The 144,179-nt window shown below is 43.6% G+C and overlaps 2 protein-coding genes across 5 annotated transcripts in view; both read right to left on the bottom strand.

The window, feature by feature from the left end:
* Nucleotides 1–16,632, bottom strand: part of TSPAN14 (tetraspanin 14) — a 39,556-nt gene extending 22,924 nt beyond the window's left edge. Inside the window, exon 1 of one of the 2 annotated variants that reach the window (XM_075841741.1) lies at nt 16,510–16,632. The gene's annotated coding sequence lies outside the window, so the exon portion shown is untranslated. Of the gene's footprint in view, nt 1–16,378; nt 16,465–16,509 lie in introns of those variants that run through there. The other variant, XM_075841742.1, reaches the window with a different exon arrangement.
* Nucleotides 16,633–52,538: 35,906 nt separating this feature from the next.
* Nucleotides 52,539–81,073, bottom strand: PRXL2A (peroxiredoxin like 2A). Of its 3 annotated transcripts, none has more exons than XM_075842796.1 (6): nt 80,942–81,073; nt 64,769–64,948; nt 63,034–63,125; nt 61,950–62,090; nt 55,413–55,577; nt 52,539–53,143 (listed from the first exon to the last, which is right to left on the bottom strand). In XM_075842796.1, the coding sequence occupies exons 2-6, from the start codon at nt 64,944–64,946 to the stop codon at nt 53,039–53,041; spliced, it is 681 nt and encodes a 226-aa protein (XP_075698911.1). In that variant the 5' UTR covers nt 64,947–64,948; nt 80,942–81,073; the 3' UTR covers nt 52,539–53,038. The 3 variants fall into 3 exon arrangements, with proteins under 3 accessions (XP_075698911.1, XP_075698912.1, XP_075698913.1); XM_075842797.1 differs by lacking the exon at nt 80,942–81,073 and adding an exon at nt 80,430–80,542; XM_075842798.1 differs by lacking the exon at nt 80,942–81,073 and adding an exon at nt 77,696–77,714.
* Nucleotides 81,074–144,179: the final 63,106 nt, after the last annotated feature.

Genomic DNA, 144,179 nt, shown 5'->3' with positions numbered 1-144,179 from the left:
TAAATGTAATCCCTTGAGTGGTTCACGCATGTCAAATTTATAAATTTGTTCTTCGGTCGTTTCTGAGGTGCATCTGTTCCAGAGTTAGGGTATGTACACACACCCTATTTACGGACGTAATTCGGGCGTTTTACACCTCGAATTACGTTCGAAAATACGGCTCCAAAGCGCTGGCAAACATCTGTCCATAGAAATCAATGGGATTACGATGTTCTGGGCACACCGGCTGTTTCTTGAGACGTGCATATCACTTCTTGAGACTTAATTGGAGCGGTTTTTCAATGGAGCCAATGAAAAACAGCTCCAATTACGTCCGTAATGGACGCTGCTAAAAACGCCTGTACATGCCATTACGTCTCAAATTCAGGAGCGGTTTTCTCCTGAAAACAGCTCCGTAATTTCAGCCGTAACGGACGTGCACGTGTGAACATTCCCCAAGACTATTGATCGCAAGTATGGAAGTTATTAACCCCTTAAGGGGGAGTTCACACAGAACTTTTTGATGCGGAAATCGCATCGGAAAACGCGGCAAAAAACGGCCGAAAATGCCTCCCATTGATGTCAATGGGAGGCGGAGGCATTTTTTTTTCCCCACAAGCGGAAAAAAACTTCTCGCGGGAAAAGGAAGGGACCTCTCATTATCATCAATTGACCTCTCATTATCATCAATTGAAGGCAAAGCGTATTTCGCATAGTTTTTCTCCCGCGACGCTCAATGGCCACGGTGAAAAACGCAGCGAAAATCGGCGTGCAGCAAGAGCAAAATCTGCAGATTTTCCACCTGCAAAAAACAGTGTGAACCCAGCCTAAGGACGTAGCCTAGTTTGGGACTTAGTAGGAGATAGGGTACTTATAATGTGGTGACAGTCTCTTTAAAGTGAAAAATGTCAGTTTTTAAAAATGGGCTTTGAGCCTTATGTGGTAATAACGTCGGAATGCTTTGACCTATCCAAGCGATTCTGAGATTCTTTTCTTGTGACACATTGGGCTTTAGGTTAGCGGTAAAATGTGGTCGATACATTGAGTGCTCATTTGTGAAAAATAGCAAAATTTGGTGAAAATGTTGAAAAATTTGCATATCTTTTAATCTAAATGTATCTGCTTGTAAGGCAGACGGTTATACCACACAATATAGTTACCAATTAACATTTCCCATATATCTACTTTAGATTGTATCATATTTTGAACATTATTTTATTTTTCTAGGACGTTACAAGACTTCGAACACAAAACAGCAGTTTCTCATATTTTCAAGAAAATGTCAAAAGCCTTTTTTTTTTAGCTACCAGTTCAGTTCTGAAGTGGCTTTGAGGCTATGTGGCTTTGAGGCTATGTATTAGATAAACTCCCATAAAACACCGCACTTTAAAAACTAGACCCCTCAAAGTATTCAAAACAGTACATAGAAAGTTCCTTAACCCTTTAGGCGTTTCACAGGAACTAAGTGGATGTGAAATTTGAAACGAAACCCCTCAAATAAGTCATTTATGGGTGTTGTGACCATTTAGACCCCCACAGCTTTTTCACAGAACTTATTTGAATTGGGCTGTGAATTAAAAAAAATATATTTTTTTCCAACAATATGTAGTTTTGGCTTAAAATTTCTTATTTTCACAGGGAATAAAATACCCCATTTTGTCCAGAGTGAGGCAATACCGCACTCAGGACCAACAGTTTCAAAACAGCAGCTATCATAGCTTATGAACGCACCGGGCGCGAGCGCCGCTGTGATTAATGCAGGACGTACTATTAAGTCATGGAGCATGAACGATACAGGTACCATGACCTAATAGTACGTCCAGGAGCGGGAAGGGATTAAAGCTTCATTTCGAGAGGTCAATTGGGTTTCATCAATTCCCGGGCAACTAATCTGCTTAGGAATTCTGAACAGAATTATTTAACAAACTAAGCAAATGAGGACAAGTATTTTTTTTTCTTAGGGGAAATACTTTTCACTTACTGGCAATCAGGGCACACAAAATTGGAGTATAGCAGAAACTAATAGGTTGGCAGACTTAGAGGGGTTCTCCAGGACGTAAATATTCATGGCCTATCCCTAGGTCAGATCCTACCAATTAATTGATAGGCCAGGAGAACTAATTTACATAGAACATATCTACATTGGGTAATATCAGCTTTGTATTTAATTGACCATCTTGTCACTGTTACAAGAAGCCAAGATCTACTAGGGTAGTAAATAAAGAATTAAATAAAATCACACATATTGGTAACACTGTGCAATGGGGAAAAAAAAGGTCTTATAGCAGTACATTATGCAGACCATCAGATCTACGCCAGCATATTGACCCGGCTTTGACTTCGCACCACACAACTTTTTGGCCCCACGCCTGACAATTGTGTAAAAATTAGATAGTATCTGAGAAGTAGACTGTACGCTGGTAGCAAGATAAACATTTTTTATTAGGACACGTGGCCATAATTCCCACAGGGGATGCACCCTGAGGGTTGGTATTCCACCTTTTTTTCCCTAAGAACCAACACACTGAAGAAGTATGCATTTCAAGAGTGTTTTCAATCTATTCTTTCTACTGTCCAGAGGCTACAGGAACCCAAGAAATAAAGAGCATATGAAACGAGGGCTCGGAATCCAATGACATGGAAACAAACTGATTCAAGGAGCATAGAAAATAAAGACAATTCCTTAAAGATAATCAGGATTGAAAAAAAAATAATACACAAGACCGATAAGAAAAAAAAAAAAAAAATTGTCTTCTGTGCATAGTCAGACCTATTTGACCAGAAAAATGCAGCACTTGAAACAGAGCAGAGCAATATTTAGATGTCTAAAAATAATAAACATTCACAATATATATATATATATATACACACACACACACACACACACACAAAATTGAAAGGTCTCACTTTTTAGATTGCATGTCCTTATGTCTATTGACAGTCTGGATTTCTAATTATGAAGCACGCCCCGGGCGTATTTAATTCTGTACAGCGCTGCGGAACATGTTGGCTCAACTGGATATAAATTGTAACCATTCACATCAGTCCTTTGTGCACAATGGGACTCACAATCTTATTTCCAATTGACCTACGAGTAATTTTGTTTTAGTGTGTAGCAGCCAGAAGAACCCCACACAAACCTGGGGGTGGGGGGGGGGGGGGGGACACAAACTCCATGCAGAGGTTGACCAGGACCCTGGTGTTGCAGGACAGCAGTGTTAACCACCACCATGTTGCCAGTAATAAGCAGACAGAGATCATAATAAATATGGACAAAACGGTCTGTATTTTCACCAATACACTGATAAGAATGAAACCTTCAGCTACCTGCGTGAATTAATTCTAAGTTGCAATTCAATTCATTTATATAATCAGATACATAACAAAAGAAGAAATTGTGGCAAACTGAAAGGATTTGTGAGACGGAGGCGGGGGAAGGGCGGTCACATCACCGGAAACTTTTTTTTTTTTAACAACATGAGGAAGTGACAACATATCCCCTAAAGACACTATAGAAATCATTGCTAAATAATCTTAACATGTATTAAATTAATACCCTATAGGATATTTCTGTGGTTAACAAGAGAAACACAATATGAAAGATCGCAGCTGTGAGAGATACTGGCAGAATCTTCAGACAAGTAAAACAGTGTTAGGCCGGGCTTACACGAGCGTGTGCGTTTTTCGCATGCAAAAAACGTGGCGTTTTGCACGCGCAAAAGGAACTTAACAGCTCCGTGTCAGCAGTGTATGATGCGTTGGTGCGTGATTTTTTTGCCGCCGCCATCATTATGACACTGCGTTTATATGTTTGTAAACAGAAAAGCACGTGGTGCTTTTCTGTTTACATTCATCCTTTTCACTGCTGTTGCGTGTGGTGCGCGTGATATTCACGCACCCATTGACGTCAATGGGTGTGGGATGCGCGAACAATGCATAAATATAGAACATGTCGTGAGTTTTACGCAACGGACTCACAGTGCGCAAAAATCACGGACTGTCTGCACGGCCCCATAGACTAACATAGGTCCGTGCGACACGCGTGAAAAGCAAGCGCGTCGCACGGACGTATAACACGCTCGTGTAAAGATTCAGAAGTGTCAGGATTCTGAATACACATCACGTCCAGGCTGGTAGTGATGTATACTCATTGTCAGGACACTACAGTAATGTTAGGGTCTGTGTATGTGGCTGCACATAGCGATATGGCTATATCGCTAGTGCAGTGTAAATGAATGGAGAGAAGCGCATGACGCTGATTGGTCAGCGTCATACACTCCTCTGTACAACGCCCACTTGGTCTAAAGTAAAAACACGCCAAGTTGGGCATTAAGAAACTAATTAACATAAAGCTAAAAATCGCTCATAAAGTGATAAAAATAGACAATTTTACTAAATAAAAAGCACTGCTGTCACCTACATTACAGCGCCGATCTCCTTATGTAGTAGATAGTTCACTTATAATGTGGTGAGAGTCTCTTTAAGCTAACTTGAGGCTATGCTAGTAGCAGGAACAGCAAAGTATAAGGTGGTGAGGTGCAGCAGGGATACAGTGAGGGCACTGGTTTGTGTGTGTTGGGGCACAAATAAATGCTAAAAAGGCTGTCATTTTAGCTCACCCGGGGCTCTGAGGAACAGCTCATATAGCCACTTACTCATCTAGGACATATAGCCTATAAAATGCAGAAAGAATTCGCCATGCCTCCCATTTCTTCATACACAAAATAGCCAGCCTGCCCTCTCCAAACCTGCCCACCAATCAGGGCTGGCTCGAGGTTTATGTGGGCACTTGGGCGACACAGACTTAGTGGGCCCCTTTGTGGGGGAACTCACGCGAACGCAAAATGGCAGAAATCTTCACTCTTTTTCCCGATATAGAAGTTAGGCCCAGTTTGTACCCCCCCCCCCCCCATAGATTTAGTGCCCACTGTAGATGGGGCCACACAGCCCCACCTCCTCCCAGGGAGGGCGACAAAGAACAGCTCCACCTCCTCCCAGGGAGGGCGACAAAGAACAGCTCCACCTCCTCCCAGGGAGGGCCACGCGGCACCCCCCCTCCTCCTCCTCCCAGGGAGGGCCTCGCGCCCCCCCCCTCCTCCTCCTCCCAGGGAGGGCCTCGCGCCCCCCTCCTCCTCCTCCTCCCAGGGAGGGCCTCACGGCGCCCTCCTCCTCCTCCTCCTCCCAGGGAGGGCCTCACGGCGCCCCCCTCCTCCTCCTCCTCCCAGGGAGGGCCACACAGCGCCCCTCCATGTAAGCAGCGCCTTTGGGGCTCCCTCTAGGAGTGGAATCCCAACTAGAGCAGTGCCGACGCTCTGGCCAGGGACTCCACTTCAGGAAGAGTCCCAGCACTGCTAGCACTCTGCCTGGGAGTCTGTAGCCTAGTAAATGGCAAAGTTGTGAGTTCCCTCCTAAGCACGCAGATACTATTGAATGTGGCGTCGCTACCGCCGTAGCAGCCAAAGCGGCTCCCAGCGGGGTAACTGGGCCGCAGCTGCTAGCGGGGCCACTGGGCATGGGGGGGGGGGGGGAGGGGTTGTGATGGCGGGAAGCACAGGCCCATTCATGCTGCGAGCCCCACAGCAGCCGCTAGCGACCCTACTTTCAATAGCATCTGCGTCCTTAGGACTCAGATACTATTGAACGCTATGGCAGAGCCGAGAGGTAGCTCCCTACTCTGCCATTTACTAGGTTACAGACGCCCAGGCAGAGCCCGGGACATTGGCTCTGGGGTTGTAAATCTGTTTACATCCCCCCCCCCATCCCTTTTCTGAATGCCCTCCTGCCATTGGCTGGCAGCATATGACTTCATAAGCTGCCAGCCAATAGAAGACCTTCAGATACAGTACTGGCATGCCGTGCCAGTACTGTGGAGCATTACGTCGAGCAGCCACAGGAGGAGGTGGGGGGAGACAGCATTGCTGCATCCTGTACACTGTCTCCTCTCACCTCACTGAATGGATGGATGACGGCCAGCGTCAGCGCAGGGGAGCAACATTTGTGAAAGATAGACTACATTTTATTCACAGGTGACGATGCGGCGGTGACAGACGGCAGGACGGGGCCTCCTCCTGTTGCTCAGCTCGACGGTGAGATTATGAAATAAAACAGAAGAGTCACAGGACTCCAGGGCGAATTAATCAAATTTGATTAATCGCCCAGCCCCAATACTATACTACTGTATATAACATGCACTGTCTCCACAAAGTATATTGCCCCCATAGTGCTCCCCATACAGTATAATACCCCATAGCTGCCCAAACAAATTAGAATACCCCTATAAACTGCCTCCACACCGTATAATGCCCCCCATACAGTATAATGCCCCATAACTGCCACCCCCGTATAATGCCCTATTACTGCCCCCCCCCACAGTATAATGCCCCCATAGCTGACTACCATGCAGTATAATGCCCCTATAGATGCCCTCAAACAGGATAATGCCCCCACAACTGCAACCCACACAGTATAATGTCCCCCAAAGCTGCCAACATGCTGTATAACGCCCCCAGAGCTGCCCCCAATAGTGCCTAATAAAAATAAAAATATATGCTCACACCTAACCCCGTTACAACGATAAGCGGAGGAGATCCCTCTGCTCCTCTTGTCTGTGTAGCTCGGCGCAGACAGGAACGATGACATCACTGCCTCGCGTCCAGCAAAACATAGTGAATGGTAGAGCACGTCCCCTGCTCTACCATTGGATTCAACTGTATATGCGTTCTGAAGTTTAAACCAGGAAAAAATAATTGATTAAACCAAAATTCGCAAGAGGACGTCGATTAATTGCGCTAAATTTCTATTTAGATTAATTGCCCAGCCCTAATTCAGCCTCATTTATACTCAACCAGAAACGTTAGCCTGGATTCCCTACGTGTACAGAATACAAAGCCAACTACTCTACCTCCAATATTGAAATTGAAGACTTCGAAGTTCAACTTTTACAGAGGAAAAAACATGGCTATTCTTGGAACACTTATCACTGATCTTACTTCCTCCAAGTACTTAAGAATCTTCTGTCCATTGTCTTTAATATATAAACACCAATTCTACAAAATGTAATTAAAAAACAGTTTAAAAAAAACAAAAAGTATTTAAAATTTGCAAAAAAACTGAAGTATTTAAGATTGTCAAGGTTTATGTCAATTTTATGAATTGTTATACAACTTATTTATTGTTGTGCAACTTTGTAATATACTTTGTATTTCAAATCCACATTATTTTCAAGATCCTTGCTTGCGGTTAGTAAAAAGGAAAAACGTTCTGGTTGACGAGGTATTGTTACAACAGTCAAGGTCCTAGGTTCTCAACGTGTGGTTATTGTACCCCAGGGGGTACATGCCATGTCTCAAGTGGGTACTCACTTTGTTCAAGCTGTGCTTTTAATAGTCAGCGCACAGTGCATGCTTCTAGCCTTGAGAAACACTTGTCTAGGTCTGCGAAACGGAGTTGCCCCGCAGTTTTTGGTGAGGCGCAGGGAGGACAGATTCACAAAATTGATCAGAAGCTGCACAATAGTTTTCCTGGCTGCAGCAAACTCTACTACGATGATGTGAACACAGCCTTAACCAGACTACGCTATGGTTTCCACTATAAAAAAAAAAGGAAACCTTACAGAATGGACGCAGACAGAAACCATTTGCAACAAAACAATTACCATTGAAATCAATGGTAATGCAAATGGAAGCTTTGGTTTCCGTTTGGCTTTCTTTTCATGGGTTTCTTCAGACTGAAAGCTGCAACGGAAGCCATGAACGGAAACCAACGCTGATGTGAACAGGCCCTACGGCCACTTTCACGCAGCAGTATTTTGGCGACTATATGTAAGCAAAAACCAGTAGCGTAACAAACAGATCTCTAATGGTATGTTAACAGGAGTCGTTTGTGCTAATGGATGGAAGATTCAGCCAATGAGCGTGAACTCTGTGCCGCCTTAATCGCATGTGGACTATTGACACGGGAATTACAGTATAGTCAAATGAAGTTTGTCTGTGGAAATTGCACTAGTTTTGCTTATTTTTAGTTTGTTAGACAAAAGACCATAAAAAACAGAACCCATAATACAGAATCCATATACTTTTATGAAGTTAAACTGCATGGCGGAGACCATGGCCAACCATGCCACGTTCCAGCGGATGCCGTATTACAGAGAATATCATTCTTTACTTTCAGACTTTTTCATCTTTTTGGATCCACTTCTGGCTTTGTTTTTTAAATAAAACATGTGACTCCAGCCTGCAGCCTCCCTGAAAAGAGCCCTGCATGAGGCCTAAGTTCATACTGAGTTTTTTGGTGCGGATGTTGACGCAGAAACCGCGTCGAAATCCATGCCAAAAAAACATCCGAAACTGGAAGAAAAAATAAATAAATAAAAAAAAATGGACAGGTCCTTTCTTGCCGGGGATCCGCCTCTGACCTCCTAATGAAATCAATGGGAGGGAGAAAAAGCGTTTTTCGCCCTGGCTCTCAATGTTTATGGGCGAAAAACGCCACAAAACCCGCAACAAGAAAGTGCAGGCAGGTCAAAATCTGCCTTAAAATCCCTGAAGGAATTTTGGAGGACCTAAGGGATTTAGGAAGGTAATTCTGTATTATAAGGGTATGTGCACACACAAAATAAAAAACTTCTGAAACTACAATACGATTTTCAAAAGTTTTTTTAATCAGTCACATTTTTTACGGCCGTTTTTGGAGCTGTTTTATCTATAGAGTCTATGAAAAACGGCTAAAGAAGTGACATGCACTTGTTTTTCTAGGCCGTTTTTTTACACGGCCGTTTTTCAAAACGCCCGGTCGGAACACAATGCCGTTTTCCCATGGAAATCAATGGGCAGATGTTTGGAGGCGTTCTGCTTCCGATTTTTCAACCCTGAAAACACTATGTGTGAACATACCCCTATTATTATTATTATTATTGTGCCACAACCCTCGTTTGTGGTTTTTCAAATCCGACATTTCTGCAGAAGAAAATATCAGTACGAAGGTGGGAAAGTTTATCAAGCAGGGAGGCTAAATAGTTCTCCCAAAGTTCTTCGTTAAGGTCACATTGCCAATATTACAGAATATGTTTTGCAATTGAGAAATGTGTACAGTGCATATGATATTGCTTCACTGAGGAGTCATATTAAACTGACAACTCACGAGGGAATTTATTAAGCACACTGCGATGTTTCTACCTGCAGAAATCTGGCACAAAGAGTTAAGCAGAATGATAGTAAAAGCCCCTTTTAGCGACTGGCGTGAATTATAGTGGAGTCTACCTCAGCTCGTAGCTGGTATAGATTTCTCTTTCTAGTGCACGGACAGCCAGAGATGCAACACATTTTTTAAAGGCACCACACACCTCTTAATAAACGAGTTACATTTTACTTCAGTGCTCTTTAAAAAATTCCAGTCTTAAAGAGGCTCTGTCACCACATTATAAGTGCCCTATGTCCTACATAAGGAGATGGGCGCTATAATGTAGGTGACAGTAATGCTTTTTATTTAAAAAAATATCTGTTTTCACCACTTTATTAGCGATTTTAGATTTATGCTAATGAGTTGCTTAATGCCCAAGTGGGCGTGTTTTTACTTTAGACCAAGTGGGCGTTGTACAGGGGAGTGTATGACGCTGACCAATCAGCATCATGCACTCCTCTCCATTCATTTACACAGCGCATAGGGATCCTTTTAGATCGCTATGTGCTGTCTTATACTAACACATTAACAATACTGAAGTGTTTAGACAGTAAATAGACATTCCACGGGATGTCTATTCACGATCTCTGCACTTTGTTAATGTTTCTATGGTAGTTACAGCAGCGGAAGCGTGATCTCGTTGTAACCTGTCATTTACAGCGAGATCTCGTCGTCTCTGCTGTAACTACCATAGATAATGTTGATAATGTGATTAAATGGAATAGTCTAGCACGTTTGCTAAAAAATGGACAATAAATGTTTATTATTACAATAAGGGGGGGGTTTGTCAACGTCCGACAGACAACACCTGTAAAATCAGACGCCCCACTTTTTGGGACGTAGCACATGTGATCATTGCATGGAAATACCACTTGTGAAACTTGAGCACTTCTCCTTTGGCAAGCAACAAAGAGCACAGGAAATAAGTATCTTACCTTGTAATCTTGAGTACAAAAACCTTTACATTATTTATCACCGCTGTGGATGATAAATAATGAATTATGGGAAAACCCTTTTGGCCTACAGCTAGCCATATACCTTAGGAACCTCTAAGGTTTCATGCACACGACCGTAGCCACGTGCACGGCCGTGATTTTCAGGTCGGCCGGCAGCGGACTGTCACCCGCGAGGGGCACACAAATCGCAGGCCGTGCACATGGCCGCATCCATTATTTCCCATGAGCCTGGACCGCAGAAGACGCCGTAATAAGACTTGCCCGTTCTTTCTGCGGCCCACGGTCGTGTGCATGGCCCCATAGAAATGAATGGCGCCGCAATTCTCGAACCAGTGGATTGAAATCTACGACAGGTCTTAAACAGGATCTGTCACTAGTTTAGTAATACCTATATCCTAAATAATCTAACAGGCGCTGTCACACGGATAATGTTCGTAAAAATCGAGTCCCAAAAAGTTTATAATTTTAAAAGTTATGAGCTTTTTTTCTAAATATGCAAATGAGCCTTTATTAGAGAAGTAGGTGTCAACACCATTGGAGCCCCAATTCACCTACCTATATTTGTTTTTTTGTGCCACTTTGTATTTCACAGCACCCCCTGCCCCACCTCTCTGCAAACCCCTGCGGCCCTTCACGGTAACCACCCCCCTCGAGGAAAGCCACTCCCCCCCCTCGCGTTACACGAATCAGCATATGGCATCATACCACGCCAAGGTATGTAAGCATAAATGATGCTATACTTCGATACCTTTGGATGGTATGATACCATATTCTGGGGTATGTATCTAAGCAGAGCATCATTTAGGCTTAGATACAATTGCATTGGTATGATAACATATGCTGGGTCGTAGATCTAAGAATGCCATGTTTTATCCTTAGACTCCCTCGGCTGGATAATATTTCACACATTGGCAACTGTATCCAAGCATAACATTTTGTATGCGGAGACACACGCGACAGCAGATGGTTTCATAACTATCCACTGTATCTAAGAACAACATGTGCTATGCTTAGATACACGACCAAGCATATGGTATCGTATCATGCAAAGCTATCCAAGTATAGCATCTTTTAGGCTTACATACATTTGCATGGTATGATAACATATGCTGGGTGGGGTCGCTAAGTAGAGCACGTTATGCTTCGATAAACTGGACAGTTGTGAAACCATCTTCTATTGCGTGTATCCAAGCAGAGAAAATGTTATGCTTAGATACACTTGACAATATATGACATTATCCAGCCTAGCGTATGTAAGGATAACACATGGAAGTGTTTGATATAGTGGCCATGCGTAATTATTATAAGTTCTAATATAAAAATAATACTAACATATGTCGGGACATCTCAAACTTAGGCCGGATTCACACGAGCGTGTGCGTTTTGCGCGCGCAAAAGGTACATAACAGCTGCGTGATTTTCACGCAGCCGCCATCATTATGACACTCCGTTTACATTCTTAGTTTTGACTACTGTTGCGTGAATCACGTGCGTCACACGGAAGTGCTTCCGTGTGCTGCGCCTGATTTTTACGCACCCATTGACTTCAATGGGTGTGTGATGCGGAAAAACGAAAAAAAAATATAGGACATGTCGTGAGTTTTACGCAGCAGATACACACTGCGTGAAACTCACGGCCAGTCTGCACGTCCCCATAGACTAATATAGGTCCGTGCGAGGCGCGTGAAAATAACGCGCATTGCACGGACGTATATCACATTCGTCTGAATAAGCCCTTACATGTTCTGTGGTGTACACCTGGCCTTGTGCTACATACAGTGTGCAATGTTCGTTCAAAATAGAGATCAGCGATTTCGGTGCGGTTTTCAATTATAAAATAAGAGGACATCCAAAAGTAATATCGTATATGGCTGCAGGTCTAGTATGCAGGACCTGGAGCCGACCGCCGATGCATCCACCCGGGCCGGTATCTAATGCGCATGCGCGTATAAGCGCGTTCACAATAACACGGACATCCTCACTTAAGGACGGAGAGGAAATCATTTCGCAAGTGCGGTCACCGATAGAGGAAAGCAGTGGTGGCCGGATCTCTAGACAACGAGCAATAAACGAAAAGCAGCAATGAACAAGACTCAGAAAAAATAAAAGGTAAATACAAAAATGTATATCTTTACAAGGTTGAGAAAAATAAACAGATCTATAAAGATGGGAATAACCCTTTAAGGGCCAGGCCTATTTCTAAGGGGCAATGCACACAACCGTGGTTTTCATGGTCCGTGCATGGCCCAGGAGCCCGCACCGCAGAAAGAACGGGCATGTCTTATTACGGCCGTGTTCTGCGATCCGGGGTCATTGAAAATAATGGCCGCGGCCATGTGCATGGCCCGTGATTTGCGGGCGGCTCGCAGCTGTCACTCCGTGGCCGGCCAGCCGACCCGAAAATCATGGCCGTGCACATGGCTATAGTCGTGTGCATGAGGCCTTAATGACAAACATTTATTTTTAGTTTTTCCTCCTTACATTCCAAAAGTCATAACATTTTTATTCTTAGGTCTACATTAGGGTTGCACGATGCATCGAAATATTGATACCATTTCGATGCCGTGCACCCTCAAACGGTTCAATAACGTTAATTCATGTATTTCGATACTAAGCTGTGGCGCAGCACAGCTTAGTATTGGAACACATGAATGCAGTTAGAGCGGGGCTGCGACTGTGTAAAACAGCCATTGCCCCGCTGCTGACAAGTGTGCGCGTGTATTCAGCATGAGGTGATGCGACCAGCGGTGCACTAATGAGCAGCGGCACTGAAGACAGAGAACATGGCGGGCGCACTGTAAAACACATCCATGTTTTGTCTTCAGTGCCTGTGCCGCCGCTCATTAGTGCAGCCCCGGCCGCATCACCTCATGTTGACCGCACAAACATACTTGTTGTCAGGAGCGGGGCAATGGCTGTATTACACAGCTGCAGCCCCGCTCTAACGGCAGAGATCAGAGAAGCCGCTCATCTCGGCCGCTATTCCCTTGAATGCTGCGATCAAAGCGGACTGCAGTATTCAAGAGGAAGTGAGAAGGGGGGGTGCCCCTTGGATCGTGAAGCGATCGAGGGACATACCATATATGGGCAGACAGCCATGGGTCCATTGAAGGACCCCAGGGCTGTCTGACCAGATATCCTGTTGTTGGGGCATACTTAGGTATGTCCTAACAACTGCCTGTGTACAATCAGTACACAGGCTAATGTACTGGCACATAGATCTATGCCAGTACATTAAAGTTTAAAAATAAAAACAATTTTAAAAATTATAGTCTCAATACATAAAATATACACATTTGATATCATCGCCACCGTAATAACAAATTTATAGCGTCATTTATGATGTTAAAAATAGCTTTCTTTCACTTATTAATGTGAGGCACGGGTTATGAACTTTGAACCTTCATGTGCCTCCAATTAATAGTAATTAACCCAATCATGTACCTCACACATTAACCCAATGTTGTCCATTATGACTGAGGAACATGATGGGTTAATTACTATTAATGTGATGCACATGGAGATTCAAAATTCATCACACCACGAGCCTCACATCAGAAAATGGAATATAATACTACACGAAGTATCGGTATCGAAGTCCAAATTCTGGTATCGTGACATCCCTAGTCTACATAGCCATATGAGGGCTTGTTTTTTGCAGGATAAGTTGTATATTTCATCATTTTTGGGTGCATATTTTTTGGGGGAGGGAATTGAAAAAAAACAAACAAAAAAAAACATATTTCAGCATTGTTTTTCACGTTTCAAATTTATGCGGTGTAAATAACAACCTTATTCTATGGGTCAGTACGATTACGGCGAAACCAAATGTGTAGGTTTTTTATGATTTACTATTTTTCCACAATAAAAATAATTTGTTTTTGCATTGCCGCATTCCAAGTGCCATAACTTTTTTTTACTATTCTATCGATGTGGCCATACGTGGGCTTGCTTTTTGATGGACGAGACATGTTCACTGTTTGTGTGGCATTCCCCCCGACTGTTTAACCCGTTAGTGACCGCCCCATGGTGTTTTTACGGCGGCCACTAACGGACTTTATTCCGATGCAATAGCCTTTTTACGGCGCTGCATCGGAATAAATAAACTGAACAGGGAGCCGTTAAATCTCCCTGCTACCAGAGGGTAGCTGAGGACTGGGGGCGTCCCTGCTCTAACGGGTGAGATCAATATCAGTATCGATCTCACCCGTTTAACCCATCAGATGTGGCGCTCAATAGCGAGCTCCGCATCGGAGTGGTTTTGGAGAGAGGGAGGAAGCTCCCCCTCATCCCACTGGCACCCGGCAATAAAGGCCCCCAGGTCTGTCTGTAGTGGATGCCTTCTAGGTCATGCCAGAGGCCGTTTTAAACAGACAGACACGAATACACTGCAATACAGAAGTCTTGACGTGTATTATAATAGCGATTGGAGGATCGCATAGTGAAGTCCCCTAGTGGAACTAGTTAAAAAAAAAGTTAAATAAAAAAAAAAAAATCCAAAAACCCCACCTTACAAACGGCTTTATTATTCTAAATCAAAATACAGTAAAAAAGTTACACATATTTGGTATCGCCAATACAAAAAGTGCTATTTTCTTTGAATCCCGGCTTAAAAAAAAAAGTGATAATAACCGATCAAAAAAAGTCACATCTACTCCAAAATGGTACCAATAAAAACTACAAGTTGTCCCACAAAAAAAAGCCCTCATACAACTGCATCGGCGGAACAATAAAAAAAGTTATGGCTCTTCAAATATGGAGACAAAAAATAAATTTTGAAAAAATGTTTTTACTGTGTAAAAGTAGTAAAACATACAAAATCTATACAAATTTGGTATCGTTGCAATCGCAACAACCCGCTGAATAAAGTTATGGTGTTATTTAAACCACACGGTAAACGGCGTCAATTTAGGATGCAAAAAAGTGTGGCGAAATTGCTGTTTTTTTTCTATCCCCCCCCCAAAAAAAAGTTAATCAATAAATTCTAGGTACCCCAAAATGATGCTATTAAAATTACAACTTGTCCCGGAAAAAAAAAGACCTTATACAGCTATGTCAACGCAAAAAAAAAAAAAAAAAAGTTATAGCTCTTTGAAAGAGACAGAAAAATAAAAAAAAATTGCTTGGTCATTAAGTGACGCCTTGCCATGATTAACCTCTTCCCCCTGCTTGCATTCTGGGCCCTAGTGACCAAGCCATTTTAGGTCTGTGGTAGTTACAGCAGAGGAGGCGTAATCTCACTGTAACCTGTCATTTACAGCGTGATCTCGCAAGATTACGCTTCCTCTGCTGTAACTACCACAGACAGAGTAATGAAGTGCAGAGATTGTGAATAGACATCCCATGGAATGTCTATTCACTGTCTAAACACTTCAGTATCGTTAATGTGTTAGTATAAGACAGCACATAGTGATCTAACAGGATCCCTATGCGCTGCCTAAATGAATGGAGAGGAGTGCATGACGCTCATTGGTCACCGATTGGTCAGCGTCATACACTCCTCTGTACAACGCCCACTTGGTCTAAAGTAAAAAACACGCCCAGTTGGGCATTAAGAAACTCATTAGCATAACGCTAAAATCGCTAATAATGTGGTGAAAACAGATTGTTTTATTAAATAAAAAGCACTGCTGTCACCTACATTATAGCGCCGATCTCCTTATGTAGGAGATACGTCACTTATAAAAGGGGATCTCGAAAAACCCCTTTGAGCCCCAGGCGGGTGCTGATGGGCCATGTCTGGTTGGCCATGGTGGTCATTGCCTGGGGGACGAACCCTTTTTTAAAAAGTGGTCATCTTTACAAGACAGATCGATGGACGGAGTATCGCTGTGCTAAATCCATTACATTCAATTATCTGACCCCGTATCCTGCCAACGTCAAAACATCGGTCATAACAGAAGGCGTCTTATGAGATGTAACAAACATCGGGTGGAGATTTATTCCAATGGGTGCGAAGGAGAGTGGAGCAGTTGCCCATAGCAACCACATTACTTATATCATTTTCAAAAAGGTCTCTGACAAATAAACGTTCAAATCTGATTGGTTGCTGTGGGCAACTGCTCCACTTTTACTTTGCACTAGTTTTAATAAATCTCCCCCTGTATATTCATCCATGCACACACATGTAGAGGGATTATATAATATATATATATATATATATGATACACACATAAATATAGTAACAGAGTGTATGTTTGTATAAATATGTGTAGTAACAGTGGATGAACGTCAATATTTATAGTAAGCAGAATATTCATACGCACAAGCCATGGACGGTAAACAGAGGATGGCTGTTATAGTCGCTCTACTTTACTTGCCCCGCGTCTCCCGTGCCAGGAATACCCATACACCGCTGGTGTAAGTGACACACCCGCCGCCACACCCGGGCACTTACCTCTCACAACCCCGACCGCGGCACCCAGCGAAGGACGTACGAAGTTAGGACAGACCAGACTGTAAAGTTGTGATCACACAGTGCACGGCTCCTCCCCCCGTTACACAGGAAGTACAAACCCCGCTCCCCCCTCCATTCATGTCAATGGGTGGTGCCTGACTGGTGTGTGTCATAAACTGATAATGGAAATCCCTGGAGAACGGCCCATTATGACTAAGGCGGGGGGGATACGCTGCAGTTGCTGATAACGTAATTTACAGTGAATTAGTGGGATAGTAATGGCTGAACGTGTCGGGCTTTTTTGTTACTTATTTATTTTCCACATTTCTCGTGAAAAAAGTGAACAGAAAGTAAAAGTAGAAAAACAATGCGTTCATATTCTGCGGTAAAGCTCCTTTACCTCGTGCATTTGTGTCAAGTAATGATTGCCCCCCCATCCCCGTCCCCCGTCCTAATATGAGAGCAGAGGGAAACAGACATCGGGCAGGAATTGCTGGACGTCTGGCACAGCTCGATGTCTGTACTGGAAACCTGAGTTGCCTCTTTTTATGACGGGTTGTTAATGCTGCCCGCTGTGGGCAATACTTTCATGCCAAGTAATAGACTATGGAGGTCCAGCACATGGCCGCTAGGGGCGTAACTATAGGGGGTGCAGAGTAAGCAGTCTCATCAGTGACCTTGTCCCTGAGGGGGTCCAAAGCCTATACAGAAGTAGACCCCGGCATTATAAATGGCATCTTGTATAGGGGAGGCCTTGTCATAGGTGTTGCATTGGTACCCAGGAGCTTCACATACGCCTCTGATGGTTGCCCTGTGGCAAACATCTGCTGCCCAGCTGTTGAGATCATTGCCGCCCTCATCTCCAGCTTTTTCCAATCCTTTCAAATATACCAAATTCAGTCTGTACCTCCAAAATTTGTTACTGCGTTTTTTTACATTTGAGATTCAATCTTTGCCAGGGTTATGGTGTTAGGACATCCAACGTCCCAGTGACTTACTGTCCTACCTAGCGCCACAGGCAAATTTGTGGCCATGGCAATTTGAGGAGGCAGGCATCTGTGGCAGGCACACTAATGTATAAGGGCATCTGTGGCAGGCACACTAATGTATAAGGACATCTGTGGCAGGCACACTGCTGTATAAGGGCATCTGTGGCAGGCACACTAATGTATAAGGGCATTTGTGGCAGACACACTGCTGTATAAGGGCATCTGTGGCAGGCACACTGCTGTATAAGGGCATCTGTGGCAGGCACACTGCTGTATAAGGGCATCTGTGGCAGGCACACTGCTGTATAAGGACATCTGTGGCATGCACACTGCTGTATAAGGACAACTGTGGCAGGCACACTGCTGTATAAGGGCATCTGTGGCAGGCACACTGCTGTATAAGGGCATCTGTGGCAGGCACACTAATGTATAAGGGCATTTGTGGCAGACACACTGCTGTATAAGGGCATCTGTGGCAGGCACACTGCTGTATAAGGGCATCTGTGGCAGGCACACTGCTGTATAAGGGCATCTGTGGCAGGCACACTGCTGTATAAGGGCATCTGTGGCAGGCACACTGCTGTATAAGGGCATCTGTGGCAGGCACACTGCTGTATAAGGGCATCTGTGGCAGGCACACTGCTGTATAAGGGCATCTGTGGCAGGCACACTGCTGTATAAGGGCATCTGTGGCAGGCACACTGCTGTATAAGGGCATCTGTGGCAGGCACACTGCTGTATAAGGGCATCTGTGGCAGGCACACTGCTGTATAAGGGCATCTGTGGCAGGCACACTGCTGTATAAGGACATCTGTGGCAGGCACACTGCTGTATAAGGACATCTGTGGCAGGCACACTGCTGTATAAGGGCATCTGTGGCAGGCACACTGCTGTATAAGGGCATCTGTGGCAGGCACACTGCAGTATAAGGGCATCTGTGGCAGGCACACTGCTGTATAAGGGAATCTATGGCAGGCACACTGCTGTATAAGGGCATCTGTGGCAGGCACACTGCTGTATAAGGGCATCTGTGGCAGGCACACTGTTGTATAAGGGTATCTGTGGCAGGCACCCTATTGTATAAGGGAATCTATGGCAGGCACACTGCTGTATAAGGGCATCTGTGGCAGGCACACTGCTGTATAAGGGCATCTGTGGCAGGCACACTGCTGTATAAGGGCATCTGTGGCAGGCACACTGCTGTATAAGGGCATCTGTGGCAGGCACACTGCTGTATAAGGGCATCTGTGGCAGGCACACTGCTGTATAAGGGCATCTGTGGCAGGCACACTGCTGTATAAGGGCATCTGTGGCAGGCACACTGCTGTATAAGGGCATCTGTGGCAGGCACACTGCTGTATAAGGACATCTGTGGCAGGCACACTGCTGTATAAGGACATCTGTGGCAGGCACACTGCTGTATAAGGGCATCTGTGGCAGGCACACTGCTGTATAAGGGCATCTGTGGCAGGCACACTGCTGTATAAGGGCATCTGTGGCAGGCACACTGCTGTATAAGGGCATCTGTGTCAGGCACACTGCTGTATAAGGGAATCTATGGCAGGCACACTGCTGTATAAGGGCATCTGTGGCAGGCACACTGCTGTATAAGGGCATCTGTGGCAGGCACACTGTTGTATAAGGGTATCTGTGGCAGGCACCCTATTGTATAAGGGAATCTATGGCAGGCACACTGCTGTATAAGGGCATCTGTGGCAGGCACACTGCTGTATAAGGGCATGTGTGGCAGGCACACTGCTGTATAAGGGCATCTGTGGCAGGCACACTGCTGTATAAGGGCATCTGTGGCAGGCACACTGCTGTATAAGGACATCTGTGGCAGGCACACTGCTGTATAAGGACATCTGTGGCAGGCACACTGCTGTATAAGGGCATCTGTGGCAGGCACACTGCTGTATAAGGGCATCTGTGGCAGGCACACTGCTGTATAAGGGCATCTGTGGCAGGCACACTGCTGTATAAGGGCATCTGTGTCAGGCACACTGCTGTATAAGGGAATCTATGGCAGGCACACTGCTGTATAAGGGCATCTGTGGCAGGCACACTGCTGTATAAGGGCATCTGTGGCAGGCACACTGTTGTATAAGGGTATCTGTGGCAGGCACCCTATTGTATAAGGGAATCTATGGCAGGCACACTGCTGTATAAGGGCATCTGTGGCAGGCACACTGCTGTATAAGGGCATCTGTGGCAGGCACACTGCTGTATAAGGGCATCTGTGGCATGCACACTGCTGTATAAGGGCATCTGTGGCAGGCACACTGCTGTATAAGGGCATCTGTGGCAGGCACACTGCTGTATAAGGGCATCTGTGGCAGGCACACTGCTGTATAAGGGCATCTGTGGCAGGCACACTGCTGTATAAGGGCATCTGTGGCAGGCACACTGCTGTATAAGGGCATCTGTGGCAGGCACACTGCTGTATAAGGGCATCTGTGGCAGGCACACTGCTGTATAAGGACATCTGTGGCAGGCACACTGCTGTATAAGGGCATCTGTGGCAGGCACACTGCTGTATAAGGGCATCTGTGGCAGGCACACTGCTGTATAAGGGCATCTGTGGCAGGCACACTGCTGTATAAGGGCATCTGTGTCAGGCACACTGCTGTATAAGGGAATCTATGGCAGGCACACTTCTGTATAAGGGCATCTGTGGCAGGCACACTGCTGTATAAGGGCATATGTGGCAGGCACACTGTTGTATAAGGGTATCTGTGGCAGGCACCCTATTGTATAAGGGAATCTATGGCAGGCACACTGCTGTATAAGGGCATCTGTGGCAGGCACACTGCTGTATAAGGGCATCTGTGGCAGGCACACTGCTGTATAAGGGCATCTGTGGCAGGCACACTGCTGTATAAGGGCGTCTGTGGCAGGCACACTGCTGTATAAGGGCATCTGTGGCAGGCACACTGTTGTATAAGGGTATCTGTGGCAGGCACCCTATTGTATAAGGGAATCTATGGCAGGCACACTGCTGTATAAGGGCATCTGTGGCAGGCACACTGCTGTATAAGGGCATCTGTGGCAGGCACACTGCTGTATAAGGGCATCTGTGGCAGGCACACTGCTGTATAAGGGCATCTGTGGCAGGCACACTGCTGTATAAGGGCATCTGTGGCAGGCACACTGCTGTATAAGGGCATCTGTGGCAGGCACACTAATGTATAAGGGCATTTGTGGCAGACACACTGCTGTATAAGGGCATCTGTGTCAGGCACACTGCTGTATAAGGGCATCTGTAGCAGGCACACTGCTGTATAAGGGCATCTGTGGCAGGCACACTGCTGTATAAGGGCATCTGTGGCAGGCACACTAATGTATAAGGGCATTTGTGGCAGACACACTGCTGTATAAGGGCATCTGTGGCAGGCACACTGCTGTATAAGGGCATCTGTGGCAGGCACACTGCTGTATAAGGGCATCTGTGGCAGGCACACTGCTGTATAAGGGCATCTGTGGCAGGCACACTGCTGTATAAGGGCGTCTGTGGCAGGCACACTGCTGTATAAGGGCATCTGTGGCAGGCACACTGCTGTATAAGGGCATCTGTGGCAGGCACACTGCTGTATAAGGGCATCTGTGGCAGGCACACTGCTGTATAAGGGCATCTGGGGCAGGCACACTGCTGTATAAGGGCATCTGTGGCAGGCACACTGCTGTATAAGGGCATCTGTGGCAGGCACACTGCTGTATAAGGACATCTGTGGCAGGCACACTGCTGTATAAGGACATCTGTGGCAGGCACACTGCTGTATAAGGGCATCTGTGGCAGGCACACTGCTGTATAAGGGCATCTGTGGCAGGCACACTGCTGTATAAGGGCATCTGTGGCAGGCACACTGCTGTATAAGGGCATCTGTGTCAGGCACACTGCTGTATAAGGGAATCTATGGCAGGCACACTGCTGTATAAGGGCATCTGTGGCAGGCACACTGCTGTATAAGGGCATCTGTGGCAGGCACACTGTTGTATAAGGGTATCTGTGGCAGGCACCCTATTGTATAAGGGAATCTATGGCAGGCACACTGCTGTATAAGGGCATCTGTGGCAGGCACACTGCTGTATAAGGGCATCTGTGGCAGGCACACTGCTGTATAAGGGCATCTGTCGCAGGCACACTGCTGTATAAGGGCATCTGTGGCAGGCACACTGCTGTATAAGGGCATCTGTGGCAGGCACACTGCTGTATAAGGGCATCTGTGGCAGGCACACTGCTGTATAAGGGCATCTGTGGCAGGCACACTGCTGTATAAGGGCATCTGTGGCAGGCACACTGCTGTATAAGGGCATCTGTGGCAGGCACACTGCTGTATAAGGGCATCTGTGGCAGGCACACTGCTGTATAAGGACATCTGTGGCAGGCACACTGCTGTATAAGGGCATCTGTGGCAGGCCCACTGCTGTATAAGGGCATCTGTGGCAGGCACACTGCTGTATAAGGGCATCTGTGGCAGGCACACTGCTGTATAAGGGCATCTGTGTCAGGCACACTGCTGTATAAGGGAATCTATGGCAGGCACACTGCTGTATAAGGGCATCTGTGGCAGGCACACTGCTGTATAAGGGCATATGTGGCAGGCACACTGTTGTATAAGGGTATCTGTGGCAGGCACCCTATTGTATAAGGGAATCTATGGCAGGCACACTGCTGTATAAGGGCATCTGTGGCAGGCACACTGCTGTATAAGGGCATCTGTGGCAGGCACACTGCTGTATAAGGGCATCTGTGGCAGGCACACTGCTGTATAAGGGCATCTGTGGCAGGCACACTGCTGTATAAGGGCATCTGTGGCAGGCACACTGTTGTATAAGGGTATCTGTGGCAGGCACCCTATTGTATAAGGGAATCTATGGCAGGCACACTGCTGTATAAGGGCATCTGTGGCAGGCACACTGCTGTATAAGGGCATCTGTGGCAGGCACACTGCTGTATAAGGGCATCTGTGGCAGGCACACTGCTGTATAAGGGCATCTGTGGCAGGCACACTGCTGTATAAGGGCATCTGTGGCAGGCACACTGCTGTATAAGGGCATCTGTGGCAGGCACACTAATGTATAAGGGCATTTGTGGCAGACACACTGCTGTATAAGGGCATCTGTGGCAGGCACACTGCTGTATAAGGGCATGTGTGGCAGGCACACTGCTGTATAAGGGCATCTGTGGCAGGCACACTGCTGTATAAGGGCATCTGTGGCAGGCACACTGCTGTATAAGGGCATCTGTGGCAGGCACACTGCTGTATAAGGGCATCTGTGGCAGGCACACTGCTGTATAAGGGCATCTGTGGCAGGCACACTGCTGTATAAGGGCATCTGTGGCAGGCACACTGCTGTATAAGGACATCTGTGGCAGGCACACTGCTGTATAAGGGCATCTGTGGCAGGCACACTGCTGTAAAAGGACATCTGTGGCAGGCACACTGCTGTATAAGGGCATCTGTGGCAGGCACACTGCTGTATAAGGACATCTGTGGCATGCACACTGCTGTATAAGGACAACTGTGGCAGGCACACTGCTGTATAAGGGCATCTGTGGCAGGCACACTGCTGTATAAGGGCATCTGTGGCAGGCACACTGCTGTATAAGGGCATCTGTGGCAGGCACACTGCTGTATAAGGGCATATGTGGCAGGCACACTGCTGTATAAGGGCATCTGTGGCAGGCACACTGCTGTATAAGGGCATCTGTGGCAGGCACACTGCTGTATAAGGGCATCTGTGGCAGGCACACTGCTGTATAAGGGCATCTGTGTCAGGCACACTGCTGTATAAGGGCATCTGTGGCAGGCACACTGCTGTATAAGGGCATCTGTGGCAGGCACACTGCTGTATAAGGGAATCTGTGGCAGGCACACTGCTGTATAAGGGCATCTGTGCAGGCACACTGTTGTATAATGGCATCTGTGGCAGGCACACTGTTGTATAAGGGCATCTGTGGCAGGCACACTAATGTATAAGGGCATCTGTGGCAGGCACCCTGTTGTATAAGGGCATCTGTGGTAGGCACACTGTTGTATAAGGGTATCTGTGGCAGGCACCCTATTGTATAAGGGAATCTATGGCAGGCACACTGCTGTATAAGTGCATCTGTGGCAGGCACACTGTTTTATAAGGTCATCTGTGGCAGGCACCCTATTGTATAAGGGCATCTGTGGCAGGCACACTGCTGTATAAGGGCATCTGTGGCAGGCACACTGTTGTATAAGGACATCTGTGGCAGGCACCCTGTTGTATAAGATCATCTGTGGCAGGCACCCTGTTGTATAAGCGCATCTGTGGCAGGCACCCTGTTGTATAAGGGCATCTGTGGCAGGCACACTAATGTATAAGGGCATTTGTGGCAGGCACACTGTTGTATAAGGGCATCTGTGGCAGTCACACTAATGTATAAGGGCATCTGTGGCAGGCACACTAATGTATAAGGGCATCTGTGGCAGGCACACTGTTGTATAAGGGCATCTGTGTCAGACACACTGTTGTATAAGGGCATCTGTGTCAGACACACTGTTGTATAAGGGCATCTGTGGCAGGCACACTGTTGTATAAGGGCATCTGTGGTTCACTCTTGGGAATTTGAGTATAGCGATATGCATTTTAATTTTGTGTGGCACGTAGGGGTGCTCTGTTTTAGATTTGTGAAAATATGTCGAGCTATAGTCGCAACCTTCACTACACATTAAAGAGACTCTGTCACCACATTATAAGTGCCCTATCTGCTACATAAGGAGATCGGCGCTGTAATGTAGGTGACAGTGATGCTTTTTATTTAGAAGAACGATCTATTTTAAACCACTTTATTAGCGATTTTTAGCTTTATGCTGAATCTTTTCTGTGAGATTTCCAGCAAGGGAAACTAAATCTTGTTTACATCGTAATCTCGCGACATTATGCTTGGCTTGCTGGAATCTCCCAGAAAAGATTCAGAAGTGTCAGGATTCTGAATACACATGACGTCCAGGCTGGTAGTGATGTATATTCATTATCAGGACACTTGATTAACGTTAATGTGTGTATATGTGGCTGCACATCGTGTTCTAGTAAGAACGCGATGCTGCTGAGTAAATTAATGGAGAGAAGTGTATGACGCTGATTGGTCACTGATTGGTCAGCGTCATACACTCCCCTGTACAACGCCCACTTGGTCGAAAGTAAAAACACGCCCACTTGGGCATTAAGAAACTCATTAGCATAAAGCTAAAAATCGCTAATAAAGTGGTTTAAAATAGATCGTTTTTCTAAATAAAAAGCATTACTGTCACCTACATTATAGCGCCGATCTCCTTATATAGGAGACAGGCCACTTATAATGTGGTGAGAGTCTCTTTAAATAAATGTTTTTACGATTTGTTCACTACATCTGAAAAAAGTTCTGCACATTGTTGCCTGCCTTTAGAGAAGTGGAGGATGCAGAGGAATGATGCTTGTATTTAACTCCAAACGATTGAATATTATCAGATAAAAGTTTGAGAAATAAACAAAGCAAGGAACAATTTTCAGATAGAAGTGCTGCATTTGGGTTCTTTATACTTACAAGATTGTACTACAACACCCCTGTTGAATTCACAAATCGTCAAATTGCATGTGATCACCCACTGCCTTGTAGAAAACAGCAACGTTTTCCCCAACAACAACTGGACGCTTTTAGGGCATGGCCACACGTGGCGGATTTCCTCCGCAACTGTCCGCATCAATGCCGCACCTAATCCGGGTTGCGGATTACGGCTGCGGATCTGCCCAAAATGTGCAGAAAATTGATGCGGACTAGCTGCTGCAGACTGCGGGAAAAGTGCTTCCCTTCTCCCTATCAGTGCAGGATAGAGAGAAGGGACAGCACTTTCCCTAGTGAAAGTAAACGAATTTCATACTTACCGGCCGTTGTCTTGGTGACGCGTCCCTCTTTCGGCATCCAGCCCGACCTCCCTGGATGACGCGGCAGTCCATGTGACCGCTGCAGCCTGTGCTTGGCCTGTGATTGGCTGCAGCCGTCACTTAGACTGAAACGTCATCCTGGGAGGCCGGACTGGAGACAGAAGCAGGGAGTTCTCGGTAAGTATGAACTTATATTTTTTTACAGGTTGCTGTATATTGGGATCGGTAGTCACTGTCCCGGGTGCAGAAACAGTTACTGCCGATCGCTTAACTCTTTCAGCACCCTGGACAGTGACTATTTACAGACGTCTCCTAGCAACGCTCCCGTCATTACGGGAGCCCCATTGACTTCCTCAGTCTGGCTGTAGACCTAGAAATACATAGGTCCAGCCAGAATGAAGAAATGTCAAGTTAAAAAAGCAAGACGCATCCGCAGCACACATAACATGTGCATGACAGCTGCGGACTTCATTGCGGAAATTAGAATCTCCATTGAAGTCAATGGAGAAATTCCGCCATGAGTCCGCCACTGCTCCGCAACAGACAGAGCATGCTGCGGACACCAAATTCCGCTCCGCAGCCTATGCTCCGCAGCGGAATTTTACGCATCGTCTAAACGAACACTGCTAAATTAAAGTAGAAGTCAATGGACAAACGGCTCCGCTGCGGATTAACGCTGCGGAGTGTCCGCAGCGGAATTTAAGTGAAATTCCGCCACGTGTGAACCCAGCCTAACACTTTGGGTAGAAATCCTCTTTAGTATTATGCAAGTCCAAACAGTAGAAGGGAATGTGATATCCAGTTGGTGCCAGGGTTAAAGAAAGAATGCTCGCATATAATAAGATCCTTATACATTTGCAACAACAACACATTTTGGTGACGGGACTGTTCTCTTTGTCAGGTCGAACAAGAGTCAACAAAGTTCCAATAAGAGCTTTTTACCATTAGAGCAGAGACGAACCATAACTGCACTTCACAAACCACAGCATTAAAAATGGCATTTTTTACATGTGGCTTGTAATGACAGGATTGTCCCCATTTTTGGCCTATCCAATCTGTGCATGATGTGGTTTTAAAATAACGAAATTGCAGCATGTCCAGAAAAATGGCCAGTTTTCAACTGCATTATGTAAATGTGATTTCATCACATCACATATATTAGGCTAAAATTACATCCACAATCACATGGCAGATGGATGTAGTCATAGCAACAATATATTATTCACACAAAATTTGCTGCTTGCAACACATGCATAGTTACAATGAGATTAACTTTTCCACTCCTCGGGCCTCCGCCATAGGGATTGCGCTTAAAAAGCATGCCTCCCAACTTTTAAGTATCGCAAAGAGGGACAACCGATGCGGCGGGTGCAATTTTTTTTTTTAAGCCACGCCTCTAATCCCGCCCAATCCCCGCCCATGCACATCCGGTTCAGCCCACACAGTATAATACTCCCATAGTGCCTCCCACACAGTATAATTCCAAATAGCTGCCACCATATATTATAATGTCCCCATAGATGCACCCATACAGTATAATGCCCACACAGATGCCCCATGCAATATAATGGCCACACAGATACCCACATACAGTATAATACACACACAGAATAATGCCCACACAGATGCCCCATGCAGAATAATGCCCAAAAAATTCCCCCCCATACAGCATAATGCCCCATAGCTGCCCCCATACAGTATAATGCCCCGATAGCTGCCCCATACAGTATAATGCCCCCATAGCTGCCCCCATACAGTATAATGCCCCCACAGATGCCCCATACAGTATAATGCACCTATAGATTCCCCTATACAGTATAATGCTCCCATAGCTGCCCCATACGGTATAATCCCCCATTAGCTGCCACCATACACTATAATTCCTCCGGAGCTGCCCCATACAGTATAATGCCCCATAGATGCACCCATACAGTATAAAGCCAACACAGATGCCCCCATACAGTATAATGCCCCCATACAATGCCCCCATAGCTGCCCCCTTACAGTATAATGCCCCCACAGATGCCCCATACAGTATAATGCACCTATAGATTCCCCCATACAGTATAATGCCCCCACAGATGCCCCATACAGTATAATGCACCTATAGATTCCCCCATACAGTATAATGCTCCCATAGCTGCCCCATACAGTATAATCCCACATTAGCTGCCACCATACACTAATCCTCCACAGCTGCCCCATACTGTATAATGCATCTGGAAGCAGGATGAGTATATTTATTTTTACGAGAAATAGACTGCAGGTTGGAGCATGAAAACAAATCATCTTTATGATTCACTCTATATAGCTTTGTACTCAACATGAGTAAAAAAAATTAATCATAGCAAAAAACCCAGTGATAAATATATATGGCAATGCAGCATCCAGCTGATAAATTATTCTGCCATTCCTGATGATATCACTAGGGGGCACTGCTTACACAAGTAAATATTATTACTACTAAGACAGAACTAAAGAAGAGTGAATCTAATAATATCTATAGGGAAAGTTCCAACCAAAAATTTAAAGTGTACAGAAGCTATTGGTGAGGTTCTTAGCAGTCTTCCAACCCCCAAAATGTTACTCTTGTGGGGTCTGTTGCTGCTGGTATTATCAGGGATCTTTTCTCCCTCCCTCAGATACGGTTCAGCATACATACATACATATACATGCATACCTCTCAACTTTCAAGTATCACAAAGAGGGACAACTGATGCGGAACGTGTAGCTTCTTTTAAGCCACGCCTCTAATCCCACCCAATCCCGCTCATACACACCCGGTTTAGCCCGCAAAGTATCATGCTCCCATAGTGCCTCCCACACAGTATTTTTTTTATTTTATTTTATTTTCTAAGAGACAAAACCGCATTTTACAATATGTCTCAAACAATGTCTGCTATAAGTGCAAAAACATAGAAAAGATACATAATATTTAATATATGTGCAGAATTGCTAATACCAGACTGATTTTCAGACATTATCTGTAGAGGAAACAATAAGATATAAAATTCCAGTTATATATCCTTTGACCCCCCAAACCCACCCCCAAAAGTGGGTGACGAGACGGAAAAGCCACGTTTACCAATTTTATACAGAAAGTTAGGCATATAATATATCTTGTGTAATATTTTGTATTGTACCAAATTATCTGAAGAGCTTAGCCTAGAACTGGCTAGTATTTTAGAGATTGTGCCTAAATCTCTAGACCATTTTAACCCCTTCCCGTCATAAACAACTTTCAGATTTAAATTTTCGTTTTTTCCTCCCCACTTTCCAAAAGCCATAACTTTTTTATTTTTCCGTCGATATAGTCCTATCACGGCTTGATTTTTGCAGGACGAGTTGTAGTTTTTCGTAGCACCATTTATTTTAAGAAAAAAACAGTGATTCCTCCATGGTTTTCTACGTGCCCTTTTTACGGAATTCATTGTGCAATTAAAACAACAGGTTAACTTTATTCTCTGGGTCAATACGATGACGGCGATACCAAATATATATAGTTCTTTCTATATTTTACTACTTTTACAAGTAAAAACGTAAGTGTAAAAAAGAACATTTATTTTGTGTCGCCAAATTCCGAGAGCCATAACTTTTTTATTTCTTTCGTCGATTAAGTGGTATGAGGGCTTATTTTTTGCGGGATAAGCTGTCGTTTTTAATAATACCATTTTGGTGGACATGCGACGGTTTGTTCACTTTTTATTTAATTTTTTGTGGGAGATTAGGTGACCAAAAAATAGAGATTCTGGAGTTTAGATTTTTTTTTTTTACTGCGTTCGCCGTGCAGGTTAAATAGTGATATATTGTAATAGTTCAGACTTTTACGGACGTGGCGATACCAATTATGTTTATTTTTTTATTTTTTTACTATGCTCTAGGGGGAAAATGGGAAAAGGGGGGTTTTTTGAACTTTTAATATTTTTATTTTTTTTTACACAAAAAAAAAACTTTATTTAACTAATTTTTACTTTTTTTATTAGTCCCCCTAGGGGAATTCAACCAGCGATCGTTAGATCGCTTGCACAATATACTGCAATACTAATGTATTGTAGTATATCATGATGCTGACAGGCGTCTATTAAGCCCTGCCTGAGGCAGAGCTTAATAGGTGCACAAAGATGGCGGACCTGGGGGCATTCAATATCAACCATCGCCCACCTCGCGATTGCGTTGCGGGGGCGCGATGAGCTGTTAGAGGGGGCCGCCCCCTCTTTCTAACTATTTAAATGCTGCGGTCGCTATTGACTGCAGCATTTAACGTGTTAAACGAGCGGGATCGCGCTCGAGCGCAATGCCGCTCGTTACTCTGTGAGCCCGTTCCATACTTCCACTACCCTGCTATGACATAACTGTATGTCATATGTCGGGAAGGGGTTAATATTTTTAAAGTCCCTGTTTAATGTGACAGTCCCAAGTTTTTTTTTTTATAAATTTTCCCTAAACACCCCTTTCTAGATTTTGTGATTTCCAAAAAATAAGAAAATATCCAATTATCCACATTGTGTAACTCCACCGCCTCTGCACATAATGTATGATGTAGTTGGAGATATTTTAATTTGTTCATAATTTCATTCAGCCCTTTAAGTGATTAAAACGGATGATTTTACCGTTATCCAGTAATTGTGATAATTTTTGTTAATGCCTTTTTTAACCCAGAAGGCGGGTGTCGTCAGGTTCTCTTTAAAGAGGCTCTGTCACCACATTATAAGTGCCCTATCTCCTCTTAGTATAAGACAGCACATAAGGATCTAGCAGGATCCCTATGCGCTGAGTAAATGAATGGAGAGGAGTGCATGAGGCTGATTGGTCAGCGTCATACACTCCTCTGTACAACGCCCACTTGGTCTAAAGTAAAACACGCCCACTTCGGCATTAAGCAACTCATTAGCATAAATCTAAAATCGCTAATAAAGTGGTGAAAACAGATCGTTTTTTTAAATAAAAAGCACTGCTGTCACCTACATTACAGCGCCCATCTCCTTATATAGGAGACAGGGCACTTATAATGTGGTGACAGAGCCTCTTTAAAGAGAATCTTTCACCTCCCCATACATGTGCAGCTGAGTGCAGCATGTAATGGGGAGGGCTGCACAAACCTTTGCACACTTTACATTTTTTTTTCTACCTCCCTCTGTTATTTAGATGTCAGTGCAGTTGTATTTGGAGCCCAATATTTAAGTATTTAAGTAACCCCTGAACAGTCAACAGGGCGTGTATAACGAATATATGCCAAATATAACGACACCGATATCTAAATAACAGAGGCAGGTAGAATTTTTTTTTTTTAAAGTGCCCCAGTGTTTGTGCAGCCCTCCCCATTACATGCTGCACTCAGCTGCACATGTATGGGGAGGTGAAAGGTTCTCTTTAAGATACTTATCGTGCCATAGTGGAGAACATTTTGTGAATTTCACTTTATACTTCTTCTTAAATGTTACCCAAACTTTGTGCAACATTCTACCACTTGAGAACTCCCAATCCTGCAAAGATCCAGATTCAAGAAATTCATAAATATCGGCATATCTCCCATTTGACCATACATCAATCAAATATACATTGTAAGTGATATTTCTCCAGTCAACTAAATATTGGATTTGAGAAGAGCAAAAAATTTTTAAAAAATGGGTGATTCCATTCCCCCCTGTTCCCGAAGTAGCTGTAAAGTTGAGGAGTTAATTCTGGATTTTTTTACCATCCCAAAAGAAGTCCGATATCATGGGATCACGTAACCCAAACCATGCTTTTGGTATCATTACAGGACAGTTAATAAGACTATAAAAGATTTTAGGCAAAATAATCATTTTAATTAACGCAATCCGATCCGACAGGGAACGATGAAATCTCCTCCAGTTCCTCAACTTAGCCCGTACCCATAACCGGGTAGGGGAGTGGTTAAAGAGGCTCTGTCACCAGATTTTGCAACCCCTATCTGCTATTGCAGCAGATCGGCGCTGCAATGTAGATTACAGTAACGTTTTTATTTTTAAAAAACGAGCATTTTTGGCCAAGTTATGACCATTTTCGTATTTATGCAAATGAGGCTTGCAAAAGTACAACTGGGCGTGTTGAAAAGTAAAAGTACAACTGGGCGTGTATTATGTGCGTACATCGGGGCGTGTTTACTACTTTTACTAGCTGGGCGTTGTGTATAGAAGTGTCATCCACTTCTCTTCACAACGCCCAGCTTCTGGCAGTGCAGCACTGTGACGTCACTCACAGGTCCTGCATCGTGTCAGACGAGCGAGGACACCGGCACCAGAGGCTACAGTTGATTCTGCAGCAGCATCAGCATTTGCAGGTAAGTAGCTACATCGACTTACCTGCAAACGCCGATGCTGCTGCAGAATCATCTGTAGCCTCTGGTGCCGACACGATGCAGGACCTGTGAGTGACGTCACAGTGCTGCACTGCCAGAAGCTGGGCGTTGTGAAGAGAAGTGGATGACACTTCTATACACAACGCCCAGCTAGTAAAAGTAGTAAACACGCCCCGATGTACGCACATAATACACGCCCAGTTGTACTTTTACTTTTCAACACGCCCAGTTGTACTTTTGCAAGCCTCATTTGCATAAATACGAAAATGGTCATAACTTGGCCAAAAATGCTAGTTTTTTAAAAATAAAAACGTTACTGTAATCTACATTGCAGCGCCTATCTGCTGCAATAGCAGATAGGGGTTGCAAAATCTGGTGACAGAGCCTCTTTAAGTTTCAAAAATTCATCAACCCTGCCAGAAATAACAATAACCAGATATTTAAAAGAATTAGAATGGGTAATACTTCCAGCACCACGGCTGACCTCATTGATTGTGTTATCTAGTGATAGTAGATAAGACTTACCCCAATTTATTGTCAGACCAGAGAACCCACCAAATTTGTTTATTATCTCCATGATAACTGGATAAGAGGTAGATACATTATCAAAGAAAAGCATATTTAATTCTTGCTACCACCCGGACCAAATCCATTTATTTTATCATCACCACTGACTGCAATAGCCAGAGGCTCGATAAAAATATCAAAAATTAGCGGCGATAGAGGACACCCCTCTCAACACCAAAACTGTCTGTAGTGTAACGGTTATACACCAGGACTTGGGTGTTTGGATTGAAGTATAATAGTTTAACCCAGTCTATAAAAGTGTCCCCAAATCCAAAGGCCTTCATCTCCAACCAAAGGAATGAACAGTTCGTACAGTCAAAAACTATTGTAGCTTCTATGGCCACAAGGGCTTTTCCCTTCTTATCCATTAGACCTATCTGAGTAGCAGTAAAGGCATTCTTTAGGTTATACATAGTCGAGCCTTGTGGCATAAATCCCATTTGCTCTACATTTACTATTTGTCTTCTAAATCTCTCAAGTCTTATAGCAAGACTTTTTGCCAGAAATTTACAATCAGCATTTAGGCCTATAAGGGTATGTGCACACACACTAATTACGTCCGTAATTGACGGACGTATTTCGGCCGCAAGTCCCGGACCGAACACAGTGCAGGGAGCCGGGCTCCTAGCATCATACTTATGTACGATGCTAGGAGTCCCTGCCTCGCTGCAGGACAACTGTCCCGTACTGTAATCATGTTTTCAGTACGTGACAGTTGTCCTGCAGCGAGGCAGGGACTCCTAGCATCGTACATAAGTATGATGCTAGGAGCCCGGCTCCCTGCACTGTGTTCGGTCCGGGACTTGCGGCCGATTTACGTCCGTCAATTACGGACGTAAATAGTGTGTGTGCACATACCCTAAGACTCAACTAACGACACATCCTTTTCCGGTTTCAAGATTAAAGAGTCTCTGTTACCACATTATAAGTGGCCTATACTGTACATGATGTGATCGGCGCTGTAATGTAGATTACAGCAGTGTTTTTTATTTTGAAAAACGATCATTTTTGACAGAGTTATGACCTATATTAACTTTATGCTAATGAGTTTCTCAATGGGCAACTGGGCGTGTTTTACTTTTTGGCCAAGTGGGCGTTGTGGGGAGGAGTGTATGACGCTGACCAATCAATGACCAATCAGTGTCATACACTTCTCCCCATTCATTTACACTGCACTAGCGATATAGTTATATCGCTATGTGCAGCCACATACACACACACTAACATTACTGTAGTGTCCTGACAATGAATATACATCACTACCAGCCAGGACGTGAGGTGTATTCAGTAGGCTGGGTTCACACTGAGTTTTTTACAGGAGGAAAATCTGCCTCAAAATTCAGTTTGGAATTTTGAGGCAGATTTTCCTCAGCCTGCACGCCGATATTCGCTGCGTTTTTCGTCCACGGCCATTGAGCGCCGCGGGCATATAACGCCGCAAAATACGCTTTCTCTGCCTCCCATTGATGTCAATGGGAGGTCAGAGGCGTAAATGCAGTTCTTTAGATGTTCGTCTGGGTTCATATGTGACCTCCTGGATGAGTCGTGGATGTGCTCTTGGTGAAACTTTGGCAGGTTGGCCACTCCTGGGAAGGTCCACCACTGTTCCAAGTTTTCTTCATTTATGGATAACGGCTCTCACTCTGGTACGCTGGAGGCACAGAGCCTTAGCAATGACTTTTTAACCCTTTCCAGACTGGTAGATTTCAATTACTTTGTTTTGCCTCTGTATTTTAATCTCTTTAGATCATGGCTTCATAGTTACATAGATACATAGTTACATAGTTAGTACGGTTGAATAAAGACACATGTCCATCAAGTTCAACCAAGGGATGAGAAAAGGGATGGGAAAAATTTCTACACATTGACATAGGAGCTGATATTATTTTGTTCTAAGCCATTTTTAAAGCCATCTACTGTCCCTGCTGTGACGGCTCCTGCGGTGACTATTCCATAGATTCACAGTTCTCACAGTAAAGAAGGCTTGTCGTCTCTGCAGGTTGAACCTTTTTTTCTCCAGACGTAGGGAGTGCCCCCTTGTTTTTTTTAGGGGGTTTTACATGGAACAGGATTTCATCATATTTTTTGTATTCATATATGTATATAAGTTAATCATGTCCCCCTTAGTCATCTCTTTTCAAGGCTAAATATGTTTATTTCTTTTAATCTTTCCTCATAACTTAGATTCTCCATGCCCCTTATTAGCTTCTTTGTAATTTTTCCAACTCCAGGGCATCCTTTCTATGAACTGGAGCCCAGAACTGAACTGCATATTCTAGATGAGGCCGTACTAATGCTTTGTAAAGTGGTAATATTACATCCCTGTCCCTCGAATTCATGCCTCTTGTAATACCCAACAATATCTTGCTGGCCTTAGAAGCAGCTGATTGACATTACATGCTGTTATTTAGTTTATGATCTACAAGTACACCCAGATCCTTCTAAACAAGTGCCAAGTAGATGCCCAAACACCCAGTGTGTCCAGATCAGCTTGCAATTTACGAACATCTTCTATAGACTGAACAATACTACATAGCTTGTATCTGCAAAAATAGAAATCGTGCTATTGATCCCATACTCTACATCAATAATAAATAAGTTTTATATATATATATATATATATTGTATGTGTGTGTGTGTGTGTGTGTGTGTGTGTGTGTATATGTGTGTGTGTGTATATATATAATATATATATTTCTGCAGCAATTCCGCAGAAACTAGCAGAAATTCCACTGCAGAAAAAAAAGCACCATTTCCGAAAATGGTGCGTATTTTGCTGCGTTTTTCTCAATGTTGGGAGATGGTGACATTTCCTCTGAAAAACGCAGCAATTCAGTCCACTATCCGAAGCAGGAATTGACATGCTGCGGCACGAAAAATACGCACTGCAGGAAAAAAATTCTGGTCGGAAATTTTACGCAGCATCTGGATGAGATTTGTGAAATCTCGCTCACTTTGCTGCTACTGTATTCTGTGTATTTTCTGGGCGGAAAATACACAGCAATTCCGTTAAGTGTGGACAAGCCCTAATACAGTAGCAGCAGAGTAGATTAGATGTGAACAATTCTCATAAACACGCTGCGTAAATAAGTGGAAAAAAACACTCAGAAATTAACCTGCGGTGCGTGTTTTTTAATATGCAGCATGTCAATTGTATTTGCGTAAACGCTGCTTATTTGTTTCTGGTTTTCCCCATTTAATTCAATGGGGAGGTAAAACCTGCAACAGATAGCAGATGTTATGTAAAAACACAATTTATAAAAAAGAAAAATGTTTCTTCGTCCAGGCCGGCCTCTTGGGATGACGTTTCACCCCATGTGACCGCTGCATCCAATCTCAGACTGCAGCAGTCATATGGGATAAAATGTCATCCCAGGGCTGCAGTGTAGCAACGCTGTGTAGCACTATATACAAGGGAGGGAGCGCTGTGTGGCACTATATATAAGGAATGGAGTGCTGTGTGGCACTATATACAAGGAGGGAGTGCTGTGTGGCTCTATCTATAGGGGGCTGTGTGATGCTATCTATAAGGGGGCTGTGTGTGGCGCTATCTACAGGGGGTGTGTGTGTGTGGCGCTATCTACAGGTGTGTGTGTGTGTGTGTGTGTGTGTGTGTGTGTGTGTGTGGCGCTATCTACATGGGGGTTTGGCGCTATCTACAGGGGGCATTGTGTATGTGGTGCTTTACTTTACAGTGTGTGACAGAATTATATTCAGGGGCACAGTGCATGGTGATATTATATTTAGGGGCTGCAGAAATGGGTCATGGCTGGGAGAAGTCGTCATGAGCTCTGGACCGGATGGAGAAGAAAAGAGGAAAATAAATACTACTAGAATCTGAGACGTCACCTGTGAGTCACTGGATTTGTAGAGAATCTGTCACCTCTCCTGACATGTTTATTACAGGAAATCCTTGTATTCCACATAAAGTCTTTGTGCAGTCCAGGACTGATAGAAAAATTGGTGTTACCAATCCCCTTGTCAGGAGGATGTGTCCCTACACAGTGTGATACTGTCAGTATGTAAGGACACAGCCCTGTGAAAGGGGAATCGGAACACCCATTTGTTAATGCTTGCGCAAAAAGGTAGTGTTAGCAATAGTTACGGCGCGGCAGGGTGGTAGTGGAGAAGGGGGGCCCAAGTTTGGGTAACAGCCCAGGGCCTATGGTCTACTTAATCCGCCACTGAGGGGAAGACCATGCAGGTGGAAGATGTGTAGAATAAGCAAATTTGCCAGGTGAGGGGCAGACAGAAGGCCAGTCAGTGGAACGAAGTGTGCCATCTTTGAGGGACGATCCACTACTACCCAGATTGTAGTACATCCAGCAGAAGAAGGAGGGTCAGTGATGAAGTCCATCGCAATATGCTGCCAAGGAGCATCAGGGACAGGCAGAGTTAGTAGCAGACCAGCAGGTTTGGAGCGGGTAGATTTGTTTGAGGCACAATTCGTACAAGAAGAGACATAGTCCGCAACATCACCAGGCAGAGTGGGCCACCAATTGTGATGAGCTATCAAAAACTGTATCTTCCGGACACCAGAGTGCCCAGCTAGTTTAGAGTTGTGGCCCCAGCGGAGAATTTTCCTCCTATCAGCAAGACGGACAAAAGTCTTTCCAGGCGGAATGTCTCGGGTTGCCAGGGGGTTAGCAGCAATAATCCTAGAAGGATCTATGATGTATTGAGGGATCTCCTCAAGGTCATTGGTTTTGAAGGAGCGACACAGGACGTCTGCCTTCACATTCTTGTCTGCAGGGCGGAAGTGAAGCAAAAACTGAAATCGGGCAAAGAACAACGACCATCTGGCCTGGCGTGGATTTAACCATTGGGCCGACTGTAGGTATGTGAGGTTGTTATAGTCTGTATAGATGATATTCTGATGACTAGCACCCTCCAGCAAGTGTCTCCACTCCTCTAAGGCCAACTTGACGGCCAGCAATTCCGATCCCTGATGGAATAGTTGCCTTCTGCTGGGGAAAATAATTTTGAGAAGAAACCACAAGCCACCATCCTTCCTTTGGAATTCTTTTGGCACAGTAGTGCTCCTGCACCTACGGAAGAGGCTTCCACCTCCAGAAGAAATTGCTGAGAAGCATCAGGGTGATGGAGAGCAGATGCTGAGGTAAAAGTGCTCTTGAGCTCAGTAAACGCTGATTCTGCCTCCGGAGTCCAGAGCTTGGCGTTCACCCCCTTTTTGGTGAGGGCCGAGATTGGAGCAGTCAGAGATGAGAAGTTCGGGATGAACTGCCAATAGAAGTTTGCAAATCCCAGAAATCATTGTATGAAACAAAGACCCTGAGGTCGTGGCCACTCTAAGACGGATCTCACCTTCTCTGGATCTATCTTGTGACCCCGGTCAGACACGATGTAGCCCAGAAAAGGCAAAGAGTTCCTCTCGAATACACATTTCTCGAGTTTAGCATATAGACGGTTCTTCCTTAACTGTAAGAGGACTCGGCGAACGTGCTTTCGATGTGTCAACAAATCAGGTGAGTAAATCAGGATGCCGTCCAGGTAGACCACCACACAGACATACAGTAGTTCTCGGAAAATGTCATTCACAAATTCCTGGAACACAGCTGGGGCGTTACAAAGTCCAAATGCATCACAAGGTATTCATAATGGCCGTCTCGGGTGTTAAATGTGGTTTTCCTTGCGAATACAGATCAAGTTATAAGCTCCGTGTAGACCCGGCTTTGTGAACACCTTGACCCCACAAATTCTATAAAAAAGAACGGAGATGAGTGGTAGGAGGTACTTATTCTTGACCGTAATTTGTTTCAAACCCCGGTAATCGATACGTGGGCGAAGAGATAAGTCCTTTTTTTTCACAAAGAAGAATCCAGCTCCTGCCGGGAAGGATGACTTCCGGATGAACCCTCTCTCGATGTTCTCCTTAAAGTAGGCAGACATGGCTACAGTCTCTGGCAGGGAGTGAGGATAAACTCAACCTCGAGGTGCCGAGGCATCAGGAAGTAATTCAACAGGGCAGTCATAGATGCGATAGGGGTTAAGCCTCCTTCTTACTGAAGACGTCTGCAAAACTGGCATATTGTGATGGTAGATCGGAAAGTGACTGAGGCAGTGGAGGCAAAACAGGACAAACCTGTGGGAGGCAGCGGGCAAGGCATTTGGAGCCCCATTGGAGGACCTCTCTGGAACTACAGTCGAGCACCGGAGCATGTAGGCGGAGCCAAGGTTGGCCCAGCAGGACTGGGTTGATGGCTTTAGGCAGGACTTGGAATGTGATCTGTTCTGAAAAAGTTCAACCTGCAGAGGCGACAAGCCTTCTTTACTGTGAGAACTGTGAATCTATGGAATAGTCTACCGCAGGAGCTGTCACAGCTGGGACAGTAGATGGCTTTAAAAAAGGCTTAAATAATTTCCTAGAACCAAAAAACATTAGCTCCTATTTGTAGAAATGTTTACCTTCCCTTTTCCCGTCCCTTGGTTGAACTTGATGGACATGTGTCTTTTTTCAGCCGTACTAACTATGTAACTATGTGACTCCTATTTGTAAGGTCAATGGTTTAGTGATGGATACAATAGGATCAGGCATTCACAGAGGCAACAGCCAGAGGTCTCTCCAGAAGAACTGTGGGTAGATGTAGACGAGCCACAAAATTCTGCTGGATGAAATTTGCAGCTGCCCCGGAATCAAGTTGGCAGAAGAGGAATGTGAGGTCTCTCCAGAGATGAGGGTTACAGGTATAGATAATTTGGAAGAGGTTTTGATGTTTGGCATCATCCCCCCTAGGGTTGCCTCTCCAACAAACCCTAGGTGCTGGAGTTTCCCGGCTTCTGTAGACATTGGCGCACGAAATGGCCCTTAAGGCCGCAATACAGGCATAAAACAGAACAGCGTCTGCGCTGTTTGTCCTGCTCAGACAACTTGACTCTGTCTACCTGCATCGGTTCCTCAGGTAGCGCAACAGGGGAAGGCAATAGTGGTCTCTGGGCCGATGGGGTCAGTCTGTGAAACAGTCTCTCTTGCCAAACCTCCTGAGTGCATTCCTGAATCCTCATGTCGACCCCGGTGGCCAACAGGATGAGGGCATCCAAGGTAGAAGGAAGGTCGTGGCCTGCTAGCCCGTCCTTGATGTGAGAGGACAATCCCTGCCAAAAGGTTGCCACCAACGCCTCATTGTTCCATGCCAACTCTGCTGCCAGGGTACGAAAAGAGATAGCATACTATCCAACTGAGTGGCTGCGGCAGAAGATGGTCGGCCCGGATCCTCGAACACGGCACGGAAAGACTGCAGGAACAAGGCTAGGTCCCAGGATTCAGGTCCCTGTTGTTTCAAGATGGGGTTTGCCCATGCGAGGGCCTTGCCAGCGAGGAGGGAGATAAATGCCAATGTGGCCTCCTCAGAGGGTAAGAGATGAGCTCGTAGTCTAAAATGAATGGTGCATTGATTGATGAACCCCCTACAGCCTCTAAGGTCACCGTTATAGCGAGGAGGAAGAGGCAGGGAAACTGTGGATCCGGAAAAAATAGGAGGAGTAATGGGCAGTGGAACGGCAGCAGTCTCTGGAGGAGGAACCGGGGGTGGAACAGGGAGTTGATCCAGCCGGACCATGATGGAGTTTACAGCTTCAAGGAGTTGATTCCGACATGCCCGTAAGTCATGCATATCCGTCTGTATCCTCTGAACTGCGGTCTTTGGCTGGCTAGTGGGTTCCATGGCCTGAGCGCACTTTCACGATCCTGGGGTTTGTGGAACAACTAGGCTGCTCAGCCGTAGCGGAGAGGCACCTGACCAACTCGCAGTCTACACACAAAGTAGGAGTGTAGCCCACGGGTACCTGGGATAGTCCAGATGGCGGCAAGGGCTCTGGCACAAATGGGGCTGGAGGTGGTGGGTTGCGCCAAACGTGGCAGATGGTATCCAGAAGGGTAGGGACAGCCGACATGGAGAATTCCATCAGGCAAGGCAAGGCTCTGTAAAGGATCTGCCAGACACAGATTCTGTGTCGACGCCCGTGGTTAGTCAGTCTGCTCCTAAGTCTGATCGAGTGACCCCCTCCTTCTACCAATCAGGCTGGGAGGCTGAAGAGTGGGAGAGCCTATCACAGCCTGGCCTGACGGAGCTAGCTCCCGCCCTCTGTCTATTTAAACCTTCACTTCCTGCTCCTCCTTTGCCTGTGATTCTCCTGTTTTCTGGCTCTGCTGCTTCTGCTTGAACTATTTGTCCCTGCTTCATATTGACCCTGGCTTACTGACTACTCTCCTGCTCTGCGTTTGGTACCTTGTACACTCCTGGTTTGTCTCGACTCGTTCACTACTCTCCTGCTCTGCGTTTGGTACCTTGTACACTCCTGGTTTGACTCGGCTCGTTCACTACTCTTGTTGCTCACGGTGTTGCCATGGGCAACTGCCCCATTTCCCTTTACTTCTGTGTACCCTTGTCTGTTTGTCTGTCGTGCACTTATTGAGCGTAGGGACCGTCACCCAGTTGTACGCCGTCGCCTAGGATGGGCCGTTGCAAGTAGGCAAGGACTGAGTGGCGGGTAGATTAGGGCTCACCTGTCTGTCTCCCTTCCCCATCATTACATAATCACAAGCCCATATACCTTTTCTACCCTGGTCCCTGACACAACATGGACCCCCTTAAGACCCTGGCTCAGCAAATGCAGGGCCACTCCCTACAGGTCCAAGCCCTGGCTCAGAGGGGCAACCAGCATGATGCTACCCTGGTAGTGCCCCCCACCTCACCTCTTGAACCCCACCTCAAGTTGCCTGACCGGTTCTCAGGGGACCGGAAGACCTTTTTCTCCTTTCTGGACAGTTGTAGGTTCTATTTCCATTTAAAGCCCCACTCCTCAGGTTCTGAGAGCCAGCGAGTGGGTATAATTATGTCCCGGCTCCAGGACGGGCCCCAAGAATGGGCCTTCTCCTTGGCTTCTGACGCCCCTGAACTTTCCTCTGTTGATCTTTTTTTTTCTGCTCTCGGGCTCATATATGACGAGACTGACAAGACTGCCTTTGCCGAGAGTCAGCTGGTGACCTTACGTCAGGGTAAGAGACCCGTTGAGGAGTACTGTTCTAATTTTAAGTAGTGGTGTGTAGCTTCTTGGTGGAATGACCCTGCCTTGAGGTGCCAGTTTAGATTGGGTCTGTCGAACGCCCTGAAAGACCTGTTAGTTAGCTATCCCTCTTCTGAGTCCCTAGATCAGGTTATGGCTTTAGCGGTACGTCTTGACCAACGTCTCAGGGAACGATGACTTGCACGTTTTGGTGCCTTCTCCTCTGACTCCACCATGATGGCTCCCGAGGTTCCGTTGCTTCGTTCTTCTACGGAAAACTCGGATGAACCTATGCAACTCGGGGCCTCCGTGTCTCCCCAACAATGTAGAGAGTTCCGCAGGAAGAATGGTCTCTGCTTCTACTGTGGGGATGACAAGCATCAAGTGAACAACTGTCCTAGGCCTAAGAATAAGCAGCCGGAAAACTTCCGCGCCTAAGTGATCATCGGGGAGGTCACTTGGGCGCACAGGTATTTCCCGTAAATATGAAACCTAATAAAATCTTGCTTCCCTTTCAGGTCTCTTTTGGTGGTAGGTCTGCTACCGGCAGTGCCTTCGTGGATTCAGGGTCTTCTGCTAATATTATGTCGGTGGAATTTGCTATGTCTCTAGCTATGCCATTGATTGACTTGCCTCAACCTGTCCCGGTAGTGGGTATCGACTCCACTCCTCTTGCTAATGGTTATTTTACACAGCATTCCAGTTTTTGAACTCCTTGTTGGCTCCATGCATTTGGAGCAGTGCTCTGTACTGGTGATGCAGGGATTATCGTCCGATTTGGTTTTAGGCCTTCCCTGGTTGCAGATGCATAATCCCACATTTAATTGGAATACTGGGGATCTTACCAAATGGGGTAATGAATGCATGACGTCATGTTTTTCTGTTAATTTAATTTCTCTCCCTGAGGAGGTGAACACTCTACCTGAGTTTATTCAAGACTTCGCTGATGTTTTTTCTAAAAAAGACCTCCGTAGTGTTACCTCCTCATAGAGAATACAATTGCGCGATCGATTTGGTACCAGGAGCTAAGCTCCCTAAGGGTAGGATATTTAATGTCTCTTGTCCCGAACGTGAGGTCATGAGAGAGTATATCCAGGAATGCCTGGCCAAGGGTTACATTCGCCCATCTACTTCTCCGGTAGGTGCTGGCTTCTTCTTCGTTGGGAAGAAGGATGGTGGTCTTAGGCCGTGCATTGACTACCGAAACTTGAATAAGGTCACTGTAAGGAACCAGTATCCCCTTCCTTTGATTCCTGATCTCTTCAATCTGGTTCAGGGGGCCCAATGGTTCTCTAAGTTTGATTTACGGGGGGCTTATAACCTTATCCGCATCAGAGAGGGGGATGAGTGGAAGACTGCGTTTAACACGCCCGAAGGTCATTTCGAATACCTCGTCATGCCCTTTGGGTTGTGTAATGCTCCCGCGGTCTTCCAGAATTTTATAAATGAGATTTTAAGAGACTACCTGGGGGTATTTCTTGTAGTGTACCTTGATGACATACTTGTGTTTTCCAAGGACTGGTCCTCCCAAATTGAGCATGTCAGGAAGGTGCTGCAGGCCCTTCGGGAAAACAAACTGTTTGCTAAAACCGAAAAATGTGTGTCTGGCTTACAGACTACTCTCCTGCTCTGGGTTTGGTATCTCGTACACTACTGGTTTGTCTTGGCTCGTTCACTACTCTTGTTGCTCACGGTGTTGCCGTGGGCAACTGCCCCATTTCCCTTAGCTTCTGTGTACCCTTGTCTGTTTGTCTGTCGTGCACTTATTGAGCGTAGGGACCGTCGCCCAGTTGTACGCCGTCGCCTAGGACGGGCCGTTGCAAGTAGGCAGGGACTGAGTGGCGGGTAGATTAGGGCTCACCTGTCTGTCTCCCTTCCCCGTCATTACAGCTCAGGTACTAAACAGGCTCGGAACAAGACACAGCACGGGATACAGGATACAGGTAGCAGGAACACTGGGAACCGGAAAACACGAAGGGACCGTTTGCAATACAGACATGGAAAAACTACAACAATGCTCAGGCAAGGAATGGAAGGGCAGAACCCTTCTTATAGTTCAGGATGGGCAAGGGTTGATTAGGGAACTTTAAACATGTGCACACGCTGGCCCTCTAAAGCCGGTACCGCGCACGCGCACCTTATCAGTGGGAGCAGAGCCAGCCGCGAGTGCGGGCATCTCCTAAAAGGTGTCGCCAGGTAACGAACAGTGGTGGTCCACGACGACGGCCCTGACACTATCCCAGCACTTCCAGAACTTTAATAGGAACGCTGCCCAGTCCTTCCTTGCCTGAGCCATGTTGAGTCTTCCCTACATTTGTCTTGTAAATGGTTCTGTAGCTGTATCCTGTATCTGTGTTTAGTTCTAGTGCCTAAGCCGAGTGTCCTAGACGACTTCACCATCTGTGTCCGGTGCACGTCCCAAACTGAGTGTCCGAGACGACTTCATCATCTGTGTCCAGTGCCCGTGTTAAACCGAGTGTCCAAGACGACTTCAACATCTGAGTCCGGTATCCTAGCCAATCCAGTGTCCGAGACGACTGACTAATCCAGTGCGGTGTCCAAGCAAAGTCAAGTGTCCAAGGCCATCTGAGTCCAGTGTCTTAGCTAAGTCGTGTCCAAGACGACTGCACTACTCCATTCCGGTATCCTAGCCAAGTCCAGTATCCGAGACTACTGCACTACTTCTGTCAGGTGTCCGAACTGAACTTTATTATCCTGCACAGGCCTGCTTCCCCCTGACTGGCATATACCCACTTCTGAACTTCCAGGTACTTTTCTATTTACTGACCCTCAGACTTGTTGATCAGCAGCTGCTTCGTTATGGCGGAGTAGACCGTGGTTCCACAACCCCATTGGATTACACTGTCTAATATATCCCACCTCTTGACAGATGCCATTGTAATGAGATAATCAATATTATTTCCGTCACCTGTCAGTGGTTTTAAGGTTATGGATGAATGTTTTAGGGTATGTTCACACGGCGGGGGTCCGTAACGGCTGAAATTACGGGGATGTTTCAGCCTGAAAACATCCCCGTAATTTCAGCCGTACCGGCATGTGCAGGCGCTTGAACGCCGCGTCAATTACGGCCGTAATTAGCGCTGCTATTCATTGGAGTCAATGAATAGCGTCTCCAATTACGGCCAAAGAAGTGACAGGTCACTTCTTTGACGCGGGCGTCTATTTGCGCGCCGTCATTTGACAGCGGCGCGTAAATATACGCCTCGTGTGAACAGACAAACGTCTGCCCATTGCTTTCAATGGGCAGATGTTTGTCAGCGCTATTGAGGCGCTATTTTCAGACGTAATTCGGGGGAAAAACGCCCGAATTACGTCCGTAAGTAGGCCGTGTGAACATACCCTTATAACCACAGGTTAGTGTATCATTACCAACAAGGAAAGGAAACCCTCTGTAATGGCCCTTTAGACATAAGAGAATGCAAGCACATATAGCTAGACTAGCTGTGGGCCGAAGAGAGGAGCAGCAAGACAAGTAGGAGGCAGAAGCTATGGACCATGTGGCACTACAACAAATGAGCTAAAGAGCAGGCATTAGACCAGCCAGCATCTGAAAGCAGAACTGCTATTTGCTGGTTAGTAAGTAAATTCCTTGTAATTAAATTTCACACTCTACGTAAGGAAGGTCTGTGGCGCACATACTTATGAAGAATATCTAGGAATTTTCTTACATTTTAATGATCGGTTGTAGTTGTAATAAAGAAATTTGTTGTACATAAGAAGATAAATGGCTTAGGGCAAGTAGTGATCGTTCTTAGGTCAAGCTGCCCTTTAAAGCCCCATGTGTTCCAAGCCCTTTTTGCTCTTTAAAAGGAACATCTAGCACTTGCCAGGAACCTTCACAGCTTTTTATCAACTTGGCTAGAAAAATATATATACTCATATCAATATCTAGAAGGCACTGTATGCCTATTAGCAATACAAGGAAAATCTTACTGTGAAATGTGGGCAAAAGTATTAAATATATGACAGATTCTCTTTAGGAATTGATGATACATCTGTAGCATATGCCATCACTTCATGATAGGAGGAGACCCAACCTCTGGGACCCCCAGAAATCCTGGGAATAAAGGGGCAGAAGCCCCTTTGGCAGTCTGACAGGGTTAATGCCATCCTAGCGATAAGCCGTGAATTGTATTGGCTAGAAAACCTTTTTCTGCAGCTGTCTAATGTATTCTGTAACATACCTCCAGAGGCAGAGGTGTACTTTAAATGAAGAAGTGTTAACAGATGCTGAGTATATAATTATTTGTGCAGATAAGTCATTCTTTTTATAGCTCATTTGTATTTGTAGTACATTTTATCTGGATCACCACAACTAAGTTCTTTTATACATTAAAGGGATCAATCTTTCTATTATTCTCTTGAATTTCAATGCATATATAAAATGATCTGTAAACTGGAAAATAGTTTTCCGTGCCAACAAGGCAAATCTGGAACCTTCAGAAGAGTAATTAATAATAGCGAGCTATATTTTACATCAGCCTCAGGTTATAATAATTCTTTCCAAGACCACATGATCACAGAAGGTCTAGAAATTAAAAGGAAAAAGATGAACCATACCGATTACGGCAAGATAAATATTCAAGAAAATAATTGAAGAAATGCTTTGTTGCCTGGGCATGTCAAATACACTCAGTATAGTAAACAGCCCAAAGCAAAGTGCGGAAAACAAATTCTCAAACAAAGTCTCCAACCAGTGTCAGTGGAGTTTCTCTCTCATATAAGTCGTCTGGAGAGCGGCCTTTTAACAAAACAGTTACCTCTACATTTCTTCAATGTGCAATTGAATATACTGTTCTATCCTAATCCAGCCTTGCTTGCTGGAGAAGTTATGTAAAATATTGCCAGCTTTACATTATGGAGACGTTTTATTAAAAGAGTTCAAGGGGATGATATAGGCACGTCTTAACCCCTTCCCATACTGCTCTGCAATAATATGTCACAGTGAACTGGGACTGTGCCATTACTTGCGGATGCCGACTGTTTTATACAGCTAAAACCCTGCTCTAATGGCTGCGATCTGAGATAATACATATTTCCATAATTTAAACCCTAAGATGCTGCGGTCAATAGCGATCGCTGCCCCTATATGGTTTTGCATCTTGCCTTCCAAAAAAACTATAAAAAGTAATCAAAAAGTCATATGTACCTCATATTGGTACCAATGAAAACGACAACTCGTTTCATAATAATATGTTGCGGTGAACGGGTCATACTATTATGAAGCAGTGATGGTGCAGGCACAGGAGCTGTACCTGCGCCATCATTTGCATTTGTTGGCTCTATTATTAGAATTGGAGATAACTGTAGATGCTACGGTCAATAGCTCCCTTTGTAAGCCCATGGGCATCCCCTACAGGGCTGAGTTTCTATAGCAGCTGGGAGCCTAAAGACCCTTTTACACCGATCAATTATCAGGAAAACGAGCATCCACAAGTACCCCAAAATGGTACCAATTCAAACTACAACTCTCCCGCAAAAAATAAGCCCTCATGTAGCTCTGTCGATGGTCGAAAAAAAAAAAAATGGCTCCCAGAAAATATTTCAAATAAAAATGTAATGTGCAAAAGTAGTAAAAAAAACGTATAGATTTGTTATTGCCATAATTGTAACGATCTGCAGAATAAAGATAACATGACATCTATAGCGCATGGCGAATGGCATAAAAACAGTTAGCAAAAAACAATGGCGGAATTGCGGGTTTTTTCCATTACGCCCCTCAATAAATTTATTAAAATTGTTCAATACATATGTACCCAAAAATGGTGCCTTTAAAAAATATAACTCATCACGCAACAGACAAACCCTTATACAGCTATATTAATAAATAAAAATAAATAAATAAGCTTTTGAAATGTGGAGATGAAAAAAAAACGAAAAAAAAAATTGCGTCCCAAAGGCTGATTTTGCCTGGAGGAAGCCACGGCCAGTAATACAACGACGACCACCCTCTATGATGTCCGTATGCCATATTAGGGCATATGGACAGGGGTTGTTTTCATGAGACAACGAATTTAGCACCACATATTGGGTATCTTCCCATTAATGACGTTGTCTGTTTTGGACAAACCATATCCATATTCCAAAGTAGTGGATCTGAAGTTAATAGGGGGGAGTCCCTAATCTCCAAAAAGTACCTCTTACTCTGGGGGACTGTGCAAGTCAATGCATTACACAGAAGCATTGCACTGCTGCCTGGGAAACGATCAGTCAGTAGTTGCTTTCATAGTCAATTTGAGATAATTGTTGTGGATTTTAGCAGCATAACTGTTAAGGCCGGTCCCAAGGGGTTTGCTGGGACAGAAAATTCCCTAGGCTGGATCCTACTTTCCAGCAACCTCTGCTGCCCTCATCAGTTGTTCTACCAGAGGAGCCTATGCAAGTGGACCAGCTCAAATTGTCAGTCCAGGAGAGACAACGCAGATGCACTTCGGGACTCTGTATTGCGGCCTCGGAGGCCATTTTGTGTGCTTGTGTCCCCAGAAGCCAAAAAATTCCAGCGCCTATGATTGGTTGGGGAGACAACCCTCCGGGGAAACCTTTATTCATTTGTCAGACAGGAGAAGTCTTTGCTGGGGACACAGCTCCAAGCTGGCTGGGCACGCTGGTGTCCGTAAGACTCGAGACCTGATAGCTCATCATTTTTGGTGGCCCAGGCTGCCCAAAGGTATTGTGGACTATGTCTCTTCCTGCACGGTCTGTGCTTCTAATAAAGTTACCCACTCCAATGCTGCCAGCCTGCTCCCTCTGCCTGTGCCTAACGCTCCCTGGCAAAATATTGCAATGGACTTTGTCATGGATCTTCCTCCCCCAGCAGGATGCAATTCTGTCTAGGTGGTGGTGGACCGGTTCTCTAAGATGACACATTTTATTCCGCTAACCGGCCTAAATTCTGCTCCTCAACTCGCAAATCCTACATATCTTCCGCCTGCATGGCTTGCGTCTTCATAAAGTTTCTTATCGGGGGGTTCAGTTCACCTCAAATTTCTGGAGAGCCCTCTGCGAACTTCTCGATGTGAGATTGGACTTCTCCTCGGCCTATCATCCTCAGTCTAATGGTCAAGTCGAGAGTATAAACCAAATCATGGATCACAGCAGACTGACCAATCACAGCTCGAGAATATGTATGCGATGGAGCTGGTTCAGAAGCTGTATCGGCAGTCCGGCCGATTAACCCCTTAGATGCAGCGATCAAAAGTGATCGCTGCATCTAGGTGGTTTCTAGCCTATCGGCAACCCTGATGGTTGCTATGGACGCGGGTGTCAGCTGTTTGTCACAGCTGACATCCTGCTCTAACAGCCAGGACCGGAGCTGGGCTCCGATCCGGCCGATTAACCCCTTAGATGCAGAGATCGCTGCATCTAGGTGGATAATCGCACCCTATGCTTGCTAATGGCAAACATCGGCATCCACTGGGGTACCGATGGTTGCTATGGCAACTGTAGCCTAACAATGGCTTCCTAGTACAGAAGCCTATTAGGCCCTGCCAGGATGCAAAGCCTAATAGGCTTGCGGTCAGTGAATAGCTGACAGCTCTAATACACTGCACTATGTAGGTAGTGCAGTGTATTAGAATAGTGGTTAGGGCTTCATGCTTTCAAGTCCCCTAGTGGGACACAAAAAAAAAAAGTTAAACAGGTTAATATAAAGGTTGTAAAAAAGTAAAAATAAATAAATGTTTCACGTTAAAAAAAATATATGTATGTATATATATATATATATATATATATATATATATACATACAACAGCCTTTTTCCCCACAATAATTCATTTATTAGAGGAAAAAAACGGTAAACATTAAAAAAAAAAAGTACACATATGTGGTATCACCGCGTCCGTAATGATCCGAACTACAAAAATATCACGCTATTTTACCCGCACGGTGAACACCGTAAAAAAAATCAATAAAAAACAAATTCCAGAATCACTGTTTTTTTAGTCACTGCCCCTCCCAAAACAGAATAAAAGAAGGGATCTAAAAGTTGCATGTAAAAGACTATATAGATATGCTTCGCCACAATCATATTGACCCACAGAATAAAGTAAAATTGCCATTTATAGCGCATGGCGAACAGCGTAAAAAAATGAATAAAAAACATCAGAATTGCTTGTTTTTGTGATAAAGTGATCAAAGACATAAAATAAAAATCACATGTACCCCAAAATGGTACCAATTAAAACTACAGATTGTCCCGCAACAAATAAGCCCTCACACAGCTCCGGTGAAGAAAAAATAAAGAAGTTCTGGCTCTCAGAATATGGCGATGCAAAATGTACAGTGTTCCAAAAGCGGATAAGAGCGGGTGCCATTTAGCAGTGCGACACTGGCCACATATCTGCGGATTATTATTTATTTAATGCATTACTATACCCTTATTATGCCCTGATGTACCCCACACAGCTTAATATATGCCCCCACATTTGAAACTGCCATTAAGCAAAACCTGAGCACCAAAAGCCAAATGGCTCTCCCTCCCTTCTGAGCCCTGCAGTGTGCCCAAACAGCAGTTTACGTCCTCATATATGGCATCGCCATACCCGGGAGCACCCGCTTAACAGTTTGAGGTATTTATCTTCAGTGGCACAAACTGGGCACAATATATTGTGTACTAAAATGGCATATCAGTGGAAGATTGCAATTTTCACTTTGCACCATCCACTGAGCATTAATTTCTATTAAAAAAAAAACCAAAAACCTGTGTGGTCAAAACGCTCACTACCCTCCTTAAAAAAAATGCCTTGAGGGATGCAGTTTCCAAAATGTGGGTTACTATTTGACCCCAGAGACCTTCAATTGTGGGCCAATGCTGTGAAAATCACCAAAATAGGCCTCACATGCGCATTTGCTCTTTGACTCCTAAGCCTTGTCATATGTCCAGGCAAATTATAAATACCTTGAGGGTGTGGTTTACAAGATGGGGGGTCACTTCTCTACTCTGATACCTAAGGGAGCTCTGCAAATGCGACATGGCGCCTGTACACCAGTCCAACAAAATCTGCGCTCTAAAAGCCAAATGGCGCTCCTTTAATTTTAAAATCTGTCATGTGACCAAACAGCAGTTTAGGGCCACACATGGGGTATTGCGTACTCGGGAGAAATTGGGTAACAAATTGTGTGTTGTTTTTTCTCCTATTACTCCTTGTGAAAAAAAAAATTGGGCGCAAAACTAGATATTTTTGGGAAAAAAAATAGTTTTTTTATTTTCACTGCCTCATTCTAATACAATCTATGAAAACACCTGTGAGATCAAACTGCTCACTACACCCCTAGAGGATTACCCTGAGGGGTATACTTTCCAAAATGGAGTCACTTCTCAGGAGTTTCTAATGTACTGGTACCTCAGGGGCTCTGCAAATGCGACATGGCGCCCAAAAACAATCAACCAAAATCTACATGCCCAGTAGCACTCCTGCCATTCTGAACCCTGCCGTGTGTCCAAACAGCAGTTTATGACCACTTATAGGGTATTGCCGTACTCTGAAGAAGTTGCTTTACAATTGTTGTGGTGCTTTTTCTCCTTTATTCCTTTTGAAAATAAAAAAAAAAATGCAAAATTTTAGTAGAAAGAATGTCGATTTTAATTTTCACTGCCAAATAAATTCAGCAAAAAACCCAGTGGGGGTCAAAATGATCACTGTACCGCTAGATAAATTCCATGAGAGGCGTAGTTTCCCAGATGGGGTCACTTTTGCAGGGTTTGCACTATTTTGGCCCCTCAGTGGCTTTGCAACTGTGACATGGCGCTGCAAACCATTCCAGCAAAACTTGAGCTCCAAAAGTCAAATGGCGCTCCGTCCTAAGCCGTGCCGTGTCCAAACAGCAGTTTATTACACATATGGGGTATTGCAGTGCTCAGAAGAGCTTTACAAATGTTGGGGTGCTTTTTCTCCTTTATTGTATAAATTAAAAAAAAAAAAATTTGCTTAGACTACATTTTATTAGAAAAAAATAATTTCAATTTTCAATTTCACAGCATAATTCCCATAAATTCTGCAAAAACCATGTGGGGTCTAAATGCTAACTATACCCCTAGAAATATTCCTTGAGGGGTGTAGTTTCCAAAATGGGTCACTTTTGGGGGGCTTCCACGGTTTTGGCACCACAAGACCTCTTCAAAACTTGACATGGTGCCGAAAATATATTCTAAAAAAAAAAAAGGCGGCCCCAAAATTCACTGGGTGCTCCTTTGCTTTGAGGCCGGTACTTCATTGCATAAGCACACTAGCGTCACATGTGGGATATTTCTAAAAAATGCAGAATCTGGGCAATAAATATTGAGTTGCATTTCTCTGGTAAAACGGTGTGTAAGAAAAAAAAATAAAAAAGTATTACGAATGAATTTTGGCAAAAAAAATTATTGAACATTTCCCCCATAATTTGCTTTAATTTCTGTCACACCAAATATCGATTTGATTTAGATTTCTCATCTGTTCATTTACTTCGTTTATGGTTTTTTTTATCAATTAACAAAATTCAATTAAAACATTTCTTTTAAAAGCATTTTTACTTTGCAGCATTTTTCCACAACTGGCCAAGTTTGTGTGTTTTGATATTTATGATAATGTTAACGTGCTCTAACTATATTGTCTGACTTTTTGTAGACCTAGTCATTTAAAAAATAAAAAAAAAATAATGTTCAAAAGACAAAACTGTACAAAAAAAAACCACCATAAATGATTAAATCTAAAAAAAAGTTGCAATATTTGTTCTGAAAGGTGTTACCCTAAGTTGACCATGGCAATTGCAAGTGTTTTTTTAATATTTTTATGCATAAAAATTTGAATGGATTTTGAGACGCAATGAAAAAAACACCCACAAAAATATTTTAATAGCCTAAAAAATTAAGGCGGTATGTCTTAAAGTGCTTTTTTTCTCCCACCTGATATGACAAGGCATAGAAAGACGCAGGAGGCACAGTGCTATGGTTGGCAGGGCAACCATATGATACCTGAAGAGTCTCGTGCACGACTCCTTTTCTAATAGGACATGTACACCAGATTCTTTGGCAACTGTACCATCCAATGTGGTCCTCGAGTCATCTCCGTGTCTGGTTATTAAGATGAAAAATACCCTGAAGGGGGCTGAAGTGCTATTCCATTAGGCCCTGCCATATCTATCTATCTATCTATAATCTATCTAGATCTATATCTATATATAAAAGCCTGGTTAGAAGCTTAAACACTATTGGTACAAAGCGTTACACTCACTACAACGAGAGAACATTTATTTTTATTGTAGCTGAACTGATGTTGGAGCCATGTAATTGCATAGGAATAGCATGTAAAGTGCTCAAAATCAGGTAGAATGAAAAAAAAAAAAAAATAATAAAATACCAGGTATTGTGTAAAAATGGCATCTAGTCTTGTGGTGACAGGAAAAAGGGAAATGGGATCTGGGAGATTTTTCCACACAAGGTATTTTGGAAAAAAATTTGAGCAGTCGCCCATAGAAACCACAATCACATTCCAACTCAATTTTCAGTTGTCCTTTAGAACATGGAAAAGGCAATCTGGCTGCTACGAGCCACTTCCATATATATTGCTCTTGATAAATTTCCCTTAATGTGTCATTACTAAAACCACAACAGTGCTTCTATTATCATTACCAATATAAAAAAAATTGTGTTTAACAGCTAAAATTTTGTGTTTTCATGTAATTGCAATCTGCTGCCGGTCCACTTTATGTGGAAAACTATCAACAACTATCTAAAAGTTTAGTGGACTTCAGTCTTCCTGTTTATCTTCTTAGCAGCTTCAAGGACAGCCGTCAAGTTTGCCTTATCTCCGAATTCCTTCTCACGATGTTCAAGGAGAATTCCCTAGAAATTGTAAAAATACAATAAATTACAAAAAGGAAGACTGTAGTATCTGCACTCTCTCAGCCATACATTACTCCAGGCTCAAATTAGTAAGAGACACCATGAAAGGAATGATCAAGCAACATCTATTGTACCATTCATTAGGTTTTCCTTTAAAGGAAGGGTGTCGCGAAAAAAAAATTTTTTTATATCAATTTGCTTTGTGTTTTATTAAAAAATGTTTTAGTTATTTGTGTGTTTGTGTTTTACTTTTTTTTATTTTTTCACTTTTTCTTGTCTATGCCATTTTTTTTTTCCATCTCTGTATGTGTCGATTAACGACACATACAGACATGGAATACGGCACATACAGCCCCATAGTGAACGCGAACAGGGCCCGTTCCATCCACTATGCTGTATGCCGTCTGTGTGGGAACGTCGCATGCGCCGCTCCCACACAGTCCAAATTGAAGGTCTTCGGCCGAGCGACGTCCGGCGCCATTTTCTTGTGGACCGGAAGCTGCGGCCGGACAGTAAGATTACTACTTCCGGTCGCGGCTTCCGGACTTGTGCACTTGGAGCGGAGGGAGCAGACGGATCGGAGGGAGCGGCAGCGACAGGAGCAGGTAAGTTAGGTCTGTGTATGTACGTGTTTTACTGTGTGTTTACTACTGTATGTTAACCTACTACACTGTGTGTTAGCTCAAAAAATGGCGACACACAGTGTAGGAGGTTTGACCGTTCAATTCCCTCCTTTCTCCAGGCACTAGCCAGGATAAAGGAGGGGGGATTCTGTGAGCTCACTAGAGCGAGTGTGTATTCTCAAATTTTGCAGCATAAAGCAATGTGGTTGCTTTACCACATGCCAATGCTGCAATTTTGGGAATTGCTCCATCTAGTGACCAGCACAGGGAAATGTTATAAATTAGAATCTAATTTATAATATTTCCTGACTCGTGAAAAAATTAAAAAAAATTGAACAATGCGACACATTACTTATACACTAACTGAAATTTTTTTCTAGCGACACATTACCTTTAACCCTACACTAAATAAAATAAGCCTTAAAGAGGCTCTGTCACCAGATTTTGCAACCCCTATCTCGTATTGCAGCAGATCGGCGCTACAATGTAGATAAGAGTAACGTTTTTTTTTTTAAAAAACGAGCATTTTTGGCCAAGTTATGACCATTTTTATATTTATGCAAATGAGGCTTTCTAAAGTACAACTGGGCGTGTCTTGTGTATGTGCGTTTTTACTTCTTTTACTAGCTGGGCGTTGTGAATGGAAGTGTATGATGCTGACGAATCAGCATCATCCACTTCTCTTCGTTACCACCCAGCTTCTGGCAGTGCAGACACAGCGTGTTCGAGAGATCACGCTGTGACGTCACTTCCTGCCCCAGGTCCTGCATCGTGTCGGACGAGCGAGGACACATCGGCACCAGAGGCTACATTTGATTCTGCAGCAGCATCGGCGTTTGCAGGCAAGTCAATGTAGCTACTTACCTGCAAACGCTGATGCTGCTGCAGAATCAACTGTAGCCTCTGGTGCCGATGTGTCCTCGCTCATCCGACACGATGCAGGACCTGGGGCAGGAAGTGACGTCACAGCGTGATCTCTCGAGAACACGCTGTGTGTCTGTGCACTGCCAGAAGCTGGGTGTTAACAAAGAGAAGTGGATGATGCTGATTCTTCAGCATCATAAACTTCTATTCACAACGCCCAGCTAGTAAAAGAAGTAAAAACGCCCAGATGTAACGAACACAATACACCCCAGTTGTACTTTAGAAAGCCTCATTTGCATAAATATAAAAATGGTCATAACTTGGCCAAAAATGCTCGTTTTAAAAAAACAAAAAACGTTACTCTTATCTACATTGCAGCGCCGATCTGCTACAATAGGAGATAGGGGTTGCAAAATCTGGTGACAGAGCCTCTTTAAGGCTTATTTTATTTAGTGTAGGGTTAAAGCTAATGTGTCGCTAGAAAAAAAATTAAGTTAGTGTATAAGTAATGTGTCGCATTGTACAGACAACTGTACTATTGATTCCGTCAAAACAGAAACCATTTGGGAAACCATTTGCACCGGATCAGTCACCATTGAAATCAATGGTGATGTGAACTGGTTTCCGTTTCGATTTCATTCATGGGTTCCCCTGACAGAAAGCTCAGACGGAACCCATGAACAACGTCCCGACGCAGACGTGAACAAATCCTAACATGCAAAATGCAAAGAGAATTCTGAAACCAAATAAGCAATAGTTGTATCAATTCCAATGCTAGTTACCTGATTCCCAGTGCCAATCACAAACACGCCACCAAGAATAAGACCTTCCCCTTCCAGGTTTCCCTCATAGCCCGCTTTCCAGGCTCGACGAAAATTCTGCCATACTCCCAACCGTATCAATCCCATGAACATCATCTTCCTTTTCTGGGGTCCATAAAAGCGTTTCTGAAAGAATACAACATACAGAAGTGGATACTAGTAAGAAGCCATCTGAAGACATAAATATGCATATTACTTGCTGAATAGACATCTAACTCTACAGAAAATTCTTTGTTACATCAGAACATAAAAATATAGTATAGATTCAGTTTTCCTTTCTACAAATTTTTGTTTTCCCAAAACAATTTTTTTTATCACCTATCCACAGGATAAGTGATAAATATCTGGTCGGTGGAGGCCCAGCTACTGGGACCCCCACATATCATGAGAACGGGCTTACCTTGCGGATTCTGGGAGCCCCTTAGGAATGGGGCGGTAGTGCGCATGCTTGACCCACGTTCCATTCATTTCTATGGGGCTGCGGAGAGCCATCTTCGGCAGCCCCATAGAAATGGATGAAGCGGTGGCCGAGCACGCGCACTACCGCTCAGTTCCTATACGGCTTCCAGGAATGTCAAGGTGAGCCCATTCTAGTGACCAGTGGGTATCCCAGCAGCTGACCCCCACAGGGCTGGCCTTTGGGGTGTGCGACCTATGCCATTGCACAGGGCGCATCAGTCCAGCAGGTGGAAGGAGGCACTGCACTGCACTGGCTCCCTTCCCCTGCTTGTGAAGTTCCCGGTGACACTGCAGCTGCCTTTCCGCCCGGGCGATCCTTCTCTGCGGAGTGGCCTAACAACCGGTGTAGCAGCCATAGCCGTGCCGCCCACTGGGACTGGTTCCCCCCCATGTCCGGTGGCACCGCTAGGTCTGCTACAATGGTAGCGACGCTATATTCAATAGTATCTGCGTCCCTAGGACACAGATACCATTGAATCCTATGACAGAGCAGGGAGGCATCTCCCTACTCTGCCATAGGCTACAGGCCGTTCCGCCTACTGCCTCACAGGTGCAGCAACAGGAACCCTACGCAGGCCAGAATGATGACGCCACTGATCACTCCGGCCTATGCAAGGATCCTGTCGGCGTTGTGAAGCAGCTCCTTTCGTCGCTAGGCGAGTAAATTTTTTTTTGTTGGATTTGTTTGGGGGTCACAGTCTACAAGAGGGACGAGGGGGCTGTATGACACAATCTACAGGGGGCAGTATTTACAAGAGAGGGAAACAAAAGGTGGCATAATACTGTGGTGGGGGGGGGGGGACGACTAAAAAAGGGCATTATACTTTTTTATGGGGCATTTTTTTTTATGATAGGGTGGAGTGCCGAAAGAAAATTTTGCACGAGGTGCCATCTATGCTAAGGCAAGCCTGCCCCCACCAATCTGATATTTATTACCTTAATGCTCTAAGCATGCTCTATAGTTTTAGGATTTACAAACAGCTGAAGCGGCGCAACCGAGTATAATTAGTAGTACAAGGCCTTACAGAAATTCTGCAGCATTTCCATATCATGTGCATGTAGCCCAAAAGTCCTTTTACATCAGCCAATTTAGGCCGTAACAACGAGCAACTATCAACGAGACAACTCGTTCATCAGTTAGTTTGCGTTTTTCTCAGGGAGCTATGTATAATCACTAATGTATTGGGACAAGCAATCGTTACTACGATCACTTGTCCCCATGTATTTCCATCATGTTGGCGGTATATCAGGGAGATGTGCTTCCGACAAGGCGACTATTTTCTGCTGCATAAACGATACGATCAGCCAATGAAAGGGTGTTGGCTCGTTCATCAGCTGACAGTTGCCCTGTTTACAAAGGCAATGATCGGTAACAAACGTTCAATTGAACGCTCGTTTGCCCGATGATTGGCCCACGTAAAAAGGTCTTAAGCCTGCTGGTTCCTCCCCAGGTTAATAACTTTGCCACCGGTGTTCTTCTAAAGAGTGACATACAATGACCAATCTCCATCTTATCTATTAGTCGTGTTAGGAGGAAGACTGCACATTTAGTGGAGGGTGCGTGGCGGGAGGATCCATAGAGCGAATAAGACAAAGCGAGGTGGTCCCACAGATGCTCAGTTTGATTAATTCGACCAAGTGCTTGGAATTCTTGGTCGTGTGCTTCCAACCACAGTCGGACATTTCTACCCGTGTGACATGTCGCATTGTCTTGCTAACAAATCACGTAGAAAGACCCTACCATACAATAGCCACAAGATGAAAACCTTTAATGCCATTTTTTTTTTTTTTTATGTAATGTATGTGTTTTCGCATTCGGACATAAGTTCTATTAAAAAAATCGTTCTGTTTGTTTAATTGCTGCAGCTTTTATGTATCCACTATATACAGAAGCTGCATAACGCTGTTGAAAGCCGAACTGGTCAGACTCTGACATACAATCTAACCCGAATACCGATCAAATCTAAGTTAACCAACTTACATTTGATCGGTATTAGGGTATAGTGCATTCAAAAAGTCTTTAGACCCTTTCACTTTTCTCGCATTTTGTTATGCTGAGGCTTTGTGCTGAAATAAAAAAAATACACATATGTCAAGTTCTTCCCCCCATCATTCTGCACTCAATACCCCATAATGACAAACTGCAAAAAACAAATCTGAAATTCTGTTTTCAAATTTATTAAAGATGAAAAACTCAAAATTCGCATGGACATATGACACTTGAAATTTAGCTCTGGGGGCCTCCAATTTCCCTAGATCTTTGAAATGTTTCTACACCTTGATTGGAGTCCACCTATGGTAAATGCATTAGTTTGGACATTTGGTAAGAGACACTTCTGTCTTTATAATGTCTCACAGTGGACAATGCAAATCAGAGCAAAAACCAAAGCCATGAGGAAGAAAGAACTGCCTCTAGAGCTCAGAGACAGGATTGTGTGGAGGCATAGATCTGGAGAAGGGCAGAAAAAAATAAAATTCTGCTGCACTGAATGTACCCAAGAGCACAGTGGCCTCCATAATTCTTAAATAGAAGAAGTTTGGGACAACCAGGACTCTTCCTAGAGCTGGCCACCCCACCAAACTAAGTAATCTGGGAAAAAGGGCCTTGGTAAGAGGTGACCAAGAACCCAATGTTCACTCTGGCCGAGCTCCAAAGATCCTGTGTGCAGATGGGAGAAACTTCCAGAAGGTCAACCATCACTGCAGCGCCCCACCAATCTGGGCTTTATTTCAGAGTGGCCAGAAAGATGCCTCTCCTCAGTAAAAGACACACATGAAAGCTCACCTGGAGTTTGCAAAAAAAACAAAAACAAAAAAAAAAAAAAGCACCTATAGGGCTGATTGAGAAACAAAATTCGGTGATCTGATGAAACCAAGAATAAACGTTTTGGCCTAAATTCTAAGCATCATGTCTGGAGGAAACCAGGCACTGCACGCCACCTGCCCAATACCATCCCTACAGTGAAGCATGGAGGTGGCAGAATCATGCTGTGGAGGTGTTTTTCAGCGGCAGGGACAGGGGAACTGGTCAGGGTTGAGGAAAAGATGAATGAAGCAAAGTACAGGGATATTTGTTATGAAAACCTGATCCAGAATGCTCTGGACCTCACGCTGGGCCAAAAGGGTCACCTTCCAGAGACAATGACCCCAAGCACACAGCCAAGACAACACAGAAGTGGCTTAGAGACAATTCTGTGAATATCCTTGAGTGGCCCAGCCAGAGCCCTGACTTGAACCCAATTGAACATCTTTGGAGAGAAATGAAAATGGCTGTCCACCGATGGTGCCCATCCAGCTTGAGAGGATCTGCAGGGAAGAATGGCAGAAATTCAGGTGTGCAAACCTTGTGGCATCATACCCAAGAAGCGTGGAGACTTATCACTACCAAAGGTGCTCCAACTAAGTACTGAGTAAAGGGTCTGAATACTTATGTCAATGCAAGATTTTAGTTTTTCCCCTTTTCAAAAAGCTAGCAAAGATTATTAACATTCTGTTTTCACTTTGTTATTATGATGTATTGTGTGCGCAGAATGATGGGGGGAAAACCTTGTTGTTTTTTTTTTGTTTTAGCACAAGGCCTCTACATAAAATGTGAAAAAATTGAGTCTGAAGACTTTCCGAATGCATTGTATGTTCACACTGAGTGTACGATGCAAATTTTCCATCTAGACTTGCGGGTGGAAAATCTGCAGCTTATTACAGTAAAAGCAAAGTGATTGAGATTTTAACAAACCTCATCCACACGCTGGGAAAAAAAAACTACACAGAAAATGTGCAGAAATTGACCTGCTGTTTGTATTAAAAAACAAACAAAAAAAACACACGGCACGTCAATTTATGCTGCAAGTTCTCTGTACATTTGTTGCATAATTTCCCCATTCAGTTCAAAGGGGGGGGGGGGGGTCAAATTCCACAACAAACGTCATTGCTTGTGGAATTTGTTGCGATTATGCTGCGTATTCGCCACAAATTCCACAGGCTGCAGCACTTGCTTGTGGTGAAATATCACAGGACGGCGCCTGGACACAGAGTAGCCAGAAGAGCAGGGACATGTTGCTATGGCAACGCCCAGAGAGGTAAGTATAGGCTTTTTCCATTTTTCTAGCGGCCATTTTCCGGAGCGGAAAATCTGTCCGAAAATACTCACACTATTTAGTATGAATATTCGGCTGGATTTGGGTTGTATACACTACAGATTTTTCCACAGATTGTGTGTCAGAGGTACAAAGGAGCTGCTGTAGCTCAGCTGTCAGTTGACTGACTGATTTTGCCTTTTAGCAACATTATGCAGGTATGTAACGTGGATACATAGAAGCAGCAGTGCTAAAATGAAACATTTTTATAGAACTTTATTATGAAAATGCTTAGTATGCAAAAACATACATTGCATAAATAAACAAAAAAAAAAAAAACAACAAACAAACAAACAAACACCTGCATGTCGTGTGTTTTTCAAAGCCCTGATATTTTGACCCGTTAGTGACCGCCCCATAGTGTTTTTACGGCAGCCAGTAACGGGCTTTATTCCGAAGCAGAAACCTTTTTACGGCACTGCATCGAACGGGTGAGATAGATAGGCCTAATAAAGGCCTCCAGGTCATGCCTGCTAGGCCATGCCAGAGGCATAGCCTAGCAGATGCCAGTCCGTTTTACACAGACAGGCAGTAATACACGGCAATACAGAATTATTGCAGTGTATTAGAATAGCGATCGGACGATCACATAATGAAGTCCCCTAGTGGGACTAGTAAAAAAAAAAAAAAAAAAAAAAAAAAAAAAAAAAAAAAAAAAAAGGCACAAATCTGGGAAATCACTTAAAGATAAAAATAGAAAACTAAAATACTAAGAAAAACACAAATATATTATAATTTGCAAATTAGCACGTCACCTTTGTACCAAAAACGTACTAGCTGTATTATATAAATGGCAAACCTAAAAAAAAAAACAAAGGCAAAAAACAAAAAACAAAACACATCCCAATTTTTATTTCCACAACTTCATAATTTAATTCCAATAACGCAATAATTATAGGCAAGCGGTATAATCGTACCTTTGATAAGTGGGAGCAATCCTGGTGAAAAGCTACAGAGAAAACCAATTATCTGCTGCATCTCTACAAGAGAGATATCATTGGATCAACACTGCCTACACAAGTGTCCCGTCTCATAGGCTGCTGAGGAAGCGGTTGGACAGCTCCCTTCGTCGTCGGAAGGGGGCTAGGCGAGTATAAGGTTTATTTGTTTGGGGCAGTGTGCGGCACTATCTGCAAGGGGCAGTGTGCGGCACTATCTGCAAGGGGCAGTGTGCGGCACTATCTGCAAGGGGTGTGTCCTAGTGCCTTAAGTGTCGGGTCAGTTTTTGTTTTTTTATAACTATTATGACAAATAACATAAGTGATAACGGTTATAGTATCCGTACTTAACCGTTTGTTACAATTTCCGTAACGCTGTAACTAAAAGGTTAATTTGAGTACACTTGGCAGCCTAGCTGTATTTTTACATTGCACACAGAACTGATAAACGTTCATTGTCGGGAGGGATTGCTATGGGGCCCAGTCTTTCCTAGTTACACCCCTGTTCAGGGACTGGTTATAATGTTACATTAGGAAGCTGCTCATTATTAGATTCAATAGCTGCCTGCTACACAGAGGCCCATACTCAATACAGTTCCTGCAAAGAATGCATTATAGACCCTGGACAGTTTAGCTACATTACTTATACAAAATAAACCATTTGTGAAATAGATTGAAGCGTTTGTCTGGAAGCTGCCAAGGTTCTGACAGCATGTTTCCACCAGCTATACTTTTTCCCTTTAGTACTACATGGCGGTCATTCAGATGATTAGATGCCCATGTAACAGATGGATGGCTCGAGACAACCAGAGCGGGAGCAGCTGTTTGTAAGAGACTCTCCACTTTGGCCCATAGGGCATATGGACAGAGGTTGTGTTTGTGAGACAACCCATTTGATATTATTTTTTACTTTATATATAGTGGGAACACGTGCTAAAAATAGTCCAATAATAGGAAAACATTAATACCTTTTGATCAAGAAAAAGGTCTCCTTTAAAGTAAGGTTGAAACTCCTCAATTTCAGTTCCAATCTTCTCCTTGACTACACCATAGAGTGGGACTCCTAGCTGGTCAAGCTCGGGTTTAAGTTGAGACAGCTCTGAGGCCTCCTGCAATAGAGCAAGACATATTACCTGAAGCAGTCAAGCTGGACTATACACTCAAACCACTAGAAACCATACATTTTCCTAGTAAACACACACACTTTCCTCTATTACAAGTCTTGGTTAGGCAGTTCACTCTACATACCTTTTCAAAAGTTCACACCAGTCTTTCAAGTTAAGAATTAACGTAATTCAATTGCCTCCCTTTTCACTGTTAAGAAATCTCTGACATACTTTTGATGATGTGCCTTATAGTTTACATAATCTCAGGACTTTAAAAAAAAAAAAAACGTAAGATCTTCCACATGTCTAATTCTAGAATACTAGTGGGAAAAAGTCATTGTGCAGGTAGGTTTACAAATTCTTAAAAATAAAAACATGCAAAACAAAGAAAAACGCATTGCTGAAGAGAAATGCAGGTCCTACCATGATCCTGAATATTTAGCACGGTCGCCAAAAGAACTATCTGGGCCACATACAGTCAAATGACCAGGGTCCCCTGGGCTCACTCGTACATCCTCCTTCTTGTATTCTGTTTTAGTGGTGGGGGAATATTGGTAGGATTGTTGGCAACCCTTGACATTACATAGTTACTTAGCTTGAAAAGTCTAGTAATATGCCTTAACTTTTTCTGGTGGAAAGACCCAAGGGCTGAGTCTGCCCCACTCAATTGGGATAGAGTAGCACGGTTTCTGAGCTGCAAGGCCAGATACAACTCATTGACAAGTGTGGCGCTATTTCTAGAAAATGAATCGCGTGAAAAAAAAACAAAAAACACAACCTATATAAGTCAATGCATATTATCAGGTTAGAAATAGGTGACTGAAGACAATATTACACTGCCATCTGGGCAAATTTGCAACCTTTAAAGGAGGACATCCAGTAAATTAGTCTGTTAATTAAAGTTCAATGGTGGACAATATATTTTGTCTTCATTATGCTGAATTACCTCTCTGCATAGAAAACATCCAGGCCTACGCACAGCCATGATCACTGCTCCATCCTTCTCCCAGAGGTCTTTCGCTTTGAACATCCTTGATTCTATTGGAGAAAGGCAAGAGCAGAGTCTACTTATCATAGTCAACTGCTCTCTCTATATATTTATTACACAATGATCTTGATCTTCCTAGTGTCGTGCCTGAAATATATAATAGAACCAAACACACACATTTATTTCTATTAATTTAATTTGATTAGAGTAATGACTATGTAGTATATCTAGCATATATTGCCAATGCTATTATTAACATTCATACATATATGTAAATGACATCTGGAGAAGCTTAGGAAACTTGGAAGTTAAAATAATTTAGTCATATTGCATGCCGTCAAGGCTCGGATGAGGGATTAGAATTCCAAAACGTCTGCCTTAGCACCAGGGCAGCTGTAACAGGGCAGACAATTCTTCTTCACCAGGCCTCTTATTGGTGGTATCAATTTAAATTGTATCTGTGACCTCAGGACACGGATACAGTTGAAAGCTACGGCTGAGCAGGAAGCCATTGACTCCAATCCCCGCCATTAGAGTAGGCCACAGACATTTAGGACCAGGACAGATGACGCAATGCAGTGAAGTCATCACGCCACCTGCACCGGGCCGCCACCGTCCTGTACTCTAAGCGGCCTGGCACAGAAGAGGCCCCAGCTGCTTCGCTCATAGGAATGTGGTTAGGTATAATTTTTCTTCATTTCAGGGCTACGGCTATTACTGGGAGGAGCACAAAAGGGGGCTTTATTGCTATGTGTGGGGGTACAAAAGGGGACCATTAACTGTGTGAGGCACAAAGTGAACATTAATACTAGGGGGCGCAAAGGGGGTCACTTTATACAGTGTGGGGCTGTATATCTATTTTGGGGGTGATTATTGTTGGCACCTATATTTCTGTTGCTGGATTTTTTTTTTTTGGATCAATATTACTGAAGTATAGTATTTGGGGGCACTGTACTTACATCAGGGGCAGCAATGGGGACAAATAAGGCAGCAACATGTACAGCATTGGGGGTAACAGCAGGCTGGGGAGTTTGGTTAGAAGGTAGGGAATAGCTGGGGAGGGTGCGGGAAACGCGAGAAGCCAAAGATGTCTGGAAGAAACCTTCATGGCGGACTGTGCCATATAGAGAAGAAAAGGGAGAGTGAACAACGTCAATAAGAGAAGACATCACCTGTGAGTTAAAATCTTTCACATTTAGGTATCTAAATAGATATAGTGTGTTAATATGATGTTTAATTGACTATGTAAACATTGAAAGACAGCTCACATTATTCAGGGAAGTGGCACTCATGAAACCTTTGCACTGCGCCTAACAATGTGTTAAAGCAGCCCTGCTTGGCACTAGGAAAGATCCCAACCCTACATGCCATTAACTGGTTTACGCAATCAATCTGTCATCAGCCCATTACATTCTTTCTCAACAATGAAGGAACAGTGTCAGAATGTACAGGGAGAAGCCAATTTGACAAGGGGAATAGAAACTTGTCAATTTGTTCAAACATTTCCAGCAGAAATAACAGAAGAATGGCACAACGTAGTGTCCTTAAAAAAATAAAAAATAGATGGGTCGTCAATTGTCATTTAATGGGGCATGCAAAAATTTACTAAAACAGACATGTCTTCTTTAAGACTAGACTGAATAATTCCCCAGTTTCTGATTCTGTTGGTATTAGTACTATAAGACATTTTTACCATCTGATATGGACTTCAGTTCTGCATCTTCTAAATATTCCAAGGTAGCCTTCTCCGTTGTAGGGAGGAAGTAGTCTGTGTTGGCTAGAATAATCCCAGCTACTGCTGCCCCAAGAGCTCCAATGCTGATTGACCACAATCCCATAGTGAAAATCTCAGACTCTGGCACAACCCACATCTCTGAAACACAAACGGTATGCAAAAATGTTCGTATATAGGCTTACAATTCCGATCTCTACCTAAAATACACTGGTCATTTTTTACGGTTACGTTATAGTAAATCATGATCTTAATTTATAAAGTGCAAACATATTCCACAGCGCATTAAAATTGGGAAAATAATGAACAAGTAAAATGACAAAACAAATGTACAAAAATGCTAAAACTAATTTTCAGAAGCAGAAATTTCTGCGATAGAATCTGTTGCATGTGAATCCAACCTTAGTCCCCCAACATACGCTACGTGTTTTTTTTTTTGCAGAACTTTGTGACTAAAAATCAGTTCCATTCGTCTGAATAGAGTTATTTGTAGCATGCTCAAAATCTGCAACAAAATCACGTGAGCAGGGAGCCTCGGGTACACCTCTTTGCGGCATTTTTCGATGTCAATGGTGAAATACTGGATGCAGAAACAGTCTTTTACGTTGCATTTTTGTTCTGGTCTTGCATTTGTTTTGGGGATCAGTGACTTTTTTTTGCAGAGGGCAGCAAGGCGTTCGTTTGTCATTTTTTTCAAGTAGCCGGTGGCATGTTTTTTTCCCATAGACATTCATAGTTTGTTTTTTTTGCCTGATCCAAAAAATGCATGTGTCAATGTGTTTTATGTTTAACCCATTAGTGACCATCCAATAGGTGTTTTTACGGCGGTCACTAAAGGGCTTTATTCTGATGCAGCGCATTTTTACGGCGCTGCAAGGAGTAAATGCTCCCTGCTCTCAGCTACCGTAGATAGCGGAGGGCTTGGAGCAGGCCTTCTCTAGCAGGTGGGATCATAATCAGTATCGATCCTGCCCGTTTAACCAATCAGTAGTTTTAGAGAGAGGGAGCTCCCTCTCACACTATTGACACACCTGTGATGCGATCACAGGTGTCCTGATGGTTTTTATGGCAGCCGGGGGCCCAACAAAGGCCAGAGGCATGGCCTAACAGATGACTGTCAGTTTTACACTGACAGGCACAATGCAGCATGTAAGCATTGCAGTGTATTATAATAGAGATCAAATGATCGGAGAGTGGGACCAAAAAATAAAAAAAACATTTTTTTTCCCCTTTACAAAATGCTTTATTACGATAACAGAAAGAAATAAAAAAGTTTCACATATTTGGTATCTTTGCGTCTGTAACTACCTAAACGTTAAAGCAATTACAATATTTAAACTATTTATAAAAAAATAAAAAAAGTTATGGCTCTTAAAATATGGAGACAAAAACAAATAACTGAAAAAAAAGAAAAAAAAAAAGAAAGTGTTTACGGTGTAAAAGTAGTAGAACATAAAAAAAAAAAAAAAAAAACACTATATAAATGTAGTATCGACTAAATCTTAACGACCCGCTGAATAAAATTGTTAATTTATACCATGTGGTAAACGGCGTAAAATAAAGACGCAAAAAAGAATGACAAAATCACATTTGACGTAAAATTCACCACACAAAAAAAAACCCATGTAAAAATGCAGTTACTAAAACATATTTAAAAAAAAAAAAAAAAAAAAAAAAAAAAAAACACTACAAAGCGACACCATAACTAAAACGCATGTACCAACATAAAAGGAAAAGCTGGCAATTTTTATTTGCAAAAAAAAAAAAAAGTCTTCTTACCGACCCTTATTAAACTGGCTGCAACATGCACATGCTCCTTCATACTAAAAGGATCCTAGTTTAAATGGTCATCATTGGATTTTCATTATCCATTCCTAACACAAGGGTACAGCAATTCTCTATTTCTGGTAGGTAGTAAAATTATAATAGAGTCATTTATTCATGCTGATCTGCCACCCCTCAAGTATTGTCTTATATGGGTACAGAAAACCCATTCAACTCTGCAATTGTTCCTGCGCAGTAAATCATAAAAACTCAGATGAACAACATCTGAAACTACTCCAACCGGTTTATCCAACTCTAAGAACATACATCCAGAATCAAAGGAGCAGCCATGTCCTAACACTTCTCATTGATGCTCGGTAGCTTAATCCAAATGAACAAGCCCTTCTGTAACAGGTGAGAATTCTATGAAAATACTACAAATTCATATTGAATTCCCCAGCAAGCTTTGTTTCAAAATAAAACAATATTCTGACTATGTATAAGAACAGTGGGATCAGAAGTAATGCAACACAAATCATAATAATTATGGGGCATTTTAGTAGCAAAATATCAGCCAAGAGTGTACAGAATAGCGGAGTCTACTAAAGAGGACAAAGAAATCCCGCAGTTTAGATTTATTCTTACATAAAAGCAGGAGCAGAAAACAAAAAGTTGTTACAGATCTGTCTGCTGGCCGCTAAGTAGAAGGGATCCCAGCAGAACAGAGAAGTAGAAGGGATCCCAGCAGAACAGAGAAGTAGAAGGGATCCCAGCAGACAGAGAAGTAGAAGGGATCCCAGCAGACAGAGAAGTACAAGGGATCCAGCAGACAGAGAAGCACAAGGGATTATGCATCCTTCACCTTGAAACCTCGTGACTGAGGTATGGAGTGTGGTTTCAGGAAAGCCGTCATACAGAAGCCAAGATCAGGGCAACATGTAAACTGGCATGGATCAGGACAGGCAGTTTTTAGAGAACATATAAGAGTCGTGTGCATGGAGCCTGTAAGGCAGTGCATATAGGCCATATAGTTCCCTAGTATGCAGCTGTATGGCCTCAGTGAACTGCTATACAGGCTCCGTCGGGTGCTTTAGGATACGGTGCTATTTTCTCCTATAAGCAAAGCTTCTAGGGTTATCTTCTAAAGGCTTTGCTTATAGGAGAGGATAGCACAGCATCAGAAAACACCCGGAGGAGCCTGTATAGCAATTCACGGATGCCATGGCGCAACTTTTCTTCTGCCGGATTTATAGGTACATTAAGGGCTCCATGCACTTGAACCGAAGGCCAATATTGGCTCCATACAAAACTGAGCCATAATACAACCATGTGAGCAAATAAGAAAGTAATTAGCATAAAGCTAAAAATTGCTCCTAACGTGGTGAAAACAGATTGTTCTTCTAAATAAAAAGCACTGCTGTCACCTACATTACAGCACCCATCTCCTTATGTAGGAGACAGGCCACTTATAATGTGGTGACAGAGCCTCTAAGTCTATTATAGGAAAAAAAAATGAACACAAAAAAAAACAAAAAACACATATTTGGCATCACCACGTTTGTAATGACCCCAACTATAAAATTATTTTCCCGCAAGATGAACACCTCAAAAGTAAAAAAAAAAAGCCAGAATCACTATTTTTTTGGTCACCACCCCTCCCAATATATACAATAAAAAGTGATGAAAAAGTCGCATGTACGCCAAAACAGTACCAATAAAAACTACAACCCGTCCTGCAAAAAACAAGCCCTAAGGCCTCATGCACACGAACGTATTTTTTCCCTCCCGTAAATACGGGTCCTTGGTCACACGTATTCGACCCATATTGCACCAGTATTTACGGACCCGAGCCCGTAAATACGGGTCCGGTGTCACCCGTATTCACAGGCACGTTTTCGCTGCAAAATTACACTGCAGTAATCGGCAGCCCCTTCTCTCTATCAGTGCAGGATAGAGAGAAGGGACAGCCCTTTCCAAGATAAAAGTAAAATAAATTCATACTTACCCGGCCGTGGTCTTGGTGACTTTCCTCTTGACATCCAGCCCGACCTCCCTGGATGACGCGGCAGACCATGTGACCGCTGCAGCCTGTGATTGGCTGCAGCGGTCACATGGGCTGAAACGTCATTCCGGGAGGCCGGACTGGAGGAAGAAGCAGGGAGTTCTGGGTAAGTATGAACGTCCTTTTTTTTTTACAGCTTTATCTATATTGTGATCGGTAGTCACTGTCCAGGGTGCTGAAACAGTTACTGCCGATCGTTTAACTCTTTCAGCACCCCGGACAGTGACACTTTACTGACGTCGCCTAGCAACGCTCCCGTAATTACGGGAGCCCCATGGACTTCTATGGGTTTGCCCGTGCCGTAATTACGGCCTAAAATAGGACATGTTCTATATTTTTTAACAGCACGGGCACCTTCCTGTAAGCATACGGGGAGGTACCCGTGGCCAATAGAAGTCTATGGGCCCGTAATTACGGCCCGTGATTACGGCCGTTTTTACGTTCTTGTGCATGGGGCCTTACTCCGCTTTCTTGATTGAAAAATAAAAAAATAAAAAAAAAAGTCATGGCTCTCAGAATATGGTGACACAGAAAATAAAATTAATTTTATAAAAAAAAAAGTGATTTTATTGCACAAACACACAGCAACAATTGTCCACCTCAATTCTTTTGTTTTACTTGGCACCAGCACTGCATTCATTTAAAAAAAAAAAAAAAGCACATTTTAATTCAGGAATGACCTCAAGTGTTTCTGCTCTTGCTTGTGTTCCCAGTTGGCCACTGGGAGCGCACGGTAAGGTGAGCTCATTCCATCTGTTCACACATTGTGGTGCTGTGGCATGGCGTCTGTTACTGTAGTGCTGCACTTGTGGGGGGACGTGGCCCAGAGCCAAAGAGCCTTGGCACGGTCTGATGGCATTGGTGCTTTAGGGCCCCTGGGTTGCTCCCTCTGCAGGAGCGGTGCTGCGGTGGCCGCCATGCGGTGCTGCAACCTATAGAGTAGGGACCCACTTTGAAAGAGGTCGCCGTGAAGTGGCAAGTGGGCTTATAGAGTTTGATCAAAATGTTAACAAAGAACCTCATGTTCATGTTTATAAATTATGCCTAGCGGCTAAGATCAACGTATATATTGTGCATTGTGCGGTCCATTTCTAGTTTCTCACAATGCTAAAAATGACAATGTACTGTAATAAATTAGTATTGCAGTGTATTGTACCAGCTACTGATTGCTGGTTCAAGTCCCCTAGGCGGCCTAATAAAATGTGTAAAAACAAAAGTTAATTATTATTAGTGAAAAAAAAATGTAATAAATATTTAGTCCAAAAAAAAAAAAAACACAACCTTTCCAAATTTTCTCTAAAGTAATGTAAAAAAAAAAAGAAAAAAAAAGAAAAAATTGGTATCGCTGTGTCTGTAAAAGTTCAAACTATTACAATATACCATTAATTAACTTGCACGGTGGGCACAGTGAAAAATAAAGAATTTAAAACGGCAATCCTTCGTGAAATTGAAAAAATTAAACATTTAAGAAATGTTGATATTCATTTTCACGGCCGGATTCTGATAAAGTCTGCAAAAGTCCTGTGGGGTCTAAATGCTCACTAAACCCCTATATCGATTCCTTAAGTCGTGTAGTTTCCAAAATAGGTTCACTTGTGTGGTTTCCACTGTTTTGGTCTTTCAGAGGCTTTGCAAATTCTACATGGCACCCGAAAACCATTTCAGCTATATTTGAGCTCCAAAAGACCAAATTTTTTCACTAACAAAGTACAAAATGTCACGAGAAAACAGTCTCCGAATCACTTGGATAGGTAAAAGCATTCCGAAGTTACTACCACATAAAGTAACACGTCAGATTTCAAAAATCAGGAAGTGGAGGAGAAAAGTTGCATTTTTCGGGACACGGCGCCTGACAGGTAAGTACTCCAACGAAGTATATTTTTCAGTTTATTGCAATTGACACTACGCGTTTCAGGACCGGACAGGTTCCTTCCTCAGGTTAATACGGCAATACACAAAGGAAGCTTCATTTTATACACGGAAAGACCGGGAAAAAAGAACGTTTTTTTCAAGGCTGACAGTCAGGCTGGGTTCACACGACCTATTTTCAGACGTAAACCAGGCGTATTATGCCTCGTTTTACGTCTGAAAATAGGGCTACAATACGTCGGCAAACATCTGCCCATTCATTTGAATGGGTTTGCCGACGTATTGTGCAGTCGACCTGTAATTTACGCGTCGTCGTTTGACAGCTGTCAAACGACAACGCGTAAATTGACTGCCTCGGCAAAGAGGTGCAGGACACTTCTTTGCAACGTTATTTGAGCCGTTCTTCATTGAACTCAATGAAGAGCAGCTCAAGATACACGAGCGTCACAGACGCCTCGTATATTACGAGGAGGAGCATTTACGTCTGAAACGAGGCAGCTGTTTTCTTCTGAACATAGTCTGTCATTTCAGCCGTAAATCCCTGCTATCGTGTGAAAATACCCTTACACCTCAATTTTGAAAAAAAGAGCGGAGGAGTAAGGGTTTCCCAGTAAACTAACAAAGGTCAGTATGGAGAATCCTGCGATGTATAGTAATAGCCACCCCCCCCCCCCCTCTAAAAGAATAGAGGTGGACTTTATACATATTTAAAAAACCCATCATTTGACATTTCAATCCCATAGGATGTACTCAACATTGCTAGGGGTCAACGCTGTGCTAATATTCAGCACAGACAATTGACATCTAAACGCAACATGACGGGAGAAATATTCCCAATAAAGCAATTCCTAAATTGTTCGTCCAATTTTGTGGTGTACCTCCTTGAATGCGTGTGTGGACTGCAGTATATAGGAAGGACTAAACAAATGTTGAGAACTAGAATCAACAAGCATAGGTCCAATACAAATATTCACTTCCTGAAACATAGTGTCTCTAGACATTTATACCAACATCACGGGGGACGTTTTGAGGTGAAGATTACACCATTGGAACAAATCCCCATAGGGGCCATTAATAGATTCTCACTTTTGGATATACAAATTTCAGGTCTCTCTCCGGTCAGCTTAATGGGACCCTTGAGAACATCTGTTAAATTAAATTATAATCATACCCGATCCTTAGTACAGCATAGTATATAAAAATCAATATAGTACCATTGGTTGACTCAGCAAGGTAGTGTAACCAAGGGCGATTAAAACATTTTTTGTTGACTTTTTACTTTCAATACACCCTATAGTCAAAACTTTGAGTGGTGTAAATACCAACGTTAATGATGGATATCAGCGATAATACTGTGACAACCTCATATCTATATAATGTATTCCAATACTATGCATAGATATTATATATTTATGGTTTTTGTTTAGGTACACATTCTTTTTTTAAATAAGCAGTACAAACCCAACTTTGATTTATAACGGAGCGAGGAAGTCTTCTTATCGTTTTTCCCAATATTCTGTTATGTTTACATACTTCTAAAGAAATATGCTAAATTTTATTTCTCCCGCTAATGCCGGACAATAATGTGCTTTTATATATATTTGTTCTGCTTTGATCGAAATATGCTAAACTTCATTTTATTCACGCAGCATTGCGTTTTTTATAGATGCTTTTTTCAAAATTGAGGTGTCACGGTCAGCCTTGAAAATTTTTTTTCTTTTTTCCCGGTTCTTCCGTGTATAAAATGAGGCTTCCTTTGTGTATTGCCATATGAACCTGAGGAAGGGACCTGTCCGGTCCTGAAAGGCGTAGTGTCAATTGCAATAATTATACTGAAATATATATTTTGTTTGAGTACTTACCGGTGAGGCGCCGTGTCCCGAAAGCTGCAACTTGTCCTCCACTTCCTGTATTTGTCTCCCCGGGCATAGAGTTTTTCACCCGTGGGATAGCAGCAGGTGGCAGCCGACACGTACGATGATCATGATGATCCTCAATCTCCACCACGCAAAGTAGTAGTGTTGTGCCTACATTTGCAGAACACTGTCAGGTGAGTGAACTAGCTCACCGTCTTGCTTTTTACCCGTAAACCATACAATATTACCTTAGAAGAGCGCCATTGTCCTCCTCCCTCTTTTTCTCCTTTCCTATATCAGATTTGAAAAATCGGCTGCGTCATGAAGGCCAAAACAGGCTCAGTCCTGAAGGGGTTAAAAGGGACTGGTCTGTTACTCAGTGTCCAAAGTCCTGTTTGCAGATGAAAGTAAATTTTGCATTTCATTTGGATATCCAGGTCCCAGAGTCTGGAGGAAGAGCGGAGAGGCGTCAATCCAGGTTGCCTTCGGTCCAGTGTGAAGTTTCCACAGTCAGTGATGGTTTGGGGGGGCCATGTCATCTGCTGGTGTTGGTCCACTGTGTTATATCAAGTCCAGAGTCAGCGCAGAGTCTACCAGGAAATTTTCTTTCTGCTGACAAGCTTTATGGAGATGCTGATTTCATTTTCCAGCAGGACTTGGCACCTGCCCACACTGCCAAAAATACCTATACCTGGTTTAATAACCACAGTATCACTGCGCTTGATCGGCCAGCAAACTCACCTGACCTAATCCCCATAGAGAATCTATAGGGTATTGTCAAGAGGAAGATGAGATACCAGACCCAACAATGCAGACAAACTTAAGGCCGCTATCAAAGCAACCTGGTCTTCCATAACACCTCAGCAGTGCCACAGGCTGATCGCCTCCATGCCACGCCACATTGATGCATTAATTCATGCAAAAGGAGCCCCAATGGAGATAGAGATATATATTAAAAATATATTTTGAACAAAAGTGAATTGGGCTTTATTTTAAAAAATAATAATAATAATTAAAGAGCCTCTGTCACCACATTATAAGTGGCCTATATTGTACATGATGTGATTGGCGCTGTAATATAGATTACAGCAGTGTTACAGAGACGCTACAGAAGTGTCAGGATTCTGAATAGACATCACATCCTGGCTGGAGGTAATGTATATTTGTTGTCATGACACTGCAGTAATGTTATAGTGTGTTTATGTGGCTGCACATAGTGATATAGTATATCGCTATGTGCTGTGTAAAGGAATGGAGAGAAGTGTATGACGCTGATTGGTTGCTGATTGGTCAGCGTCATACACTCCTCTCCACAACGCCCACTTGGTCAAAAAGTAAAACACGCCCAGTTGTCCATTAAGAAACTCATTAGCATAAAGCTAAAATAGGTCCTAGCTCCGTCAAAAATGATCGTTTTTCTAAATAAAAAAAACACTGCTGTAATCTACATTACAGCACCGATCATATTATGTACAAGATAGGCCACTTATAATGTGGTGACAGAGCCTCTTTAAATTTACTTTTTGAGATACAGCTTCTATCTATCCTTCATAAATATAAGCTGTATCTTGCATTCAAAGCCAAATCTGTCAGGTCAGCGGGACTGACTGCTTCGGTGAGCGCTGGATCACGGACATGCAAACTAATAGGCAATGCTGCTGTTGTGGCCTTATAGGCAGTTACTGATGGCAGACCTGGGGGTCTTTGTTAGGCCCCCGGCTGCCATGGTAATCCATCGGCGACCCGCAGTTGCTCTTGCCTTCTGTCAAATACCTAAAATGCCACGGTCGCCATTCACTGTGGCATCTAAGGGGGGTTAAATGCCAGAATTGGAGTTCTCTTCAATACCGACAGTAGCCTGGCTGAGTATGGCAGCCGTGCTACTGATGCTGTTCTCGAGTAGATTGACAGATGCATCCGTCACGTTGCGGAAATTAGCACCCGCTCGTGACTAGGGATACCAGTATTTGGACTTCGATATCGATACTTCGTGTAGTATTGCGATTTCGATACCAAAACAATGCTTTGCCAACAGTAATAAAAAAAAATGTGAGGCGCGTGGTGTGATCAATTTTGAATGTGCTGCACATTTATAGTAATTAACCCCATCATGTTTCTCAGTCATAATGGGTTAATGTGTGAGGTACATGATGGGGTTAATTACTATTAATGTGAGGCACATGGAGGTTAAATTCATCATCACACCTCGTGCACCACAATAAGTGAAAGAAAGAAGTTTCTATTTTAACGTACACCTCACAAATGATGCAAAAAAAAATTGTGCAGGTTATTACGGCCACGCCAATACTGAATATGTATATTTTATGTATTGAGACTTATTTTAATGTTTATTCTAAAAAAGGAAGGTGTGTGTGTGTGTATTTTTTTTAATTTATTATTTTATGTTTTTACTTTAATGTACTGGCATATATCTATATGCCAATACATTAGCCTGTGTACTGATAGTACACAGGCAGTGGTTAGGAGATACCTCAGTATGCCACAACAACAGGAAATATGGTCAGACAGCCCTGGGGTCCTTCAATAGACCCAGGGCTGTCTGCCCATATATGGTATGGTCCTCAATCACGTCACAGGGATTCCTGTGATGCGATGCAAGGGACATCCCCCCCCCCCCACCTTTTAATTTTCCCCTGAATGCTGCAGTCCGCTTTGATCGCAGCATTCAGGGGAATAGCGGCGGAGATAAGAGGTTTCTCTGATCTCCGCCGTTATAGAGCGGGGCTGCGGCTGTGTAATACAGCTATTGCCCCGCTCCTGACAGTAACTGCGCGCGCGGTCAGCATGAGGTGTGCGGCCGGCGCTGCACTAATGAGCGGCGGCACAGGCACTGAAGACAAAACATGAGGGTGTTTTGCAGCGTGCCCGCCATGTTTTGTCTTCAGTGCCGGCAATCATAAGTGCATACATTACTATACTCAGCTTAGTATCGAAATACCTGAAATAACGGTATTGAACCGTTTGGGGGTGAACAGTATCGAAGATTCGATGCATCGAGCATCCCTCCTCGAGACTGATATATCCGTCGCTCGTCATTAATATGCACTTACTTGCCAGAGTTTCTTAAAACATATGTATCATTAAATACCCTTTTACAGTTGTATAAGTTTGTAAATACACTACATTTCATATTGTGTGCGGATTCCGAGTGATAGCCTGGATTATAGTTCAGAGCTATATTCAGAGGGGTAACTGCAGAATCTGAAACAGGGCCACCATGTGTCTTTTATAATACTGGTGGCAAAGAGCCTTTGGGCCCCGTCAGACACAAGGTGCGATTGCTACCTCTTCATTCCCTATAGCTACACCCACATGTATGCAGGCTTCAGAGCGGAAATCTAACAGTATTCCTTTCCTAACCCTCTATTTGCACACTGCTTTCTGGCAATTGTAGTCTTTACACCAGGCGCAATACAGTAATCTGATATAGGAGAAACTACTAAACTATCAGGGATTTGTCTGACAATCTGGTCAACTGGTTTCAACAGCAACAACCAGCAGAATTTTACTGTTTGTTGTTGAAAACAGTTGACAAGCTTGTCAGATCCCTGATAGCTTAGTAGTTACTTCCTAGTTGTAATCTAGAATCAGTATACAAAAAGTACCACAATGTATTTTGAAGGTTACTCAATTTTTTAGGCAGATTGTAATGTCTACATGAAAACTGAAAAAAAAATAAAAAAAAAATAACCTTCACTTTATACCCATGAAACAATCCTACGGGGTTCTGGAGGCAGAATAAAAAGATGTAGATAAAGTGCAAACATCATTGGAACTTATAAATTCATAGAATCATACAGTAAGTCATAATATATTGTGGATTAAACTGTAACCATAATATTATATTTAGAAAGTAGAACTTGGTGGAAAACATATTTGGTGGAGTAGAAACCTAGACAGAGGGGCCGCTGTGGATATAGTGTTTTTGGACTTTGCAAAGGCATTTGACACTGTCCCTCATAGACGCCTAATGGGTAAATTAAGGACTATAGGTTTAGAAAATATAGTTTGTAATTGGACTGAGAATTGCCTCAAGGACCGTATCCAGAGAGTTGTGGTCAATGATTCCTACTCTGAATGGTCCACGGTTATTCGAGCAACAGCAGTAAAAAAAAATGAATGTAAACAGAAAAGCACCACGTGCTTTTCGGTTTACAAACATCCAAACGGTGTGTCATAATGATGGCGGCTGCGCGAAAAGCACGCAGCCGAGCACCATATGAACATAACACACGAAGCTGTCAAGTGCCTTCTAAATCTGCTCTAAGGGCCAGTTCACGCTGAGTTTTTCTACGCATTCACGGCCGAAAATGGCTCTCATTGATTTCAATTTGAGGCAGGAGTTTTTTTTCCCCGCGTGCGGAAAAACCGTCTCGCGGGAAAAAGAAGAAGTGACATGCCCTATCTTCGGGCGTTTACTTCTGACCTCCCATTGACATCAATGGGAGGCAGAGAAAGCGTATTCTGCTGTGTTTTTTTGCCCGTGGCGCTCAAAAGCCACGGGAGAAAAATGAAGCAAATGGCGCACAGGCAGATCGAAATCTGCCTTAAAATTCCAGACGGAATTAAGTTTTTTTTTTAATTTGGAGCTTTTCTTGGTGTTTTTCAGAGTGTTTAATGGAAAATCAGCTCCAAAAAACGCCTCAAGAAGTGACATGCTACTTCTTTTTACACTCAGTTTTTTTTTTGTTTTTAAAACAGCGGCGTAAAAAGATGCCCCATATGAACTAAATGCTGTTTTTCCCTTTGATTTCAATGGGCAGATGTTTGCAGGCGTTCAGCTTCCGCTTTTTCAGACGTTTTTCGAGGCGTAAATGCCCCGAAACACGCCTGAAAATACTGCATTTGAACATAACCAAAAAAGTCTGAAGATACGGGAGCGTTTTTCAAGGGAAAACAGCTCCTGATTTTAGAAGTTTTTCTAGCAACTCGCGTTTTTCACATCCGTTTTTGGAGCGGTTTTTCTGTAGAGTCAATGAAAAACTGCTCCAAAAACGCACAAGAAGTGAATGCACTTTTACGCGGGCGTTTTTTTTACGCAGCCGTTTTGAAAAACGGCCGTGTAAAAAAAAACAAAAAAAAACGGCCCCTCGGAACAGAACGCCGTTTTTCCCATTGAAGTCAATGGGAAGATGTTCGGAGGCATTCGGTTTCTGATATTTCAACCCGAAAATAAGCCGTGTGAACATACCCGAATTGTTATTCTTCAACAATACAGTCCACCACTGCACGTTTTAAGTAGTTGCAATAGGCGCATTATTTGGAAAATGTTTTGGCTTGAAAATAAGACATCTCTGCCGAGTCACCAGTGCACACCTGGCCAGAAGCAGACGGTGCGATGTCCACATTAGTCGATGACTACTTCTACCAGACACTCCCTGTTCGGTTTACAGCTCGAGGGCGTGAAGTAGTGCTCCTTTTTTACCCAAACACCTGTGATGAAAACATATGACAATCCCTCATAATAATACAATACACAATACTTCAACAGATCTGGTGACCCGCTCGGACTTCCTCAAAACATAAGAGGTCTGATAAAGAAAAAAGGAACTGCGCTACGCGGACGGTCGCGCCTTGACTCTCTTAGTTAATGGTTGACTACTATGATAGTACAGGGTCCTTGTGAACAAAACCATCTATTGTTGTATCACACGTCACTCAAAACAAAGCCATCGTGTGCTTTGCATCTACTTCCAATGACGCCTTCACAGAGCACCATGAATTTCAAGCGGTTTTTTATGATGTTTTTAATTTTTTTTATTTAAACGGTGTATTTTATTTAGTAACATTTTGAATATGCATTTTTCTGGCATTTTTGAAGACCAAACGCCATACCTAAAGCATGCTAACCATAAGGCCATGTTCACACGGAGTTTTCTGCCGCGGAAAAAAACAGCCGAAATTTACTCCAATGGGAGGTGGAGGCGTCTTTTTACCGCGAGCAAAAAGAAAAAAAAAACACCTTTGCGGGGAAAAATGCCCTATCCTGAGGCATTTTCCGCCTCAAAAACCCTATTGAAATTAATGGCAGACGGAAATAAACACATTTGGACGCGTTTTTCGGCAAAAAAAAAAAAAAAAAAAAAAAAAACACGCACGGAATTTAACTTGGTCTCTTGAAGAAATAGTAAAAAAAAAAATGCCTTAAAAAAACCGCGGCAAAAAAACACTTAAAAAAAAAATAACCGGGGCCGATTTTTCCAGGCAGAATTTTCTGCCTGCAAAAAACTCCATGTGAACAGGCCCTACATGCAAGAACCATCACCATAGCGATTAGTGACCAAGGACTCGTCTTATGCAAATTTTATACTTTAGTAATTAATTACCATCAGTCCAAAGCAGACTTGGATTTCTAAAATGATACCTGTATCTATGGCTATTTTGACTAATGACCAGGCAGGTGGGTCAAGCTACTGGGGGGCAATCTTTACGCTTATGGCTAGTTTTTGTCTTTGGGAACCTTAAATGTGCAGATCAAAGAAATATCCGACCCATTGTCATTTTGAACAAAAATTATCACTTCTAGCTCAGTGTAGACCTTAAACGGGAATGAGCAGGATTATGAAATCTGCTGATCACGAAGAAGTGGCGCCCGCTATAATAGGTTTATAAATACCAACCATAGTTTTAAAATAATTGCCGAAAACTGACAAGCAGTAAGGCCTCATGCACACGACAGTAGCCATGTGCACGGCCGTGATTTCCGGGTCAGCCGGCCAAGGAGCGACAGCGGCGACCCGAATGCAAATCGCGGGCTGTGCGCATGGCCGTGGTCATTTTTTAAATGAGTTCGGACCGCAGAACACGGCCGTAATAAGGCATGCCCGTTCTTTCTGTGGTGCGGGCTCCGGGGCCACGCACGGACCATGAAAACCACGGTTGTGTGCATGGCCCCATAAGAATGAATGGGGCCGCAATTCTCAAGTGGATTTTCGGGGGAATTGCGGCCGCAAAAGCACGTTCGTGTGCAGGGGGCCTCACTCTTGCTCTGGCGCACTCAATGTGTCCTGTCTGATTTGGTTGCTTTCACACAGCAGCTTTTAGATCAATATTTTGCTTCAGTATTTGTAAGCAAAAACCCAGAGTGAAAATATACAAAGAAATAAAGTGTACGGGAAAGATTTGCACCTCTTCCGTGTTTGGATATACTAATGGTTTGGGATCACAAATACTGCGGTGAAAAGGCCGGTCTGTGGTCAGACGAACCCTGTAATGGTATGACAAATCACATGCGGTGGATCTTGTTTCAGAAGTTTCTGCAACTAAAAAAATTTGTTAAATTTTTCTGAATGAAACGTGCAGAAACCCGCGGCCCCCGCTGCAGAAACCCGCGGCCCCCGCTGCAGAAACCCGCGGCCCCCGCTGCAGAAACCCGCGGCCCCCGCTGCAGAAACCCGCGGCCCCCGCTGCAGAAACCCGCGGCCCCCGCTGCAGAAACCCGCGGCCCCCGCTGCAGAAACCCGCGGCCCCCGCTGCAGAAACCCGCGACCCCCGCTGCAGAAACCCGCGACCCCCGCTGCAGAAACCCGCGACTCTAATCTATGGGGGATGCGAGACATCGTGTCCCGCAGCGCCGAGCACAGCTGCACCTCAGATGTGAAAAACTGCCTAAGTGACGATTGTGGAGTCACAAGAGCCAGTTTTAAAAAACAATCTGCAATTAGGTCTGTTCACATCGGTGTTGGAGGCTCCGCTAGCATGCTGCGCTATTGTTTCCGGTATAACCGTGCACACCCCAACGGAAAGCAATAAAGTCAATGGGTTCCGTTGGCTGCCAGTGGCATCCGTGGCACAGCGGAACCGTCACTTCCACTTTTCCCTTGTTCTGCTCCTTTAAGAGCAATAGAAATTCCCAACTCAGGTGTGAACGTAGCCTTAATATTTCTGTTACTTGCGACTAGAACACCAAATACTTTGTGACCCAACCGGCTTTCCTGCGCTATGGTTTCCAGTAAAACCACAGAACCGGTGCTTCCGATTGTTCCCTCATTCTGCTCCTCTGACGGAACGAACAACGGAATGGCAAGCGCAGGTGTGAACCAAGCCTTACCTGCATTTATCTGTGGGGGTTTTTCGCTTCAAATTACATAACCTTTGAGAGTTTTGATTTTTAACCCAGACACAGGGAAGGTGGCTGAAGCCAAGCAGGGAAAGAGGGGGGAGGGTATGGGAAGCTGCTCCTGAATGAGGGCAAACGTCACCCGAGAGCCCGCCTTCCAGTCAGGAGCCTTGCTGGGAGACCTTGCGCCTTTACGGACGTGACATGACTCAAATAACGCACATTAAAGACAGAATTTTGGGCTGCACATAATCCCGTTCACCGGTGTAGCAACCACTGAACGTACTGCACTTTTAAAGCTGTGATCACAGGTTGTAGAACTACAAATCCCATAACGCTCGGAGTTGTAGTTTGCAGGATGTGACTCTACAGCTGCTGTCAGACTATTGCTAGACTTCGCGTGGATACTTTATGTAACCTCCAGTGACCACATGGAACGTACAGGATCATTGGGATCAATGTAGACCAATGCAATATTAAGAAGATCACAAGTCAGTACTTACATAAGCGAGAGATCCCCGGTGTCTGCAGCTAGAGAAGCATCATCGCCCAGCGAGACCCAGTGACACTGCCGGCACCCAGCACTATCCACACAACAGCACAGACGGAAAGCTGCTAGTCTCTGTATATCTCATAGAGGCTATTCAGGAGGCGTGGCGACGAGTCAAACCGAGGCTCACACTGAAAGTCCGTTCTTCTGATTCAGGTAGCTTGGTTGTGTTGCATGACGTAATACACACTGACACACAGACACACTTTACGTAATGGAAACATGACTTTACAACATTTTTCCAATTATTATTTGTACGTTGCAAATAAAAGGCTGACAATTCAGCTAATACAAGTAATAAATATAAATAAATCATTACAACCAACCAGAACTGGAAGAATTAGAGGAAAAATTGTAAAATGGTCCATGCACAGCTACATTATAAATAATTGTTTAAATAACATCAACAGGGACCAATGTTCCCTCTAAGTCTTGGCAGCTCCTGAGCGCCATCGCGCCACTTCCGTGGGTTAAAAGGCGCGGATTGACGGAGCAAGTCGTTCTGCCCTGCCAATCAGCGCCTTTCAATGACGTGCCGCTTGCGTCGTTCAGCTCCAGCAGACCTGCTCAGAAAAAAGCATATCTCGGGAACGAGATCAGGGTGAGTATGTAAAGTTTTTAGTTTTTTCTAATAAAACGGTGTGTGGCATTATCTACAGTGGGGGCTCTCCCTACAGGGGGGGTCTATATGTGGGATGTGGAGCACTATATACAAGGGGAGCTATATGTAGGGCACTATCTACAGGGGTGGGCTATATGTGGGACACTATATACAGGGGTGGGCTATATGTGGAGCACTATCTATAGGGGGAGATATTTGTAGGGCACTATAGGGGTGGGCTATATGTGGGACACTATATACAGGGGTGGGTTACCTGTGAGGGACTATCTTCAAGGGGGCTATATGTAGGGTACTGTCTACAGGGGTGGGCTATATGTGGGACACTATATACAGGGAGAGCTATATGTGAGGCACTATCTACAGAGGTGGGCTATATGTGGAGCACTATCTATAAGGTGAGATATTTTTAGGCAGGGCCGGCTTCAGGGATGTGCGACCTGTGCCATTGCACAGGGCACATCACTCCAGCGGGTGGAAGGGGGTGCTGCGCTGGCTCCCTTCCTATGCTTGTTTCAGAAGCTTCCTCACTCAATGGCGTCGCTAGCGCTGTAGCAGCCATAGCGGCGACACAGGCATGAGGGCGCCCGTGCCGCGTCCCCCCCCCCCCCATGGTTGGCAGTAGTGACGCCACTATAGCAGAGCAGGGAGGTACCTACTAGCACCACTGTAGCTCCCTGAAGGAGTGGAATCCCCCTGTGGTCGGGTATTCCGCTCCTGGACGTAGAGCTTGATGTCTCTGTCCATATATGGACAGTGACATTAGGGGCAACTTCAGAAGCGGAATCCCCATCCACAGCGTTGCCGTCTCTGTGACCGTGGATTCCACTCCAGGAGAAGCCCTTGACGTCACTGTCCATAAATGGACAGAGACGTCAGAGGCTTCTTCTGGAGTGGAATACCCAACGCTGTAACCGGGGATTCCACTCCAGGAGAAACCAGTGATGTCACTGTCCATAAATGGACACAGGCCACAGGGGTTTCTCCTGGAGTGGAATCCCCGGCCGCAGCGTCGGCAGCGCTGTGGATGGGGATTTTGGTTCAGGAGTTGTCCCTGATGTCACTCCAGACCTGCAGGTCTGCTCCAGCCATGCCTGTGCCCAATGCCCCCTGGCAACTTACAGCTATGGACTTTATTACGGACCTGCCTCTCTCTGCCGGATGCAGTACTGTCTGGGTGGTGGTGGATAGATTTTCAAAGATGGCCCACTTCGTTTCGTTGTGTGTGGGACACAGTGTATAGTACTATTATAATCAGGGACACAGTGTGACGCGCTATTATAGTTAGAGCTGAAGTATGGTGCTATCATATTTAGAGGTGTTGAGAATTTGATCTTCGTTTATAGGTGCAGAAATGTTTTAAAAGTGAGGAGCAGAAGATATCTGAGCAGAAAACTGCAGAAATGGGTCGTGGCCGAGAGAAATCCATCATAGAGGTCTGGACCAGAGGGAGAAGAAAAGAGAAAAGGAACTAGAATCTGAAACGTCACTGGTGACTCACTTAGTGTAAATGTTTATTCAGCCTCCAATCAGCACTGTAGTCACTGTATGATCTGCAGTGAGATGATGGGTGCTATGATTTTTTTTGGTGAAACAGCATCTCCCAGCATATCCTTACCATTGTTCGGGCCATGCTGGGAGCTGTAGTTTTACGCCATACAAACCAATACGGCAGGGGTTACACTAAATTGAGCTGTATTAGTTCTGGTGTTGTATATATGTACTGAGCTTGGTTCTGGGGATGTATATATGTACTGAACTTGGATCTGGGGCTGTGTTTATGTATTTAGCTTGGTTATGGTTCTGTATTTATGTACTGAGCTTTGTTCTTGTGCTGTATATATGTACTGAGCGTGGTTCTGGGGATGTATATATGTACTGAGCTTTGTTCTGGTGCTGTATTTATGTACTGAGCTTGGTTCTTCGGTTGTATTTATGTACTGATCTTTGTTCTGGTATTGTATGTATGTACGGAGCTTAGTTCTGGCATTGTATATATGTACTGAGCTTGATTCTGGTATTGTATATATGTACTGAGCTTGGTTCTAGTGCTGTATTTATGTACTGAGCTTGGTTCTGGGGCTGTATTTATGTACTGATCTTGGTTCTGGTATTGTGTATATATGTACTGAGCTTTGTTCTAGTGCTGTATTTATGTACTGAACTTGGTTCTGGGGCTGTATTCATGTACTGATCTTGGTTCTGGTATTGTATATATGTACTGAGCTAGCTTCTCGTATTGTATATATGTACTGAGCTTGGTTCTAGTGCTGTATTTATGTACTGAGGTTGATTCTGGTGCTGTGGTACTGTATATATATCAGAGCTTGGTTCTAGTGCTGTATGTATGTACGGAGGTTTGTTCTGGTGTTGTATATATGTATGGAGCTTGGCTCTCGTGCCGTATATATGTATGAGCTTGGTTCTAGTGCTGTAATTATGTACTGAGCTTGGTTATGGTGCTGTATATGTGTCAGAGCTTGGTTCTGGTGCTTGGTTGTGGCACTGTATATATGTATGACCTTCGTTCTGGAGCTGTAATTATATAGGATATATTTATAATAACAGAATTGCAGGGCAGGGGGAATTGTTTTCAATTCATTGTATATTTAATGGGAACCTGTCTGGTAGTTGTAACCCCTTGAACCGCCACCATGCGGTAATACATGACCTGACAACATTTCCAAATGTATGTTTTTTTCAGATGCAGCAATATCTATAAAATCTAATTTTAAAACGGCGCACGCTATATGCTAATTACTCATTAACTTGTCATGGGGCGGTGCCGCTATCCTGAAGAGTCACATAGTCCTGCCTCCAAACCCACCTTTCCATGTTTGATTGACATCCCCCTGGCTGATACAACTTTCTCGGATGCGCCATTGCCTTGTACTATCTAAAACGGGGAGGTGAGGGGTGTTATCTACAAGTGGGGTGTGACACTGTAAACAGGGGGGCTGTATGGCACAATCTACATGGGGCACTATCTATAAAGGGGGCTGCGTGTGGCACCAGGGGGGGGGGCCCAGTCAAGGGTTTGCTATGGGGCCCAGTCTTTCCTAGTTACGTCCCTGGCAGTAAACACTAATATAGCGTACTATATAAGAGAATAAGAAAACTTATTTTAAATTAGTTTTAATTACTTTTTTAAATACTATAATATTACAAGTACACCAGTAAAATAGACAATTATAAACACCAATTATAGGCATCAATAAAAGAATCCCTCTCTTACACTACTGTCCTTATCGATAGCGCCACGCAGACCCACTGTAGATATCATTACACCCATCCCCTGTAGATAGCGTCACACACCCCCTATAGATAGCGTTACACACCCTACCCTATAGACAGCATCACACACAGCCCTACCTATAGATAGCGCCACACAGCCCACCTGTAGATAGCGCCACACACAGCCCTCCTGTACACAACATCACACACAGACCCCCTGTAGATAGCATCACGCATAAACCCCTTATAGATACTGCCACACACAGCCCCCTGTAGATAGTGCCACACAGTCCCCTGTAGATAGCGCCACACACAGCCCACTGTAGATACTGCCACACACAGCCCCCAGTAGATAATGACACACACAGCCCCCTGTAGATACTGCCATACACAGCCCCCTGTACATACTGCCACACACAGACCCCTGTAGATACTGCCACACACAGCCCCCTGTAGATACTGCCACACACAGCCCCCTGTAGATACTGCCACACACAGCCCCCTGTAGATTCTGCCACACACAGCCCCCTGTAGATATTGCCACACACAGCCCCTGTAGATACTGCCACACACAGCCCCCTGTAGATAGCGCCACACACAGCCGCCTGTAGATAGCGCCACACAGAGCCCCCTGTAAATAGCGCCACTCACAGCCCCATGTAAATAGCGCCACACACAGCCCCCTGTAGATAGCGCCACACAGACCCCTTTAGATACTGCCACACACAGACCCCTATAGATACTGTCATACACAGACCCCTGTAGATACAATCACACACAGATCCCTGTGGATAGCGCCACACAGATCCCCTGTAGATAGCGCCACACAGACCCCTTGTAGATAGCACTATACACAGCCCCCTGTAGATAGTGCCACACACAGCCCCTGTAGATAGTGCCACACACACAGCCCCCTGTAGATTGTCCCACACATACAGCCCCTTGTAGATAGTGCCACACAGCCCCTTGTGTATATATATATAGTGTCACACAGCCCCCCTTGTATATAGTGCCACACAGCCCCCCCCTGTATATAGTGCCACACAGCCCCCTCTCTTGTATATAGTGCCACACAGCCCCCTTCTCTTGTATATAGTGACACACAGCTCCCCCTTGTAAATAGTGCTACAAAGCAATCCCCGCGTGTGTGTATATAGTGCTACATAGCAATCCACCGCATGTATATAGTGCTACACAGCATTGCCCCCGTGCAAATAGCCACCCTAAAAAAAAATATATTGTACTTTCCCCATTCCCACGACGGACGGAGCGCTTAACTGCCTTGCGGGTGGGACGCATGCGCAGACCAGGGTGATGCAGTGACGTCACTACGCCGGCCTGTGCAGGGAGTCTTCCCAGCGCCTTAAAGGCTGCAGGCCTAACGTGGCCTGCAGCCTATAGTATTCATTTGTATCTGCGTCCTGAGGACGCAAATACAAGTGAATGTGGCTGTCGCTAGCACCGGGGCCCTCTAGCAACACCACTGCATCCGCCCGCCGCTCGTGACCGTGCACAGGCTTTAAAATTTACTGAGCGGGGGGACAAAATAACAGCTTCATACGCAAAGTAATCTGATGACTAAATTATACTGCTATAACATGTTATAGTAGAGGTATATGTCACTATATCGGAAAAAAAAGGTATTACATAGCATAGTAGACTACGCTATTCCATCCTTCTGAGTTCAGTAAAAAAAAGTATATATGTTAAACATAAACCCTTTTTTTTAACATGGTAGCCTTTATGGGACTGATGCCACGGTATGGATTGCATCACAGGCATCTGTTAAACACATATGTCATGAGCTTTTCAATAGCTTTTTATGACGTATCCGTTAAACGGATGCTATTATAGCCTGCTGGTGTTTGATGCATTAAACGGGTTTTAACAGAATAAATTATCACCTATCCACAGCATGAGGATCGCCGCTCTCAGGACACATCACAGGGGTGAATTACACTACGGAGCTTATTAATTTACCACATAAATCCACGCCCAACTGCTCTAGATGACAGAATTATGCTAAATTACGCACATAGGTCTCCAACACTCCAATATTTCATAACACAGTATGCTTCTACCACCACCTATACTTTTCAAGGCAATAGGGGCCTACGTTTCTATATTTCCTCAGCACAAGTTAGTCTCAATAACACAGGTTATCTTAATGGAACTTCAAATACTCTGCATTAATACAGGTAACATTCTACACCTTCGGAAGTTCATCAAGACTACTAGGAAGAGACTTCTTAATATTTCAAATTTAATACCCAATAGTTCTGTGCGATACTAAAGTAGTGTTCAGATTAAAAGATGAAAAAATATACATACAGTTACAATGCATTCAAACAGTTTATGAAAACAAAAGGGATAAAAGAAACAGAACAGAAGCTTACTGATGTACAGCAGTGATATCCTTGCTGTGGGGACAGCTGACAATACAGGCAGTCACTCCAATCGAGATATGGATCCCCAACGACTGACACCGTGTAGATGACCCTTCTCCCTTTTTAAGGACAAAGTACAACCCAAATCCCCCCCCCCCTTCTTCTCTACCTTTGAGTGTGGATGTTAATTAAACGGAGGTCCTAGGAGAGGCTGGTCATATGCTAACGAAAACAGGCCCCATCACCTGAATATGACATTTGACTAACAAATCTTATATTTGTTATATATGTTTACGGGAGTCCACACAGTTATGCTTTTTGTATTATTAATCAAGCAGGTGTTTTTAGAAGATAAACACCAAAACTGAGGAGGTTCTCTTCTGCGCCTATCAGCATTCCTCTTCATGCGGTCGATGCCTGTAGGACAGATGACATGGTCAGCTGCCAGATGTGAAGAAAGTCCCCAAACGTAGAGTTGGTTGTGGATGCCTGAAATTTAACAGGAACTGGAAGAGGGCCCGTTGTATGTTGACTCTCAACGATGAAGAATGGAGTAGAGGCAGTAGATTCACTTATGTGGTTGTTGTAGGAGAACTTGGCAAAAGGAAGAAGCTGCACCCAGTTGTCATGCTGAACAGAAATGAAATGATGAAGGTAATTCTCCAATATTTGGTTAATTCTCTCGACTTGGCTATTAGACTAAGGATGATAAGCAGAGGAAAAGTACAATTTTAAATCAAGGAGTTTACAGAGAGCTCTCCAGAATTTCGAAGTGAATTGTACCCCCTCCGGTCAGACACGATATGGAAAGGTAATTCGTGCTGACGGAAGATATGTTGTATGAAGAGATTAGCTAGACGAGGAGCTGAGGGGAGACAAGTTAGTGGGATGAAAATGTGCCACCTTTGAAAAACTATCTACTAACACCCAGACAGTAATGCATCCAGCCAAAGGAGGAAGATCAGTAATAATGTCCATTGCAATTTGTTGCCAGGGAGCATCGGGCACTGGCCGGGCTTGGAGAAGAACAGCAGGTCTGGAATGAGCAGATTTCTTAGAGGCACAGATAGTACATGAGGAGAAAAAGTCCACAACATCCATAGGCAGTGTGGGCCACCAGTAATGGCGTGCAATTAGGTCCTTAGTTTAACGGACGTCAGAGTGCCCAGCCAGTTTGGAACTGTGTCCCCAGCGGAGAATCTTTCTCCTGTCTGCAAGACGAACAAACGTCTTCCCAGGGGGAATGTCTCTAATTTGAAGAGGATTGATGGAAATAACTCTGGAAGGATCTATAATGTATTGAGGAGTCTCTTCAGTGTCCTTAGTCTCAAACGACCGAGACAGAGCATCAGCCCCTCACATTCTTGTCATCGGTACGGAAGTGAAGCACAAACTGGAATCGGGGAAAGAACAGCGACCACCTGGCTTGAAAAGGATTTAATCGTTGAGCAGACTGTAGATAATATTCTTGTGGTCCGTAAAGATGACAATAGGATGTATGGCGCCCTCCAGCAAATGTTTCCATTCCTCCACGGCCAACTTGATGGCCAGTATCTCCCAATCTCCAATAGAGAGAATAGTCTCGAGTAGTAACCGCACACCTCTGCCTTACTCTTGGAGTTTCTCTGAAATAGAAGTTCACCTGCACCAACAGAAGGAGCGTCAACCTTTAAAGAAAACTGTCGAGATATGTCAGGATGATGAAGAATCGAGTCTGAAGTGAAGGCACTCTTAAGACTGATAAATGCCGACTCTCTCTGGGGTCCACACTTTGGCGGTCACTCCCTTCTTAGTAAGCGCAGAGATTGGAGCAGTCAGCTACGAGAAGTTTGGGATGAACTGCCGGAAGAAATTAGCGAATTCCAGAAATCGCTGTAGGGCCCGAAGGCCCTGAGGATGTGGCCACTCTAAGATGGACTTCACCTTCTCATAATCCCTTTTGTGTCCACAATCGGAGACAATGTAGCCCAGGAAAGGCAGAGAATTCTTCTCAAAAATTCACTTTTTTAGTTTAACATACAGGAGATTCTCCCTTAGCCGCAACAGGACTTGGCGGACATGCTTCCTATGCGTTGTCAGATCTGGTAAGTAAATCAAGATGTTATCTAAATACACCACCACACAGACATAGAGCGTTACAGAGGCCGAAGGGCATCACAGGATACTTGTGTCCATCTCGAGTGTTGAATGCGGTCTTCCACTCTTCACCCTGACGGATCCGGATCAAGTTGTAAGCCCCACGTAAGTCCAGCTTGGTAAAAATCTTGGCTCCACGAATGCGATCAAAGAGCTTCGAGATTAGTGGCAACGGATACTTGTTCTTACCTGTGATATGGTTAAGATCACGGTAAATCGATACAGAGTCAAAGAGATCCATCTTTTTTTTTCACAAAAAATAACCGGGCTCCGGCCGGAGAAGATGACTCCCGAATTAACCCCCTCTCAAGGTTCTCCTTGACATAGGCCAACATGGCCTGGGTCTCTGTCAAGGAAAGTGAATATACTCATCCACGAGGAGGTGAGGCGTCTGAACGATGAGTAAGGGCCTCCTCTTCTGTTTTACTGAAGACGTCCGCAAAGACGGCATAGAGTGTGGGTAGTCCAGAGAGTAACTGCTGCAGAGGAGACTGGACGAGCATGTAAACGAAGCCAAGGCAGGCCCAGCAGACCCGATGTGCGTTTCACCCTCGGACGAAGGCAATCCGCCGAAACGCGCGTCGGGTCTGACGTCTCTCTCTGCCGGAGCAATATCATGGGTATGTTTCCATCCTCTGTGGTAAATAGTGGACACTTTATTTTGTGTATGTTGGCAAGATTTTTCCTGAATATACCAATAGGTTGTGTTAGTATAGGCTCTGCTCCGGGACTCTGTGGAATCCCCTGACATCACTGTCCATATATGGACAGTGATGTAAGGGGCTTCCCCAGAGCTGGAGTCCCGGGCAGCGCACTAGTATAGGCTCTGCTCCGGGACTCTGTGGAATCCCCTGACATCAGTGTCCATATATGCAGGGCCGTATTTGCCACTAGGCACTGGGGGTGCATTGCATATGGCATCCAGAAAGCGAGGGGGGGGCGGGGAACGGCTGCAGAAACGTGTTTTTTTGTGTTTTTTTTCGGGTTGAACTTGTGACTTGACTGACCAGCGGTCAGGTCACTCACAGCGCAGGTGGAGGGGGTGCGCTTCTCCAGTGCTCCTCAGACTGTAATACACGCTGTCTGTTATTGGATTGGCCAGAACTTCTCATGTGAGAAGCTGTGGCCAATCCAAGAACAGTGGGCATGTCTTAGACTCATAGTCTATGAAGCACTGTGGGGAACGGACGGCAGAGCAGGAGGGCTCCGAATAAGTTCCAGGGCAGATGTGTCATTTCATTACTTTGCCTCAACTCCCTGATCCCAAAACCTCGTCTAAAGTATTTATTGATCAAGTTGTTCGCCTGCATCGTATTCCGGAAAATATTGGCTCTGATAGAGGTGTACAATTTGTGGCTAGCTTCTGGAGAGCTTTCTGTAAAAAACTCGTTGTACAGTTGTCATTCCCTTCTGCATTCCACCCTGCGAGTAATGGTCAAATCGAACATTAATCAAACCTTGGAACAATATCTTAGGTGTTATATTGCTGATAACTAGACGGAACTAGTAACTCCCTTCCTTTAGCGGAATTTGCTATAAATAATCGCCACCATGTCTTGATACCTCGCCGTTTTTCTGCAATTATGGTTTAGATTCTCGTTTTGGTTCATTTTCCACCTCTTCTAGTGGAAAAAATTGTAAGAAATTTTCACTTGAAGCTTCCTTTGAAACCTAGGCCAAGGCTTAAGGGTCCGGAGACCCCTCATAGAAGGAGTGGGTACTTCTAGGAAAACACCTGTTGCCTTAAAGAGGCTCTGTCACCAGATTTTGCAACCCCTATCTGCTATTGCAGCAGATCGGCGCTGCAATGTAGATTACAGTAACGTTTTTATTTTTTAAAAACGAGCATTTTTGGCCAAGTTATGACCATTTTCGTATTTATGCAAATGAGGCTTGCAAAAGTACAACTGGGCGTGTTGAAAAGTAAAAGTACAACTGGGCGTGTATTATGTGTTACATCGGGGCGTGTTTACTACTTTTACTAGCTGGGCTTTCTGATGAGAAGTATCATCCACTTCTCTTCAGAACGCCCAGCTTCTGGCAGTGCAGATCTGTGACGTCACTCACAGGTCCTGCATCGTGTCGGCACCAGAGGCTACAGTTGATTCTGCAGCAGCATCAGCATTTGCAGGTAAGTAGCTATATCGACTTACCTGCAAACGCCGATGCTGCTGCAGAATCATCTGTAGCCTCTGGTGCCGGTGTCCTCGCTCGTCTGACACGATGCAGGATCTGTGAGTGACGACACAGCGTGATCTCTCGAGAACACGGCTGTGTCTGCACTGCCAGAAGCTGGGCGTTCTGAAGAGAAGTGGATGATACTTCTATACACAACGCCCAGCTAGTAAAAGTAGTAAACACGCCCCGATGTACGCACATAATACACGCCCAGTTGTACTTTTACTTTTCAACACGCCCAGTTGTACTTTTGCAAGCCTCATTTGCATAAATACGAAAATGTTCATAACTTGGCCAAAAATGCTCGTTTTTTAAAAATAAAAACGTTACTGTAATCTACATTGCAGCGCCTATCTGCTGCAATAGCAGATAGGGGTTGCAAAATCTGGTGACAGAGCCTCTTTAAGGTTGCAATGACAACCTGTCCAACTTCTGTGAGGTTCTTCTTTTGCTTTGAGCCTATCGGTCTTCTCTGTCCTTCTGCCAATCTACTGTGGGCTTGTATTTATACCTGTCTCCTCCCTCCTGACTTTGCTTGTGAATCTTCCGGTTTCCTGCTCCCTGATCAAGCTCCTGACTGCTCCTTCATTTCTGATTTCTGGACCTAATGTATACTGACATTTGCTTGTCTCTCTTTAGCCCTCTGCCTACCGATTCTGATTAACCACTCCCGACTGGTTTTGACCGTGGCTTGTCTGATTACCTCTACTCCGTTCCTGGACGTTCAGTTAACCTTCTGTCTGTCTGTTTTCCAGCTCAGGTTTGCCTGCATTGCACCTCTTTTCCAAAACTGCACTCTACAAAGACATCCTGGGTTCTAAGCAGCAAAGTCCATCTCACCTTTCGGTCAGCTCGGGCGAACACCTTAGAGTAGCCTTAGATTCTGTCGACCAGAGTGGTTGCGGGTTTACAAGCACGCTATTCCAGCAGCCTTGAGGTATCGCTCCACTTGCATTTACATAACAGCAGGTATTATAAATCATTTATTGTCTAATGCCATGAGAACCCTCCAGGGGTGCCGTAACACTCCTGTGAACCTCTGGCACGGTCCTGCTTTCTCTCCTCCTCCTCAAGGCGTAAAGTGCATGTAAGGAGGAGGAGATGTTTTGCAGCCCCCTTGTAGATAGTAACCCCCTTCCTGTACATAGTGGTCCCCATTCCTTTACATAGCGCCACTGTAGCACCCTGAAGGAGCGGAATCCCTATGTGGCCGCAGATTCTGCTCCTGGTCATTGAGCTTAATGTCTCTGTCCATATATGTCCATATACGGAATCCCCGTCCACAGCATTGCCTTTGCGGTGGCTAGTGATTCGGCTCCAGGAGAAGCCCCTGGCGCCACTGTCCATTAATAGATACGTCAGGGGCTTCTCCTGGAGCGAAATCCCCGGTAACAGCGTTGGCACATGTATAGACAGAGACATCAAGGGCTACGACCAGGAGCGGAATCCCCAGCCATATGGGGATTCCGCTCCTTCAGGGAGCTACAGTGGTGCTATGTACAGGAAGGGGGGCGCTATGTACTGGAAGGGGTGTGCTACCTACAACGGCGCTGTGTGGCACTACCTACAAGGGGGCTGTGTGGCACTACCTACAAGGGGGCTGTGTGGCACTACCTACAGGGGGCATCTGCGGGTGGCGGGCTGATGGTCATTTTACTGTGAGTGGCTGGCTGATGGTCATTTTACTGTGAGTGGCGGGCTGATGGTAATTTTACTGTGAGCGGGGGCTGATGGTCTTCAAGTGGTTTCCACCTCTGACCTCCAATTGAAATTAATAGGAGGCAGAAAATACCTGCGGCGCTCGCTTGGAGTACTTTTTTGTTTGCGTCTTTTACATTAGCTTCAACGGCTTAAAAAAACGCAGGCAAAAAAACGCAAAAAAAGTCAAAAAACACTGTCAAATACGGCCCTGTATATATGGCTAGTGATGTCAGGGGCTTCACCAGAGCCGGAGTCCCGGGCAGAGCGCTAGTATAGGCTCTGCTCCGGTACTCTAGGGTTGCCCCTAACATCACTGTGCATGTATGCACAGTGATGTCAGGAGCAGAGCTGGAGCTAGTAGCACTCTGCCTGGCACTCTGGCTCTGGGGTTGCCCCTGACATCTCTGTCCATAATGGACAGTGATGTCAGGAGCAGAGCTGGAGTCCCAGGAAGAGCGATACTAGCGCTCTGCCCGGGACTCCAGCTCTAGGGTTGCCCCTGATATCTCTGTCCATATATGGACAATAATGTCAGGAGCAGAGCTGGAATCCCAGGCAGAGTGCTAGAACTGGCTCTGCTCCAGGACTCCAGCTCTGGGCAAGCCCATGACATCACTGTCCATATATGGACACTGATGTCAGTGGCTTCCCCAGAGTTCCGGAGCAGAGCCTATACTAGTGCTCTGCTGTTGGACACCGGCTCTGGCATTGCCCCTGACATCACATTCTGGTCCAGGAGGATCCCCTGATATCACTGTCTATGGACAGTGACGTCAGAAGTTCCTCCAGCAGAGGAGTCCCCGGCCAAAGCGTTGGCAATGCTCTGGGGAATCAATTCCAAGAGGGAGCTCCAATGGAGCTATCTACTGGGGGGGGGGGGGGGGGTATGAAGAGAAAGAGGCAGCACTCCAAAGGTCAAAATATAGGAAGTTTATTCACCCATCAGTGAAAAAGATGCAACGTTTTCAGCTGCTCAATGCAGCCTTTGTCTAGCAATATATCTCAAACAATTCAGTGCTTTTATACAACCCACAATGGGAGGAGTTACAAAACGGATATAAACATTCAAATAGAAAATGTAAAATGTATAAATGTATACTAAGTTGACCATATAAGGTCCATCATCGTGATATTATAACATTCGTAAAATTGTATTTAGTGACATCCAAAAAGGTGTCTTATTCAAATAAAGTGACTTAGTGACAGATCGCACAAGATATCCTGAATTAAGTCAAAATATTCTGCAGCTATGTAGATTCAGGTGAGAGAAATCAATGCATATGTATATATATATTATAAGTGAACATACAAACATTGGCACTCACCCAAAACGAAGGTACATAACATGGGACGTGTAGTCCGCTATGTTCAACATCTATGGCGTTCATGTAGTCAGACTGCGCATGCTCTGCACCAAATCACGTGATAAAAATATCACGTGAACGGCTGTCAAACAGCACCATGTTACCATCTTAGCAACCACGCATGCGTACAAGAACGCCGGAGAGAAAAAGAAAGAACAGGCATCGAGAATACAAGCCACAGACCCCAGCGTAAGTCTATTAAATCCAGAAGATCCAACTTGACCCGACCAATCCTACCAATGTAGGTGGCTTGGTCCGAAATCATGACAAATATGACTGTGGACAAAATCACGTCATAATGTGTAGATACGAATGGGTTCTGAAGAAGGTATCCAGGAAAATAGAGCAATTCAAAAGATATACATCAATGGGGGTCATGTGTAGTAATAAAGTACATATATATTATACAATATCTACATCCACAAAGGGAAAAGCACTCTAAACGTCCATGTGTCCCTCGGCTTGGTTCAGCATCCAGAGAAGAAATTCAATTAGTTATAAATAAGACCTGTAAAATAAAAATAGAATAAAATAATCATTAATTATCCAAAGTAACAACAGAAAAACTCATAATTCCAGAAAAATATGTGCGATCCAATAAAATATAAATATAAAAATAAATATATGTATACCCCTTGCCAAAATAAAAAATAAAAATAATTAAATTACATTTTACTACATGAGGAGATAATATCATCCAGTAGCAGTATGTGAAATGACCACAATCCACAGTATCCAAAGGCAAAAAAAAATCTATGAAAATGCTTTTAAATTATACTCAAAGTTGAGTCCGTTAGGTTGCAACGTATCAAGTTTACTAATCCACTCCATTTCTTTCCTTTTTAGTATTTTCTCCCTATCACCACCCCTTCTAAGAGGGGGTACATGATCTATGATAAGAAAGCGAAGTTGGTTAACACTATGTTGGGCTTCACAAAAATGTCTGGGGATAGGTAATTCAGTCTTATTTGTATTCATCGTGGATTTGTGTGTATTGAGTCTAATCCTACATTCCGTGGTAGTCTCACCTACATACAATTTACATGGACATATAAGAACATAGATCACAAAGTTTGATCTACAGGTAAAAAAAAAGTCTTATTTTGTAAGTCTTACCGGTCTTTGGGTGTGTAAAGGAATCTCCCTTAATCATTAAACCACAATTCGCACAATTTAACCCCTAAAGGACGCAGCCACTTTTGGACCTTATGACACAGCCTCATTTTTTAAATCTGACATGTGTCCCTTTATGTGGTAATAACTCTGGAATGCTTTTACCTATCCAAGCGATTCTGAGATTGTTTTCTCGTGACATATGGTACTTTAAGTTAGTGGAAAAATTTGGTCGATATATTCAATATTTTTGTGTGAAAAACACCTACATTTAGAGAAAATTTGCAAAAAAATTAACATTTTCTAAATTCAAATGTATCTGCTTGTAAGACAGATAGTTATACCACACAAAATAGTTACTAGTTAACATTTCCCACATGTCTACTTTAGATTGGCACCATTTTTTGAACATCCTTTTATTTTTTTAGGACGTTACAAGGCTTATAAGTTTAGCAGCAATTTCTCAAATTTTCAAGAAAATTTCAAAAGCCTATTTTTTTAGGGACCAGTTCAGTTCTGAAGTGGCTTTGAAGGCCTTATATATTAGGAACCCCCACAAATCACCCCATTTTAAAAACTTCACCCCTTAAAGTACTCAAAACAGCATTTAGAAAGTTTCTTAACCCTTTATGCGTTTCACAGGAATTAAAGCAAAGTGGAAGGGAAATGTGCAAATTTCATTTTTTTTGCAGAAATTCCATTTTAATCAATTTTTCCTGTAATACTGAAGCTTTTTACCAGAGAAACACAACTGAATATTTATTGCCCTGATTCAGAAGTTTTTAGAAATATCCCACATGTGGCCGTAGCGTGCTACTGGACTGAAACACTGGCCTCAGAAGCAAAGGAGCACCTAGAGGATTTTTGGGCCTTCCTTTTCTTAAATTATATTTCAGGCACCATGTCAGGTTAGAAGAGGTCTTGTGGTGCCGAAACAAAGGAAACCCCACAAAAGTGACTACATTTGGGAAACTATACCCTATGAGGAATTCATCTAGGGGTGTAGAAAGCATTTTGACCCCACAGGTGTTTCATAGATTTCATTAGAATTGGGCAGTGAAAATGAAAAATTACATTATTTTCCAATAAGATGTAGCTTTACCTCAACATTTTTATTTTTTTCAACAAATAAATGAGGAAAAGCACCCCAACATTTGTAAAGCAACTTCTCCAGAGTACGGAAATACCAAACATGTGGTCATAAACTGCTGTTTGGGCAAGCAGCAGGACTCAGAAGGGAAGGCACGCCATTTAGCTTTTGGAGCGCTGATTTTGCTGGATTCATTTCTCTGCACCATGTCGCATTTGTAAAGCTCCTAAGGTATCAGAACAGTGGAAACCCCACAAAAGTGACTCGATTTAGGAAACTACACCCCTTGAAGAATTCATCTAGGGGTGTAGTGAGCATTTTCACCCCACAGGTGTTTCATAGATTTCATTAGAATTGGGCAGTAAACATGAAAAATGTAATTTTTTTCCACTAAGACGTAGCTTTAGGTAAAAATGTTTCATTTTCTCATCAAATAAAGGACAAAAAGCACCATAACATTTGTAAAGCAACTTCTCCAGAGTACGGAAATACCCCATATGTGGTAATAAAGTACTGTATGAATACACATCAGGGCTCAGAAGGGAAGGAGCGCCATTTGGCTTTTGGAGAGCAGATTTTGCTGGATTGGTTTTTCTGCACCATGTCGCTTTTGCAAAGCCCCTTAGGTACCAGTACAGTGGAAACTACCCAAAAGTGACTCCATTTGGCAAACTACACCCATTGAGGAATTCATCTAGGGGTGTAGTGAGCATTTTGACCGCAAAGGTGTCTCATAATTTATTAGAAATGGGCAGTGAAAATGAAAAATTACATTATTTTCCAATAAGACGCAGCATTAGTTAAAAATGTTTCATTTTCTCAACAAATAAAGGAGAAAAAGTACCGTAACATTTGTAAAACAACTTCTTCAGAGTAGGGAAATACCCCACACGTGGTCATAAACTGCTATTTGGACACACAGCAAGGCTCTAAAGGGAAGGAGCGCCATTTAGTATTTGGAGTGGAGATTTTCTAAGATTCGTTTTTTGACAAATTTGTTGCATTGAGCTATAATACCAGTACAGTGGTACCCCCCAAAATAATTACCCCATTTTGGAAACTAGATCCCTCAAAGAATTGATCTAGGGGTGTAGTGAGCATTTTGACCGCACAAGTGTTTTGCAAAAATGAGTAAACAATAGATGTTGCAGATTGAAAATTGCTGTTTTCCACAGATATGCCATTTCAGTGCCCAATGTGTTGTGCCAAGCTTGTACCACCGTAGACACATATCCCATAAATTGTAAAGCGGGTTCTCCAGAATACCCCATATGTGGTCATAAATTGCCGTTTGGGTACACTGCCAGGCTCAGTTGGACCACCATTTGGCTTTTGAAGTACATCAGGATATATGTAAGCTGTGCGGAGTACATCAGGGTGTATGTAATATGCACGGAGTACATCAGGATATATGTAAACTGTGGAGTACATCAGGGTATATGTAATATGTGCGGGTACATCAGGCTATATGTAATATGTGAGAAGTACATCAGGGTATATGTAAGCTGTGCGGAGTACATCAGGATATATGTAAGCTGGGCGGTGTACATCAGGGTATATGTAAGCTGGGCGGAGTACATCAGGGTATATGTAAGCTGGGCGGAGTGCATCAGGGCATATGTAAGCTGGGCGGAGTACATCAGGGCATATGTAATATGTGCGGGTACATCAGGCTATATGTAAGCTGTGAGGAGTACATCAGGGTATATGTAAGCTGGGCGGAGTACATCAGGGTATATGTAATATGTGCAGAGTACATCAGGCTATATGTAAGCTGTGAGGAGTACATCAGGGTATATGTAAGCTGGGCAGAGTGCATCAGGGTATATGTAATATGTGTGGATACATCAGGGTATATGTGAGCTGTGAGGAGTACATCAGGGTATATGTAAGCTGGGCGGAGTACATCAGGGTATATGTAAGCTGGGCGGAGTGCATTAGGGCATATGTAAGCTGGGCGGAGTACATCAGGGCATATGTAATATGTGCGGGTACATCAGGCTATATGTAAGCTGTGAGGAGTACATCAGGGTATATGTAAGCTGGGCGGAGTACATCAGGGTATATGTAATATGTGCGGAGTACATCAGGCTATATGTAAGCTGTGAGGAGTACATCAGGGTATATGTAAGCTGGGCAGAGTACATCAGGGTATATGTAATATGTGCGGGTACATCAGGGTATATGTGAGCTGTGAGGAGTACATCAGGGTATATGTAAGCTGGGCGGAGTACATCAGGGCATATGCAAGCTGTGAGGAGTAAATCAGGGTATATGTAATATGTGCGGAGTACATCAGGATATATGTAAGCTGTGCGGAGTACATCAGGGTATATGTAATATGCACGGAGTACATCAGGATGTATGTAAACTGTGGAGTACATCAGGGTATATGTAATATGTGCGGGTACATCAGGCTATATGTAATATGTGAGAAGTACATCAGGGTATATGTAAGCTGTGCGGAGTACATCAGGGTATATGTAAGCTGGGCGGAGTACATCAGGGTATATGTAAGCTGTGAGGAGTTCATCAGGATATATGTAAGCTGTGCGGAGTACATCAGGGTATATGTAAGCTGGGCGGAGTACATCAGGGTATATGTAATATGTGCGGAGTACATCAGGCTATATGTAAGCTGTGAGGAGTACATCAGGGTATATGTAAGCTGGGCAGAGTACATCAGGGTATATGTAATCTGTGAGGAGTACATCAGGATATATGTAAGCTGTGCGGAGTACATCAGGGTATATGTAAGCTGTGTGGAGTACATCAGGGTATATGTAAGCTGGGCAGGGTACATCAGGGTATATGTAATATGTGCGGGTACATCAGGGTATATGTAAGCTGTGCGGAGTACATCAGGGTATATGTAAGCTGGGCGGAGTACATCAGGGTATATGTAAGCTGGGCGGAGTACATCAGGGTATATGTAAGCTGTGAGGAGTACATCAGGGTATATGTAAGCTGGGCGGAGTACATCAGGGTATATGTAAGCTGGGCGGAGTACATCAGGGCATATGTAAGCTGGGCGGAGGACATCAGGGTATATGTAAGCTGGGCGGAGTGCAACAGGTCATAATAGGATGATGTAATAATGGGGTGAATGAATAATCCATGGATTGGTGTGGTACGCTGTGAATCTTTCCTTTATGCACAGGCCGGGTTTTTGGGGTATCATACAAAATATCTGCACTCCAGTGTTGCCTTATATTTGACTTCTTCACTAGCCCTATAAGCCGCACAAGGCCCTAAAGTTTCCTCATCTCCGCTGCATCTACGGGGTCCACCTGTGGGGTCCAGCAAATGACGATGTGGGGTATTTAGTGAAATTCTACTGGACCTAAAAATGAGTCTGGGCCGTCATTTAGAATCATTTTGCATCATTGCGTTTTGAGAGTCATAACGTGTTATTTTTCCGGTGACGGAGCTGTGTGAGGGCGCGTTTTTGGCGGAACGAGCTGTAATTTTTGTTGGTTCCATTTTGGGATACATGCGATTTTTTTATCACTATTTATTCCATTTTTTGGGAGATGAGGAAACCAAAAAACAGCCATTCTAGCACGTTTCTTTGTTTTTTTTTACAGTGTTCACCGTGCAGTATAAACAACATGTTAACTTGATTCTGCGGGGCGATACGATTACAGCGACACCAAATTTATATTGTTTTTTTACGTTTCACTACGTTCCGACAATAAAAATACTCTTTTCTAAAAAAATCATGTTTTAGTGTCGCCATTTTCTGACAGCCATAACTTTTTTATTTTTTCGTTTATATCGCTGCGGGAGGGCTTGTTTTATGTGTGACAAACTGTAGTTTCTATTGGTACCATTTTGCTTTACTTGCAACTTTTTGATCACTTTTTATTAAAAATTTTTGAGACAAGATGACCAAAAAATGAAATGCTGTCATTGTTTTTTATTAAAAAATTTTACGCCGTTCACCGTGCGGTAAAAATAATGTGATATTTTTATAGGTCAGGCCGTTCCGAATTTTCATTTTTTTTCTAATAATAAAGGAGTTGATCAGGGAAACAGGGCAAGTGTTGTTTTTATTTTTTATTTATTATTTATTAACTTTTATTTATTTATTTTTCTTTCACATTTTTTTTTACATTTTTTACTTTTTCTTTTACACTGATCTGGGGACTTGAAGATCTGGTCTTCTGATCCCCGGTACGATACACTGCACTACTTATGTAGTGCAGTGTATTGTAACTGTCATTCTTCATTTGACAGTTAGCGTATTAGGTCCTGCCTCGGGCAGGACCTAATAGGCTACCGTACCTGGGCAATAAGGAAGCCTAGTAACGGCTTCCTGGTTGCCATAGCAACAATATCCACCCGCAATCTCGGGGGGGGCCTGGGGGTTACAGAGGGAGCTCCCTCCCTCTGACAACCACTTCAATGCGGTGGACGTCATTGAAGGGGTTAAATGACTGAGACATCCATCACATCCATAACAGCCATCGCAGCCATTGCAGCGGCATGTCAGCTGTGTATAACAGCTGACAGCCGATGAAGATAAAGCGCGCACAGCTCCTGTTCTCGCTTTATCTGCAGGGCGCAACTGTACGCCCGAGTGCGGGAAAGCACTTGGTTTTCAGACGTACAGTTACGCCCAATAGCGGGAAGGGGTTAAACATGGATAACAACCACATCGTGAAATAAGGTCTTGTCTAGCCAAATTTCCACTATCACTTGGACCTAGATCAGTTTTTACTAGTCTGTCTTTCAAGTTAGACGATCTCCTATAAGAGAATAGAGGGGGGATTTAAATTCAGGAATATCATAAAAATTCCCCAATGTAGGCCAGTGTCTCCTAACCACCTGCATAATTTTGAGACTATATGTATCATAAGTGGTGACACAAGGGATAAGTTTTTTCTCTTTGGGACATCTAATATCTTTAGGATGATCCCCTTGAATCTCGTTATTTTTAACTTTGGCAATATGGGACCCAATAAGTCTATCCTGGTAACCCCTAGAACAAAATTTTTCTCCCATTTCGTCTAATCGACCAATCATAGTTGATTCATCGTCAACTATGCTTCTAATCCTCAGCATCTGACTAAACGGAAGTGATTTGACCATCTTTCTAGGATGCTGACCCTCATACCTTAAAAGGCTATTATGGTCTGTACTCTTTATAAAGAGGTCTGTCACTAGATGGTCATCTCTAACAAGAACAGTAGTGTCAAGAAACTGTATTGATTTGGTTGAGCTAACCATGGTGAACTTAATATCTTGGTCCATCCCGTTTAGATCCACAAAAAACTCTTGAAGAGAGTCCTGTGTGTCAGTCCAAATGAGGAATATAATAAATCCTATATACAGGGCATACATGCTGCATCATCTGGCACAAATTATGTATATCATCCCTTATAACTTACGACTGTACTCCCAAAATATATTGCACCAAAAAGAAGAACCAAGGAGTCTCTAAGTCAAAAATTACATAATCTTTTTATTTAACAATATTACACTGTTTACACAAAACAAGTTTCTAAAAATGAATCACAAATAAAAGCATGGCCGCCACATGGGTCAATATACATCAGATATGGTCATAAATGTAAAGACACATTACAGTATACCTCAAAGACAACAATATAGGTAGTGTGATGTAGATAGGGTGAGGTATACAGGCTACAGGTAATATGTTAAACTGCTTCAGGAAAACGGTAAAAGGGATGAGACTCCCATGTATGAAAAAAGCAATAGAGAACAGGACTAAAAAACAACGTGTTATAATGTCCAAAAAGGAAAGCTCAAGTATATATAAATACCGGGGAGTTGTTCATGCATATATAAGAGAGCCCAAATACCATGAACCAGCAAACAATGAACCAAGGAGCACTATCAAAGTACTAACCCATGTAGCTGAGACTCCAAGAATGGCGGCCGGCCCCAACGCGTTTCGGCTTCCGCCTTCGTCTGGGGGTGACATCTACAAGTATGTCCCTCCTATTAACATTCAACCCTATCTCTTCTTATAGTGAACAACTGGCCAAAATTCTAAAACAAGCGATGGATGATGGAGTTGTGACTAAGGATTTATATGATGCACTCCTTGTTCCAATACCTGTAGTAGCGACATTGTACCTTTTACCAAAAGTCCATAAAAATATAAAGACTCCACCAGGAAGACCGATTATCTCTGGCCAAGGTAACTTTACAGAGAACATCTGTAAATTTATAGATTATTATCTTAAGCCATTAGTGGAATGTTTACCCTCCTATATCAGGGACTCATCAGATCTCTTACAGAAATTGGAATGCACCCATCTAGATGTCGACATGTGGTTAGTCACCTGCGACGTTGAATCGCTTTATACCAGCATTAGACACCACGATGGGATAAAAGCTACCAATTTTTTCTTGAGTACGAGCAATTTGGAGGAAGGGCTCATTAAACTGCTTGGTGTACTATTAGATTTTGCCTTGACACACAATGTGTTCACGTTCAATGAGTCATTCTACCTACAGCTCCAGGGAACGGCAATGGGGGCATCTTGTGCCCCCTCATATGCCAATTTGTTCCTGGGGCTGTGGGAGAGAAATTTGTTCCTGTCAGATCACGGTACGTCAATGAACCGAGTCATTTTTTGGGCCCGCTTCATTGACGATATCTTCTTGATCTGGCAGGGGACTCTTGAACAATTACAGCAATTTATGGCAGAATTAAATCTGAATGATCAGAATATCAAACTCACATACAAATGTGACAAAAAACAAGTAGATTTTTTGGACATCAAAATCCAATGTGATGAAAATGGTGATGTCCAAACTGATCTTTTCAGGAAAGAGACATCTGTGAATTCTCTTTTACACGCTACCTCTGCACATCCTAAACAAACTATTGCTGCTATTCCCACAGGTCAATTCCTTAGACTAAAGCGTACGTGTTCCAGAGAGGAAGATTTTAGAAAACAGGCTAAGGATTTAGAATATAGGTTTATGGATCGGGGCTACAGCAATCGGTGCATCAGGAAAGCGAAAAAAAGAGCTCAGGAAACGGAGAGAAACAAACTTTTACAACCAGCGGTTCGAGAAAATAAAATTAACGAGGTGAGATTTATCACGCCATATCATTCCCGGTGGGAAGAGATGAAAGATCATTTAAAGAGATATTGGCCGATCCTGAAAGCTGATCCGATACTCAATAAGATATTGCCTATACAGCCATCTGTAACCTATCGTCGTGCCAAAAACTTGAAAGACCATTTGGTCCGAAGTTTTTATACCCCAGTTGCACAGGGAATTAGATTCTTTGGGACCAAAGGCCCAAAATGGGGGTGTTCCCCTTGTGGAGGATGCATTTCATGTCCCAATATTGAACGTGCAGAAGAGTTTACTGATTCTGAGAAAAGTAAAATATTCAAAATTGTGTGGCACATCACATGTGCTACACGCGGGGTGGTATATTATGCAGTGTGTCCATGTAATAAAATATACATAGGACTGACCACACGCGATTTTCGAATCAGAGTACGTGAACATGTGCGGGATATTGAATCTGCAAAGGAGGTCCATGATACTGATAAAATAGAAAAATTGAAAACGATTCCACGCCATTTTAAACAGTATCACAATTGTAATTCTAGACTACTAAAGGTACGAGGAATAGACCATGTGGAATTAAATATAAGAGGTGGAGATTTGATGAAGAAATTATTGCGATTGGAAAGTAAATGGATTTGGACTTTGAAGACCATGCAGCCGAGAGGCTTAAACGAATCGCATGGGTATGCCGCGTTTCTCTGATCACTGTGTATGTGTTTGTGTGGCATCATTTTTTAACTAATCTCGTGATGTATTATTATTTTGTGTGATTTTAACATATGTTCCTTTTTCTCTCTCCTAGTTTCTCTTCCCTAGTCTACCAGATGTAGACGTGTATGAAATACCATCGATATACAGTGATGCATTGTTTATACAGTGAAAGACAACAATGTATGCTGAAGCGTTGTGTTACAGTGATTGATATATATAGAACAATTTGTTCTTCAGATGTTGTCTTACTTCTATAGGAATCTATATATGGCAGCGTAGAATAATAATAAAATAATGAAATGTATAATTTTTAAACAATTTTGTAGATTTTATGAATTTTTGCACTATTGCACTTTAGTATTGAAATATACATTTCTATACTCTTAAAGAGGCTCTGTCACCAGATTTTGCAACCCCTATCTGCTATTGCAGCAGATCGGCGCTGCAATGTAGATTACAGTAACGTTTTTATTTTTAAAAAACGAGCATTTTTGGCCAAGTTATGACCATTTTCGTATTTATGCAAATGAGGCTTGCAAAAGTACAACTGGGCGTGTTGAAAAGTAAAAGTACAAGTGGGCGTGTATTATGTGCGTACATCGGGGCGTGTTTACTACTTTTACTAGCTGGGCGTTGTGTATAGAAGTGTCATCCACTTCTCTTCACAACGCCCAGCTTCTGGCAGTGCAGCACTGTGACGTCACTCACAGGTCCTGCATCGTGTCGGCACCAGAGGCTACAGATGATTCTGCAGCAGCATCGGCGTTTGCAGGTAAGTCGATGTAGCTACTTACCTGCAAATGCTGATGCTGCTGCAGAATCAACTGTAGCCTCTGGTGCCGACACGATGCAGGACCTGTGAGTGACGTCACAGTGCTGCACTGCCAGAAGCTGGGCGTTGTGAAGAGAAGTGGATGACACTTCTATACACAACGCCCAGCTAGTAATAGTAGTAAACACGCCCCGATGTACGCACATAATACACGCCCAGTTGTACTTTTACTTTTCAACACGCCCAGTTGTACTTTTGCAAGCCTCATTTGCATAAATACGAAAATGGTCATAACTTGGCCAAAAATGCTCGTTTTTTAAAAATAAAAACGTTACTGTAATCTACATTGCAGCGCCTATCTGCTGCAATAGCAGATAGGGGTTGCAAAATCTGGTGACAGAGCCTCTTTAAGTACTTATTATGTTAGCACTTTTACATACAGAAAATTTCTATACATATATACATATATATATATCTTTTCACCTGACTATATGTGCATATGATTTATGTACATACAGATACATGAGCATGACAATAAAACGCTTATTACTATAGAGTATATATATTTATCTCTATATTTACTTTATATGGTATGGTGTTATGCGTTTGAGATATATATTTGGATGTATGTGTATGTATGTGTATATAATTTTTGTCTGTTATATATAACACTTACTTATTTATTTATTTTCTTTTTTCACTACAAAAGATATATATATATATATGTATATACACTAATTTGTATTGTTTAACACAGTATATTTTGTGACATAATGGTTTAATCCACGTTTAATTTCTTTTTTATGTCTTAATATAAAATCATGTATTTTAATATAAATCTATTATGCATTTTCTTGAAGATTTTGTGCGATATATCACATGGGTATTTCCTTTGGGTTAAAAACCATATATATTCATAGATTACTATGGTTTTTGTATAATTATAAACATTTATGAACATTGAACATCTAATTCTCATTGCACGATGTGTAATCTTTCTCTATACGTACATATTACACTTGGTGGATTTATTATCAACATGCCTCAATCTAGTGCGCATGCGCTGGCGTCCTTGGCAACTCACTAGGAGTCGGCATCTTGATGTGCGCGGGATGAAGGGCGCCGCTGTGACATCATCACGCGGCGCACTCATCGCGTATCACATGATGCCCACACCATGTGATGTTTGTCTACTGACAAACGCGGACATGACGCCACAGCTGATTGAGGTATGTGTATTATACAATGCTTTCACCTGGCCAATCACTTTTTGATTGGTCCTTAGGTTAGATAAATAGGAGGGACATACTTGTAGATGTCACCCCCAGACGAAGGCGGAAGCCGAAACGCGTTGGGGCCGGCCGCCATTCTTGGAGTCTCAGCTACATGGGTTAGTACTTTGATAGTGCTCCTTGGTTCATTGTTTGCTGGTTCATGGTATTTGGGCTCTCTTATATATGCATGAACAACTCCCCGGTATTTATATATACTTGAGCTTTCCTTTTTGGACATTATAACACGTTGTTTTTTAGTCCTGTTCTCTATTGCTTTTTTCATACATGGGAGTCTCATCCCTTTTACCGTTTTCCTGAAGCAGTTTAACATATTACCTGTAGCCTGTATACCTCACCCTATCTACATCACACTACCTATATTGTTGTCTTTGAGGTATACTGTAATGTGTCTTTACATTTATGACCATATCTGATGTATATTGACCCATGTGGCGGCCATGCTTTTATTTGTGATTCATTTTTAGAAACTTGTTTTGTGTAAACAGTGTAATATTGTTAAATAAAAAGATTATGTAATTTTTGACTTAGAGACTCCTTGGTTCTTCTTTTTGGTGCAAATGAGGAATATGTTGTCTATGTGTCTCCACCATCCCAAAACCTTGGAAAAATGGTGGGACACATAGACGACAGACTCCTCAAGGTCCATCATATAGATGTTGGCATAAGTGGGGGCCATATTGGACCCCATGGCGGTACCTTTCAATTGAACAAAAAAATTGTCACCAAGTAAAAAATAATTGCATGTCAGAATAATTTCCAATAGGCCCAGAGCAAATTCCTTACATTCAGGAGAAAAATTTGTAGTGTCTAGAGCTTTTTTCACGCTAAACAACCCCTTTTTATGATTGATAGAAGTGTACAGTGAAATTACATCAAATGATGACAAAATGGCCCCTCTAGGTATATGTATGTCACGAATCTTAGATAGAAAATCAGATGTGTCTTTGACATAAGACCTAGCTGAAATTGCTGAGTGTCTTAATAATTTATCCCAAAACATTGCTGAAGGGCTAATAAAGAATTTCTACCCGAAACAATCGGGCACCGCGGTGGTTTAGGTAAATCCTTATGAATTTTTGGAAGACAGTATATCAGGGGAGTAACCGGATGTATAGGAAGTAGAAACTCATGCAATTCTTTACCAAATCAAGTGCATATGCGTTGTCGACCAAATATTTCAATCTCCTCATAAATGTAAATTTAGGATCTCCATTAACCTTTCTATAAACACTCGGATCATATAGTTGTCTCTCCAATTCATTGACATAAAGTTGTCTGTCCATAACGACGATCCCACCGCCCTTATCAGTGGGTTTAATCACAAGATCGTCGTTATGGACCAACTCCCGGACTGATTGTCACTAGAACATGTGGACCAACAGTGCAGAGTGCCCCAATTACTCGACCAGTTCCAGCGCTACACAGCCCGGACTGATTGTCACTAGAACAGGTGGACCAACAGCGTTGAGTGCCCCCAATTATTACTCAACCAGTCCCTACGCTACACAGCCCGGAGTGATTGTCAATAGAAGAGCGTAGGGTCAGCTTGTTTTAGGGAAAACCAGTCAAAAGATTGCCCAGTAAGGCACCAGTTAAGGATTTGTGGGGGTGAGCCCATTCTGTCCATTTGATTTATTAATTTCATGATCACATGATATGCTTAGATATAGGGCCAAAGCAGACAGTATCACACATAATAGGCTGAGATAAAGGGTCAAAGCAAACAGTATAAGGGCCTGTTCACATCACCGTTGCCCTTCCGTTGAGGGGTTCTGTCGGAGGTCTCCATCGGGTTAACCCCTCAACTGAAAGGCAAACGGAAACTTCAGCTTCCGTTTCCCTCACCATTGAACTCAATGTTGACAGAAACCTAGCTAATGGTGATGGAAACCTAGCTAATAGTTTCCGTCTCTCACCGTTGTGATAGGGTTCCATTGTTCTTGATGGAACCAATAACGCAGTCGACTGCGCTATTGATTCTGTCAAAATGACAGAACCCTGCCACAACGGTGACAGACGGAAACCATTAGTTAGGTTTCTGTCAACATTGAGTTCAGTTCTAAACACATCAACAGCTGCTGCACAAATCTACCTTTACCTCTAAATTGCTACAACGTATCATTCTGGAGTCCAGGCTGTTTAGATCACAGTGCATTGCCTAGAGACTGAATACAATTGTATCCACTTCTCAGTTGAGAGTAAGATTAGATCTGCACTGTATGGGTTAAAATCCTGAAAAGTTCAAGAGTTTAATATTCATGGTCATCTTAAATTATATACATCACAAAGGTTATGTTTGGGAATAAAAAAAAAAACATAATAATATCAGGGACAGCGCTATGACTGGTGGTTAGAATTGAGTAATCTGTAGGGATTTCATAATTAAGATTTTTAATACACAAGGTTTCACTAAATACCCCACATCGTCATTTGCTGGACCCCACAGTCCAGCAAATGACGATGTGGGGTATTTAGTGAAATTCTACTGGACCTAAAAATGAGTCTGGGCCGTCATTTAGAATCATTTTGCATCATTGCGTTTTGAGAGTCATAACGTGTTATTTTTCCGGTGACGGAGCTGTGTGAGGGCGCGTTTTTGGCGGAACGAGCTGTAATTTTTGTTGGTTCCATTTTGGGATACATGCGATTTTTTTATCACTATTTATTCCATTTTTTGGGAGATGAGGAAACCAAAAAACAGCCATTCTAGCACGTTTCTTTGTTTTTTTTTTACAGTGTTCACCGTGCAGTATAAACAACATGTTAACTTGATTCTGCGGGGCGATACGATTACAGCGACACCAAATTTATATTGTTTTTTTACGTTTCACTACGTTCCGACAATAAAAATACTCTTTTCTAAAAAAATCATGTTTTAGTGTCGCCATTTTCTGACAGCCATAACTTTTTTATTTTTTCGTTTATATCGCTGCGGGAGGGCTTGTTTTATGTGTGACAAACTGTAGTTTCTATTGGTACCATTTTGCTTTACTTGCAACTTTTTGATCACTTTTTATTAAAAATTTTTGAGACAAGATGACCAAAAAATGAAATGCTGTCATTGTTTTTTATTAAAAAATTTTACGCCGTTCACCGTGCGGTAAAAATAATGTGATATTTTTATAGGTCAGGCCGTTCCGAATTTTCATTTTTTTTCTAATAATAAAGGAGTTGATCAGGGAAACAGGGCAAGTGTTGTTTTTATTTTTTATTTATTATTTATTAACTTTTATTTATTTATTTTTCTTTCACATTTTTTTTTACATTTTTTACTTTTTCTTTTACACTGATCTGGGGACTTGAAGATCTGGTCTTCTGATCCCCGGTACGATACACTGCACTACTTATGTAGTGCAGTGTATTGTAACTGTCATTCTTCATTTGACAGTTAGCGTATTAGGTCCTGCCTCGGGCAGGACCTAATAGGCTACCGTACCTGGGCAATAAGGAAGCCTAGTAACGGCTTCCTGGTTGCCATAGCAACAATATCCACCCGCAATCTCGGGGGGGGCCTGGGGGTTACAGAGGGAGCTCCCTCCCTCTGACAACCACTTCAATGCGGTGGACGTCATTGAAGGGGTTAAATGACTGAGACATCCATCACATCCATAACAGCCATCGCAGCCATTGCAGCGGCATGTCAGCTGTGTATAACAGCTGACAGCCGATGAAGATAAAGCGCGCACAGCTCCTGTTCTCGCTTTATCTGCAGGGCGCAACTGTACGCCCGAGTGCGGGAAAGCACTTGGTTTTCAGGCGTACAGTTACGCCCAATAGCGGGAAGGGGTTAAACATGGATAACAACCACATCGTGAAATAAGGTCTTGTCTAGCCAAATTTCCACTATCACTTGGACCTAGATCAGTTTTTACTAGTCTGTCTTTCAAGTTAGACGATCTCCTATAAGAGAATAGAGGGGGGATTTAAATTCAGGAATATCATAAAAATTCCCCAATGTAGGCCAGTGTCTCCTAACCACCTGCATAATTTTGAGACTATATGTATCATAAGTGGTGACACAAGGGATAAGTTTTTTCTCTTTGGGACATCTAATATCTTTAGGATGATCCCCTTGAATCTCGTTATTTTTAACTTTGGCAATATGGGACCCAATAAGTCTATCCTGGTAACCCCTAGAACAAAATTTTTCTCCCATTTCGTCTAATCGACCAATCATAGTTGATTCATCGTCAACTATGCTTCTAATCCTCAGCATCTGACTAAACGGAAGTGATTTGACCATCTTTCTAGGATGCTGACCCTCATACCTTAAAAGGCTATTATGGTCTGTACTCTTTATAAAGAGGTCTGTCACTAGATGGTCATCTCTAACAAGAACAGTAGTGTCAAGAAACTGTATTGATTTGGTTGAGCTAACCATGGTGAACTTAATATCTTGGTCCATCCCGTTTAGATCCACAAAAAACTCTTGAAGAGAGTCCTGTGTGTCAGTCCAAATGAGGAATATGTTGTCTATGTGTCTCCACCATCCCAAAACCTTGGAAAAATGGTGGGACACATAGACGACAGACTCCTCAAGGTCCATCATATAGATGTTGGCATAAGTGGGGGCCATATTGGACCCCATGGCGGTACCTTTCAATTGAACAAAAAAATTGTCACCAAGTAAAAAATAATTGCATGTCAGAATAATTTCCAATAGGCCCAGAGCAAATTCCTTACATTCAGGAGAAAAATTTGTAGTGTCTAGAGCTTTTTTCACGCTAAACAACCCCTTTTTATGATTGATAGAAGTGTACAGTGAAATTACATCAAATGATGACAAAATGGCCCCTCTAGGTATATGTATGTCACGAATCTTAGATAGAAAATCAGATGTGTCTTTGACATAAGACCTAGCTGAAATTGCTGAGTGTCTTAATAATTTATCCCAAAACATTGCTGAAGGGCTAATAAAGAATTTCTACCCGAAACAATCGGGCACCGCGGTGGTTTAGGTAAATCCTTATGAATTTTTGGAAGACAGTATATCAGGGGAGTAACCGGATGTATAGGAAGTAGAAACTCATGCAATTCTTTACCAAATCAAGTGCATATGCGTTGTCGACCAAATATTTCAATCTCCTCATAAATGTAAATTTAGGATCTCCATTAACCTTTCTATAAACACTCGGATCATATAGTTGTCTCTCCAATTCATTGACATAAAGTTGTCTGTCCATAACGACGATCCCACCGCCCTTATCAGTGGGTTTAATCACAAGATCGTCGTTATGGACCAACTCCCGGACTGATTGTCACTAGAACATGTGGACCAACAGTGCAGAGTGCCCCAATTACTCGACCAGTTCCAGCGCTACACAGCCCGGACTGATTGTCACTAGAACAGGTGGACCAACAGCGTTGAGTGCCCCCAATTATTACTCAACCAGTCCCTACGCTACACAGCCCGGAGTGATTGTCAATAGAAGAGCGTAGGGTCAGCTTGTTTTAGGGAAAACCAGTCAAAAGATTGCCCAGTAAGGCACCAGTTAAGGATTTGTGGGGGTGAGCCCATTCTGTCCATTTGATTTATTAATTTCATGATCACATGATATGCTTAGATATAGGGCCAAAGCAGACAGTATCACACATAATAGGCTGAGATAAAGGGTCAAAGCAAACAGTATAAGGGCCTGTTCACATCACCGTTGCCCTTCCGTTGAGGGGTTCTGTCGGAGGTCTCCATCGGGTTAACCCCTCAACTGAAAGGCAAACGGAAACTTCAGCTTCCGTTTCCCTCACCATTGAACTCAATGTTGACAGAAACCTAGCTAATGGTGATGGAAACCTAGCTAATAGTTTCCGTCTCTCACCGTTGTGATAGGGTTCCATTGTTCTTGATGGAACCAATAACGCAGTCGACTGCGCTATTGATTCTGTCAAAATGACAGAACCCTGCCACAACGGTGACAGACGGAAACCATTAGTTAGGTTTCTGTCAACATTGAGTTCAGTTCTAAACACATCAACAGCTGCTGCACAAATCTACCTTTACCTCTAAATTGCTACAACGTATCATTCTGGAGTCCAGGCTGTTTAGATCACAGTGCATTGCCTAGAGACTGAATACAATTGTATCCACTTCTCAGTTGAGAGTAAGATTAGATCTGCACTGTATGGGTTAAAATCCTGAAAAGTTCAAGAGTTTAATATTCATGGTCATCTTAAATTATATACATCACAAAGGTTATGTTTGGGAATAAAAAAAAAAACATAATAATATCAGGGACAGCGCTATGACTGGTGGTTAGAATTGAGTAATCTGTAGGGATTTCATAATTAAGATTTTTAATACACAAGGTTCCCCTGTATTTTTCAGAAAAATGTAGTAATACAGAGACCCTGCTACCATGAGGCTTTCCCCTTATCTAAAAATTCAGGTACAGTGCCAACCATCATTGAGTGAGACAGCCTGGTTACTATGGATGGTTTGCCTGACAATTCCAGTTTTGCATACATTGAGGTTGCAGTCACATGTGGCAGATTTTGTTGCAGACATTTTCTGCGATTAAAAATTAGTTCCATTCATCTAAATGAAACTTGCAGAAATCCATGCACCCGTTTCAGAAACAACCCCATTCAGATGAAGGGAACTAATTTTCAGTCGCAGAAATTTTCTCCAACAAAAATCTGCGGTGTGCGACTGCAATCTTAGGGCTCGTTCACATGAAACAGAATTGCTGCATACAATTTCTGCAGAAATTCCGTTGAAAGTAGCAGAAATTCCGTTGCGGAAAAAACGCACCTTTTACTTCAGAAAAAGGTGCGTATTTTGCTGCGTTTTTCTCAATGCTAGGAGACGGTGATATCTCCTCTGAAAAACGCAGCAATTCTGTCCACTTTCTGCAGCAGGAATTGGCGTGCTGCAGTCCGAAAAATATGCACCGCAGGTGAATTTCTGCTCTGAATATTTACGCAGCGTGTGGATGAGATTTCTTAAATAGCGTAAACGCTGTGGATATCCACAATGGGATTCTGTGCAAAAATTCCGCAGCATTTAGAGTAGCAGCAAAGTGAATGAGATTTAGAAGATCTCATGCCCTTGCTGCAGGAAAAACGCAGTGAAAACATTCATAAATTGACCAGCGGATTGTTGTGGGTTTTCACCATTGAATTCAATGGGGAGGTAAAACTCGCAACAAATAGCAGATTTTAAGTTTTTTGCGGCAGAAAAGTTGCCATTCCGCCGCAAATATTATAACTAAGAAAAAAACGAAGGTTATATTTACCTGTAGTCATGGCGATGCATCCCTCTGACATCCTGCAGCCCGGCCCCCTGGAATGACGTTTTATCCCATGTGACTGTTGCAGCAATCACAGGCTGAGGCAGTCACATGAGATGAAACGTCATTCCAGGAGGCCAGGCTGTAGGATGTCAGAGGGACGCGTCACCGTGACTACAGGTAAGTATATGCAGCATATCAGACCTAAAACCCAAAGCACATTACATCCGAAAAAGTTTTTCGGGTGCAATATCCGCACTACTTACCCCGGCCGTAGTTATGGCGACGTGTCCCACCGTTGAGGTGCAGTCCAGCCTCCCGGGATGATGCGGCAGCCCATGTGACCACTGCAGCATGTGATTGGCTGCAGCAGTCACATGGGATGAAACGTCATCCCAGGAGGCCGACCCGGCAGAAGAAAGCACCCAGGTTGTAAGTATAAGCTTTTTTTTTTTTTTCTGAGTTGCAATACTTGCGTCAGAACCGCTGCGATTCGGCCACAAAAGTCACAACACTTGGCTATTTCTTGCGGGTTTTACATCTCCATTGAATTGGTTAGGGAAAACCCGCAAACAGAAAAGCAACGAAAACGCAGCATAAATTGACATGCTGTGGATTTAAAATTCGCACCGCAGGCCAATTTATGAACGATTTTGCTGAGTTTTTTTTCCGCAGCTTGGGCATGAGATTTTCTAAATCTCATCGACTTTGCTGCTACTGTAAATGCTGCGGAATTTACGCACATAATTCCGTTGGAACCCAGCTAAATACTAAGGCTAAATTCACATCTCGTTTTTACTGTAAGGCTATGTTCACACGGAGTATTTTGCAGGAGGAATTTCCTCCAGCAAAATCAGTTCAGGTTTTACCTGAGCGGTTTTTTACAAGTGGACGCGGTTTTTGACGCGGTTTTCGATGCGGTTTTTGAAGCGGTTTTTGATGCGGTTTTTTAAAGACATCCCACAGGAAAAGGCTGTACTTCCCAAGAGGGAAAAAACTCCTCCCAGTCTTCACAATCGCCATTACACACAGTGTTGTTGGAGAAACAGAACAGCTATGGACCAAAATGAAGAGCAGCACAGCAGTGTGGCATTACCACAGCCACGAGTAAAGGTGAGGAGGCGTGAGATGCGCCTCCTCATGAAGGTGTTGATCAACGTCGTGCGTCGACGTCGCTTGCGTCAGGTAAGTTTTTACAAACACTTTTTCTACGCTGCATTATCAAATGTTAGACAAAGCATTCATTTCTGTTCAACGCTTCTTTTTTTTCAGGAGGAAGAGCGACGCAGAGAACGGCACCGTCGGTACTGGGTACACCCCATAAATGAACTTCGGCCACAGAGGGGACATATTGGACATCTCTACGCAGAACTGCGATGGTGAGATTTGTTTGATTTTGCAGTTGCAATTCTAAAAATATGTGAAGAGCGAATTATGATCATGTCCATTGTAGTAATAGATGATGTGATTCCACTGCATCCAGGCCATTAGCGGTGTTGTAACTACCATGGGGTACACTGCATGAGTGTGCCCGTGTCGTCCTCCAACACCGGCCCCCCCATGCCCATAGATGCCGCTAGCATCTGATATGGCCACACTACATTGAATAGTATGTGCTTCCTTGGACGCATATACTATTGAACAATATGGTATAGCAGGGAGGACATCTTTGTACTGCATCTTTATCATGTGCAGAGAAAGGATCCCAGCATTTTAGCGGTGTGATGCCATCACCGCATCACGCTGGTCTATGCAAGGATCCCGTTGGTCTTGATGTTGTGGATCAGCTTAGTTGATTGCCTAGATGAGTATTAAATATTTTTTTTTTTTTTTTGGGTGGCGTGGCTGTATGTCGCTATCTACAATGGTATCTGTATGGCACTATCTACAAGGGGTAGTTGCGTGTTGCTATCCACAAGTGGGTTGTGACACTGTCTACTCCAGGGGGGGCTGTTATTTATGTTTGGCAGGGCTGAATGTGAAAACTACATTAAATATAACTTACAAATGCTTAATCCATACTTTTTTTATTTTATTTACAGCTATCCTGAGAAGTTTTTTGATTTCATCAGATTGACAATTACTGCATTCGATCGACTGGATGAAATCCTGCAGTGCCATTTGATGCGCCAGGACACCACCATGAGGAAGGCCATCTCTCCTACGCATAGGCTGCTAATCACATTGCGGTGAGTTTCAAAAGAAAACAAAAAAAAACTTGTGTTTTGCCTTCTTGACCATCGATTCAATGTGTATATTACTGGGTATGGTCAAGATAGGCTTGTATATACGCGATTGATCCTTGGTCTAATTTTATTCTTTCTCTCTCTCTTTTTCAGATATTTGGCAACTGGGGAGAGTTACGCATCTCTGCACCTGCAATTCCGGGTTGGTAAATCTACCATCTGCGGAATTGTGAGTAGTACATGCCACGTGATCTGGCAGCACTTACAGCCGATTTCGATGCCCAGTCCGACCCAGGAGACTTGGTTGCGGGCAGCAGCAGGCTTTCAGTCTGTGGCCAATTTCCCAAACTGCATAGGCGCCGTCGACGGTAAGCACATACGTGTGAAGCAGCCACCGCACTCAGGATCACATTACTTCAATTACAAGAAGTACTTTTCTGTGGTCCTGATGGCGGTGGCTGACTCCTCGTATAAGTTTGTTGCTATCGAAGTCGGCGCCTATGGCAGTACTGGGGACTCCCGGGCGCTACTGACATCGACATTCGGCCAGCGAGTGCTGGTAGATCAGGTGACTCTGCCCCCTCCAAGACCTCTTCCGGGTACCACGCATCCATTCCCTTTCGTCATGGTAGGGGATGAGGCTTTTCCGCTGATGACCAACCTGCTGCGCCCATACCCACGAAGGGGACTGGATGCCCGGAAGAGAGTCTTCAACATGAGGCTGAGCCGGGCACGACGCTTCGTGGAGTGTACCTTCGGGATCATGAGTAGTAAGTGGAGGGTCTTCACCTGTGCAATGCAGTTGGATCCCGGAACAGTTGACATGGTCATTAAAGCTGCCTGTGTGCTCCACAACTATGCTCGGGACTATGACAGTTTGGACATTGGCGAGGAGCAACAGGCAGCTTTTCGTGACATACCTGGCAATTGTTTTTTTGGCCGTTCATCCAACCGTGCTGTACAGGTGAGAGATGGCTTTGCGGACTACTTTATGAGTCCCGAAGGTGCCGTGCCCTGGCAATTTGCATGTCTCAGTGAAGAGCAGCCTGTCCAGGATTGATGTTTCTCCTCGTGGGTCCCATCCAATCTCTCAGCATCCAGCCTGCTATCAAGTGTCTTCTTCCGGCTTTGTGTCCTGACTTTGATGTGAAGGCCTTGTATACTTTATTAAAAGTTAATTTTTGTTTGTAATACATGTGTTGTGGTTTTTTTTCTGCTACGTTTCTATGAAGGCCTTGTCCACACGTATCAGAATTTGTTCAGCAATAGCAGCAGACTTTCCGCTGCAGAAATTCTGTGGACTTACCACATTAGAAATTGCCGTGCCGTGGCCAAAAAAATAGACCATGCACGTCAAGTTCGGCTTTCATTTTTTGGGCAGTGTGTGTATGCAATTTGTTCAATCTCATACACTTTGCTGCTACTGTATTCAGATGCGTATTTCCCATCCACATTTCTGTGTGGCAAATACGCAGCAATTCGGATATGTGTGGACAAAGTCTTTTCTGTCTGAACAGGACACTGTACAGTTGTGTTGTTGCTGAAATGTACCTTATGCTTCGTTCACATCTGAGCAGACACAAAGTGACACCGTCAGAAAACAGAGGTTTCCATCTCCATCACTATTAATTGAAAAGGTGACGGAGCCGATGCATGTGGTTTATGTTTGGCTCATTTGTGCACAACATCAGTCATTCAATGCACAAAAGACCTAAATGTAAACCACAGGCACCGGCTCCGTCACCATATCAATCAAAGTTGATGCAGACGGAAACCTCTGTTTTATGACGGTGTCACTTTGTATCTATTTATAGTCCCGTTCAGAGGGAAAACTACCATGGAAATTAAGAACGGGACCCCAATACAGATCTGAAGGAAGAAAACCTAAATAGAGTGGATTAAGCATAATGTCATGTTTTCACATGAGGGACATTTATGAGCTATCCGCTAGATATGTCATTAATGTCAAGACAGATGCCGTTTCCACGTCTTGTACGCACACCTTACATTTATGACATATTCCGTAGATGTATCGTAAATGTGTCTTGTGTAAAATCATTAAAAACCCAATTTAACGTTAAAATAAATAGACACACACACAATGTAACGAAATAATTAAATAGAACTTTATTACAAAACAAGTAATATCAAAAAGCAACGGATCCCTTACCATAATTTAACGCAATTTTACACTTGGCAAAAAAACCAAAACATAGGCAACTTCACCCAGAGGTGAACTACAAATTGTAATACCGGGGTGGTGTGGTAGGGTTTGAGTACGAAGGATGTTGCCCAGTGCTGCGAGGGTGGTATGAGTGAAATGTTTGGTCACATTGTCCTTCAGAATTGGGCAGGGGAGGAGCGGGGTAAGTGGAATACTGGGGTTGGCTGTGGGTGGCGGTGGTGGGCGCGCCCGAAAGTTGAGCCATATGGAGCTGGATGTCCTGCCGGAAATGGCTAAGAAAAACCCAGAGTTCCGGCAGGGAGGGTGCGTTACAGAAGTCTGCCGCAACGGCGTGACAAAAGGCGATAAAATGATCTTGCCTATCTGTTGGCATCTTGCGGCAGGAAGATGCCAACGCGTACCCAAAAAAATCAAACTTGTCATCGCCGTCCACCCTCTGGATAAGGGAGATGGCCTCAGACTCCACATCCAATTGCCTGTCCCTTACCCGGGGGGTCCTTCTGCGCACCCGTGTGGAAGAGGTGCTGGTAGGGGGGGCGGGATCACTGACCTGGGTGGCCACAGGGGGGGCCTCATGCTGAGGCACTGTCAAGGGTGAGGAGATAGGTGTCTCATCCCCCAGCGGCATGTCTGTGGCCACCAAGTATCCCGCAAGATGATCTTCCCCCTCCGCTTCATGCTGGGTCGATGTTGAAGGAGTGGGTTCCCTCTCTATCTGCTGCTGCTCATCTTGGGTGGCAGGGGCCTCTGGCTCGTGAAAATTGCCAGCAGTTCTGTTGAAAAAACAAAACATTAAGTACCTAGGAGAATTGGTTTGGGAAATTAAAACATAGGCATTAATACTTACGGCCGTTGTCCCCTGCTAGGCAAGATGAACAGCAGCTCTTCATAATGAGGGACCTTAGGTTTTTTCAATGGAGAGGTCCCACTCCTCTCTGTCTTCCGCACCTCCTTCATAAAGCGGTCCCGCACACTCTTCCATCGTTTCTTAACATCGTCCGCTGCAACGACAAAAAAACATTGCAAAACAGTTGTCCAAAACACATAGCATGTGGAAAAAAAAATGCAGTTCCAAAAAAAAAACAACTCACCGTTACGAACTTTTTGGGCAGGTGAAAGACTGCTCCAGTCCGGGTACAGTGCCTTGCAGATTGCTATCCATGCATCCTCACGGCCATTACGGTCACTATACCCGTCGGCGGCCTTGTCCCATAGGCAGGGATGTGACTGGACCTGTAATAACATATAATTGAAACGTCAGTTTATTTACTACATGCAAACACAAAGTAAAAACATTAGCGCACATGCATCATCATTGAAATCAATGGTGATGCAAAGGGAATCTGTGCTTTCTGTTTGACTTTCCGTTGCGGGGGTTCCACAACGGAAACCTCCGACGGATGGGACCCCTGAACGGAAAGCCAACGCTGATGTGAAACACAGCGCTAATGTGCACAGGCACACATGAAAAAACATTGAATACTCACTTCATGTATCAGTTTCCCGACGTTCATGTCCATACGATGGTACGCCACTTGAGACATTTTAGTACCTGAAATGTAAAAAACAATATTTAGTAAAATGAAGCTCATTAAATATTTAAAAAATAAAAATAAAAAAAATAATAATTTTAACCCCTTCCCTCTTTGGCCGCTTTTGTCCTTCCTGACCGAGCCTCATTAATTGTGAAAAACACCAAAATTTAGCGAAAAATTGCAAAAATTAGCATTTTTCTCAATTTAAATGTATCTGCTTGTAAGGGGTACTGTGAGCAGTTTGACCCCACAGGTGTTTTACAGAAATGAATACGCAGTGGATGGTGCAACGTGAAAATTGCAATTTCTCCACTGATCTGCCCATTCACCGCATAATATGTTGTGCCCCTAGAGAATCTTACCCCATAAATTGTTAAGCGGGTTCTCCCGGGTATGGTAATGCCTTACTTGTGGCCATAAATTGCTGTTTGGGCACACTGTAGGGCTAAGAAGGGAAAGACCGCCATTTTGAGCATGGATTTTGCTTGGTAGTTCTGCTTGGGGTTTTGCTGGTATTTCCGTTTATAATGTGGTGGCATATGTAATCTGTGCGGAGTACATCAGGATATATGTAATATGTGAGGAGTACATCAGGGTATATGTAATATGTGAGGAGTACATCAGGGTATATGTAATCTGTGCGGAGTACATCAGGGTATATGTAATCTGTGCGGAGTATATCAGGGGTATACGTAATCTGTGCGGAGTATATCAGGGCATAATAAGAGGGTATAATAATGGGGTAAATAATACAATTATCCATAGGTGTGTGTTACGCTGTGAAGCGATCCGTTATGCACAGGCCGGCGTCACACTGATAAACGGTTTTCTTTCTTATCCCCCTTCTGTAACGCTCTGCACCTTTTGGGGACTTTTTCTCCTTCGTAGTTTGGGAAATATTGCTGGGAAAGTTTTGCGCTGGTATAATACGGGCGCCCTCGCTTCCAGCGGATGTGCTATGTCCCTTCCCTTTCCTAGTTCCTAAATACTAGGGCCCTGAAACTGAAGGAATGTTCCCCTCCGGCCTGCGCATTGAGATGATTTTTCATCACCGCATTACTAGTGCCGTAACTTTTTTGTTTTTCAGTTGATTTGGCGGTGTGCGGGCTTGTTTTTTGCGAGACGGGCTGTAGATTTTATTGGTACCATTTTAGAACACATACGACTTTTTGATCACTTTTTATTTCATTTTTTGGTAAAGGAAATTACCAAAAACAAGCAATTCTGGAATAGTTTTTTATTGTTTTTTTTCTCTGCATCCACAGTGCGCCCTAAATTACATGTTCGCTTTATTCTGCGGGTCGATACGATTACGGCGATACCAAATTTATATAGTTTTTTTTATGTATTGCGGCTTTTGCACAATAAAATAATTTTTTTTATAAAATCATTTGTTTTCTGTGTCGCCATATTCTAATAGACCCATAACTTTATTATTTTTGCGTGCACAAAGCGGTGTCAGGGATTATTTTTTGCGGGACGGATTGTCGTTTTTATTAGTACTATTTTGGAGTAAATGTGACTTTTTGATCACTTTTTATAGCATTTTTTGGAAGGAGAGGTGACCTAAAAACAAAGATTCTGGCGTGGTTTTTCATGGTTTTTTTTTTACCGCGTTCACCGTGCGGGATAAATTACATAGTTTTGTACTTTGGGTCGTTATGGACGCGGCGATACCAACTATGTATATATTTTTTTATTTTTACGTTTTTTTCCCATAATAAAAGACTTACTATGGGAAAAAGTCAGTTTTTTGTGTGTTTTTATTGTTTTACCACATTTTGATTTACTTTTTTTTACTTGTCCCAGTAGGGGACATGAGGGCCTGATGCCCCGATCGCTACTCTAATACACTGCACTACATACGTAGTGCAGTGTATTAGCGCTGTCAGTTATTCACTGACAGCAAGCCTATGAGGACACTCCGCAGGCGGGTCCTCATCGGCTCCCATACAAGGCAGACTCGGACGCCATTTTCTGGCATCCGGTTGCCAATCGGTTGAAAACCTATCAGATGCTGCGCTCTATTGAGCGCAGCATCTGAGGGGTTATCTGCCGGATCGGAGAATAGCTCCGGTCCTGGCAGTTACAAGAGGGTACAGCTGTAACCCCGCGGTGATGGTGCCGGCTCTGCTTCTGAGCCCGCACCATCACTGCGCCGTACATATACGGCGCTTTGCGGGAAGCAGCTCCCGACAGCGCCGTATATATACGGCGGATGTCGGGAAGGGGTTAAAATTAAAAAAAAATAAAATAAAAACACATCTGCACACATGTATGACATGTATGTCAGATGTGAACAGGAACCAGCAGTTGCACTTACTTTTTTCACTCGGATGGTGCTTTCCAGTGGATGATGCTGCTGTCCTCAGGGGAGTTCTTCCACGATGTGGATTTCCAGGAAATGGCTGCCTCCCGTTAATTATGCCAGCCCCTTTTGGGCTGGGCTTGTGTTTACACGCAAGCGTTTTTTGTGAAATACAGCGTCAAAAAAAGCCTCGAAAAACTCGAGACGCTGTTTTTCAGTCTCCCATTGATCCCAATGGGGTTTTGGAGGCGGAAAACGCCTGAAGATAGGTCATGTCGCTTTTTTTTTCCTCGAGGCGTTTTTAACGCCAGCGGGGAAAAAACGCCTCCTCATCCCATTGAAATCAATGGGAGTCGGTTTAGGGCCGTTTTTGACGAGTTTTTTGCCGCGGAAACCGCGTCAAATAACTCGTCAAAAACCTCCGTGTGAACATAGCCTAAATCTGATGTGAACGTTTTGACATGAAAAAACAGTGTCAAGGCGTGTTCCACGGCGTGTATATTGATGTCTACGGTCAGGGCGGTTGTCCTAATAGTGTAGTTTGTGCATACGTTTTGTGTGCTCACTTTCTATTCTTTTTTATTTTAATGTCCTGAAAAGCGTTGTCTACTATTCTTTTCAGTGCTTTTCCAAAATGTATACCGCACGTATACGTTTTTATTTGTATTGAAGTCAATGGTGATGTATGGACAATGTATGCAATCTTAAACCCTACGTTTGCATACGTAAAACGTATACGTTTTTGTCACCATATATGGGAAATCTTGACTTTACAAAGTTTGATTTGGTGAAAGAACAAAAAAAGGGTTACGTTTTTAGAAGTAAAAACGGATACAAACTTATAAAAACGTATGCTACAAAAAAACATAAGCGTATGTTACAAATGCAAACATTTTTGTAACTTGAAAAACTTATACGCAGTGAAAGTCTATTTCTGTGAGACAGTTACCATTCCGCCACTAATAAACACTTCTCTTTAGGACAAGGTCAGCGCTCATTGGACTTTAACTTGCGTCCCACAACCTGAAGGCATCCGTGGCGCCCTACCCTGCCTAGTCCTGGCTACTTCAAGGTAAACATGTAAAAGTTATGGAGGGTGGAATGCTTGGCTATTTCACCTAGTTGTCAATTTATTCATACATTTTCAGGAGGGTAAGGCCACACGGTGCGTCGTTGATGCGGTTTTGTTGCGTTTGAAAACCGCATGCGGTCAACTGCATGTGTTTTTTGTCTCTGTAATGCTGCAGTTCTGTTGCATTTTTAAAGGAAATAATTGATGGACGTCGTTTTCACCCGTGTTGAAGTTTGTTAGGTGCTTCCTGTATATATTTCATTACAATGCATTGTAGAACTGTTAGCAAAAACGCAAACAGTTCAGCAACAACATTGGCAGCGCCGTCAGTAACTGCATGCGGTCGGACATTGTGAAGATGCAGTTGACTGCACAAAAAACACATTGTAATAAAATAGCAGCCGACTGTCCATAACCAAAATTTCACCATTTACTTCTATTGAAAAATGATTGCACCGTGTGCCCTTACCCTGAGACAGGAATGACACAACATGGGATTCTAAAAAAAGATGTTCCAGCTGTTATTTTATGGGGAATACAAGCATTTACTAGAACAAACATGACAGGTGGGCTGACAGCTCCTCCGGCCTTAATAGATGTCTGTCAGAATCACGATATACTGCAGTACATTAATATTGCAGTATATCGTGCAAGCGATCTAACTCGCTGATTTTTCTCTCTTTTTTGGTCACCTAATCTCCCACAAAAAATGAAATAAAAAGTGATCAAAATGTTGCATGTACACCAAAATGGTATTATTAAAAGCTACAGCTTATCCCGCAAAAAATAAGCCCTCATACCACTTAATCGATGGGAAAATAAAAAAGTTATGGCTCTCGGAATTTGGCGACACAAAATAAATTTTCTTTTTTACACTTCGATTTTTCCTTCTAAAAGTAGTAAAATATAGAAAAAAATATATATATTTGGTATGGCCGTCATCGTATTGACCCACAGAATAAGTTAACCTGTTGTTTTAATTGCACAGTGAATTCTGTAAAAACGAAGCGCAAAAAAACCATGGAGGAATCTCTGTTTTTTTTCATTTTCTACCCCACAACATTTTTTTTTCCCGTTTCCTAGTACATTATATGGCAAAATAAATGGTGTTATAAAAAACTACAACTCGTCCCGCAAAAATCAAGCCCTCATAGCACTATATCGACGGAAAAATAAAAAAGTTATGGCTTTTGGAAGGTGGGGAGGAAAAACTAAAATTAACCCCTTTAAAGGAGCACTCCCACAATTTTTTTATATTCTCTGGGCTGTTGGAGAGGCACATTATGTAAATTGTGGTGAAGCTAATTTTCCTACCGGTGGCTGTATTTGTGAGTTATCCCCAGCAATAGAACTCTACAACTGCCACAGCGTCTCGTGTGGATAGGAAGTCAGTTTCTCTATTCATTACTATCACAGTTTTTCTATAGTTCTGAAGTAGATCATCATATGATCAGAATGACATATTGATCAACTACCCTAATGTTCAACAAAGATATTGTAACAACCGTGGTCGCTGACCACGAACGCCTTCCATCCGGTCGACGCCCTTCTCTCCAGAGTTGTCGGCACATGCGGCTGTCCTGTTCCACAGTGACCCCCAGGATGCGCTCAGCCCAGAGTTAAAAGAACCAGAGACCACTCAGGTGTGAGATTGAGCTGATTGCTCCCAGAGCACCCTGGACTATAAGAAGGGCTCTGCCCCTTTCTCTATTGCTTGGGCTTTGTTGTCGTTATCCTAGTTTGTGTCTGCAAATGGTCTCCTAGTGTCTTCCAGTTCCCAGTGTTTCCCGTTCCTGCTACCTGCTACCTGTATCCCGTGCTATCCTGGTCAAGTGCCGTATCGAGTTGGAGTCCTGCTGTGCCGTATACCACGCCTGTCCTGTTACACCACGCCTGGTGTCCGTCTGCTGCCAATGTCCCATCAGAGCCTGCCTTGCTACTGTCCTAAGCTACCTCAGGTACACCTATATGAACTATAGACTTTGACCTGTGTCCTGTTGGCCAGCTGCCATACCGTTAAGGCGGTATGGTCCAGTGGGTCCACGTACCCAACGTGACAGTAAGCTCAGGCCATGGACCCCGCTGGTCAATCCAAGACTATAATGACATCACAAGAGATGCGGGTGGATATGCTAGACCTCCGGTCCCAACAGGACCAACTCCTCCAGGAATTGAACATTGTTGCACATCGGCTGGATGTGAAAGCTGCTGTTCCTCCTACTACACCTCCTGGCAATGCTGATCCTTGATTCTCTTTGCCACTTCCTGGCCGCTATGTTGGAGACACGAAGACCTGCAGGGGATTTTTGAACCAGTGCCAGATCCACTTCAGCCTGTATGCAAGGGCATTTTCGTCTGACGGCGCAAGGGTCGCTTTCATCATCTCTCTCCTCACTGGCAGAATTGTATGTGACACCTGGTCTTTCCTTTACTTAGCCTGACTGATGTATTCTGTCTTCAAGAAAAGAAAAACATAAATGTCATATTTTGCTACACTAAATAACTGTTAGGTATCTATTTGCTGTATGACTAATACCCGTGACACATTGTTAAAAACTTTCATCTTGATCAGTTTGAAGAATTGCATGACAACCGATGCCTATCCTATCTTCAGCAAGTACACTCTTGTCATAAAAATGTGTGCTCTTCAGAAGTTACAACTGAACTTAAAGAGGCACTATCACCAGATTGTAAGTGCCCTATCTCCTACATACTGTAATGTAGATAACAACAGTGGTTTTTATTTTGAAAAACGATCATTTTTGAGCAAGTTATGAGCAGATTTATGCTAATTTGTTTCTTAATGACCAACTGGGCGTGTTTTTACTTTTTACCAACTAGGCGTTGTACAAAGGAGTGTATGACGCTGACCAATCAGTGACCAATCAGCGTCATACACTTCTCATTGATCCAGCCCAGCTTCTCTCACTGCACTATCACACTGTAACAATGGGCTGGAACAATGAGAAGTGTAGGACACTGATTGGTCAGCGTCATACACTCCTCTTGTTAGGGATCTGCCAGGTACTTCATCTAGCTATACTCCTGGGATTAATCAATCCACACCTGAGGCCAGACCTGTTCGACTGACACCATCTCCCACCAACCAGGGTGGCAGGCTCAGGAGTGGGAGAGCCTATCGCGGCCTGGTCTCTCGGAGTTAGCTCCGCCCCCTGCCCTTTATTACCTGCCCTGTGCTCTCCCCCAGTGCTTGTAATTCTTTTGGATTCCTGGCCCCACTGCTGCTTGCTCCAGCCTGCTTCTGCCGTGCTTCTGCCTTGCTGCAGTTCTGCTTGACCTGCTTTGCTTGCCCTGGCTTGCTTCTGTCTCCGTGCCCGCTCGGGTGTACTCACTTCGTCCTGGTCCTGACTGTTCGTTCACCGCCCCGTTTCCTCGTGGCGTTCCGTGGCTACTGCCCCTTCCCTTGCGTGTTCCCCGTTTGTCTTCCAGTGCACTTAGCCAGCGTAGGGACCGCCGCCCAGTTGTACCTCGTCGCCTAGGGCGGGTCGTTGCAAGTAGGCAGGGACAGGGCGGTGGGTAGATTAGGGCTCACTTTCCCTTCACCTCCTTCCTGCCATTACATAATTACAAGCCCTTACCTAGTCTACCCTTTCTCCTACGCTGACGCTATCATGGACCCCCTTGAGACCCTGACCCAGCAGATGCAGGGCCTCTCCCTACAGGTCCAGGCCCTGGCCCAAAGGGTCAATCAGGGTGACGGTGCTTTAGTAGTACCCCTCACCTCACCTCTAGAACCCGACCTCAAGTTACCTGACCGGTTCTCAGGGGACCGTAAGACGTTTCTCTCCTTCCGGGAGAGTTGCAGACTGTATTTCCGCCTAAAGCCCCACTCCTCAGGTTCCGAGAACCAGCGGGTGGGTATCATCATATCCCGACTCCAGGAAGGGCCCCAAGAGTGGGCCTTCTCCTTGGCTCCTGACGCCCCTGAACTTTCCTCTGTTGATCGTTTTTTCTCTGCCCTCGGACTCATTTACGACGAGACTGACAGGACTGCTTTAGCCGAGAGTCAGCTGGTGACCTTACGTCAGGGTAGGAGACCGGTTGAGGAATACTGTTCTGATTTTAGGAAGTGGTGCGTAGCTTCTCAGTGGAACGATCCGGCCCTAAGGTGCCAGTTTAGGTTAGGATTATCTGACGCCCTGAAGGATCTGCTGGTTAGCTACCCCTCGCCTGACTCCCTTGACCAGGTTATGGCCCTAGCAGTACGACTTGACCGACGTCTCAGGGAACGTCAGCTAGAACGCTTCAGTGTGCTCCCCTCTGACTTTTCTGCGATTCCCCCCGAGGTCCCGTCTCCTCGCCCCTCCACGGAGGACTCGGAGGTACCTATGCAACTCGGGGCCTCCATGTCCCCTCGACAACGTAGGGAGTTTCGCAGAATGAATGGTCTCTGCTTCTACTGTGGGGACGACAAGCATCTACTGAACACCTGTCCCAGGCGCAAGAATAAGAAGCCGGAAAACTTCCGCGCCTAAGTGATCATCGGGGAGGTCACTTGGGCGCACAGGTATTTCCCGTTAATGTGAAACGCAATAAAATTTTGCTTCCCTTTCAGGTCTCGTTTGCTGGCCGGTCTGCCACGGGCAGTGCTTTCGTGGATTCTGGCTCATCTGCTAATATCATGTCTGTGGAATTTGCTATGTCTCTAAAGATGCCTTGTATTGATTTACCTTATCCTATCCCTGTAGTAGGAATCGACTCAACCCCCCTTGCTAATGGTTATTTTACTCAGCATACCCCTGTTTTTGAACTCCTGGTTGGCTCCATGCATTTGGAGCAGTGCTCTGTACTGGTGATGCAGGGATTATCGTCTGATCTGGTATTAGGTCTTCCCTGGTTGCAGTTGCATAATCCCACGTTTGATTGGAATACTGGGGATCTCACCAAATGGGGTAATGAATGTCTGATGTCATGTCTTTCTGTTAACTCTATTTCTCCCCGGGAGGAGGTAAACACGCTTCCTGAGTTTGTTCAGGACTTCGCCGATGTGTTTTCCAAGGAGGCCTCTGAGGTGTTGCCCCCCCATAGAGATTACGATTGCGCCATCGATTTGGTGCCTGGTGCCAAGCTTCCTAAGGGTAGGATATTTAATCTTTCATGTCCTGAACGTGAAGCGATGAGGGTATATATCCAAGAATGCCTGGCCAAGGGTTTCATTCGCCCCTCGACTTCTCCTGTAGGTGCTGGCTTCTTCTTCGTGGGGAAGAAGGATGGTGGTCTTAGGCCGTGCATTGATTATCGTAACCTGAATAAGGTCACCGTAAGGAACCAGTACCCACTTCCTTTGATTCCGGATCTTTTTAATCAGGTTCAGGGAGCCCAGTGGTTTTCTAAGTTCGATCTACGGGGGGCATATAACCTTATCCGCATCAAAGAGGGGGATGAGTGGAAAACTGCGTTCAACACACCCGAGGGTCATTTCGAATACCTGGTCATGCCCTTTGGGTTGTGTAATGCCCCTGCTGTCTTCCAGAATTTTATTAATGAAATCCTGAGAGATTACCTGGGGATATTTCTTGTTGTGTACCTTGATGACATACTGGTGTTTTCCAAGGACTGGTCCTCCCACGTGGAGCATGTCAGGAAGGTGCTCCAGGTCCTTCGGGAGAATAATCTGTTTGCTAAGACTGAAAAATGTGTCTTTGGGGTACAGGAGATACCATTTTTAGGGCAAATCCTCACTCCTCATGAATTCCGCATGGACCCTGCCAAGGTTCAAGCTGTGGCGGAATGGGTCCAACCTGCCTCCCTTAAGGCGTTACAGTGTTTTTTAGGGTTCGCCAACTATTACAGGAGATTTATTGCCAACTTCTCGGTCGTCGCTAAGCCTCTTACGGACCTCACCCGCAAGGGTGCCGATGTCCTCCATTGGCCCCCTGAGGCCGTCCAGGCCTTTGAGACTCTCAAGAAGTGCTTTATCTCGGCCCCCGTGCTGATTCAGCCCAACCAAGAGGAGCCATTTATTGTGGAGGTTGACGCTTCCGAGGTGGGAGTGGGGGCCGTCTTGTCCCAGGGTACCAGCTCCCTCACCCATCTCCGCCCCTGTGCTTACTTCTCTAGGAAGTTTTCGCCCACGGAGAGTAACTATGATATTGGCAACCGCGAACTTCTAGCCATTAAATGGGCGTTTGAGGAGTGGCGGCACTTCCTGGAGGGGGCCAGACACCAGGTAACGGTCCTTACGGATCACAAGAATCTGGTTTTCCTAGAATCGGCCCGGAGGCTTAATCCTAGACAAGCTCGGTGGGCACTATTCTTTACCAGATTTAATTTCTTGGTTACCTATAGGGCTGGGTCCAAGAATATTAAGGCTGACGCTCTGTCACGTAGTTTCATGGCCAATCCTCCTTCCGAGAAGGATCCCGCTTGTATTTTACCCCCTGGTATAATCGTCTCTGCCACGGATTCTGATTTAGCTTCTGATATCGCGGCTGATCAGGGTGCAGCTCCCGGGAACGTCCCTGGGGACAAACTGTTTGTTCCCCTGCAATACCGGCTGAGGGTACTCAGGGAAAACCATGACTCCGCTCTATCTGGTCATCCTGGCATCTTGGGCACCAAACACCTCATTACCAGAAACTATTGGTGGCCTGGGTTGCCTAAAGATGTTAGGGCTTACGTCGCCGCTTGTGAGGTTTGCGCTAGGTCCAAAACCCCTAGGTCCCGACCTGCGGGCCTACTACGTTCCTTGCCCATTCCCCAGAGACCTTGGACCCATATCTCCATGGATTTTATCACCGATTTGCCTCCATCTCAGGGCAAGTCGGTGGTGTGGGTGGTTGTCGACCGCTTCAGCAAGATGTGCCACTTTGTGCCCCTTAAGAAGCTACCTAACGCCAAGACGTTAGCTTCTTTGTTCGTGAAACACATCCTGCGTCTCCATGGGGCCCCAGTCAATATCGTTTCTGACAGAGGGGTACAATTTGTTTCCTTATTTTGGAGAGCTTTTTGTAAAAAGTTGGAGATTGATCTGTCCTTCTCCTCCGCCTTCCATCCCGAAACTAATGGCCAAACGGAAAGGACCAACCAATCCCTGGAACAATATTTAAGGTGTTTCATCTCGGACTGCCAATTCGATTGGGTCTCATTCCTTCCCCTTGCTGAATTTTCCCTGAATAACCGGGTCAGTAACTCGTCAGGGGTCTCCCCGTTTTTCTGTAATTTCGGGTTTAACCCAAGGTTCTCCTCCGTCTCCCCTGGTTGTTCCAATAATCCTGAGGTAGAGGAGGTTCATCGGGAACTGTGCACTGTCTGGGCCCAGGTTCAGAAGAACCTAGAGGCGTCCCAGAGCGCACAAAAGATTCAGGCGGATAGTAGACGTTCTGCTAACCCCCTGTTTGTCGTCGGGGATTTGGTCTGGTTGTCGTCCAGGAACTTGCGCCTTAAGGTCCCGTCCAGGAAGTTTGCTCCCCGATTCATTGGACCTTATAAGATCATTGAAGTCCTCAACCCTGTATCCTTCCGTCTGGAGCTCCCCCCATCCTTTCGCATACATGACGTCTTCCATGCCTCCCTCCTTAAACGCTGCTCCCCGTCCTGGTCCCCCTCGAGGATACCTCCTGTTCCCGTTCTCACCCCTGAGGGGGTGGAATTCGAGGTGGCCAAGATTATGGACAGTAGGATGGTCCAGGGCTCCCTCCAGTACCTGGTCCATTGGAAAGGATACGGGCCGGAGGAGAGGACTTGGGTACCTGCCCGTGATGTTCACGCTGGGGTATTGATCAGGAGGTTCCACCTCCTCTTCCCCACTAAACCGGGTCCCCTTAGTAAGGGTCCGGTGGCCCCTCATAAAAGGGGGAGTACTGTTAGGGATCTGCCAGGTACTTCATCTAGCTATACTCCTGGGATTAATCAATCCACACCTGAGGCCAGACCTGTTCGACTGACACCATCTCCCACCAACCAGGGTGGCAGGCTCAGGAGTGGGAGAGCCTATCGCGGCCTGGTCTCTCGGAGTTAGCTCCGCCCCCTGCCCTTTATTACCTGCCCTGTGCTCTCCCCCAGTGCTTGTAATTCTTTTGGATTCCTGGCCCCACTGCTGCTTGCTCCAGCCTGCTTCTGCCGTGCTTCTGCCTTGCTGCAGTTCTGCTTGACCTGCTTTGCTTGCCCTGGCTTGCTTCTGTCTCCGTGCCCGCTCGGGTGTACTCACTTCGTCCTGGTCCTGACTGTTCGTTCACCGCCCCGTTTCCTCGTGGCGTTCCGTGGCTACTGCCCCTTCCCTTGCGTGTTCCCCGTTTGTCTTCCAGTGCACTTAGCCAGCGTAGGGACCGCCGCCCAGTTGTACCTCGTCGCCTAGGGCGGGTCGTTGCAAGTAGGCAGGGACAGGGCGGTGGGTAGATTAGGGCTCACTTTCCCTTCACCTCCTTCCTGCCATTACACCTCTGTACAACACTCAGTTGGTAAAAAGTAAAAACACGCCCAGTTGTCTATTAAGAAACTAATTAGCATAAATCTAAAATTGCTCATAACTTGCTCAATAATTATCGTTTTTCAAAATAAAAACCACTGTTGTTATCTACATGACAGCGCCGATCAGACTATGTAGGAGACAGGGCACTAATAATCTGGTGACAGAGCCTGTTTAATTCTACTGAACGTCATGGACTAGATTATGCAGATAATTGGTAATCATTTTACATGTGTAAGGCTTCGTTCACATCTGCGTCGGGGTTCCGTTCATGGGTTTTGGCTGACCTTTCCGTCAGGGGAACCCATAAACGGAATCCAAACGGAAACCAATACTTTCTGTTTGCATCACCGTTGATTTTAATGGTGACGGATGCGGTGCAAATGCTTTCCATTTGTCACCGTTCTTTAAGAATTCCTTCGTTTTGACGGAATGAATACTGTAGTCAACTGCGCTATTCATTCCCTCAAAACAACGGAACGCTTATACAACGGTGACAAGCAGAAACCATTTGCACCGGATCCGTCACCATTGAAATCAATGGTGATGTATACGGAAACGTATGTTTTACGTTTGTTTAATTTTGGATTCCGTTCATGGGTTCTCTTGATGGAAAGCTCCAGCGGAACCCCTGAACGGAGCCCCGACGCAGATGTGAACAGAGCCTAAGGTGTGCTGAAAGCATAGAGAGGTGGGCGAGAACCATTATTGTTAAGGAGAACACTCTGGTGTCTTTGTTGTCGATAAACTACCGATGTGGCCGTCTTTACCTTGACTTTTAACGCATTAAATACACAGTGGCTAGATCCTTTATCTTGAGTTTTTCAATGACTTTTCAGTGGATTTTGTTGTGTGATATCACGCTGCAGCCAGTTCAGAGTCAAGATAAAGATGGTTCCATCCGCACACATTGATCTATTTTTATGCACCCTATTAAATCCTACCTCATTTTAACTATCAAATTATGCTCCGTCTTACATTTCTGCTTTCATTCATAGATACCACACACAACCTCCACTGTACCAATGACAACTGACTCTCTACCGCATTAATCACCGCAATCTTCCGCATATAAATGACAATTTCTCTGAGTTGTTGCAGATTTTCCCCACTGAACGCAATGTGTAGTTATACATCCGCCAGCAAATCCTGTTGTTGCAGATTTTGCTGTGGATTACCTCCATATCTGCGGCAAAATCTGAAATTCCAGAGAAGTTTAAAATAACAAGAAAACCTAAAGATTCAAATAAAAATACACTATACTCACCTCCCTTGGTGCTCCTGTGACAATGCTTCTCTGGTCCCCCCCGGTATTTCCCGCAGCAAATTTGTTACATGTGGGCCCGGCCTTATAATTATGAATTTTTGTTTTTTGCTTTAAACACAATCTTCTGCAAAAGCCCTATTAATCTGAATGGGGTTTGCAGAAATCCATGGACATGCTGCAAAGACAACCCCATTTAGATGTATGGAGAATTTTGGGGCAGATTTACTAAGACTGGCGTTTCCTACACCAGCCTTTGTCTGTAGCCCGTAGTCCTACTAATAAATTTGCCGCGTCTTCTGCTGTCTGTGTGCTAGAAAGGGAAATCTTTATGCCAGCTTCTGGTCTAAATAATAATAAAGGTGTCCGGCTGTGGGTTACCCCTTACAATTCACAAAGCTCCATTTTTAGTTTTTGCTCTTGATGTGACTTTTTTATGCCAGAAAACTGGCGCAGGTTGTTTAATAAATTCTCCCCTTAGTCTTTAAAAAAAAATACAATAGTAAAACTTGCAGATTTGACTTTTTTTTTATTACAGTACACGATGCTCATTTACTCATTATTCAAAACGTTAACATCACTGAGGCTATTCTTACAGTTTTAGTTACACTTAGGCTGGTTTCAAACACACAGCGTTTGGCAGTGTTTTTTAGTGAAGTTTTTCGTTTTTGGGGGTGGCTAAAGCTCTGTGGCCAAATAGCTAGTTAGAAGTAAAATATAAAAATGTCTACATACATAGTGTTGTGGTTTGAGACATTTTTTGGTGTCAATTTATGAAAATGCAGCTTGTTCCTGGTATGGCAGTTCTCGCTTTTTTCTTCAAAGGCTTCAAAGCAAAAATTCAAACCAGGAAAAATGCCTATACCAAATGACACAAAATCATTTTTTTGTGTGCCAAAAACGCATGTAAAAATGCCATAAAAAATGCCATAAAATTAGCTTCAAACACTGTGAAGGAGGCCTTAAACTGCTAACAGTATGAGGCATTTGCCAAGGCTATTCACTAGTGCACTGCCAGCAGCCACCCTGGAGTCTTGTGGGAATCCTGGCAGTCGGAGCCACACAATAAGTAATGTCATTTCCTAGCAATATGTTGTCATTTACTATGGTGCCCTGTAATGTATACCTCCTAACATTTCATGGGACATTTTAAACCCTGCCCAATCTGCTCAGGAGTGGCCAGAAAACGTGCCAGAAGTGCTCATTTTGGGGCACATTCACATAAACCCAGTCCCCATAAGACTGAGTTTTTCTGGCCTTTAAACTGAATTTAAAAAAAAACGCATGTAAAAACACTGTTAGTAATACGTAATGCGTCTTTTATAGTGTTTTTGGTGGTGTTTTTTATTTAGAGTCATTATGTACATGGCATTTTTTCTTCCATTTTTTAAGTCCTATAGAGAAGCCTAGGGGAAAAAATGCTAGAAAATATTCAAAACTAAGCTTGTTGCGATTGAAAAACTATGGCACAAAGCAAAACGCAGTGTTTGTAGTGTATTTTAGATTTGACTATACACTTTAATGTAGCATCTGGCGGCACAAAAAAGTAACAAAAAAATTATATTTAAAAAGCCACAATGAAAACAGCAAAACGCTCCTTTTGCAGGGCGATCCCATGAAAAATAAGGCAGTTTGAGGAATGCTTTAATATGCGACTATAGAATCACTTCCCCTTTTCACAGACAGTAACACAAAGGTTACTTGTGTTGTATCATTTTTTCAATGCAATTACCCTGGATTAATAGACTAATTCATTTCATACCTTACCATTTCTATGTATCATTTGAGTTTAAAATACCAATGAAAGCAAAGAACAAATTATTTTGCCAAAGAAAGTTCCGAGATAAAAATTCAGCTTTGACTTTAGTTTTGGAGATTTGTATCTTAGAATGCTTTTCACGGCTTTGCATGTTTCCTGCTTACATCACTAATATCCCCGCTGTCTATATAACAATGCTTGTTTACTTGTATTACGTTTGATAAGCCGGGGCTCTAAGCAAAGTCAACAAAATGAATGTCCCAGTCATGCCTGTGTGGACTTCTCTTGAGCTATTTTCTATGCTTTAGGCTTTCTCTGCCTGGCCGGTTGCACTTCTTCCGCCACATGTGTTTAGTGTTGTTTAATTCAACTTCCCCATGTCCTAAAGTCAATGAACTCTTTCCTAGATATCAGTGTGATTTTTTTTCTTTTTCATCTCAATACATCTTTTTTGAAGATACAAACTGAACTATATTCTACCTACTTTCCAAGTAATAAGAATAATAATGATATATGATATCCTAAGCGGTTAGATGGCTTCTCATCTTCTAATCCCCATGGTGTTGATTTTAACCAACAGTCAGACACACTGTAATGATGGTGCCTACATATACACAGTGACCTATATGGGTCATCTTTATATCTTGAGTATGCCTATTATCAGAGTGTGTTGGACTTCCCATCAACATCAGTGTTGGTGTTTTGGAGCCCTGGAAGATGAAATGCAGTGAACTTATTGCAAAGAAGGAGGCAATTATATACACTTAATGGCCAGCTTGCTTGGCTGTTTCTGTTACTCCAATAGACTTGGAAAGATAGAATGGAAAGAGCCAGACATGTGGGCAGCAACCCCTCCGCTCGTTCTATGGCTGTATGTGGCGGCCACCCCAGCCACTATAACTTTCGCTTTGCCCTGATGTTCCTCTTGGGACCTCTCATATAGATCTAGTTTGGGCAGCCTCTTACTAATGGTAAAGTTAGGCACTACTCTCCAAGTAGCGAGAGCTACCTGTAGGTCCCATGATGAAGTTCTGGGGATCTTAGAGACTTCTTTCAGCATCTTGCGTTCTTCTCTTGGGATAAACTTGCTGGGACGGCCTGGCTTTGGCAAGTTGGCAGTTGTTTGAAATACCCACTTGTAGATGATCTTCCGGACAGTGGATGTCCAATTGTTTGTTGATCTTTATAAATCCTTTTCCAGACTGAAGGCGTCTATACCCACTTTCTGAAGGCCTCAGTGAGCTTTTTGGATCTAGGCACGGTGGCACCACATATTTCTACAACAAAGAGCAAATCTTACTTAGGGCTTATGAAAACTGGCACGTAGCCTGTCTGTAATGCACAGAGCCAGCATGACTCCTTTATTATAGAGCCGTACAGCCTCCGTGCGCTGCCATTAAGGCTCTTTCAGAATCCGTGTATATCTCTGTACGTCTGATGTAGCATGCCACAATTATTTTTCGTACGGAATCCGACGGAAAATCAACAAAAAAAATCTGACAGGGGAAACCTCTGTATGCCTCTGGACTCATACAGAAAAACATTAGAGGCCTCATTCAACTCTATGAAAGCCCTATTACGGCTCTGTACCTACCAAAGCCACAATACAGCTGTGTGCATGAAATTCACACATCAAATTGTGTTTTTTTTGCTGTGGTGTTGCGAGAATCTCTGTAGAAGATGCAATGTGTGGACAAAACCCTTAGGGTATTTTCACACATGGCAGATTTGTTGCAGAAATTCCTGCCACATTACCTTTATCTCCCCTTTATCTCTATACTGTTTGAATAAAAAAAAATGTTTTTGACATGATTATCTCTCTCTATATGTCTAATGGTCCGCAGCCTTTCATCCCTCCAAAGACAATTCAAACAACATTTTTTTTCCTTCTTCGTCCATATAAATGACCGGCATGTCATTAAAATGAGTGTTTAAATTGGAGGACAGTCTGTTTAGAGCAATATCTCTTGCTTGCCCCGGGCGTGGGAATGACTTAATTATTTACGCATTGCACAATGTACTACTTGGTAGCAGGATACATCAACAAAAAAGGAAAACTAACAATAATTGTACAGACAAGTTTCTCTAAATAATGGAATGACAAATACACTCCTGTCTTAGTCACTGGGCTGGGTGCACCTCATTATCTACGAGACGATCCCTCCAGCCAAGGGTTTTCTATGCAGTACATCTCACTGTTTGATTTATACATATAATTGGGCCATCTTTATGGAGAAAACTTTAGTGTATATAATTGTAGAGTAGGACTTGCCCATTTTCTATTCTTGCTCTGCATACAATGGAATAATTGTGTACACGATGATACCAAGGATACAATTTACACCATGAATAGGTTAAATAAATAAAGACCAGAGATTTACTGTCAGATGAATTACAACCAATTATTAAACTTTGATCTGGTGAATAACAAATAAACCAAAAAAGCATATAGAAGTTAAAGAAAAATACATTAAGCATAAATATATTTCAATGTCTCTCTGCTGACAATCGCTACCTTTACCATCCCATCAGAAAAGACAATTGGCCAAGGAAATACGTCTTGTGTCACGAGTAATGTCACACTGTGATAGATGATCTCCTCCAAGGTTAGTTGAAGGGGCTCTATCATAAAAGTATGAGATTTTTTTTTAATTACAAATAACTTTGATGATAATGATGAATTATGAACAAAATGGTTACCAACAAACTCAACTTTAAAGGGTATTTCCACTATACTAGGATATGGCATCACTACCTGGACACACTGGTCGAATCCCCACCAATCCCTATGAAGGGGTTGTTGCCCCTTTAATATAGTTTTCTGCCTGATTAAGAGTGGCGATGTGCAGAGCAAAAGATGAAGAGCCATTTAAGAGATTGGTGGTCCCAGTAGTTGAAGCCCTACAATCTGGTGACGGCAATATGCTAGACAAAGAGCAGCTTACCTCCATGTCGGAATACGCAAAATAGGCCATTAGTCAGCAGATGCGCAGGTCAATTCTGCGGGTGGTTGTTAATTGGATCAAGAAAGGGGTCATCCAGCACTGATGGAGAAATATTAAAACCTTTATTGATACTCCTTAAAATCCTTGTTTGCAAGACATGCTAATAAAGAAGCTTATGTGTTTTGAATGACAAATGGACTTAAACCCACATCGCTGATGATGAAGATATGACTTAACTTAGTATGGTGGCTCTGTTTACACTACAGTTCGGGGGTTGTGTCTGGGTTTCTGTCAACTTTCCATTTTTTTGGATAGTAAGATTGCCGCAGTCTGTCATTGGGGTTCCCCAGTGTCGGTTTGTGTTCATTGAAAAATGAAACCCTCACAACAGTTATGGCCTAGTTATAAATGGATGCCCCCACACTAGTATGAACATGGCCTTATATGTAACAATTTTGATGATAATTCATTATTGGGATATTTTTCCCCGAAACTATGCTGATGTGGTGGGACAAAAAAAGTATTTCCCAATCTAGAAAAATAAATGACAACTATTGCCTAATAGGTTCTCCTCCTCAAAATGAACCTTGTTCTAATGGCCAACAGTTAATACTTTACATCTCTCCTTTTAGAACGCAGGTAAATAGCACTTTTGCTGTTTATGCCATATGTCTGTCACAGGTGGCCAAGAGAAATGAGGTGATTCTTCCCATATCCTTCCTGAAATCATTGCACTTGCCAGAGGACAGAAGATCACAGTGCAGGCAAGGAAGAATATTTCCCATTTCTGTCATACTGCTTCGCTGTCAACACTGCCTACCACAGAACTGTAAAGGTGTAATACCCATGACACGGGCAAGCAGAATTTCTCACCTCCAGATGGCCGCAGCCATGGATCTGTGAGCTCTGGCCCGTATCCCCTCCTCAGGAGACGCCAGCGCTCACTTCCGCTTCATTCTGCAGAGCACATTAATTTAATATGTAATTAGCCCATACTTACACTAGACTATAAGAAGGGCCCTGCCCTTTCCCTCATTGCCTGAGGGTTGTTGTGTTTACCCGTGTTAGTCTTTGCAAATCGTCCCTTAGTGTTTTCCAGTTCCCAGTGTTCCCGTACCTGCTAACTGTATCCTGTGCTACCTTGTTCCTGTGCCATTGAGAGTTGGAGTCATGTGTGCCATTTACTACGCCTTCCGTGTTACACCATGCCTGGGGTCTGCCTGCTGCCAAAGTCCCATACGAGCCTACCATCTTTACTGTCTGAAGTTACCACAGGTACCCTTATTCGAACTATACATGATGACTTGGTATACTGTTGGCCAGCTGCTATCCCGTTACGGCGGTACGGCCCAGTGGGTCCACGCACGCATCGTGAAAAAAGGGAGAGGATAAATGTCTAGCATATGGACCAGGAAGTGGTGAGAACGTTGTTTCTTCTTGACAGGGCAAACAAAAAATAAAATGCAGATGGTAGATACTAAACAAAAATGAATTCCCATCGATCATGTATTAGGTGTGTCTGGAGCTCTAGTGAAGAACTACTGTAAAGGTACAGTAGCCACAGCCATTCAATGCACGATGGCTCAGTGGTTATCACTGTTGCCTTGCAGCTCTGGGGCAGTAAGTGAGGACCTCTGTACAGCGCTGCAGAATATGTTGGTGTTATATAAGTAATATAAATAAATATCATTTAGCCAAAAATCTATCACCTTTAACTATAACAGTTAAATCCACTTCTGGCTTGTGACAAGTGTCAGAGCCAATATTCGTACAGTAAATGTTGGGTTCATAGACAAGGAGATGTAGTACCACCTTGGAGCCACTTTTCATTGTTATAGAGCAAAAAGTTCTAGAAAACTTCCCTGAATCATCATACAGTACATGTGGGAAGAAATAATTAAAATTTCTAACCAGTAATAAAATAAATTAAAGCCTTCTGCTGTTAGAAATGTCCCTTATAATGCCACACCTATTGCATGAAAGTAAGAAAGAGAATCACAATAATCTCCTAGAAATTATGGCACCAAAAATGATGGAACTCATAAAGTACATGTTGCTTCAGACTATAATTTGAGTTGAATTAAAGAGGACCTGTCACCTTTCCTGACATGTCTGTTTTAGTAAATAATTGTATGCCCTATTGTCATGATCACAGGGTATGTAGATCCACTAGGCCGCTCCGCCGTAGCGGAGAGGCAGCTGGTCTAGTTACAGTGTGTGCAAGAGTCTATACCAGTTCGTAGTGCAAGCGTACCTGAAATAGTCCAGACAGTGGCCGAGACTTCAGCACGGATGGAGGTGGGTGCAGCAGGTTGCGCCAGACGTGGCGGATAACACTGGATGTGGCAGATGACAGTGTACGTTGCGGGTGACACTGGATGCGGCGGATAACACTGGACGTGGTGGATGACACTGGACGTGGCAGATGATGCTGGACGTGGCAGATGACACAGGAGTAGTAGCACACAACTCCAACACTAACTGGCTCAGGAACAAGGACACAGCACGGGATACAGGTAGGACACGGGTAACAACAGGAACAGGATAACACTAAGGGACTATTTGCAAGACTGACATGGGATAAACTAACAACACTCAGGCAATGAGCAAAGGGGCAGGGCCCTTCTTATAGTCCAGGGGAATCATGGGCAAATTGATGATTCCCATGTGCAGGCGCTGGCCCTTTATGGCCGAGCATGAGCGTGTGCGCACACCCTACGGGACACAGAGGATCGGAGCAGAAGTGAGCGCTGGCGTCTCCTTGTAAGGAGATGCAAGCCAGCGCTCAAAGGTCCATGGCTGCGGCCGCCGGGGGGTAAGTAATCCTGACGGTCCACGGCCATGGATGCTACACCTATGAAATAACAATTCTGAAACATTTTCTTAGAACTCTACATTGTGCCTTTGCATTTCTATTCCTCCTTGAATTTTTTATGAATAAATTGACAGCTGGGTGTTACCAGTTGAGGGTGTGTCCCTACACAGACTAACAATGTCCAATAAGTGCTGACAGATTGAGATTGTGTAGGGACACACCCCTGTCAAGGGGAATGGTAACACCCAGTTGTCAATTTATTTAACCCCTTCCCGACATTTCACGTATCCATACGCCAAAGTCGGGTAGGGGAAGTATGGAGCGGGCTCACGCAGCGAGCTCGCTCCATACGATTCCGGTGTCGGCTGTATGTTACAGCCGACACTTCAGAGTAACTACCGGCATCACGCTCAAGCGCGATCCCGCTTGTTTAACTATTTAAATGGCGCGGTCAATACCGACCGCAGCATTTAAATTGTCAGAAAGAGGAGGGCGACCCCCTCTAACAGCTCATCGCACCCCCCGCAACGCAATCGTGGGGGGGCGATGGTTGCTATGGCTGCCTGGGGGCTTAATGAACGCCCCCAGGTCCGCCATCTTTGTACACCTTTTAAGCCCTGCCTCTGGCAGGGCTTAATAGATGACTGTCAGAATCACGATATACTGAATTACATTAGTATTGCAGTATATCGTGCAAGCAAACTAACGATCGCTGGTTGAAGTCCCCTAGGGGGACTAATAAAAAAAGTAAAAATGAGTTAAATAAAGTTTTTTTTTTTGTGTAAAAAAATAAATTCTAAATTAAAAGTTCAAAAAATCCCCCTTTTCCCATTTTCCCCCTAGAGCATATTAAAAAAATAAAAATAAACATAATTAGTATCGCCGTGTCCATAAAAGTCTGAACTATTACAATATATCATTATTTAACCCGCACGGTGAACGCCGTAAAAAAAAAAAAATCATAAACGCCAGAATGTTTATTTCTTGGTCACCTAATCTCCCGCAAAAAATGAAATAAAAAGTGATCAAACCGTCGCATTTACACAAAAATTTTATTATTAAAAACTACAGTTTATCTCGCAAAAAATAATCCCTCATACCACTTAATAGACGGAAAAATAAAAAAGTTATGGTTCTCGGAATTTGGCGATGCAAAATAAATTTTCTTTTTTACACTTAGGTTTTTACTTGTAAAAGTAGTAAAATATAGAAAAAACTATATATATTTGGTATCGCCGTAATCGTATTGACCCACAGAATAAAGTTAACATGTTGTTTAAATTGCACAGTGAATTCCGTAAAAACGGCGGGTGAAAAACCATGGAGGAATCGCAGTTTTTTTCATTTTCTACCCCACAAATATTTTTTTCCCATTTCCTAGTATATTATACGGCAAAATAAATGGTGCTACAAAAAACTACAACTCGTCCCGCAAAAATCAAGCCCTCATAGTACTATATCGACGGAAAAATAAAGACGTTATGGCTTCTGGAATGTGGGGAGGAAAAAACAAAAATGAAAATCTGAAAAAGGGCTGCGGGAAGGGGTTAAGAGTCTAGGAGGAATAAGAGAGGAACGGCACAATGCAGAGTTCGAAGAAAATATATTCCAGAATTGTTATTTTATGAGGAAGACAACTATGTGAGAAAGAGACAATAGTGGGTGAAGATTGTGAGGAGGTTGAAGTCTTGTGGGTGGAACTAGAAAGGGAGGTAAACACTGAAATACTTTTGGTGTCATCTATAGGCGCCCCAATATAACTGAGGAGATGGAAGGTCCGCTATATAAACAGATGGAGCGGGCTGCACAGGCTGGTACTTTAGTGATAATGGTAGATTTTAATTTCCGGGATATTAATTGGTGTCATGGTTCAGCTTCAACTGCAAAGGGGAGACATTTCCTCAACTGTTGCAGGGAAATCTTATGGGCCAATTTGTGGAAGACCCGACTAGAGGTGAAGCTCTGCTGGATCTGGTCATTTCTAATAATGCAGAGCTTGTTAGGAAACTTCAATGTTCATGAAAACCTCGGTAACAGTGATCATAATATAGTTATACAGGGTGGGCCATTTATATGGATACACCTAAATAAAATGGGAATGGTTGGTGATATTAACTTCCTGTTGGTGGCACATTAGTATATGGGAGGGGGGAAACTTTTCAAGCTGGGTCTTGACCATGGCGGCCATTTTGAAGTCGGCCATTTTGTATCCAACTTTAGTTTTTTCAATGGGAAGAGGGTCATGTGACACATCAAACTTATCGAGAATTTCACAAGAAAAACAATGGTGTGCTTGGTTTTAACGTTACTTTATTCTTTCATTAGTTATTTACAAGTTTCTGACCACTTATAAAATGTGTTCAAAGTGCTGCCCATTGTGTTGGATTGTCAATGCAACCGTCTTCTCCCACTCTTCACACACTGATAGCAACACAGCAGAAGAAATGCTAGCACAGGCTTCCAGTATCCGTAGTTTCAGTTGCTGCACATCTCGTATCTTCACAGCATAGACAATTGCCTTCAGATGACCCCAAAGATAAAAGTCTAAAGGGGTCAGATCGGGAGGCATTTCTTCTGCGCTGTTGCTATCAGTGTGTGAAGAGTGGGAGAAGAGGGTTGCATTGACAATCCAACACAATAGGCAGCACTTTGAACACATTTTATAAGTGGTCAGAAACTTGTAAATAACTCATGAAAGAATAAAGTAACGTTAAAACCAAGCACACCATTGTTTTTCTTGTGAAATTCTCGATAAGTTTGATGTGTCACATGACCCTCTTCCCATTGAAAAAACAAAAGTTGGATACAAAATGGCCGACTTCAAAATGGCCGCCATGGTCAACACCCAGCTTGAAAAGTTTCCCCCCTCCCATATACTAATGTGCCACAAACAGGAAATTAATATCACCAACCATTCCCATTTTATTTAGGTGTATCCATATAAATGGCCCACCCTGTATTTTACATATACTGTAAAAACCAAACACAGGCTGGGAGGGCAAAAACACTTAATTTTAAGAAAGCCAATTTCCGCAGGATGTGGGCTGCAATTCAGGATATAGACTGGGAAGAACTAATGTCAAATAATGGTACTAATGATAAATGGGAGATTTTCAAATCTACTTTGGGTAATTATAGTGCAAAATTTATTCCTATAGGTAACAAGTATAAACGACTAGAATTAAACCCCACATGGCTTACAACTTCTGTGAAAGGGGCAATACATGACAAAAAAAGGGCATTTGGAAAATACAAATCTGAGGGTACATCTGCAGCCTTTGTAAAATATAAAGAGCTTAATAAAATCTGTAAAAAGGTAATAAAATCAACAAAAATACAAAATGAAAGGCAGGTGGCCAAGGATAGTAAAACAAATCCCAAAAAATTCTTCAAGTATATAAATGCTAAAAAGCCAAGGTCTGAACATGTAGGACCCCTAGATAGTGGTAATGGGGAGTTGGTCATAGGGGATCAAGAGAAGGCAGAGTTACTAAATGGGTTCTTCAGCTCTGTATATAAAACAGAAGAAAGAGCAGCTGATGTAGCCGGTGCTGTTAATATATCAGTTGATATACTGAATTGGATGAATGTAGATATGGCCCAAGCTAAATTAAATAAAATAAATGTGCACAATGTGGAAGTTCAGCTATATAAACAGATGGAGCGGGCTGCACAGGCGGGTACTGTAATGATAATGGGAGATTTTAATTTCCGGGATATTAATTGGTGTCATGGTTCGGCTTCAACTGCAAAGGGGAGACATTTCCTCAACCTGTTGCAGGAAAATTTTATGTGCCAGTTTG

Source organism: Rhinoderma darwinii, chromosome 11 (assembly GCF_050947455.1).
Source record: "Rhinoderma darwinii isolate aRhiDar2 chromosome 11, aRhiDar2.hap1, whole genome shotgun sequence".
Classification (NCBI taxonomy): Eukaryota; Metazoa; Chordata; class Amphibia; order Anura; family Rhinodermatidae; genus Rhinoderma; species Rhinoderma darwinii.
The sequence above is the reverse complement of the archived record's forward strand: the minus strand, read 5'-3'. Positions and strand labels throughout refer to the sequence as shown.

Coding starts and splice junctions, on each gene's coding strand:
- PRXL2A (XM_075842796.1), bottom strand. CDS start 64,946: ATGTGGGTTGTGCCAGAGTCTGAGATTTTCACTATGGGATTGTGGTCA. Junction 62,091..63,033: donor GATGTTTTCTATGCAGAGAG/GTAATTCAGCAT, acceptor GCTCTATTGCAG/GAGGCCTCAGAGCTGTCTCA. Junction 53,144..55,412: donor TGATTGGCACTGGGAATCAG/GTAACTAGCATT, acceptor TACAATTTCTAG/GGAATTCTCCTTGAACATCG.